This window comes from Acomys russatus, chromosome 19 (genome assembly GCF_903995435.1).
Source record: "Acomys russatus chromosome 19, mAcoRus1.1, whole genome shotgun sequence".
NCBI classification, from domain to species: Eukaryota; Metazoa; Chordata; class Mammalia; order Rodentia; family Muridae; genus Acomys; species Acomys russatus.
In genome coordinates, this window is record NC_067155.1 from 53,710,095 (window position 1) to 53,827,956 (window position 117,862).

The window sequence follows — 117,862 nt, forward strand, 5'->3', positions numbered from 1 at the left end:
TGCACACCGTTCACACCCGGGACCACCATTCACAGAGAACGAGCTCTGACTGCCTAATTCTCATTAGAGAGTTCTAAGAATAAGCACCATGCCTGAAGTCCAATGAACTGGAACTATTAACATCATGATGATAGTGATGATGATGATGATGATGGTAGTGATGGTGGTGATGGTGATGACGGTGATGATGGTGGTGGCGGTGATGATGATGGTGGTGATGGGATGATGGTGGTGATGATGGTGGTGATGATAATGGTGGTGATGGTGATGATGATGGTGATGGTGGTGATGATGGTGGTGATGGTGATGATGGTGATGATGATAGTGGTGATGGGATGATGGTGGTGATGATGGTGGTGATGGTGATGGTGGTGGTGGTGATGATGGTGATGGTGGTGATGATGATGATGGTGGTGGTGGTGATGGTGATGCTGCTGATGATGGTGGTGGTGATGGTGATGATGATGGTCGTGGTGATGTGGTGATGATGATGGTGGTGGTGGTGGGCATGATGGTCATGGTGATGGTGATAAGCTATAAGGATAGTGGCCACTTCATATCCAGGTTCAGAACTGGCCCCAACCCTCTCTCTGCTTTTGGATCAGGATGTAGCGCTCAGCTACTTCTCCAGCACCACACCTGCCTGCTGCCATGCTCTCTCTCTGTGTCATGGTGATAACGGTCTAAGCCTCTGGAACTGTGAGCCAGCCTCGGGTTAAATGCCTCCTTTCATAAGAGTTGACTTGGTCATGGCGTCTCTTCACAGCAACAGAGCAGCGACTAAGACAATGCCCTTTCCAGCTTCAATCTGAACTCAATAGACCTTTGTGTCATCAGACTATTGTACTGGCTGCCTAGTGGCTAGTCCCACTTCTCTGTGACGAATAAGAGTAAGGACATTGGAGAGATGCCTCGGTGTTTGCTGTACTGCCTCCAGCTTTGAGTCATTGTGCATAGCATTGCTCTAGAAAAGTTCTCTTTTGCAAGGATTTGTTTGAGTGACTGATTTTAATTCTTTGGGGGTAAACATCTGAGGGCAGAGGCACATTTGTAATCCCAGTACTTGGAGGAGACAAAGGCAGGTAGATCTCTGTGAGTTCAAGGACAGCCTGGTCTGAAAAGCAAGTCTAGGGCAGCCAAGGCTACACAAAGAAACCCTGTCTCAAAAAAAAAAAAAAAAAGTAAGAGCAGAATTGCGCCACCATACTGTCGCCAGCACACACCAGGTTTGCCCAGCAGATAGCACTTTGGGCATTTAGGCATTCAAAACACACATTAGTTTAAATCCCTCTCTCTCTCTCTCTCTCTCTCTCTCTCTCTCTCTCTCTCTCTCTCTCTCTCTCCCTCCCTCCTCACCACTCTCTCTTTCTCTCTCTCTCTCTCTCTTTTTTTTTTTTTTTTTTTGGTTTTTCGAGGCAGGGTTTCTCTGTGTAGTCTTGGCTGTCCTGGACTCACTTTGTAGACCAGGCTGGCCTCGAACTCACAGAGATCCACCTGCTTCTGCCTCCCAAGTGCTGGGATTAAAGGCATGTGCCACCACCGCCCAGCTCTCTTTTGTTTTTTGAGATAGGGTTTCTCTGTGATAGCCTTAGCTGTCCTGGACTTGCTTTTGTAGATCAGGCTGGCCTCGAACTCACAGTGATCCGCCTGCCTTTGCCTCCTGAGTGCTGGGATTAAAGGTGTGTGCTACCAGGCCTGGCCTAAATCATATCTTTTTACTTTATTTTATTTTATTTCTGATAGGGTCTCCCTATGTAGACCTGGCTGTCCTGAAACTTCCTATGTAGAACAGGCTGGGTTTTCTTAATTTAAAAAATTAGCCAGGCATGGTGGCACATGCCTTTAATCCCAGCACTTGAGAGGCAGAGGCAGGCGGATCGCTGTGAGTTCAAGGCCAGCCAGGTCTACAAAGTGAGTCCAGGACTGCCAAGGCTAGCACAGAGAGACTCTGTCTTGAAAAACAAAACAAAACAACAACAACAAAAATAGTTAAAAATTACATGTATTCAGGCCAGGTGTGGTGGCACACACCTTTAATCCCAGCACTCGGGAGGCAGAGGCAGCCTGGTCTACAAAGTGAGTCCAGGACAGCCAAGGCTAACACAGAGAAACCCTGTCTCAAAAAATAAAATAAAATAAAATAAAAAATAAATTACACTTATCCGAGTGAGAGCTTATAGTGTGTGCATGTGTGCCATAGTGTGTGTGTGGAGGTCAGAGGATAATTTGTGGGTGCCATTTCTCTGTTCCCTCTATATGGGACCCAGGGATTGAACTCGGGTCTTCAGGGTTGCCGGCATGCGCCATTACTCGGTGAGCTATCTCAGTCAGCTCTTATATTTTCAATACAAGTCTTGCTTCGTTTTGTGTTTTGGTGGTAGAATGTTTACTCTGGGATTGAACTCAGGAGATTTCAAATCCAGCACGTGTGTTTATTGAGTGTTGGACCCCAGATAAGAGTCTTAAGCTCTCTGAGATTTTGTTTCCTAGCCTATTGTACAAAAAGCTTAGGGCCTCGGGTCTGTGGGCAGCTGCTCTGGTACAAGTAAAATGACAAGGCCTCCAGGCAGTCTGGGGCTGTCCTAGCTTCTTTGTTCTAACAAAAGCAACTCAAAAGAGGACGGGCTTATTCTAGGTCAGAATTTGAAGGTGAGCCACCGACGATAGAACTTGCAGAGAGATGATCACATCACATCACGTCCGCCCTCAGAAAGCAGAGAGAGAAGCCTGGATGTGCTCAGTCCCCTTTCTCTTTCTGTGGTCCAGGAGCCCAGGCCTGGGAATGGGTACCACCCACAGCGGGAGGGTATTCCCACATCAGTGAGCCCAATCAGGATAACCCACCCCACCCTCGTGCACAAATACATCTCTTCTAGATTCTAGATTCTGTCAGCTTCGCAATCAGCACTAACCATCACAGGTGGCAAAGGAGAGAGAGAGAGAGAGAGAGAGAGAGAGAGAGAGAGAGAGAGAGAGAGAGAGAGAGAGAGAGAGAGAGAGAGAGAGAGAGAGAGAGAGAGAGAGAGAGAGAGAGAGAGAGGACCGTTGTTTCCCTCTTTATGCAAATCAGTTAGTCCCCTGCTCAACATTCCATCCCCTCTCTGAGTCCCTTCCTCTTGACGTGCCATTTGTACGGGGGGGGTCCGGGGGGGGGGGTCCATGAATATGACCAGCAGAGGGCAGCAACGCACCAACATTCACTACAGAGTCTGCGCTGTGGGTTTTTTTGGTTTTTGTTTTGTTTTGTTTGTTTTTTTCCCTGACCCTGAGCAGGAAAAGTGGTGCAATACGTCACTTTTTCCAGATAAGGTTATTTTATCCTCCGTGCACATTGGAACAAGCTCTTCCCACTGGGTACAGATGAATGGTTCAGTGTCCAAATCCTAAGAAATGTTAACAAGGTTCTGCCTGAACAATAGACGAAAAAGGTCGTAAGCATCCTAAATTTACAGCCGTTGAGAGGTCTGAGTGCTGTGTGTCCCCGCTGCAGAGCACTGGTGACCTTTTACCTGTTTTAAGCTTCGCGAAGCTCTTTCTGAGCCTCGATATAGAGCGGCTTCTCATCTTAACCCCCAGCTTACAGGTGAGGAAACTAAAACTCATTTGTTTTGGCACCTGGCTTAATCTTAGCGGCTACCAGTCGAGACTCAGGAATAGTAGCCAAATGACGCACTCTGGAGGCTCTGCAGTCCGTAGTTTTAACGTTTAATTTACTTTTATGGGGGGTCATTACCTGCGTAAGTTTATGTGACTGTGTCTGGGTGTACCATGTCTGGGCAAGTGTCCAGGAAGTCCAGAAAGCATAAGATGCCCTGGAATTGAGGTTGTAGATGGTTGTGAACTGCCTGATGCGGATGCTGGGAATTGAACTCAAGTCCTCTGCAGGGGCAGCAAGTGCTTTTAGGCACTCACTCCGCAGCAGGTTTGTCTTCAGTTATGTGTATACGTGGGACGGCCTGTGTGTGTGTGTGTGTGTGTGTGTCTGTGTTTGTATCCGGGCGTGCAGTGTGCGTGCCTTCAGAGGGCAGAGAAGGTGTGGGGTTCCCTGGAGCTGGGGTTGGAGAACTGGCCTCGGGTCCTCTGTAAGGGTCATGAGCGTTCTTATCTGCTGAGGGGTCCCCTCCGCCCCTCGTGCAGTGTTTTGATGCGATCACGCAGGACGATTTCTAGCCCAGGTATCAGTCCTGACTTCAGATAGTTTGGCAAGCGGCTTCTCTGGCTTAGCTGGCTCAGCACCTGCTCCAGGTGTTAGCGATTCCTTCTAGAACCGGAATCACTTTTGATCAACAACAGTCCTCAAAGGACTAGCCGAGGAAGCCTGGCACCAGGTGCTGCTGCCCACTCACCGATGCTGATGGCTGTTCGGCCAGGTTGCATGCGCAAAGTCATCAACAGACGCCTGGGTTGGATAAGATGATGTAATAGAAAAGCACGACTCAAATTAGCATCAACATAAGGAAAGCGTAACTTGGATTTAACAAGCAAAGTGCAAGGTGGTGCGGGCAGCCGTTCGCCAACTTCCAAGGGTCTCTAATTTCTTATTATAGTCCTCGTGTCCCTGCCTCCGCCCGAGCGCCCCTCTCTGCTGAGTACCGTATCCCTAACACCATGCCCAAGGGCCGCAAGACCCTGAGAACCGTGAGTTTCAGTCACCATTTGTCTCCATTTAAAAGCAACCACCCTCCACCCAATGGCTCTCTCATTTCATTGGCCAGAAGTGGGTCACGTGGCTCTTACTAAAGCAATCCCAAGCCGGGGCAATGAGTGCCATAAAGCTTTCCTTAGACCAAGTTATGGCCAATCAGAGACTTGGCTGTGTGGAAGGGCATTTAGCTAGCAGTGCCTTGTGTTGATCCCTGGTGCCGGTATTCTAGCTCACTGGGAGGAGAGAACCAAGTTCGAGTCCTGGTCTCGCGTTGCTGGGCCCCGGGGCCATTTATACGAGGCTTACTTTCTTTCCTTTTCTTTTTTTCTTTTTTTCTTTTTTTCTTTTTTTTAAAAGATTTATTTATTTATTATGTATACAATGCACATCAGATCACATTATAGATGGTTGTGAGCCACCATGTGGTTGTTGGGAATTGAACTCGTGACCTCTGGAAGAGCAGTCAGTGCTCTTAACCGCTGAGCCGTCTCTCCAGCCCTACTTTATTTTCTTTATGTTGAGGCCACTTCTGTCTCTTTCTCATGGTGGAAAATATGACAAGGAAGAAAAACTGCGCAGTCATGATTGCCCATGGACCCCACCACTCAGAGATGGTAGCCGCTACTGAGAGTTTTCCTCCCAACTCCGGAATTGTTTTCTAGAGACTGAGGAGCTAGCACCGTGTCTCCCAGAGTTCCGTTCAGCCCAATGCTGTGCTGTGTGGTTCAGAATTCTCTAGGTAGCAGCGACTCTCATACAGTTTCAATGAGACCCAGGGAAGTTGAATCCAGCAGCCCCAACAAGGACACAAAAGTCCTTTTTATTAGAGGAAAAGGGTTTAAGGGCGGCCTTGCTCTACAAGAGGGCACGCACCAGGAACACTGTAAGTGTGGTAAACATCTTTTTTTTTTTTTTCATGGGAGGAGGGGTCATCCAGCACTCAATCCATCACCCAAATGTCCTTGAGAGGAGTCACTGTTTATCCTCTGTCCTTTCCTCTGGTGGATGACTCACTGTTCCCTGATTCCCAGTGATTGGTTCCCAGAAAGGTGGGCAAATGACTAGATCACGCCAATCAGGATCAAGGACCAATTCCTTCAGTTAGGACCATCTGCAAGGACAGCTCCAGTTGGATTTTGAAGCTAACGGGATTTGACAGCTGGCAGTTTATCTTGCCATTTACGAATATAGAGGATGCTTAAAAATAGAGCCAAGGGAATGGAGGTGTGGCTCAGCTAGTGGAGTGCTTGCCCGGCGTGCACAAGCCCCTGCGTTTGTCCCCTAGAACAGAATAACCCCTGTGCGGTGGTGCGTGGCTACAATCCCTGTGCCTGGGAAGTACAGACAGGGGTATCAGAGGCTCAAGGTTACACTCAGCTACGCAGTAAATTCAGTTGCCATTTATTCTGTGTATGTTGGTATTTTGGGGGGTTTTCTTTCTTTGTTTTGTTTTTCCCCCGAGATAGGGTTTCTCTACTACACAGAGCTGTGGCTGTCCTAGACCCTGTGTAGACCACGCTGGCCTCGAACTCACAGAGATCCACCTGCCTCTGCCTCCCAAGGGCTGGGATTAAAGGCGTGCGTCACCACATATGTTGGTATTTTTTGAGATAGAGTCTTGCTATATAGCTCATATGGCACTGAGCTCATGAGCCTCTTGCCTCAGCCTGCTCAGTACTGGAATTACAGGCATGTGCCCCATGACTACTGGGTTGCCTGTCTTGCGCATACAAGTTTCAGTTAACTTCCGTCATGCAGGTTGGCAAGGTGGCTCAGTGGGTTTAAAGCGCTTATTGTACAAGCCCACTGACCTGAGTTCCATCCCCAAAACCCATGGTGGAAGGGCAGGGCTGACTCCCAAAAGCTAGGCCCTGGCCCCACACTCGTGTTGTGGCATGCCTGCCTCCTGCACTCAAACAAATGAAACACACAATAATTACAAGGGAACGGAGCATTTCAGTCTTGTGCAACAAAAGCTCGAATCCATTTTGTTGCTAAAAATAAAGGTGGAAAGTATAGGAACTAAGCGTCAGAGGGGCATGGCTGTGCCACCACCACACAGCCGTGTCAACTCATCTCTCCAGACTCCCTGCTGGGAAGTAGAGGAGATAACCAGTACCTTTTGGGGGGAGGGGTGGGAGGCGGGATTGACTCTGTGTAGCTGACAGTGCCTCGTGAATGTGATGAGAAATGAAAATGTAAAGGATTCTTATGAAATGTCAGGGATAATTTTAGAGATTCCAGAAGGGCTTAGAAGGGTGGCAAATTGAGAAGTAAACACACAGGAGCTAAGTGGCCATGGGAAGGAGTGAGGCGATGGGAGGATAAGAAAGCTCCTGGTAGCCGGGCGTGGTGGCGCACGCCTTTAATCCCAGCACTCGGGAGGCAGAGGCAGATGATCGCTGTGAGTTCGAGGCCAGCCTGGTCTACAAAGCGAGTCCAGGACAGCCAAGACTACACAGAGAAACCCTGTCTCGAAAAAACCAAAAAAGAAAAAAAAAAAAAAAAGAAAGTTCCTGGGACTGGGCATGGTGGTGGTGCATGCCTTTAGTCCCCAGCACAGAGGCAGAGGTGGGTGGATTTCAGAGTTCAAGGCTGGCTTGGTCTACATAGAAAGTTCCAGACTAGCTACATAATAGAGAGACCCTGTCTTAAAAAACAAAACCAAGCAAGCAAACAAAAAGAAAGATTCTGGGCCTTCTGGTCTACCCTTTCCTTTCCTTTTTGATAGATATGAGCAACAAAGACTATTACCCTAAGAAAATGGCAAGGTAGACACTCTACTCAGTTGATAGAGTATTTGTCCAGGAAAAGGAGACCCTGGCTTCAGTCCCCAGCACCACACAATCCACCATCGGAAGTTCAAGGTCATCCTCAGCTGCATATGGAGTTCAATTCCAAGTGGGGTACATGAAACCCTGTCTCTAAAAAAGTGTCCATGGCGTGAGCATGAGGACCTGTGTTTCTATCTCCGGGCCCCACACGAAAGCCTTCCTGTGACCTCAGTGCTGGGAGAGAGGAGCAGCGGTGGCAGTGATTCCTGACACTCACTGGCTGGCCAGTCCAGTTAAATCAGCGAGGTTCAGGGAGAGGCCCTATCTCAAAACATGAAGTTGGGAGTGACAGAGGAAGCCACCCAGCATTGACCTGTTGCCTCTTCTTGGACATGTGCACACACTGACAGGAACATGTATGTACAACACACACACACACACACACACACACACACACACTTACACACAGCAACACAAACATGACTGATTGATGCCATCAGCTGGCACTGGTTTTTAGCATCAGAGACAACAGGGAGTGGTGGAGACGGTGGCACATGGGACAGTGCCTACACGCTGGAGGTAGCCAGCGTCTCCTCAGACTGAGCCTGTGTGTGCATCATAGCCTGGCCAGGTTTCCGCATGCTCAGACATCTAAATGTTTAATGTGAAATACCTCAATTTTAAAATGTTGGCTCAAGCCAGGCAGTGGGGGCTCATGCTTATAATCCTAGCTCTCAGGAGGGAAAGGCAGGTGGATCTCTGTGAGTTCAAGGCCAGCCAGCCTGGTCTACAAAGTGAATCTAGGACAGCCAAGGCTACACAGAGAAACCCCATTTAAAAACAGAAACAAAAACAAACAACAACAACAAAAGACCCTGCCATCCTTTTCTGAAAGGTCTTCGCAGAAGCCAGTAGGTTGGGCTGGGCTGGGGAAAAAAAAGCAAGATTCGAAGAGAGCCTACAGCCACAGTTGCTAACAGAGACAGGGTCTCTCTGTGTAGCCTTGGCTGTCCTGGACTCGCTTTGTAGACCAGGCTGACTTCTAACGCACAGAGATCCACCTGCCCCTGCCTCCTGAGTGCTGAGATTAAAGGCGTGCGCCACCACACCTGGCGGCGCCCTCCTGCCTTTTTTACCTACTGCATTTGCCGATATCTTGGTGCTGGGAATCAAACCCGGGGCTGCCCTAGTGTACTCTACTTACCCACACCCCTACTTCCTTTCGCTTTTTCATCTTTCCTTTCAGTGAATGTAACCACTGGGCCGTGCTTTATGACAGCTAGCTCGTGTTTCCTCCTGGGATTCTGTTTCTGGGAGCATCATTGCTGCCAAGTTCATGCTAAAGTCACCCTTCCTCTCGGTGCAGCCCTTCTGCGGCCAGATCTTTGATTCCTTCTACCTGTGCCTTAGGCACACCCCTAGCAGGATGTCAAATGTCTGAGGCACCACCCACCCTCCCCTTGCACTGCCCACTACCCCTTCTTTCTTGGTTTCAGGTGTTTGAATACTCCTGGTTGCCTAAGCAGAAACTGCCGTTTGGGGAGGCCATGGACCATCTTAGTAGAGTTTGGCTTGAGGAAGTGCATTGCTGGAGGTGGGGCCTTGAGGCTTGATAGACAGTCCCCACTTCCTGTCATCTCTCTTCTTGATTGTAGGTGCGATGTGACCAGCTACCTCACGGTCTTGTCACCAAAACAAACTCTTCTTCCCTTAGGTTACTTCTTGTCAGGTATTTTGGTCACAGTGACAAGAAAAGAAAAGGATATAACCTTCATCCCTTCAAAGCTCCCTTCCAAGTTCTCTCCAAGGAACCCTAAGGAAGGTGTTTTGCTTCTTAGAAGATCCATATGGCCAGAGCTCTTCTCTTTCAGCAGTGAGTTCTAGCGGGTTTCAGGCACGCAAACTCAGCACCGTCCATTAGCAAAGAGACAGGCTTCCATTCTGCAGTGGTGAGGACCACAGGTTTAGGATCCCACAAGCCAGGGTGTGAAAGCTACTCAGTCACGTGACCCCTTCACTCTCCCTCCCCAGCCACTCAATCCCTGATTCTCAGCCGGGAGAGACCTTGCCCAAGACATCTGCCATCAGAAGATCAGGACTTCTTATCATGACGGGTCAGAAAAGAGGCAGCTGCTACCGGCATCTAGCCAAGGTCCGAGGTACTGCTAAAACCCAACAGTAAAGAAAGAGCCCTCCGCAACAGACTACCCAGCCCCGATGTCTACCATGGCGAGGTTGAAAATGTCCTGTGGTAAAGGGAGATATTCATGCGAGCCACTCCAAGAGCGGTCATCAGACCCAAGGGGTCCTGAATCCACAGACGGCTCCCAACGTTTCTGCATCATCAGCGATGAACAGGGGCAGAGTTAAGCAAGTGATTTTTCATTGTTGAAATACTTGTCAAATCTTCGCAGCACCCCCTACCCTCCTTCAATGCCTGAGACATAAGTGAGTCTCAGTATTTGCTGAATGGCTGAATGACCGATCCAAGGCGGTTTTTTGTTTTGTTTTGTTTTCTCACTACCCACTAATTTAAGTGCTTTGGGAGAATTACTGGAGACTCTTCTGAGACAGGGCCTGAACTTCCTTCTCTTTCTGCCACAGGGATTACGGTTCAGAAATGACTTCAAAAGACAGAGACCCAGAAACAAAGTCGTCATCATGGAGAGTTTTGGATGAAAATCTTGCTCCGTTTAGGGGAAAAAAAAAAAAAGGAACAGGGCCAGGCTTTGTGCAGCTTCTCTGTAAAACAAGAACTGTTTTCTGAGCCCAGAACCTGCTCTGTCCCATGTTTAATTTCTTCCATCTGTCTGGTATCTGACCTCTATTGCCCTCTGAGCCGGTGCCACATATTGTCTGCCTATGTTCCCATATAAGGTGATCTCGCTCTCTCTCCCTCCTTCCCTCTTGTTCTCTCTCTCTCTCTCTCTCTCTTTCTCTCTCTCTCTCTCTCTCTTTCTCAGGGTTGGACAGCAACACCGCTTGCTTCCTCCACCCTGCTCGCCCTCCCTCTGCTTTCCCTGGCAGCCTCTGCTGCGTGCTGCGTGGATGGACAGCTGAGAGCGGGAAGGGGCAGGGGGCTGCCAAGGAATGCGGCAGGTTTATTTTTACTCAAGCTGCATTCTTTGCCTGGCCCTCAGGCCTCAGCCACTTGCGGATGTCACATGCTGATAAGCCGGGGGTGGGGGGTGGGGGTGAGGGGTGGGGGGGGGGGTGACTGAGATCTGTGGTTCAAATCTACAACACCCCAGGTGTGAGCCCTCGTCATTGGGATGGAGGGAGCATGCGGGGACACCGAGGTCATGGGATTCGCCTGTTCCCATTGCTCTGAGTCCGCTTCCCAGAAGGGCAAGTTTGGTCTTTCTGAGTAGCAATGTCAGGCACTGTAACCATGGAAACCCATCTGTGGGCAAAACTCAACACCTGTTAGGATGTGGGGTGAATCCAGGTATCCTAGAGAGCTGAATAGCCCCGTGACCCTTTGTGACCTCACTGTCAAAATAGCAACAGTACATCTATTTGATGCTATTCTGTTGTCCTGGAGCAAACACACCCTACCAGGCAGGATTTTTGGTCTGTCTTGTCCCCTGTTGTGGCAGTGGCTGTCGTCCTAGTGCCTGGCACACAGTGAGTGGTCAAACATGTGTAGCGTAACTGAATGAAATAATGATTTTCAGTTTGCACCCAAGAAATGACAGCTGATTTGGCCATAGCCTGCTTCATGCCCACAGGTGTATGGTGGACACCAGTTAAGTGCCAGGGCATTTTGGGTGCTGGAAAGTGTAACAGTAAACAAAGCAGAAGGAGGCTCAGATGTTAGACAGCTCGCTTGTTCAGTATGTGTCCTTTGGGATGGACTCTTTCCCTCAGCACAATGTCCTCCAGGTTCATCCATAGTGTAGCATATACCAGTACTCTGTGTGTGTGTGTGTGTGTGTGTGTGTGTGTGTGTGTGTGTGTGTGTGTGTGTGTGTGTAGGCACATATGTATGCCCATGCTAATGGAAGCCAGAGGTCAATGTCTGGTATCTTTCTCAATCACTTTCTAACTTTTTTGTTTGTTTGTTTGTTTGTTTTTCAAGACAGGGTTTCACTGTATAGCCTAGCAGCCCTGGAACTCATTCTATAGACCAGGCTGGCCTCGAACTTACAGAGATCCTCCTACCTCTGCCTGTCCAGTGCTGGGATTAAAAGTAGATACCACTATTGCCTGGCTTCCTTATCTTTTAATATGGTCTCTTACTGGACCTGGTGCTCACTATTTTGGGCTAGACTGACTAGCCAGTGAGCCCCAAGCATCCTCCTGACTGTCCCCTGGTCCTCCCTCACCATACCTGGCGTTTTATTTTATTTCTCTCTATTTTTTTTTTTTTTTTTTTTTGGTTTTTCGAGACAAGGTTTCTCTGTGATAGGTTTGGCTGTCCTAGACTCACTTTGTAGACCAGGCTGGCCTCGAACTCACAGTGATCCATCTGCCTCTGCCTCCCAAGTGCTGAGATTAAAGGCGTGTACCACCATGCCCGGCCCTTTCTCTCTATTTTTTAAAAAGAATTATTTCTTTTTATTTTATGTATATGAGTGCTCTATCTGTATATACACCTGCAGGCCAGAAGAGGGCATCAGATCACATTATAGATGGTTGTGCGCCACCATGTGGTTGCTGGGAGTTGAACTCAGGATCTTTGGAAGAGCAGTCAGTGTTCTTAACCTCTGAGCCATCTCTCCAGCTCCTTTTTTGTTTGTTTTTTTCAAGACAGGATTTCTCTGTGTAGCCTTCATTGGCCTCGCTTTGTAGGCCAAGTTGGCCTTGAACTCACAGAGATCTGCCTGCCTCTGCCTCCCGAGTGCTGGGATGACAGGCGTGCGCCACCGCACCCGGTGCACATGGGTTCCGAGGAACTGAATAAGGTCCTCATGCCTGTACGGCATGCAGCTTACTGACTGAGCCATCCCGCCAGCTCCTAAGTTCTTTGTTTCTTTTTAGAGGCAGACTCCCATTTTACTGTACACACACACCGACCATGGCTTCCTTGCCCATTCACGGGCTTACCCATCATTTGGGTTCTGTCATTCCATCTGTGGCCTTATCAAAGACCTTGACATGACATCATCAATTCCGGAGACACGAGAACGATGAAGTGCATCTGTGTCCCTCTGTTCCTGGCCTCTTCTCACCCTCCCCCACCCTCCCATCAACTTTTTCTCCCATGGTTCTGAGTTTTCTGATGGTTCCAAATGCAGCTCTATCGCTGGCTACCCTTAAATACTCCCCCTGAATTCTATAAATACAACAAACATTCAGCTCAGGAAAAGGAGAAGATGGGGGGGGGGGGAAGCACTGAGAAGCATCCAAAATGAAAATACGCTTTTGCTTTTTCCATCACTGGCCAAGGGTTTTTGATTCGTCTTCCTCAGCTTTGGCCCTAAGGGTATGTGCTTGATTTTTTTTTTTTTTTTCCTAACCATTAGCCCCACGTGAGTAGGAGGCAAGGCCATTTGGGCTGGATGTAGCAACACACACTTCCTGTAATCCAGTGCTCAAAACAAGAAGATCAAGAGTTTACTGAGCATGGTGCACACGCCTTTAATGCGAGTACTCCGGAGGCAGAGCAGGTGGATTTCTGTGAGTTGGAGGCCAGCCTGGTCAACAGAGTGAGTTCCAGAATAGCCAAGGCTATACAGAGAAACCCTGCCTAACAACAACAACCAATGAGAGAGAGAGACAGAGAGAGAGAGAGAGAGAGAGAGAGAGAGAAAGAGAGAGAGAGAGAGTTCAAGGCCAGGCCAGCCTGGGTTTTGAAGTTCTAGGTCAGGAGAAGGAGAGGGGAGGGGAGGCAAGTTCAACACCCCGAACCTACAAAAAGTTGGATTTGGTGGCTCCTATCTGTAATCCTAGGACTCCTAGGATGGAGGGTGGAGACAGGAGAGTTGCCTCAGAGTCTACAGGTTGGGTAGCCTGGAGCATGAAAAAAGAAGCCTTCTCTCTCGGAGTTCTCTTTGAAGCATTTTCTAAAAGCTCCTCTTTGTTTCTGGGCTCTGGTATTTATCTCCTCGCAGAGTCCTCAGAGTTCAACTCTCTCAACTGGCAAAGACTAAACCCCTCTCTGAGCCCATATGAGACACTTAAAAGCTGTGGACAAACTAAAAGCAGTGCCATATCCCACACTTGGAATTAAAACAAAAACATAGCATAACTGGGTTTTTAAAAATATCTATTTATTTATGCATCTTTTGATACAGTATTCTGCCTGCATGTGTGCCTGCAGACCAGAAAAGGGCACCAGATCTCATTATAGATGGTTGTGAGCCACCATACGCTTTCTGGAACTTGAACTCAGGACCTTTGGAAGAACGGCCAGTGCTCTTAACCTCTGAGTCATCTCTCCAGCCCCCATAACTGTTTTTGTTGTTGTTTGTTTGTTTTTTGGTTTTTCGAGACAGGGTTTCCCTACGTAGTCTTAGCTGTCCTGGACTCTCTTTGTAGACCAGGCTGGCCTTGAACTCACAGAGATCCGCCTGCCTCTGCCTCCTGAGTGTGGGATCAAAGGCGTGCGCCACCACCGCCTGGCTTTTTTGGTTTTGTTTTGTTTTAATGAAACCAAAACGTCCACTACACATAGAGAATCAGTTTTCCTGTCTAGAGAACAGGAACCTCTCCCCCAGGAGCATAGCCTGATGGGAGAATATCTTGTGTCTGTATGGAAACTTCACCTGTCAATAATAAATCTGGGGCTGGGGAGATAGATGGCTCAGCCATTAAAGGCTAGGCTCACAACCAAAATAATAAATCTGATGGCAGGAAATAGGAGGTGGGATATATGGAGGGCAGAAAAGATTCTGAAATAGAACCAGGCACATGAGGATTCTCCCAGCATGATGTCAGGAGGACAGACGCATGGTACTTGAGCAGAGGTAACCAGCCATGTGGCAGAACTTAGAATGGAATAAACGAGATTTACGTTATGAGCTAGTCAGAGAAGAGCCTAGCTATATGGTCTATGTATTTGTAAATGATACTTTGAGTATCACAAGTCATTTACTAGGAGGGAAAGACACAATATAATGGCACCCAATGTGGTGCCATTCTGTAGTAGGCCATGTATTTTTCCTCTTGGGCCCAAGCTCCCGAAATAATGACTCATGAAATTCAAAGTATATATATACAAATACCTTGGCCATATAGCTAGGCACTTCTCTGACTAGCTCATAACTTAAAATAACCTATTTATGGGGTTGGGGATTTAGCTCAGTGGTAGAGCGCTTGCCTAGCAAGCTCAAGGCCCTGGGTTCAGTTCTCAGCTCTGGTGGAAAAAAAAAAGAAAAGAAAGAGAGAAAGAGAGAGAGAGAGAGAGAGAGAGAGAGAGAGAGAGAGAGAGAGAGAGAAAGAAAGACCATTAAAAAAATAACCTATTTATTCTAATGTGCCTTCTGCCATATGGCTGGTTACCTGTACTCAGGTGCAATGCATCATCTGCCCTTCTCACACGTTGCTGGGAGAATCTTCTTGTTCCTGACTCTATGCCAGAATCCTTCCTCCTGATGGATGTCCCACCTCTTATTCCCTCCCTCAGCTATAGGCCTTTCATTTTTTATTGACAGGTGTGGCATCCACACAATACACATTCTCTCAACAGAGATCAGGCAGGAGATGAGAGGCTAAGAGGACATGGGGTCAGGACAGAATGCATATGGACACCCCTGGATTAGCAGCTCTTTGGCTTTGTAGGGTTCTGGTCATTTCTTGAGCTTCCTGCTTCCGGCTGGGGGAATCTATAATGCCTTTGTTGCTGGTCCTCTGTTGGGCCACATAACCCCCCCAACCCAAACCTTTATGTACAATCCTTTATGGCACCCTCCTCAGTTGCTCAGGGTGGGCCATCTCTGCTTTAATGGGATTGCCACCTGACAGAGGTCATCGCTGATCTCAGTCTGTGACTCAGATCTGCATGAATGACTTTATTTTGTAATCTGCTGAAGTCTGTCCTTCAACCCCCTAATCTGCTACGTTGGAAGGAGATGCAATCTCAAGATAGAGTGTCCTCTCCCGTCGGCACACATGCTGAGGGGTGCCAGCTCCCGGGGGATTTTCTGCAGCTGATGAAGATTCGAGGAGCCTTATGATATCGAAGAGCATATCGATGATCCTCACTCATTGATGAAGCCGGCAGCCTCGCCAGTCACACAATGGCGCTGCTGCCTCCATGTGAAGCCCAGGACAAGGAAAGTGCCATCCAGCCGGGAATCCGTAGGACTTATGGTGTAGCCTGTATCGGGCATCTCCATCTTCTTTAGGCTCTATCTCCATCCTGGGGTACCTCTTAGCACCTCTTGTCTCTGTTGATCCACTTGAAGAAAGTCCCCTCTTCTTCCCCAAAGACTTCACACAGCTTCTATAGCGAGTGCAGATTTCCTATGGGAGGCCCAGGCTGCTAACAGCTAACTGCTTCCAGAGGAGGGAAATGAGGGACCACACCACACACATCAATGTCGGAGTCAGTTCTGACACGTTTGTGACATGTTTCTCAAAGCTGCCGATAAACAGCAAGCTGACAGTGACGGTGACGGTTTGGGGCCCTGGGAGAATGTCTGGTGGGGACTATATTTCAATCCGAATGGATAACCAAGGGGCCTCTATAAATTGTGATAGAACTTGGCTACTTTATTCAGCCCATTAATCTGGTCGGTGATTTTCAGGCTTTGCAAAGTGTAGTCCATTTGCAAACACAAAATCCATTACCAGGGAAGCCTGACGAAGTGTGGTACCAGGCATGCATTTAATTAGGTCTCTGGAATGTTACCCATTTAGCCGAGTGGGTTTCACAGAATATTTATCTTCCTGCCTTTTAAGCAAGCAGCTCCTGCTACCAAATGTGCCCACAAGATCCAGCTGCCAGATCAGAGAGAGCCTGGGGTAGCTTCAAACCTCAGGTTTTCATTTAAATTTAATGACTTTCATCTCCACATAACCTAGATGGCAAAGGTGTTGAATCACAATTAGCGGATAACAAAATGACCCACTTCCAAGTGTGTTCCGGCGACTGGGCCATTTCCCCCTGTTTTCAAAGGCTAAGGTAACGTGGGCAGCATGCAGAGCCACCCCAGATGGGATGGCATCTCGGAAACTGGCATGCAATGAATGCTCGTTCAGGATCTAGAAATAGCTCCTGGTCAGGATGATATGTCTAAATTTAAAACCCTAAACAGAGAGTTGGCTTGGACTCCTTGGATTATGCACAGGAAAGTTTTTGTTGGGAAGTTCTGGACTGAAAGGGGGCTGGGGACGTTGTGTTTGTGGCATCCTTCAGATGTCTATGAAGATCTAGGGACTCTGTGGCTGTCCCAAGACCTCTCCTGCTCACAGTGGGAGCCTGCAGACCATTTGTTGGGAGGAAACAGAGGAGAAACTTCCTAATGATACAGACATGCCAAACAATGAATACACGTGCATTTATTTTACATTTATTTCTGTACATGTGTCTGTTTGTGTGTTTATGTGTGTGTGTATGTGTCTGTGTGTGTGTGTGTGTGTGTGTGTGCGCACACACTGTGTGTACGCATACAGTGTGTGTGCACTCAGGTGTCCATGTGTGGAGCTCAGAGGACGAGTTTCAGGAGTCTGACCTCTTCTTCTACTCTGTGGGTTCTGGAGATCAAACTCAGGTCATGAGGCTTGGGACCAAGTGCCTTTACTATTTGCTCCCCTCCTCTGCTGTCTTTGAGATAATGTTCCACCTAGCACAGGCTGGTCTAAAACTTACTATGTATTAACGATGACCCAGAGTTGGGCGTGGTGGCGCCCTGCACTCGGGAGGCAGAGGCAGGCGGATTGCTGTGGGTTTGAGGCCAGCCTGGTCTACCGAGTGAGTCCAGGATAGCCAAGGACACACAGAGAGACCCTGTCTCCAAAGACCAAAAACCAAAAACCAAAACCAAAACAAAACAAAACAAGAAAACAACCCCCCCCCAAAAAAACCAAACGGATGACCCAGAGCCCCAGAACCCCTGGTACTCTTGCCTTTAACTCCCAAGTGCTGAGGTAGCAGGCATGTATGTCCATGCTCAGTTTTATATGGTGCTGGAGACAAAACCCAGGACTTTGCGCATTCTAGGCAAGCGCTCCACCAGCACAGCCACGTTCCCAGCTTTCGAGGCGTAGCAGTCTCTCCTGACACAGTTGCCCTACACTGCTCTGCTTGGCACAGCACCTCTTCCCCTGCTAACAAGCTCAGCCCTTCCTTTTGGAGAACCACCCTCACCCACTCTATTACTGTCGCCACGAGAGAAGAACCAGTCGACTCAGGAATGGTTTGAACTGGGTGTGGTGTACATGACTATGTAAGATGGGGGCAGGGCAGAGTTTGAGGCCAGCCTGCGCCACACAATGAGTTCCAGACAGGTCTGAGCTATGTTAAAGACCCTGTTTCAAAAAAAAAAAAAGCATACATTAAGATGTAATATGAATAAATTAATAAAATATATTTAAAAAAACAAAAAATAAGCATACAGAATGTTGTGTGGCATGGTAGTACACACACCTTTAGTCTCAGCTACTCAGGGTGCTGAGACAGGAGGATTGACGATTCAAGGCTAGCTCAGGCAACTTAGCAAGACTGTCTCAAAATAAAATATGACCAAAAGAATTTTTTTTGGCATGTACTCTTGCTCGCCAGAAGAGGGCACCATATCTCATTCTAGATGGTTGTGAGCCACCATGTGGTTGCTGGGAATTGAGCCTTTGCAACAGCAGCCAATGCTCTTGATTCTCCAGTCCCCGATTTTTTTCTTTTTATTTATTTAAGAAGGGGGTTGGAGAGATGGCTCAGCCATTAAAAGCTTTTGCTGCTCTTCCAGAGAACCCAAGTTTGATTTCTATCACCCATATGGTGGCTCCTAGCCATCTGTAAGTCCATTTGCAGGGGCCCTGCTAGCCTCCATGGGCTCTGCATGCATGTGTGATATACATACACACATGCAGGCAAAAATACATCCGTACACCTAAAAGAAAAATGAAGGGGCTGGAGAGATGGCTCAGAGGTTAAGAGCACTGTCTGTTCTTCCAAAGGTCCTGAGTTCAATTCCCAGCAACCACATGGTGGCTCACAACCATCTATGATGAGCTCTGGTGCCCTCTTCTGGTGAGCAGGTGTACATGCAAGCATAACATTGTATATGTAATAAATAAATCTTAAAAAAAAAAAAGAAAGAAAAATGAAAATATGTGGGGAATAGTCTGACATAGTTTGGGCCAGTGAGAGTCTGCCCTGGGAGTTTCTGAAACACCGGCTGGCAGGAAATAAGCCCATCACTGCTAGCAGCCCATTCAGAGCGAAGTGGAGGGTGGGGGGACACATAGAGAGGTGGAAGGAGAAAGAAAGTCAAGATGACAGTGAGCTCTCAGGTTTGGTCGTGCGGTAGTGATATCTTTGAACTGCACAAGTACACAGCATCTAGCCACCTGTTCTAGTCTGCCTGCTGCTGCTGTGATAAAATACCATGACCAAAAATAACCTGGGGAGGAAAGGGTCTTCTTGATTTACAGATCAACTGTTCAAGTAAAGGCAGGAGTTCAAGGCAGGAGCTTGAAGCAGGAACCACAAAGGAACACTTCTTAGTGGCTTGCTCCTCTTGGCATGCTCAGCTACCTTTCTTACATAGCCCGGGCCCTCATGCCCAGGGAATGGTACTGCCCACAGTGGGCTCAGCCCTCCTACACACAATAAATAAATAATATATTAAAAATGGCCCAGAGGTTAAGAGCACTGACTGCTCTTCCAGAGGTCCTGAGTTCAAGTCCCAGCAACCAGATGGTGGTTCACAACCATCTATAATGTGATCTGGTGTCCTCTTCTGGCCCGCAGGTGTATGCGCAGGCAGAGCACTGTATATATAATAATAAATAAACAAATCTTTTTTTTAAAAAAAAAAACTAAAAATAAAGGTTGAAGATGTATCTCAATGGTGGAGTGCTTTTCTAGCATGGGCAAGGCTAAGAGAAGAAAGGCTTGAGCAAGTAGAGGGAGAGGAGGAGGAGGAGTGGCAGGAGAGGACGGGAGAGAGTGAAGTAGACGTGACAAGCTTCCAGAACCACGGTTACATATTAAAAATCCCAAATACCATTCAGTTCAAAGATATCATTGGGCGCTTACAAAGCAAGACTTGACCTTGCCTCTCTGGGGATGAAGGTGGGGGGTGGGGGGGGGGAGGTGAAAGGGAGGTAGAGGGGTGGAAGAAAAGGCACCCACGGGTAGCTTGCTTCAGAGAGAATAAGCAATGCCTCTCTGGTGTAAACCTGTTAACTGGGAATGCCTTCTCGGTCTTCTCACTGAATCTCGCCAAGATTTTACCTTAAGGACTCCCAGGGTGGAATCAATTCTTCCTTTGGTCTGTCGGTAAGCAGGGACACAATCTATCCCTGTGTCTGTGGAACCTGTCAGTAGGTTCCCTTTACTAGCGGGACCATCTTATCAGCCCTTTAGATTCTTTTTACTGGTCCTTAAACATGGCTCTACCTGATGGAGGCTTGATAGTATGACTCCTTCAGCCCCTACCCCTACCCCCGACCCCGTTTCCCAATAAACTAGGGCCTTATCTTATAGGCTGCATCATGACTGAGCTATTTCGTTACATTTCTCTCAGTCCTGGCCTGTTTAATTGTCTCTCTTACCCTGTCACCTGTATGAGGACACAACCTATTGCATCTTGATTGCATTCCCAGTGGCTCGAAGTATGGGGCATGTAAGAAACACCTAATTTATCATTTGCTAGTTTTAGGTTGTGTCAAGTCCGATGTTAAATTTACTGTTTCTTCAAGGATGTCTGAGCATCTAACCCAGTTTTCAGAGCAGGACTTAATTTGTCTGTTTGTCTGTCTCTCCCCCATGCCTGTCTCTTTCCCCGCCCCATGTCTGAGTCTCCTAATCTATACTTTGTAGTTATTCCCATGCACGGTCTAATCTAGAGATACTGTAGCCGAAAAGCTAAATTTGAAGACCATGCCCAGTGCTTTCTGGCCCCAAACCCCATCTAACCATGGTTCAAAGAAGTCGTCATCCCAAGTTTGATAAATTAATAAATGGATAAAACAGCATACGCAGATAGCACAGGTTAAATTCTTTGTCATGCGAATTGTAGACGGTTCGCAAAAGTTATTATCGCCCGGGGTCTAACTGGGAATAACACCTTAGGTTTTTTGCAGTGGCTCAGAATCCCAGGCACTGGGGTCCAGCTTCCCAGCCCAAGGCCCCGCCCCCGGTGAGCGCCCTAAGCCATCGGAAGTGACATCACCTCATGGCAACCGTTGCCACGGAGCGGTGTCTAGGAACCCGCTAGCGCTCCGTGGCTCCCCGGGGGTGGGGAAGTGGTTTCTTGAGGAGAATTTGAGGTAACCCCGCCAACTCGCGGTCGGGAACTCCGCGAACCCCAAGTCCCCTCGAAGTGCGCCCGCTCCCGGCCGGCGGCGGCCCCGGGGCCTGCTCCGGGGGTCGGGCGGGCGCGCGGGGCCGGGCGGGCGCGGGGTCCCGGTTTCCCCTCGGCCCCAGGACTCGCAGGAGGCCGTAGGGCCGCGCGCGCTGCCCCGACCGTGCCAGATAAAAAACGCGTCCTGGTTTTAATTCTTGCCCCGGTCCCCTGGGCGCTGCTGCGGGTGAGTGCTGGCGAATTAGCGCGGCCACTTGCGCTAGAAGAGGGAGAGTAATTGCTTTTGCTAATTTTAGCGCGCAGCGACCCCCCTCCCCCCCTCCTCCGCCCCGGGCACCAACAGCTTAACCTATTCAAGAATATCTTTGTCCTCTGAAAGCTGGTGGGCGACCTGGGGTGTGGTAACCCCAACTGATTTCTTTATTGACATATATTAGTTAGCTTAATGGGCAGCATTATACCATCTTGACACTTGCATACTCCGCCACCTCCATTTCTCGCTCTTGGCCCTCCCACTCCCACTGATTCCGTTTCCGTTTCCCAACTTGAATGCGCCCCCCTCCCCTTCCTTTATGGTGGTCCAATGAGTTTAATTATGGTTTCTTTCTGGAGCACGGGTTACTTAACCAGTAACCTAACAACCATTACCTGCCTGTAAATACCCGTGGGCCTCTAGAACCCGGCTTCTCTTCTCTCTTAGCAACATTTTACTCGTTTGTCCAGATACTTGGTTTGATTTTGTGGTTTTGAAAGAAGGAAAAGACATAGTTATAATTTCTAAATTGCTGTTAAATCAAATATATGTGGTTATGAAGTCGTGTATTAATGTTTTTACAGTTGAAGACTTGAACCTCCAAAGTTTTACAAAGTAAAGGTTTATTTGTTTGTTTGTTTGTTTGTTTTAAATTATTTTATTTTATTTTTGAGACAGAGTTTTTCTGTATAGCTCTGGCTGTCCAGGAACTCAACTCTGTAGACCTGGTTGGCCTCCAACTCAGAGATCCTGCCTCTGCCTCCTAGCACTGAGGGAAAGACTCACACCACTATCCCTGGCTCAGATACACCTTTTATGTACGTGTAAAAGAAACCCTAGATTAAGAAGCTATAATGGTTATGTAATCCTTTTTTTGGCTTTTTACAACTCATTTACTTACAATTTTATTATTATGAAATAGTAGCAGCTTTAGATTTTTTTTTTAGATTTTTTTTTTTTTAATGTCTTCTAATTGTAAGCTGCCACTCAATTAAGGAACCCATTTCATGCCAAGCTTGGTGGCTTTTGATTTTAATCCCAGGACTCAGGAGGCAGAGGCTTGGTATACACAGTGAGTTTCAGGCCAGCCAAAGCTACACAGCAAAACCTGTTTTAATGCTTATTTGAGACAGGGTTTCTCTGTGTAACAGAGCCCTGGCTGTCCTGGACTCTCTTTGTAGACAAAACTGGCCTCGAACTCACAGAGATCTGCCTGCCTCTGCCTCCCAAGTGCTGGGATTAAAGGCGTGTGCTACCACTGCAAGAAACCCGTCTAAAAAGGAGTATGTGTGGATGTAGAGCAAGATGCTCATGTCCTCACTTCATGTCTTGAGCGAATTAGTATCTATTTCAGAGTTTTAACTAAGAATGCATTGAGATAATTTCTCCTTCTTCTGTTCACTCATCTTTTCTAGTTTAGTAGGCTTCAGACTGTGATTCCAGTCTCAATTTTCCTTGGTAAAGCCATTTCAGCAGTTTAAGATAGCAGATGCTCAATTTTAATTCAAAAAATTAAAAAAAAATTTTTTTAAAGATTGATTTTATATGTATGGATGTTTTGCATGCATTGTGTATGTGTGTCACATGCATGTGATGCCCATGATGTTGGGAAGAGGGTGTTGGACCCCCTGGAGATAGAGCTGGGATGCTGTGAATCACCATGTGAATTCCGGGTCCTCTGCAAGAGTAGCAGGTGCTCTTAGGTGCTGAGTGCTCTCTCCAGTCCCAGGTACTAAGCTTTTTAAGGTTATGGTCTTTCATAACAGCCTCGTTTCCTTTAGGCTTGGGCTTCTGGGATTTTGTTTGTTTTGCTTTTTGGCTTGAGGCCTGTGAACAAGTTCATGCAGCCGAGTAGAAGAAATCACTGTCTCATGTGTATTCAAAATGGAATTGGCTATATCCCTCATGGAATGTACACTTGAGGAAAGAAAGAAAGTAAGAAAGAAAGAAAGAGCGAGGACCCAAGAAACTAGAATAACAAAAAGTAGTGTAAGGAAAGCCATGTGGATGGTGTGGGCACAGAAGGCAGGCTGTGTTCCTGACAGAGCCTGCGCCCAAGCAGGGCCTGGAGAGTAGTCATGCCCAGCAGAGAGGACAGCATTAACAATGCCTGAGCGTAGGTGGAAACAGGGAACAGTGACTGGGCTGAAGTTTCAGGGTGAAAGGAGCTAGATCATAAAGGTCTTGGGATTTAAGAGGCTTAGGCTTCGTTTCCTAAGAAATGAGACGCCTCCAAATTATTGAGGATGAGAGAAGTGGACGTCAGAATACTGGAGACTGCTTCCTCATTGAAGGTAAAAGGAAAGCCAGGTCTGACATACCTGGGCTGGCAGAGTTGAGGCCTGCCAGGCTAATCCAGTGCTAGACATGGGTGGAACGTGTCTGGGGGAGACCTAAGCTGCAGTAAAGACTAGGCCTGGGCTCAAGTGTGCAGGTCCCCTCTGCATTCCGAGACTTAAGCACAAATACAGGCTTAGGGTTCCCAGGTCCGATTTTCACAAAGAACAAGATCTACATTTTACCATGAAAATCTGATGGGTTGTTTTGTTTTGTTTCTCAATACAGGGTTTTTCTGTGTGGCCTTAGCTGTCCTGGACTCACTTTGTAGACCAGGCTGACCTTGAACTCACAGCGATCCGCCTGCCCCTGCCTCCCGAGTGCTGGGATTAAAGGCGTGTGCTACCACGTTTTTTGTTTTTTGTTTTCTAAGACACAGTTTCTCTGTGTAGGTCTCAATGTCCTGGAACTTACTATGTAGACCAGGCTGGCCTCAAACTCACAGTGATCCACCTGCCTCTGCCTCCCGAGTGCTGGGATTAAAGACGTGTGCCACCACGCCTGACAAATCTAATGTTTTAGATGTGAGTTACCAATGTAAAAGGAAAAAAGAGAAGTTTGCAGAGGTTCTAATGTAGGTGGACATTATCACTCATTTGCCTGTGTTTCGATGCATCAGGGTTGATGCATGCACAAAGGCAGCCAATATTAAATGATAACAGCATATGCAGATTTCATAATAAATCTTAATGCTCTGATTTCTTCCAACAAAGCTAGCCTTTTCATGGCACTTTGTATCCAGTGCAAAAGTGTATCTTTGCTTACTTCCTATGAACTTAATTCTGATTTTCTCCCAATACTTTAGCTACCAAAATTGAAGATTCCCCTCTTTTCCCCCCTTTTTAGTTTTAAATTATAAGACTTAATCATGAGTGACCAAATCAAATTCATTGTGGACAGCCTCAACAAGGAGCCTTTTAAGAAGAACTATAATTTAATCACATTTGATTCCCTGGGACCAATGCAGCTATTACAAGTTCTCAATGATGTCCTGGCTGAGATCGACCCAAAGGTAAGCCCTTTCTTTCTTTGTAATGACAAGGGTGGCAGGACTGCTGTTGTTTGCCTCTAACTCACTGTGGTGGGGGTTTCTCCTTGGGCCTCATCTCCCCTGCTTGGAGAGGAGTAGTAAATGGTCCTTTGGGCCCCTCTACTAACTCACAATTCAGTAGTTTTGGTTTTTTTTACATTTCACTTATTTTTGCATGCATGTGGTCATGTACTTGCTATCAAACTGGTGTGGAAGTCAGAGCACAACTTTTTTTGTTTGTTTGTTTTTATTTTGTTTTGTTTTTCGAGACAAGGTTTCTCTGTGTAGCCTTGGCTATCTGGACTGACTTTGTAGACCAGGCTGTCTTCAAACTCACAGAGATCCACCTGCCTCTGCCTCCCAAGTGCTGGGATTAAAGGCGTGCGCCACCACCGCGCAGCTCAGAGAACAACCTGTAGGTATCAGTTCTCTCTCCCATGTGGGTCCCTGTAACCAAACCCAGGTTGTCAGGCTTGGCGGCATCCCCATGTAGCCATTTTGCTGGCCCTTCAATTATCACTCATACTTTATTTAAACATTACTCATCTACTTTTAGACACAAATAGATTTAGTCCTGGAATACTGATACATTTCACAAAAGGTTTTATTATACTGCAAATTAGTTCGTGTCTTTTATACACTTTCCCATTGGAGACTTAACATGAACCCCCATCTGACTTGGGATCTGGAGCCCTGCACTGAATCTGTTTATGAAGAGACCACTGTGCCTGGTATGCTAGCAGAACAAGCTTGTCGATGAGTTTAAGTATTTCTCTTTGTTAAGTATACAACAATGACCTCTTTTTACATTTCTTTGTTTAGCAAGATGTTGATATCAGAGAAGAGATGCCAGAGCAGACAGCCAAACGAATGCTGAACCTTCTTGGTGTCCTTAAATACAAGCCTCCGGGAAATGCCACAGACATGTAAGGATCCTCTCACACATCCTGCTTTCCCACCGCCTGAACCTCCAGGTGCTACAGTCGGTCTTTTTAGGCAACACCTGGTCCTCCCTCATTTGATGGCCTTAGGACATCACAGACTTTGACAACGGTTTTAATTCTTCTAATGCTGTTTTGTCATGTAGAAGTATTAAGTGGGTCAGTTCTTCCCCCCTGGCCAAAAGAGCCAGGCAAATGCCATTTTATAATTTATGTCTTTCTGGATAGAAGCAACCCTGGGGCTGGAGGAGTGGCTCAGCGGTTAGTAGTGTTTGCTCCTCCAGAGGACCTGAGTTTGTAGACCATGCTGGCCTTGAACTCACAGAGATCTGCTTGCCTCTGCCTCCTGAGTGCTGGGATTAAAGGCCTGTTGCACCATGCCCAGCTTAAAAATAAATCTTAAGAAACCAAAACAACTTAAATGCTGCCCCGCCAATAAAGTATTAAGGCTAACTCTGCCATTATTGATCTCAACACAACTTCTTGGGTACTTTATTGTGGGTCTGGTTTTCTGACTATTGGATGTGTGTTCTAAACATAGTTGTATAAAGCAATAAGGACCGTTAAATCACACTTTAAATAAAGGCCATCTTTTTCAGCTGTGCTCATGAACATCCGTGCCTGTGTTTCCATTTTAGGAGTACCTTTCGCCAGGGCTTGGTGATTGGCAGTAAGCCTGTAATTTACCCAGTGCTCCACTGGCTTCTTCAGAGGAGTAATGAGCTAAAGAAAAGGGCATATTTAGCTCGCTTTTTAATAAAACTGGAGGTGCCGAGTGAGTTTCTTCAAGATGAAACTGTGGCTGACACCAATAAACAGGTACACAGTAGTGATCCAAGCTGATCACACTTAATGTTAATCTCTCTTTAATTGTTATTTTAAGAGTTCCAAGTGGCATCAGGAGGGAAAAGAGTGTCAGCCGATGGTCAGCTTGACTCACAAATACTGTTTAGTGTTAGGACCATATGAGTAGGAGATGGAGATGGCCAGGCACTTGGTGTGTTGCGTGGTTCTGGGTAGATGGACTCCGGGCTTGAGACTGCGGAGCATGCGCTTGTTTGCTAGGCAGTCACGTCTGAGAGAAACTGGCTGGCATCATGATTACACCAGGACAAAGGATAGACATTCACGCTGCCTGCGGCCAGTCGGAACACGTGAGCCCTGCAGCTGAGCCAGGCCGCGTCTCTTGCAGGGCAGAGGGAGTAGTGGGGGTTTGAAGTTGCAGTGCGTTCTTCTCAGCAGCACTGGATTCTGACCTCAGGTCTGTAGGGCCTTGACTGCTGAGGATCCAGGCGGCTCTGGGCTCTGGGTCCTCTTGTCTCAAAAGTACTTGGCTGACCAAAGACTGAAGAAACAGAGAAAGCAGGGTGGGTTTCAAAGAATTTGCGTTTTTCATAGTTTCATTTCGTAGTAGTTAGGTTGATTTGAGTCAGTTTGTCATGAAGTTTGTCAATCTGTCTTTTCCAATAGACTGTGAGGCCCATGGAGCCAGGTTAGGTTTATACTGTCTTATCTTTGTTTTCCTCCCAGATTTGGTACAGTGGCTTCTGTATGTTGATTGCTTTGGATTGAGTCAAAACAATGAACTGGATGCTTTTATTTTCATCTGTGTATTGTTATAACTGTCACTAAAATGTAGTTAATGTTGGTCTCTTATAGCTACAGCTATAGCCGCGCACAGTGGCTCACATCTGTAATCCCAGCACTCGGGAGGCAGAGGCAGGCAGATCTCTGTGAGTTTGAGGCCAGCCTGGTCTACAAAGTGAGTCCAGGGTAGCCAAGGCTACGCAGAGAAACCCTGTCTCGAAAAAACAAACAACAACAGCAAAAACAAAGCTGCAGCTATATAATAAGTCCGGAGGTCAGTGCCTTTATAGGCAGTTATATGAGAAAGGAGACAAGGATATGTAGTGTGGGCTGTGTCTACTCCCTCCCCATCCCCTTCACGAGTGGGTTTGTATATACTATATATACCATTAGCAGCGAATTTTGAAAGATTGCATTTTAAGTATGTGTTTGATATATATTTGGTAATGTAAATAATTATTTAAAATTTATTTTTGGGTTTTGGGTTTTTTGTTGTTGTTATTTTGTTTTGTTTTGCTTTTCAAGACAGGGTTTCTCTGTGTAGTCTTAGCTGTCTTGGACTCACTTTGTAGATCAGGCTGGCCTCGAACTCACAGGATCCGCCTGCCTCTGCCTCCCAAGTGCTGGGATTAAAGGCGTGCGCCACCACCGCCTGGCCTGTAAATAATTTTTAGAGGAAGTAATAACATCTTTTAATATGCTCTGTTAATTAAGAGGATAAAAAATAATAAAGTTGCTGTTCTGGAAGCCTGTCTGAGAAGTATATGTCTTTTAAAATGATACATTTAGGCATTAGTCACTTAGCAAAAACAGTAATAAAAACTGTATGTTGTCTTTCTGAAGGAAAAACTTTGTAGCTTTATAACATATGATCAGTCACAAATACTAATTTTCTCATATTGTCATTTAACAAAACACCGTGGTTTGTGTGGTGCTAGAGGTTGACCAGGTCTTACACGCGTTAGTCATGTATTGTACCACTGAGCTACACTTTCAGACCTTAGGGTGCCATTCATTTAAAAATTAGGATAACAGCCAGGCATGGTGGTGCACGCCTTTGATCCCAGCACTTGGGAGGCAGAGGCAGGGGAATCTCTGAGTGTGAAGCCAGCCTGGTCTACAAAGAGAGCCCAGGACAGCCAAGGCTATTATACAGAGAAACTCTGTCTCAAAAAACAAAACCAAACAAAAATTAGGATAACAGTTCTACAGGGTATTTTTTATTAATTTGGCTACACATTATATTTACAGGACTATGTCCTGTAGTGTATGCCCTGGGGTTGCGAAGGTCCATATAACAAGTACAGTTCTTGCCCTCCTGCCTCTTGCTTTGTCCTGGAGGGAGCCAGACCAGGAGCTACTCTGTTGTAACATGATATCTATTTTGAGAGGCAGGGCCAGAGCAGGCTTCCCTGAGACTAGTGGTATCTATGCCACTATTCATTGGGATGAATCTGCTACCCAGGTTAGGAGGGAGCACGTCGCTGAGTGTCTTCAGAGCATAGGATGGGTAACCTGAAGGTGGGAACGTGGACTGTTCCAAGTTCAATACAGCTAGAGCTGAGACTGTGGGAAAGAAAGTACCCAGAGAGATACTTAGTGAGGGGACCATGCAGATAGTGCAGATATTGTTGTTTTGTTTGCTTGTTTTCAGTTTTTTGAGACATGGTTTCTCTGTGATGGCCTTGGCTATTCTGAACTAATTTTGTAGGCCAGACTGGCCTCAAGCTCACAGATCCGCCTGCCTCTGCCTTCTCCAGGACTGGGATTACAGGTGTGCACCACCAGGCCAGCATACCCCCTCTCTCTTTCCTCTCTCTCTCTCTCTCTCTCTCTCTCTCTCTCTCTCTCTCTCTGTTTCTCTCTTTCTTTCTTTTTTTAGGTTTCTTGAGACAGGGTTTCTCTGTGTATCCCTGGCTGTCCTTTGTAGACCAGGCTGCCCTTGAACTCACAGAGATCTGAGGATAGTGGTTTTTTATATACTGTGTACTTTGAAAAAAAAAAAAAAAAAGTGAGAGGGGCTGGATGTGGTGGTGCATGCTTTTAATGCCAGCCCTCTGGAGGCAGAAGCAGACAGACTCTGTGGGTTCGAGGCCATCCTGGTCTATAGTGAATTCCAGGATAGTCAGGGCTATGTAGCGAGACCCTGTCCCCCCCCAAAAAAACACAAAAATTTAAAAAAGCCAAGCAGTTTGTGGTGTATACCTTTAATCCCAGCACTTGGGAGGCAGAGGCAGGTAGAAATCTGTGAGTTCAAGGCCAGCTTGGTCTACAAATAGAGTCTAGGACAGCCAGGATTGTTACACAGAGAAACCCTATCTCAAAAAACTTTAATAATAATAATAATAATAATAATAATAATAATAATAATCTTTAATAATAATCTTTAATAATAATCATAACAACAACAATAATGACAATAATAATGTGAGGAGGACTTGTTTTGTTTTTGAGACATGTAGCCCATGCTAACCTCACACCCATGATTCTTCTGCCTCAGCCTTCTAAGGCCTAGAATTACATTGATGTGCCACAGTGTTTTTCGTGTTGTTCTTCTGAGGATGGAAGTGATTGCTGCAGTCTAGTGGGCAGCTCGGCAAGGAGAGCACTACTGGGTGCAGGCGTATCTGGTAACCTGTTATCTTCCTTCTGCAGTATGAAGAGCTGATGGAAGCCTTTAAAACTCTGCATAAAGAATGTGAACAGCTTAAAACATCTGGATTTTCTACAGCAGAAATAAGAAGGGTAAAGAAATATCTATCTGGACTTCAATAGTACTGAGTTTATTCTTTTTTTATTTTAGTTAATTCAGCATGAGTTTTAGCTATATGAAACTAGGCTTGTGATTGTGTTTGTAGGACCTTTAGTAAGGTGTGTACATGTGTTTGTGTGTAGACATATGTATCCATGTGTGTGCATATAGAAGCCAGAGGACATCTGAAATCTTCCTCTTCTCTCCACATGATTTTTTAAAAGATTTATTTATTATTTATACAGTATTCTACCCACACGTGTGCCTGCCCATCACAAGAAGGCACTAGATCTCATTATCCACATTATTTTTTGAGGCAGAATCTCATTGATCCTGTAGTTTAGGCTAATCTGACTGGCCAGCAAGCTCTCAATATCTGTTTCCACCCCCCAGTACCTGAGTTAGAGGCACAGTCAGCCATGCCCAGCCTTTTCTTTGTATTTCTTTACTGAAGAAAACAACGAGGGCTATGAGTTCATGGTTTATGTTGACAACTAGCAGGGGTGTAGAAACACTTCATTTCTAAAAGGTATTTTAAGTTAAAAAAAAGAAAGAAAGAAATACTTTATTTTGAATTTTATTTGATATGAATTCCTTATATGATATAGAAAATGGAAGAAGAAAAAGTAGTATTGTGTGTATGTGAGAACATAGGATACATGGCTACCCCACCTTCCTTTTATAGTGAAGGCTAGAGGACTGATTACTTTGGGTGCCGGCCTCCTTAGAGGCGGGGTTTCTCTTTGGCCTGAAGCTCACTAATCAGATCAGGCAGTCTGGCCAGCAAGGCTGAGAGCTCCTCCTGGTTTCACCCCTAGTGCTGGGATTACAAGTGTGTGCTACCACGCCTGCTCCTGCTCCTTACGTAGATGCTGGGGAAGGGGACTGAACTCAGGTCCTGGCTCCGGTTAGCTTGGCAAGCTTTACTGAGCCAGTCTCACTGCTTTTGTATGTGTAAGTGCAGGTGCCTGCAGAGTCCAGAGAAGGATGTTGGGTCCCTAGAGCTGGAGTTACAGGCGCTTACGAGCAGCCTGACGTCGGTGCTGGTAACCCATCTTGGGCATACATGCTTTTAACTACTGAGCCATCTCTTCAGCCCCTTGCTGCTTTTGTTTTTGGGTTTTTTTGAGACAAGGTTTCTTTGTGTAGCCTTGGCTGTCTTGGCCCTTGATGCTTTTAAATTATTATACTGTAAATGTATTTTCACTGTTACTGCAGTGACCATATTTATTTTCTGTCATGCATATACATTAATCATGTCTACACTTTGGCTTCATTTATTTTATTTGCTATTATGAATAAATGCCATGATTATCAACACAACCTTTGCATGGCTGGGGTGTTTTTTTAATAATAGTTTTTAGATATAGAATTGCTTATTAAGGTGCATAGATTATTTTAGGGCTTTTAATATATTCTCCAGAAAATATTTTTACATTCTGCCCAAGCGTTTAAGTACTTTCCTTAAAGATTTGCTATTCTGACTTGCATGAGTTTTGTATTTTTAGAATTCCTGAGTTATGAGCGCTATCTTTATATTCTCATTAAATCGGGGACATCAAAGTTTCTTCCTCAGGGAAGCCGTCCCCGACTCCCTAAATAGATCTCTCCCTAGTTCTCTCCTCTTACGGCATTCATTGCCCTCCTAATTGCCGCAATGCCTGTCTTTCTAAATGCATGAAGCCCTAAGAAGGCAAACACTGCCTGTGCCTCTTGACACTGTCTTCTCAATGCCTGACACAGTCCTTGGCACGCGGCAGGCCCTCACCATTCGAGATGGAAGGGCTGCCTGTCTGCTGTCCTCTGCTGTGGCCTGTGAATGAATTAGAGTGATGGAAGAATCCAGAGTCTGATTTTCATTTCATTCATCATCACTAAATAGTCTCCAGCCTATTCTCTGTAGCAGATTTAGAAAACATAGTTAAAGAAGAAATAGCAAAGACTCCACTCACAGTCACATGCTCTCAACGTACCAGCTGTTGACATTTTTCCTTGGAACTGAACTGTATATAAATAACTATTGCAATTTGCTTCTTTCAAGCAATGTCATTTCATGACTTTTTCTCGTGTCATTAAACAGTCTTCTGCACCATTTTAATGGCTTCCATTTTGTTACATTGTAGTTAGTCATCATCAGACATATAGATTACCTTCATTGCCATCAGTAAGAACCCTTATAGAAGCCAGGCATGGTGGCGGAGGCAGAGGCAGGCAGATCACTGGGAGTTCGAGGCTAGCTTGGTGTATAAAATGAATCCAAGACAGCCAAGATAACACAGAAACTCTGTCTCAAAAAACAAAACAAAACAAAAAGGAAAAGTCTGACTTTAAGTGGCTATTCCTATATCTATCTATCTGTCTATCTATCTATCTATCTATCTATCTATCTATCTATCTATCATGTGTGTGTGTGTGTGTGTGTGTGTGTGTGTGTGTGTGTGTGTCTCACACACATGTGCCACAGTGTACATGTGGAGGTCAGAGAACAGCTTATGGGAGTAAATTCCCTTTTTCCACCCTGTAGGTCCCAGGAATTGATCTCAGGTTGTCAGGCTTGGTCCCAAGTGCACTCATCCAACGAGCCAACTTTTTTGCCTCTGTGAATATTTTATTAAAACAGCCCATGTGCAGAGTCCTTAGCCTGAAGGGATGCATGTTTATTTTGTGGCTTCTTACATTATTCTTTAACACAGCACTGTCAACAGTGAGAAGACTGCCCATTTTCTGAATACCCACCAGTAATGGCTACCATTGTATAGGTTACCTATAGTATTTCTGCATGAGCTTTTGGTTATTTGTTTGTTTAGGAAGGAAATATGTTTGCTTCTCTGTTTTCATTACAAACTACCATAGAGCTGATTTAAAAGAAGATAGTTTATTTTAATTTTTTTCTTTTCAGGGAAAAATAGTTAAAAATAATAAAACTATACATAATTTTACTTTTCTTTTTTCTTTTGGAGACACGATTTCTTTGTGTAACAGTTCTGGCTGTCCTGGAATTTCTTTGTAGACCAGGCTGGACTTGAACTAACAGAGATTCACCTGCCTCTGCCTCTTGAGCACTGGAATTAAAGGTGTGTGCCACCACACCAAGCTTCAGTTTTATATCTTACTACCATATGGACAGGACATGGTGGCGCATACCTTTAATCCTGGCCCTTGGGAGGCAGAGGCAAGAGGATCTCTTGAGTTTGAGGCCAGCCTGGTCTAAAGAGTGAGTTCCAAGACAGTCAGGGTTATCTAGGGAGACCCTGTCTCAAAAACCAAACCAAATAAAAGAAACAAACAAAAAAAGCCCTACCATAAACTCAAAATTAGTTTTGATGGGAATTTACAGGATATGTGATTTGGTATTTAAAAGAGCAGATGGGGTGTCAGCAGCTGTTCATGTATTTAGACCTGCACACATTTTATTATGGAAGATTTTTGAAGAATCATGTAGCCATATTTGGAATCAGAACACAAGTGTGCTGGCTGGCAGCTTGACCTCGTGCTCTATAAACTTCTTTAGTTGCTTTTCTAGATGCCACACTGCAACAAAACAAAACAAACAACCCAAACCCTGCATAAAGAAGCCTGGGGTTGGGTAGGGGAGATTAAAATTCCCTTAAATCAAAAGAAGATCCTTGTTACCTGCTGCTCTGGTTAAGATGGGCTGGTAGATGCAGGGCTTGTGCAAACCTCACCTCAGTCCTGTAGACTCAGGGTGTTTTTAATGGCCTCTTTACCACTTCTTAGGATATCAGCGCGATGGAGGAGGAAAAAGACCAGCTCATGAAGAGAGTTGAACGTTTGAAGAAGAGGGTAAGTCAAGAATTACCCTGTGAACTTCAGCCCCAGTTTCGAGGACTGGCAGTGACTTAGGAATGCAAATAAAGATTAAGGCAGGCTTGGGCAGCCAGTGAGGAGGGCTGCAGTCACAGCTGGCGGAAAGGGAATCTCCCAGGCAGCGGCCAAAGCCTTCAAGGACCTGGCCTGAAAGCTTGGCTGTCATCTCTGTAGAGTAGTGTTTACCAAGAGGAAGTGATAAGTGGATGCTGGGGTCACGTGACCTGCTAATGCCTTTCTCAACCGTGACAGTAACATGTACTACTTATCCTCTTACTGTAGGTGGAGACTGTTCAGAATCATCAGAGAATGCTTAAAATAGCAAGACAGCTTCGAGTTGAGAAAGAGAGAGAAGAATTTCTTGCACAACAGAAACAGGAACAAAAGAATCAGGTATCCACAGGAAGTTTATACTCAGGAATAGCTCCTCTGGCTAATTCAACTAAAAAAAAAAGAATTTTAGAATTTCACATTTTTTTGGTAACATGATGGACCTACTGTTTTCTTTTAGGACTGGTGTGTGTGTGTGTGTGTGTGTGTGTGTGGCCTTGCTCCTGCTACAGAAGTGCTGTATGATTGAGCTGGATCCCCAGGCAAGCCTACCGTCTTTCCTTTCTTGCCATTTCTTTTTTTTCCTTTTTTGCATTATTTGACAATTGGACATAAAGCACATTCTAGACAAACACTCTCCAACTGAGCTATTATCCCCAGCTTTCTTTTACTTTTTATTTTGAGACATGGTCTACTAATTTGCCAATGAAATAAAATGAGAAGGATGCTGTGATCAGTGAAGCCAATAGAGCACTCCTCCTGCCTCAGAGGTAGGCGCCCTTAAGGACTCCGCCCCACCAGCAGCTTCTTATTGCTGCACAGTAGAGTGGTCCATAGGAGCAACGCCAGCCAACCGCAGTCCTTACACATGGAGCCCAAAATAAATAAGGTGTTGCTGTTGACAGTGTCACAAAATACTCTTAACTAAGAATAGTCAGGGCCTCAGAATCACCCACACCACCATGCTTTCAAACTCACCATAAAGAATAAATTATTTGGCTTGAAAGTATTACTTAATTTATTAAAAGTTCCTAAATTGCCCATTTAAGCTGGCAGTTGAGATGCGTAGCTCCATGGGAGCTTGACTTGGCAGCATAGCAGTTGCAGGGCAGCAGTGGGTTCTGTTCCCTGAGTCTCAGGTCGTTATTTAACATCAGTTTCTGATGCTGAGGCGCTACTGACAGTGTTAATATTTCCCAGGGTCAAGAAACTGTGTTATTGCTGGGCGGTGGTGGCGCACGCCTTTAATCCCAGCACTGGGGAGGCAGAGGCAGGCGGATCTCTGTGAGTTCGAGGCCAGCCTGGTCTACAAAGTGAGTCCAGGACAGCCAAGGCTACACAGAGGAACTCTGTCTCCGGAAAAAAAAAAAAAGAAAATATAATGAGAAGACTAGTTATATTTTTGGTTTAATGTAGTTATTTTCTTAGTATTTACCTGTTTCTTCTATAGCATAGGAATCTGAGTATTTCTTATCACTTGCCTATGTGAGCTTTGTTTCACTAGACTGAGCAAATAATGAATTGTTGTTTTAAGCTGTTCCATGCAGTGCAGAGATTGCAAAGAGTGCAAAACCAGCTGAAAAGCATGCGGCACGCGGCCTCAGATGCAAAGCCTGAAGGTGAGTGAAGTTGTTCCATGATGCAGATGACGAGAGCATTCACACCAGGGCAGCCCTGAAAATAATTCACACCAGGGCAGCCCTGAAAATAATTCACACCAGGGCAGCCCTGAAAATAATTCACACCAGGGCAGCCCTGAAAATAATTCACACCAGGGGAGCCCTGAAAATAATTCACACCAGGGCAGCCCTTAAAATAATTCACACCAGGGGAGCCCTGAAAATAATTGGTGGGAATTAACTGCCTCAGCGTTTTGGAACATCTTTTCATTTCCTATCTGGTCAAAGGGATTCCTGCTAGAAACCATCCGTGGGTTTTCAAAAACGTTTTTCTACCTCTTATTTTCAGTCAAAGGGTGAAAGTAATGTTAACTGTGAAAGTAGGCTCTTCTCTGTGTGCTTAGGATAGATGTTTCCCTGTGTATGGAAAAAACATGAAGCCTTGTCAAGGCTAAAAAGAAAAAGAATCAAATCCTAGACCTTAAAGCCGAATGTTTTCTATGCTTTGGTTTGTAGAATAATAGGGTTAATAATGTGGGTGTTTGTGGCTGAGTTCTGTGTAGCTTTGTACAGGAGGTGGACTGTTTCCATAACCCACTTACACCTATCCAGGCATTTGAAAGTTCCCTTGCTCATCAGAAAGGAGGTCACACAAGCTAAAAGAGCAATAGAAAGCCCTCACCTGGGTTGGAGAAACATTACAATGTAACAGATGGCCGAGGGAGGGACAGTAACCCATAACTAGTGTATGATGCATAGGATGACAATAACAAAAGTGACAGACAGTCAAAAGTGCTGGCAAAGATGTACAGACATTAGGACGCTCATATTTGTTTGTGGAAATATAAAGAATATAACTGCTTTGGGGCCGGGCATGGTGGCACATGCCTTTAATCCCATCACTTGGGAGGCAGAGGCTGGTGGATCACTGTGAGTTCGAGGCCAGCCTGGTCTACAAAGTGAGTCCAGAACAGCCAAGGCTACACAGAGAGACCCTGTCTTGAAAAACAAAACAAAAGAACATAACTGCTTTGAAAAACCAGTTTAGGGCCGGGTGGTGGTGGCACATGCCTTTAATCCCAGCACTCGGCGGGGAGAAGCAGGAGGATTACTGTGAGTTCAAAGTGAGTCCAGGACAGCCAAAGCTACACAGAGAAACCCTGTCTCAAAAAACAAAATACTAAACAAATAAAGAAAAAAGAACAAAAAACCAGTATGAGTATAGAGGTCAGATGACAATAAATAACAAAAAAAGAAAGAATGAAAAGAAAAATATTTAAGAATCTTACATGTAAAAAACATGTAAGCTTTGATCCCATGTACCTGTGCTTAGAGGAAGTGTATCAATACCTGAAGATGAGAAGACTGGTCCCCACATAGCCAAAGAAGACAGAATGTGGAGTTAGTGAAACACTGCCTGGAACCAGTGCCTGAGAGGACTGTTGTGCATCAAACTTTCCCTTCTCTTTTTTTCTCCAGCCCTGAAAAGGGGCAGGCTAGGGGCGGGATGGGGTGGGGGTGGGGTAGGGTGGTGTCATTGAAAGAATAAGTGGAAAACTTGTGGATTAGCATTAATAAAATTTTACATGTTCTATTTGTACAACAGAACTAAAAATAATTTGAAGGCTTTGGGCCAGATTTGTTATCCAACCTTTATACGTACATTACTTAAACTAGAAACTCATCATTTTTAAAAGTTAAGCCCAAATTTGTAAATGTGTAACAGGAAGATCAGAAATAAACTATGTAAATCTCTCCAGGCTGGGAATTTTTAACAAAGCCATCATTCACTGAAAATCTGTGTATAGTTGTACATCTGCCAGAGTAAGAAAACTATTAAATCCCAAAAATGTTTACAATAAAGTAATACTTGGAAAATTAAAAGCAGCCAACTCTAAAACACTTAATGCAAGTGGGCCCTTCTACTTTTCTTTCCAGATTTGAATTTGTTGACCTCAGGCACTGTTTTCATTGGTTTGAAGCTGCAGGCACATTATCATCTGTTACTGTTTACGAAATATTAGAAGTAGAGATACCATAAAAGAAAAAGAAGCCAGGCAGACCTTTAATCCCAGGGCTCAGGAGGCAGAGTCAGGCAGATCTCTGGTCTTCAGAATAAGTTCCAGGATAGTTAGGGATATACAGAGGAACCCTGTTTTGAAAAACCACACACACACACACACACACACACAAAGACAAGAAAGGAAAGCAGAGGGGGAAAGAGAGTAAAATGCCTGTTATGTAGGAAAATACCTGGGGTAGACTTATTTGTGTTTTCATTTGGCTCACTGGCTTCTTAAATACTTAGAAGGCAAAGTAGGACACTGACACATCTGCTTCTGTAACTTATTTGTTGGCATAATGTTCTTGCGGACTGTGTACAGTTTAACCTTGTTCATTCAAATGTTTATTTCTCTACCATAGTACCTTGATCAATCAGGACATTGCATTATGATGTTTATTCTAAATATCTCCAGTTTCAAGTTTGTGTAAACATGTCACCATTTGTTCTCTGTGTTGTCAGTAAAACCAACTAGCCAATGCTGAGCAATAACAGAGACTAGGGTGGGAGAGAGAGGATGAGAGGATGGAGCCACGAGAAGACCAGAAAACATCAGGAGAAGTGAACTGGGCCTACGAGATGATTTAAAAGCAAACATAAAGTGGGAAATCAGAATGGGAAGAAACTATACTAGTGTGGAAGTTTAGGATTGAGTAATTATTGTGTGCTATAGGGTAATTAAAGAGATCCAGGTCTCTCTGTGTGGTTATTTGGGTATAAATAATTCAATATTAAATATTATTTGTTATATTTTGTGATTTAAGGAACTAGGTTATAAATTTCGATAGATCCTAATACCTTTTTGCTATAAGTATCTAACTATTTTTCTATGTAAATTGTGATTTATGCTCATATTAATTAAACTGGAAAGATTTCAGTAACCTTTTTTTAAAGATTTTTAAAAAAGATTTATTTACTATGTATATAATATTCTCCTGCATGTAACAACTACAGGCCAGAATGGGGCACTAGCTCTCATTATAGATGGTTGTGAGCCACCATGTGGTTGCTGGGAATTAAACTCAGGACCTTTAGAAGAACAGCCAGTGCTCTTACCCTCTGAGCCATCCGTCCAGCCCGATTTCAGTAATGTTTTATGGTATGGCACTGTGTAGATGCTGCACAGAGAGCTTTAGCACATACCCTGCTGCCCATGCCTTTCTCATATACCAGGCTGCAGAATATCACACTACAAGCCTTTTTGAACTAAACTTTCATTTACTTTGTTTTTTAAAGGTTTAATGAAGAGACTAGAGGAGGAGATAAAATTTAATTCATATATGGTCACTGAAAAATTTCCAAAAGAATTAGAAAGCAAGAAAAAGGAATTACATTTTTTACAAAAAGTGGTTTCTGAGCCAGCTATGGGCCACTCTGATCTTCTTGAACTTGAGTCTAAAGTAAGTGATGGTCATTTCTAGTTCCCAACTGTATAGCTGTATCTGTCCTGGGACAACAACCTGCATTGTTTCTGTGGGGTTCTACTTATGACTCGAGAGCTAGCCTGGGCTAAAGGCTGACATCTCTGATGAATATTCTAGAATGTTGTATTCTTACTTCAGAATAATCATAATATACTATCAGCTTTTGTTTTTAAGTGTAATAGGACAGCTTTGTATTTAAAGCTTTTCATTTGTGCTTTGAGTAGACTTTGTTTCAGTGCTCACTGAATCTGGTAATGTTTTACAACATCTTGTACCCTATAAATAAAACACGAATCATTTGTATATTTTTAAAGTTTTCATGGAAATTGATTAAAAGGCTTTACTTGTTGATTCCTTAATTTATTTAATAGACTCTACAATTAAATGTCTCCTAACTATACTGCTCTTTTTCTCTTTTTCTTTCTTCTTTTTTCTTTTGGTTTTTCGAGACAGGGTATCTCTTTTAGCTCTGGCTGTCCTGGACTCACTCTGTAGACCAGGCTGGCCTCGAACTCACAGTGATCCGCCTGCCTCTGCCTCCCGAGTGCTGGGATTAAAGGCGTGCGCCACCACGCCCAGCTTCATTTTCTTTTTAAAAGTTTTCAAGACAGGGTCTCTCTGTGTAGCCCTGGCTGTTCTAGACTCGCTTTGTAGACCAGGCTGGCCTCGAACTCACAGAGATCTGCCTGCCTCTGCTTTGTAAGTGCTGGGATCAAAGGCCTGTGTCACCTTATCTAGCTCGAATTGCTTTTTTAACTCACTTAGACATTAAATTTAAGATCACAGGCTAAGCCGGGCATGGTGGCACACTCCTCTTAACCCAGCACTCAGGAGGCAGAGGCAGGCAGATTGCTGTTAGTTTGATGCCAGCCTCGTCTACAAAGTGAGTCCAGAACAGCCAAAGCTACACAGAGAAACCCTGTCTCAAACAGCAACAACCGCAGGCTAAGGGGCTCAGTCTTTTGAAGGATGGGTATAATGAAAGCCATGTTTTATTTTGTTTTTCTTTGTTGAGAGACTGGCGTTCCTCAGTTTTCTTATTTTAGAAAGGGCTAAAGACCAGTGTAAATGACGTCTATCAAAGGCCACAGCCCATCCGTGCGTAGAGTAGGAGTGTTAGATGCTCCATGTCAGCTCTCAGCTGGGCTAATGAGCTCTGTGTCCTGCCTCTGGGCAGTGTCTGGGTCAGACTGTAGCTTAGAGACTTGTAAGCATGGCTGAGATATGTGGGTAACCTGAGCTTTGTAGAAAGCACCTTTCACATACTAATGTAAGAATACTTCCTGTAAATGCTTCAGGGTCCTGTGGGCATTCTGATTCAATCTGTAGAAGTAATCAAACTGTACAAATATTTATTATTAAATTTGTTTCTAAAAGTACTCATGACAGTCCACTCATAGTCTAGTTGGACCTTTGCTCCCATTGGCTTCAGTAGTGGTAAGAGCTATTAACTTAGGCTGAGGGTGGCCTGGTGTCATTTCTGAGTTCACTTAGTTTACATAACCATGAGGAAGGGTGTATGTTTGTCTGATTTTTTTGATTGGTTGTTTGGTTTTTTGAGAAAGTTCCAATGTGTAGCAAAGGCCGACCTTGAAATATCTATCCTCCTGCCTCAACGTCCCTAGTACTAGAGTTAACAGTGTACACTACCACTCCTGGCTGTCATAGGGTGAGTTTTAACATGATTCACTTTTATACTCTTTTAGGTCAATGAAATAAACACGGAGATCAATCAGTTGATTGAAAAGAAAATGATGAGAAACGAGCCAATTGAAGGCAAGCTCTCACTATATAGGCAACAGGTATGGCCTTTCTCCTGGCCCGCATATTTAAATCTGTAACTTCTGGGGAAGACATAAAGAACTAAGGCTTTCCTGTCACTGCTAATCTGCACGTTATAACCAAGAAGTAGCTAGGAAGGCAGCAGTTCAAGTTTGAAATGCGGTGTGCCAGTTTCTATAGGTGTGGAATTCTGTCTTCTAAATGGCAAGTTCACCTTAGGTGGTGTAAGTCAAAATATATGTACAGCCTCAGAATAACATTTTGATTTGTTAGCTTTAGTTTTGCCCTTCATTTTTTAAAAAAAGATTTATTTATTTATTTATTTATTATGTATACAATACTCTTCCTGCACTCCAGAAGAGAGCACCAGATCTCATTACAAATTGTTGGGAGCTACCATATGGTTGCTGGGAATTGAACTCAGGACCTTTGGAAGAGCAGCCAGTGCTCTTAACCTCTGAGCCACCTCTCCTTGCCCTTCATTTTTAAAGATATATACTTATATGATATACAGGTTCCAATTTCAAATTCTTCTGTTTCTTGTCTGTTGGAGTTAACGAACAGCTCCAACACCATGTTGGATGTAGGGAGGTCCTGGGCACTTGGATCTTCTGAGGGATACTCACGTTTCTCTGTTAGCCAAGTCTCAGCTCCCACACAGAGCGGGGCTTCACTCCCTTGTCTTTTAACATGGAATACTTGCATATGGTGAAGCATTCCTTCATTTCTTCCTTATTATTTTATTTATTTATTTATTTAGACAGGGTTTCTCTGTGTGACAGTCCTGGCTATCCTGGACTTGCTTTGTAGACCAGGCTGACCTTGAACTTAGAATGATCCATCTACCTTTGCCTTCCAAGTGCTGGGATTAAGGATGTGCGCCATTGCACCCCACTCTTATTTATTTTTTTAATAAAAAAAAATAGGCTTTTTAAAGGGCTTGTACTAGAGATTACCCCTCTCCTGTCATATTTGTCTTACTCAATAGTATTTGTACTATGTTGTGACAAGTTGGCTGATTTCTCTCAGGAACATGTACATTGTGATTCATCTAAGAAAACTCCCCAAGGCTGGGGGTAGTGGTGTGTGCCTTTAATCCTAGAACTCAGGAGGATCTCTGTGAGTTCAAGACCAGCCGGCTCTACATAGCAAGCTCCAGAACAGCCAGGACCACATACAGGGTCCTTGTCTCAAAAGTAGATAGATAGATAGGTAGATAGATAGATAGATAGATAGATAGATAGACAGACAGACAGACAGACAGACAAACAGACCCCATTTCACAAATAAACAAATGAATGAACAAAAGAAAGGAAGAAAGGAAGGAAAAATTTTCCAAATTCTAGCCCATATAAATGTTCATTCATCTGTTATAAGTACCTGTTTGGATTATATAAACACATGTACAATTCTGTAACTCTCATGTTTGACTTTTAACCTACAACTTATTCAGTAAAATGCTGGAGAAATGTCTCTCTCACAGAGGACCCAGTTCTGTTCCTAGCACTCAGGTCAGGCAGTTCACAACTGCCTGTGACTTCAGCTCCAGAGAATTCAATGCCTTCTGGTCTCTGTGGACCTCCACATGAACATTGCATGAGCACACGTGTGAGAATACACACACACACACACACACACACACACACATATAAATCTTGGGCTGGAGAGATAACTCAGTGGTTAAGAGCACTTGCTACTCTCACAAGGAATCCCAGTTTGGTTCCCAGCACCACTGAAAACCTCTTGTAATTCCAGTTCCATGCCTTCTTCTAAACTCCCTGAACACACACACACACACACACACACACACACACACACACACACACACAGCACCATGAAAACACTGAGGAATATACACATAACAAAGATTTATAAAAATAAAATAATTCAGCCGGGCAGTGGTGGCGCACGCCTTTAATCCCAGCACTTGGGAGGCAGAGGTAGGTGGATCGCAGTGAGTTTGAGGCCAGCCTGGTCTACAAAGTGAGTCCAGGACAGCTAAGGCTACACAGAGAGACCCTATCTTGAAAAACCAAAAAAAAAACAAAAAACAAAAAACTTTTTTGTTTGTTTTGGTTTTTGAGACAGGGTTCTTCTGTGTAGCCCTGGCTGTCCTAGCACTTACTGTGTAGACCAAGCTGGCCTCAAATTCAGAGATCCATGTGCCTCTGTCTCTGAGTGCTGGGGTTACAGGGCTGTACCACCACACCTAGCAAATAAATCTTTTTTAAATGTACCAAATGTAGTAGATATTTTGACCTTTCATTTTTAAAATATTGGTATTGACTTTAGTGAGCTGAACTGCACTGTGTTTCTGGAAATAAGCTATTCATATTTTCTTTCAGTGAGCGGCAGCCTACCATGCAGACAAACAGTAGACCAGGTCTTAGTCTGTGTACTTCCCCAGGAGGTGTTTGTGGGGTTTTTTTGTTGTTGTTGTTGTTTTGGTTTGGGTTTTTTTGTTTTTTCCGAGACAGGGTTTCCCTGGATATCCCTGTGTAGCCCTGGCTGTCCTGGACTCCCTTTGTAGACCAGACTGGCCTCAAACTCACATCAATCCACCTGCCTCTGCCTCCTGAGTGTTGGGATTAAAGGCTCCCTAGGAGGTATTTTTATTGCGTTTCAGTGTTACTTTAGAAGGCTTGAATATTTTTACTAGTGCGTTTTTGGAGTTTTTTAGTTTTTCCCCCAGGGCTTTTGTCTTCCAAAATGTTTTGAGTTTGAAAATACACATTTTGCTCATGGTAAATACTGATGAGGGTGAACAGCAGAGCAGGCAGCATTGGTCAAGAGCAGCAAAGCTGATACTGAAAGTTTATACTGGTGAAAAGTTTTTTTAAAAAAGTAGTTTTACAAGATTACAAAAAAAACTGAATGTATTTCTTTATTCTCATATTAAATATTCAATTAGGCATCCATCATCTCTCGTAAAAAAGAAGCCAAAGCTGAAGAGCTTCAGGAGGCCAAGGAGAAGTTAGCCAGCCTAGAGAAAGAAGTGTCAGTAAAGACAAACCAGACCCGGGAATTCGATGGTGCTGAGGTTCTGAAGGGGGATGAGGTAAGCCGAAGGTGTCCTGGATCGAGGGTATGGCAGTGGGGTTTTGTTTGCAGTCATGACATGCTTGCTCTTCTAAGGTTATGGTTGATAAATTAATCTCATTTCGTAAAATGCAGTCTTAAACGTTGTGTTCTTTTGAGGTAATATTGGAATATCTTGATATAAGATACGAAAGACTGGTGTTTGGCCAGACAGTATTCTAGAGCTCCACTTTCCTTTCTATTTAAGTTGTGTGTGCATGTGTGCTCTTGAGTCCAGGGGTCTGCAGGGCCAGAGGTGTTGGGCCCTGGAAAAGCAGTGAGTGCTCTTCCCATTGAGCGGCTCTCTAGTCCAGTGCGCTCACACTCTAGTTCAGTGAGTTCATATTGACTTTCCTTAAGTTCTTTTTTTTTTTCTTTTTTAAAAAAATTTTTTATTCATTTATTCTTGTTACATCTCAATGGTTATCCCATCCCTTGTATCCTCCCATTCTTCCCTCCCTCCCATTTTCCCCTTATTCCCCTCCCCTATGACTGTTCCTGAGGGGGAGACTTTCCTTAAGTTCTAAAACTAGTAGAATCAAAGAGATTACAAAAATTCATCTTTGTTGATGAATATATTTCCATGAACACTAAGAAAAATAATTATCACTAAATTACTGTCAGTAGTATGTGCTTGATTAGCATCCATGAAAATGACTTCATCCTGCATGTTTCCAGGCTTTAAGTATTGCATTTCTATGTTCTGTAAGTTTTGAGCAATGCTTTAATAGTTATATTTATTGCATCAGACTTGGATTACTCATGGCTGAACTCAAGCAACAAAAATACCATTCTTCATCCTTTTCCATAAAGTTAGCTCAAGAGCAACTAAAGGTAAAGCCAGACATCTTGACTAAAGCCCAGAGTCTTGTCTCCACCCAGTGCTTTCTTACTTAGCAATTCAAGTGATAGGCCACATCTGGATGCCACACCTGGCCTGTCTTCACTCTTACAGCTTATTGCATTTTTGCCTTAGCTTCTAGACTTCAGCCAAGGCTACTTTGAAGAGCTACTCACATCTGAAAGCTCTTGAGTGCATAGTGTGGGAAGTTGGCAGTGTTTCTTCACTGGGCCAAAACACAAATGAATTGTTCCCAGGCCGCAGGCTTTTCTCTCCGGTGTTTCCAGTGTGGCTTTTAGTCTGAAGGGGAAGTAGTGACTTTAGGAAGGCAACATTTGATTGAAAAAGCCCTTTTGGGGGCACATGCCTGTCGTTGTTGTCACAGTGCTGGGCACCTGGGCAGCAGCACTGATGGGACTCTGAGGCTACCGTAGGTTACAGTGTCTCAAAAAACCAAACCCCAAGTTTCTTTGCCTTATAGCGTCTACTTCCAGATATCTATGAGACACGGCATATTTTAAGGGATTCTTAGAAGTCGAACTGTGATTTGTGGCATCTTTGATGTCCTAGTGTTTTTATCTACGTGAAGGCCCAGTGACAGGCAAACCTAAGTGCTGTGACCACAGCAGCAGGAGGCATGCTTCCGGTTAGGTGTTAGAGTTCTCTCTATGCAAATGTGAGGGAAAAGAACCCAGTGACAAGCTGCAAGCCTTTATTTCCGAGACATCTGATGGCAGACCAAAAGTAGTTTTTAAGTAGAAAAAGAGCTTTGGAAATGCTATGGTCAACTTTAATTTTTGAGTAACATCTGATCAAAACTAGAACAAATCAAGTGAGTTATTTGGCAATTACCTAAAGAACAGAAGGTATTGGGGAACATTATGCATAATTTTATAGGGAACAAATCTTGGTAGACCAATTTTATTTTCAACTTTGATAAAATGATAGGCCATATGGGCAAAAAGGAGGAAGCTTATTCTACTTAAAATTATGTAAGATAGCTGGCCTTCACTGAAGTTTCTCACTTGGAATCACATGGGAGTCACCAAAAACCCTCATAGTTAAAATTTTAACTGTCAAAGCACTTAGCAGGTGTTAAGAAATAATGGGACATAGCCAGGCATGGTGGTGTATGCCATTAGTCCCAGCACTCAGGAGGCAGAGGCAGGCAGATCTCAGTGAGTTCGAGGCCAGCCAGGTCTACAAAAAGAGTTCCAGGACAGCCAAGGCTACACAGAGAAACCCTGTCTTGAAAACAAGAACAAACAAAGAAATAGTAGCACAAAGCTGGGTGATAGTGACTCATGCTGCTAAACACAGCACTCTGGAGTGCCTAAGGACTGCTTAAAGTTTGAGGCCAGCCTGGGCTACATAGTGAGTACTAGACCATCTGGGACTACATAGACACACAAACACACACACACACACACACACACACACACACACACACTGAGAGAGACAGACAGACAGACAGACAGACAGAGACAGAGAGTTGTGTAGTGTTTGTAAAAAGTGCTGTGAATAGCTGGGCGTGGTGATACCCTTAATCCCAGCACTCGGGAGGCAGAGGCAGGCGATCGCTGTGAGTTTGAGGCCAGCCTGGTCTACAAAGCGAGTCCAGGACAGCCAAGGCTAACATAGACCCTGTCTCGGGCGGGGGGGGGGGGGGGGGAAGTGCTGTGACTGAACCACATGCAGAGTGAGGAAGCAGGGTTGACATTTTTGAAAGCTTCTTGTGCCAAGCTCTGTGCTGGATGTTTTACACATAACATGTCTTCTTCTTATAAGAATATTGTTCTCAGCCAGGTGTAGTGGCGCAAACCTTTGGTCCCAGCACTCGGGAGGCAGAGGCAGAGGCAGATGGATCTCTGTGAGTTCTAGGCCAGCCTGGTCTACAAAGAAAGTGCCAGGGCAGGCAGAGGAATTGCACAGAGAAGCCCTGTCTTGAAAAACGAAACAAAAAATAACATAATTGTCATTTTTATTTTACTGTTTAATGGCACTCAGGGAAATGATGGCATCGCACAGCTAAGACTTGTACAAAGCAGAGTATGTGTTTCTGCTGGCCTTGGAAAGATTCACTGACTTTTCTGAAGATTTTCCTTTCCATCTGCAAAATGGGGATGGTTGTCTCTAGGAAAAACACACTAAATAATTGATATCAAAGCTTCTTACAACTTGGGCTCTGTCAGCACACGCATGTGGAGTGGTCACTCTGTGGGGTTGCTAATGCATGCGGGAGGGACATACAGAGAGGTTCTGGGATTTAGGTCTTTGAGTGCAGCTCATCTCCTGGGCAATCTTGGGCAAATGTCTGCAGGTGCCACACCCAGCTGTGGAAGGTGACTACACAGAACATGCAGAGCGACGAGAGAAGTGCCTACACTGTGTAATTAATACCTTAGGACCTGGGGTTCTAACACCAGTGCTGCAGGAGGAGCTCCAGTGCGTTAGTGCTAAGACTTGGATGTTTTTGTTAGACTCAAGTGGAGAATGTGAAAATCAGAATTGTAGTTTACAGCTTAAAATTTGAAACCAGTGTTTCTCAGGTTGGAACTATTAGAGATAAGTATAAAACATTTTCTACTTCTTCTTTTTTATTTTTATTTTTCCGAGACAGGGTTTCTCTGTGTAGTTCTGGCTATCCTAGATTCACTTTGTAGACCAGACTGGCCTCAAACTCACAGTAATCTGCCTGTCTCTGCCTCCCAAGTTCTGGGATTAAAGGCGTGTGCCACCACACCCGACACAACATTTTCTACTTCTACAGAACCTAGATTCAAGATGGAGTAAGGTAGTGTCGGTAAGAGTTATTTTAGCAGCTGTTTTCTGAGCAGTTACCATGTGCTCGGTCTTTGGTAATGTCCAGCAATGAGGATGCATCTGTGATGGTAATTTTGTTCATGTAATAAGAGACATGCAGAAGACCAGTGAAGCACTGTGAGCATGTCTGTGATGGCCCCATGCCCAGTTAAAACTGCCTATGTGACCTTGGGAGGCAGAGGCAGGCAGATCTCTGTGAGTTCGGGGCCACCCTGGTCTGCAAAGCAAGCCCAGGACAGCCAGAGCTACAATAGAAAAACCAACCAAACAAACAAAACCTTTCTATGTGTAGGGATGTTTTGTCTGTATGTATGTCTGTGTGCCATGTGCACTCCTGGTGTCTGTGAAGACCAGAGGAAGGAGTTGGAGCCCCTGGGGTTACAGAGACTCATTAGTCATTGGGGTGCTGGGAATTGCACACCTCTGGAACTGCACAGCTGATTAATCTCTTCAGCACCTCGAATAGATCTTTGTGGTTTGAAAATTGGACTATTTCCTGTCCCCAGTTTAGCTCTTCCAGAGAGAAACAACCGATAATACATCATTAAGTCATTTTATGTCTCTCCAGAGACAGAAACAGAAATACTGCTGTCCTGTGGGTTTGAGAAATCTGAGTAGCATTATGCCATGTTTATTGTGCATTTTGCTTTTAAAAATATATCTTGCAGATGTTACCATGTCAGTACAGAAGAGAAGCCAGAGAATCTCCAGAACACCTGTGTAGACTCTAAAAATAACAATAGCATGTATTTTTGACACATTCTAATGTGCTTTTATTTGTTCTAACAATGGAAACAGTTTTAACTATTAGTTCTTATTTGAATTTTAAAAAAATCCTTTATGGTGTTCCTTTGTTGTTTTCCTCAACTGTTTTATAATTTAGATTATATTTGCATTTTTCTGTTACTTTAAAGGGTTTTGAGTGGCTCAGGGTTTTGCAGTATGTGTACAGCCTTTCATCAAGCTGAAAACTGTTAGTGCTTTTCACACTACAGCAGAGCAGCACCCAGGGTCTGGAGAAGTACCTCCCCAGACAGCTGGGGCAGTTCTCCTCCCCCATCTGACTTCAGCTGTCTCGCTTCTGGCTTTTATCTGAATGACATATCGAGGCTCCAAGTAAGAGTTTGCTTGAGAATAAAATTTCACTGTTAAAAAAGATTAAAAAGTTGGTGAATTAAATAAGTGGGACTCACTCTCCTAGGAACATAAAGACATTTTCCAGGGTGACTTTTCTAAATTTTATCATTTATAAGAGAAACCAGCATGGTGACACACGCCTTTAATCCCAGCATTTGAGAGGCAGAGGCAGGTGGATCTCTGTGAGTTCAAGGCCAGCCTGGTCTACATAGTGAGTCCAAGACAGCCAGGGCTACACAGAGAGACCTGTCTCGAAAAACGAAACAAAAGGGGAGGGAGGGAGAGAGAAAGAGAAAGAGAAAACACATTTTAATTTATAAGTTAGTTTGATGTTAGATTCTAGTTAAAATCTTCATATGGAGGCTAGAGACATGGCTCAGTAGTTTAGTTCAATTCCGAGCAACCACGTGGAGTCTGTAACTCCAGGGGATCCAACACCCTTGTCTGGCCTGTATGGACACCAACCGCGTGCATGTGATGCATAGACACAGTCAGGCAGACGCTCCACACATAAAATAAAAAAATAAAATTTAAATATAAAAGGCAGGGCTTGTTTTTTGTCTTTTTGTTTTTGTTTCTTTGTTTTGTTTTTTGTTTTGGGATTGTTGGTTTTTCAAGACAGGGTTTCTCTGTGTAGCCCTGGCTGTCCTAGAACTTGCTCTGTAGGCCAGGCTGGTCTCGAACTCAGAGATCCACCTGCCTCTGCCTCTGCCTCTGCCTCTGCCTCTGCCTCTGCCTCTGCCTCTGCCTCTGCCTCTCCAGTGCTGGGATTAAAGGCGTACACTACCACCACCCAGCTAAGACACAATTAAAACCTCATGTGGTTTTAGGACTAGGACTTATCTTAGGACTCATCTTAGGACTAGGGTTAAAGTGCAAATCACTGCCATTATTTCAAGTTAAGACAACTTCAGACATTGGAGGAAGATCTTAAGTGACCTTACCGTTTTTTGTGTTTTGAATTGTTATCTTACTGTGAGTGGAGCTCCAGCAGCAGCACGGCATGCCACAGAAATGAGAAGGCAGGACTGTGACCAGTGTTGTCAGTGACAATTGCTGCAGCACTCTCGAGGCCACTTGTTCAGTCTCTGCTTTCCTAAGAAACCAGTAAAGGCAGCAGCCACTTGGAGTGAAAGCTCGCTAGCTCCCTTGGTCTACATGCTCTCACTCTCCAGCCTGGCTGGCCTGGAACTCAATATGTAGACCAGGATGGTCTCCAACTCACAGAGATCTACCTGCCTGCAAAGGTTTTGCCTTTTTTGTTCTTAAATCAGGATATTAATATCAACAAATATCTTGGAACTATTTTTCAAGCTTCAAGTGATAAGAAAAATTAATCATTCTTCACCCCAACCCTGGCTGTTTACATCTTCACATAGTTTTATATTCATGATCACAAACTTAAATTTGCTGTTTAATCTGGTAGCCTGTAGCCAATTCTTTTGTTATCATTTTGCCATTTCCTATTCAACAACCTAAGCTTATAGACCATGTTCCCAGGTTTTTTTGTTTGTTCGTTTTTTGAGTTTTTGTTTGTTTGTTTGTTTGTTTGGAGACAGGGTTTCTCTGTGTAGCTTTGGCTGTCCTGGAACCCTTTGTAGACCAGGCTGGCCTCGAACTCACGAGATCCACTGGCCTCTGTCTCCCAAGTGCTGGGATTACAGGCATGTACCACCACACGTGGCTATTCCCAGGGTTTTTATTCAAATTGTATATCTTTTGAGTCTGAAATTTTTATAGCACCAAATGAACCTCTGGTTACAGGTCCCTTGGTCCATCGGTTGAGAGGTCACTGCTGGGTGCAGCCCATTGCACTTTCTCCCCTCACCATCACAAGAAGCTCAACAGCTTGGAAAATGTGCTTAGTCAAATACTATTATAAGCAGCTTTAAAAACAGCCAAGCATTTCACTGTGCAGCCACCACCAGAAATCCTAGAGCTAAATAGGGAAGATTATGAAATCGTCTTTAACAACTTCAAAGAGAAGCTCCGTGGAGATAAGGGAATCCTGGCAAGATTCACTGCAGCTGTCAGTTCCCAAAAAATTAGGAGCCAGATTCTGACACTTGTAGTTGAATCATCCACCCTTCCAAGTGAGCCCAGGCAAACCTGAGATATTTTTAGAACCTTTCAAATCACAATGTGCTCTTTATCATAGCAGGGCCTGCGGGTCCTAAAATTTCCCAAGAGAGAGAACAAAACAGGTCCAAATAAATTTGGCTCAGCTTACTATGATAGAAGTAGCATGTGATGCCTGCAATGTTAGATTCAAGGCTTTGCATCTTTTTTCCTGGAGCATTACATTAAAACCACTGAGGCAGCAACTGACACATTCATTAGAATAGGGACAGCCCTGCGCTGACCCATCTGATTCTTAGTAAAAGCACCGAGACTCGGGGGTGTGCTCAGTTCTTACAGATAGATATTCCTGGGCCAGAATTTGCTTAAAGCTGCTTGCTACCACCATAACATGGCTCATTACAAACTGTAAGGAGGGTGCAGATAACCAGCTACTGCCACATGTACATGGTTATGTCGTTCATGCTTGTCTGCTGAGACTTTCCTATTTAAAGTTAAAAACGTAATACTAGCAGGTTGGGAAAGGTTGGGACAGTATATGTATATGTGTTTATGTCACACTAGTTATGCCGGCTGTTGTGAACAGATGACCATTTTAGCAAAAAACAAAGGTTGCTTTGAAATATTTTCTTTTTGCTTAGAACAGGTAGCAGCTGTGTGAGCAAGCGTCAGAGCCTATGAATGATCTCCAGAGACCCAGCCTGAAATATAGCTTGGACTTAGACTAGACCAGATACAGACCAATGGGGGATGCTGCCTCTGACCCAGCCATGCTGTTTGTAGATGTGGTATCTTATCTCCTAACTCCTTAGCTCCCTCAAGCCTATTTTTTCCTATAGGCTTCCATATTTAAGTGTCATTTGACAAGACAATTAACAAAGAAATGATTTAACCAAGACATGGAAAATAGAATGAATGCTGGATTAATAGGATTTGAGAACAAAAAGTACTCCTTCTGGTCCAATTGTTGTAAGAATCAACTTGAGAGTTTGGTGGAATTACTAATTGCTCTTTTAAAGTGTGCAAGGCTTGTTACAGTCCTGAACAGCAGAAAGTACTTGTGTAGTTGCCTTGTAAAGGCCTTCCAGCTAATTACTTGGAACATAATTTTCATGCTAGATATTGAAGCAGAAAACTTGGAGCAGGGCAAATTCTTGTTTTCGTGTAAGTGTTCAAATGAGGTTGAGAATCCAGTAACTCTTTGGTAGTTTCCAATAAGCTTGGAAGGTGTCAAGGGTAAGCTATCCCAGACTCTGACCATTACTGTAGAAGATTAGGCACACGGTAAGTAGATAAAAGGAAAAAGAACCCTTGTCAAATTCCATTGCGATCACAATGGAGCTGAGTCTGTAGTACTGTTCCTAAAGCAGAGCTAGTGCTGTGAATCATTACTTCATCATCCACCCAGTACATGCAGATAGATTAGAGTGTTCCCTTAGCATTGAGATTGAGGGCTGATCTCTCAGAAATGACCACGTTGGACTCCATATGTGGATCAGTCCACCTGATTGGTGATAGCTGCTGACATGCGCTTTTATCCAATGCCAAGCTTCGTTTTCTTTCTTTCTTTTTTTTTTTTTCTCAAGCTTCGTTTTCTACTGTAATGATGGCACATCTGTGTGAGTGACCTATTACAGTGCATAAGGAGACGCTTTTATCTTTTTTTTTTTTTTTTTTGAGAAGGGTTTCTCTGTGTAGCCTTGGCTGTCCTAGACTTGCTTTGTAGGCCAGGCTGGCCTTGAACTCACAGTGATCTATCTGCCCACCTCTACCTCCCAAGTCTGGGATTAAAGGCGTGCGCCACCACACCCAGCTAGTTTTTATTTTAATCTTGCACAAATTTGTTGTTTATACCTATGCCATTTTTCTCCCTTTAAAATGATTACTTATTTTTTTTTTCAGATTCCTGTTGACTGGTGAAATGGCTCATCAGTTAAGAGTTCTTTCAGAGGACCAGAGTTCAGGTCCCAGAATCCACATCAGGCAGCTCACAGCCAACCATAACACTTCAGCCTCAGGGAATCTGATGCTCTCTTTTGGCCTCTGGATTCATTCATTCATATTCTCCCTCCCTCCCTCTCTCTCTCTCTCTCTCTCTCTCCCTCCCTCCCTCCCTCCCTCCCTCCCTCCCTCTCTCTCTCTCCCTCCCCCTCCTCCCTCCCTCCCTCCCTCTCCATCCTCTTCCCCCCCACACACTCTCACAGACACATCTAATAATAATAATAAATGTTTTTTAAAAGCCTGGAGCTGGAGAGATGGCTCTCTAGCTAAGCACACTTGATGAGTTCCCAGCTCCTCACAGTGGTTCAAACTATTCATAACTCTAGTTCTTGGGGATCTGCTGCCTCTTTCTGACCTCCTCAGGCACATCTTTTTTTTTTTAAATAGTTATTTATTATATATACAGTGCTCTGCCTGCACACCAGAAGAGGGCATTAGATCACATTATAGATGGTTGTGAGCCACCATGTGGTTGCTGGGAATTGAACTCAGGACCTTTGGAAGAGCAGTCAGTGCTCTTAACCACTTAACCACTGAGCCATCTCTCCATCTCTCCAGCCCTAAATTTATTTTTCAAATTGTTCCTTTTGAAGTAACTCTTTTAATTTTAGATGTATATTTTTATTTATTTACATGCACATATACTTGTGTGGCACAGAGCATTTGTGGAGGTGAGGGGATAGCGTGAGGGAGTCGATTCTTTTTTTGTTTGTTTGTTTGTTTTTGTTTTTTTGGGACAGGGTTTCTCTGTGTAGCCTTGACTGTCCTGGACTTGCTTTTGTAGACCAGGCTGGCCTCGAACTCACAGTGGTCCACCTGCCTCTGCCTCCCGAGTGCTGAGATTAAAGGAGTGCGCCACCACCGCCCAACTTGAGGGACTCAGTTCTTTTTTTTTTTTTTTTTTTTTTTGAGGGAGTCAGTTCTTACATTCACTCTGTTTCCTTTACCCATCGAAGTGTCTCACTAGCATAACATTGATTTCTCTTAGTAAAGACTGATGTATCTATTTAATGTGATCAAGTGTAAGTATGCACAGGCCCCAGCACACACGTGGACACAAGAGGACAACTTACAGGAGTTGGTTCTCTGCTCCTGCCGCTCTTGCATTAGGGTCTCTGTTGTTTCTGAGCTGCACACTTCCAGCATAGCTTAGGTACCTGCTGCTAATCCTCCTGTCTGCCTCCCATCACTTTACAGGAGGGCTAGGATTACAGATGTGCACGGATACATCTGGCTTTCCACATGGGCTCTGGAACTGAACCTGGGCCATCAGGCTTCATAGCAAGGACTTCTGCCTGCTAAACTGTCTTCCCAGGTGCTTAAAATTATTCTTGTGAATATATACTTTGAAGGCCAGGCGGTGGTGGTGCATGCCTTTAATCCCAGCACTTGGGAGGCAGAGGCAGGCGTATCGCTGTGAGTTCAAGGCCAACCTTGTCTACAAAGCGAGTCCAGGACAGTCAAGGCTAACACAGAAAGACCCTGTCTCGGAAAAAAAATCTACTTTGAAATTATTTTTATTTAAAATTATTTTAAATATCTTATTTTCTTAATTTTAAAAGATTTATTTTCCATGTGTATAAGTGTTTTGTGTACATGTATGTATGTATATACATACATGTATGAACATGCATGCACATATATATGCCTAGTTCCCTCAGAAGTCAGAACAGGCCTGGTGTGGTGGTACACGCCTTTAAGGCAGGCGGATCTCTGTGAGTTCAAGGCCAGCCTGGTCTACAAAGAGTGTCCAGGACAACCAGAGCTGTTACACAGAGAAACCTTGTCTCAATTAAAAAAAAAAAAATCAGAACAGGGCCTCAGATCCATAGAACTAGAGTTATAGATGGTTGTAAACCACCACGTGACTGTTGGGAACCCATGTCCTCTGCTAGAATGACAAGTGCTCTTTTTTTTTATTTTCAAGATAGGGCTTTGAACTCACAGAGATCCACCTGCCTCTGCCTCCAGAATTCTGGGATTAAAGACATGTGCCACCACGTGTGGCTTCAACTAATTTTTTTTTTTTAAAGATTTATTTATTTATTTATTGCATATGAGTGCTTTATCTACAGAAAAGGGCATCAGATCACATTACAGATGGTTTTGAGCCACCATGTGGTTGCTGGGAATTGAACTCAGGACCTCTGGAAGAACAGGCGGTGCTCTTAACCACTGAGCCATCTCTCCAGCCCCGCTTCAACTAATTTTTAAAGATGCATTTATTAGCCAGGCATAGTGGTGCATACCTTTAGTCCCAGCACTTAGGAGGCACAGACAGATGGATCTCTTGTGTTTGAGGCTAGCCTGGTCTACAGAGTGAGTTCCAGGACAGCAGAGATAAGTAGAAAAACCAAGTCTCAAAACAAAAACAAACAAAAAAGCATTTATTTACAATAATCCACTTAAAAATATCAGTTCCTGGGCTGGAGAGATGGCCTAGCTGTTAAAGGCTAGGCTCACAACCAAAAATATAAAAATATCAGTCCCTTCATTTAGGACCAAGATGTTTTTGTTTTTGTTTTCAAGACAGGGTTTCTCTGTGTAGGATTTGCTCTGTCCTGGATTTGCTTTGTAGACCAGGCTAGCCTCGAACTCACAGTGATCCACCTGCCTCTGCCTCCCAAGTGCTGGTATTAAGTCATGCGCCACCATGCCTGGCTCAAGGTGTTCTTTTTAAAACAATAGAATTACATTGTTGCTATTTTAACCTGTGTTTGATGACATAGAGATAAATATAAAAGGCATACAACTTTCATTGCCACCTCTCTTCTCTCTAGGTTCATTTTCTTACCTCTTTGTCAGTCTGAGACTTGTACAATTCAGTTATATTTTGAAATGCGTCTGCACTTACTTTAATGACAATGCCTTTGAAGCAAAATTTTTTCTAAGTGCTCACAGACACAGGGCAGTGGTGGTAGCAGCATCCTCAGCCCACCTCTACCAACTTTTTAGCCCAGAAGTGAGAGACGGTCATGGCCCAGCAAGGGGGAGGGGAGAGTAGTTCAAAAGACATCAGTAGTTCTGGGGGCGAAGGCAGACCCAGATACGCAGGCTCTACACAGGGCCTGGAGCGCTGTCCGTCTTGGGCCAGGGTGCCTGCCAAGGCAGGAATGGGGTCTCATAGTTCTCTACTCAGCCGTTGTCATAGAGGAAGAAGGCATCCTCCTTCATGGCGAAGGTGGGGATGAGCTTTTCTGCCTCAGAGGGCCCCAGGTAACAGGGTCAAAGTGGCCCACACCTACAATTGCTCCTCAGTGTCCTGCCACCATAGGTGATGCTACTGGGTGTGATGCAGGCTTACTGCATCAGTTCAGGGCTGGGCTTGCCACACTGGTATTTAGGGATACCTTGCTTCTTTCCTTTTTTGTCCACCTCAGAGAAGAGCTCATCCCTGTCTGCCATATATTCGTTGTGCTAGGCCTAAGTGTAGGCCTGAATGTGGCCATATTCTCACCTCCCTCAGAGTTCCAAAGATAGACCAATGATATCCCCTCTCTGGCTCGGCAGTAGTGAGCCTGGTGAGGAGGAAGTGCAGCTCACCTTCCTGGTGGATGTGCTGTCCCTCATTGCTGTCTGGCTCTGCTGCTTGTGCAAAGGATGTTAGGGGTGTCATCCCCAAAGTTGAGCCACTGCTCCTCTGCTGAGGGTTAGGTCTGCTGCTAATTTGTAGTGGATTTAGGCCATGGCCCCACCCTCTGCATCTCCAGGAGGAAGTACACCTTCACAGATGGCCAGTCCACCAGACCAGGCCACACTGGCAGTCAGCAGGTGGCTGTTAAGGCTGTTACTGAATTTCAGGTAGTACAGGGCCCAGTTGGTGTAGTACACCAGCATTAGTTCCCAGTGTGCTGCTACCATCGTAGGCCACGGCCTCTGGGTAGGTACTTTTTGTGCCTAGCACCACACCTCTATCCTTTTCCTCCTGGCCAGTTCCCACAACCTGTAGAAGCAATTCTTACAGGGAGCAAACATCTTGGGATAATGTTGAGGTGTGTTTCAAAAGTAAAAGTTACAACAAAGGTGAGAAATAACATACAGGATAGTTTCTGCTTAACAGAAACCATCCAAATAAAATACTATCCTTAGTCACTGGTTCCTCCTAAATTATTTGCAGAGGTGGCTTATGGGAAGCAGAATGTACTAGGCTTTGATTCTCAGTTGTAGGGCCAATTTATTTATTTGTTTGTTTGTTTGTTTTTGAGACAGTCTTTCTGTGTAGCCTTGACTGTCCTGGACTTACTTTGTAGACCAGGATGGCCTTGAACTCTCAAGGATCTGCCTGCCTCTGCCTCCAAGTGCTGATTAAAGGCGTGTGCCACCACTTGTGGCAAATCTTTTTGTTTTGTTTGTTTTGCCTGCCTCTCCCTCCTGAGTACTGGGATTACCACACCCATCTGGCAATTTGTTTGTTTGTTTTTGGTTCTTGGAGACAGGGTTTCTCTGTGTAACAACCCTGGCTGTCCTGGACTGACTTTGTAGACCAGGCTGGCCTCAAACTACCAGAGATCCACCTTCCTCTGCCTCCCCAAGTGTGCCACCACTCCCAGCTTTTTCTTTTCTTCTTCCTTTTTTTTTTTTTTTTTAACACAAATCCTAATATTTTATTCTTATAATGTATTTCTACAAATGAGCTTATTTATTTACTTCTTGTTGCATTAGCTGGTTCCTTCAGATCAGAAGTCAGTGAGCTCATGGTTCTGTGTGTATGCAGGGTTACAATGACACATGATTCTGTAACTTCCTATGTCTGTCTTTGTATATATAACACAGACTACTCATTCCTACCAATATGCTGCAACACTCTGTTGTTTTCCCTTTGCTGGTTTTAAAAGATCTTTTATATCATTGTAACATCTGGCTCTTTTTCTCCCTGTTGGATTTACTTATTTACACAATCACTTAACTTTTTGAAAAATTTATATGTGTGCCAGAGACCAGAAGAGGGTGTTGTGCCCTGGAGCTGGAGTTTAAGGTGCTTATGGTAGGAACTAAACTTGGATCCCCAAAAGAACAGCGAATGCTCTTAACCACTGACACGCCTCTCTAGCCCCTGCTTATTTGGTTGCTTACTTTTCTGTTTTGTTTTGGTTTTTTTAAGACAGGGTTTCTTATAGCTTAGTTTGGCCTTGGCTTTCCATGTAATCAAAAAAGACCTTGAACTTTTTATCCTGCCTCCATTTTCCAAGTGCTGTGATTGCAGGAGTATACCACATCTGTCTTAGTTGCTGTTCTATTTCTGAAGAGCCACCATGACCATGGCAACTCTTATAAAGGGAAGCACTTAACTGGGGGCTGTCTTACAGTTCCAGAGATTAGTCCATTGTCATCATGGTGGGGCATGGTGCTGGAGAAGGAGTTAAGAGTGTCATCCTGATCTGTAGGAGGGAGGGAGGGAGGGAGGAAGACAGAGAGAGAGAGAAGAGAAGAGAGAGAAGAGAAGAGAAGAGAAGAGAGAGAACACAGACAAACAGAGACTGAGACCAAGATTGAGACCAAGACTGGGCCTGGCATGGATTTTTAAAATATCAAAGCTCATCCCCAGTGACAACACGTTTTCTAACAAGGCCACACCTGCTAATCCTTATAATCCCTTCAAATGGTACCACTCCCTAGTGACTAAGCATTCAAATGGGAGCCGTTCTTATTCAGACTGCTTTTCTATCCAGTTTTTATGTAGTTCTGGGCATCAACCTGGTGTTCCATGTGGAGGCAGCACCCTACCCAGAGCTGCATTCCTAGTGTGTCTTTTTATATTTTGCTTTGCTGTGTTTTGTTTAGAGATAATGTTCATCTAGCTCAGGCTAGCTTCACATTCAGTCTTTCTTCCTTAGCCTACTGAATACCAGGATTACAGATATGTGCCGCCATGCTTGTGTTGTGTCCCCTCACCCACCGCCTAATTTAGCTAACCTACGGGGTGCTCCAGCTTCCTCCTCCATGTGCCCTCCACATAGCAGTCCTGTGCCCCACAGCCCACATTATCACCCTAGTATTAGTTCCTGTGGTCTCACCCTTCACCATTCCTGCGAGTAGTGTGTGTCCATGTCATTCCAGCCCCTCAGTTCTACCCATCATTCCCCATCTGTGGAATTCAGCCTGCTGAACTCACTTCCATAAATATTCCCAGCACCCTCAGTTGTAACCTGTGCACAACCAGTCCACTGGTTTCCCTACATCTTCACTCTTTGCACTCTCTGGTCTTGCCACTTTGCCACTGTGTCATTGCCATTGGCCATCCTCCAGGTCACTCCTCTGAACCGGGAGATGGGGAGAGAGGGAGTTCTTACGCTGACCTTCTCCTGAGTACACAGTAGAGCTGATAGGGGCTCGTATGTGAGCACCCCATTGCTGTGGGAGCTAGCAGAGCATATGCTTGCTTTTTCTTGTGTTTTAGAATCTGTGGCATACTATACTGCTTTTGCATTTCTAGTATGGTAAATAGCAATAGTTAGATCTACATAAAAGTTTTGAGATCTTTGGTAATTTTAAGAGGATCAGTGGGCATGGTGGTGCACTTCTGTAATCTGAGCTCTTGGAAGAAGGAAATAGGATGATAAGTTCAAGACTAGCCTGGGCCTAGTAAAAAAGATTACATAAAGGGTTCTTGAGACCAGAAAGTTTGAGAACCATTGTTACAGATGCACACGCAACAGACCACAGGCCAGTGACAAAGTGTAGCACAGGCAAACGTGTTGCTCCTCAAGATTCCTGCAGGTGCTCAAGAAGTGATGAAAAGCCGAGCCTCCTAATAGCCAAGTGTGGGTTAGAGAGAACGCTGGGTTCACTTTTCAGATCGATTGTAAAAGTATTATAAATAGCCTTCTGAAGAACAATTTGGCAGAATATCAGAAACACAAGTTCCTTTTGACCATTCCTGGCAAAATATCCTACAGAAATTATGAAGTGTATATTTAAGGCTAGCATGGCAACACCAAGCTGTAATCCCGGCACTCAGGAGGCAGGAAGATCTAGAATCAAAGGCCAGCCTGTGTTACATAGCCAGATCCTTATCTAAAAACAAACAAACAAACAATCCCCCCCAAAAAAACAGTGTTTCAAAGATTAGTGTGTATGTATTGTTTGTCACTTTGAGGCCCAGAAATAACCTACAGTCCAAGTGGTAATGAGAAGGGCTGTCCTGTGGAATGAAAACATGGATGCTGTGTTCCTTTCTCCTTAACTAGCCAGGAGCAGTAGAATGCACTTAGCCACTTCGATGGCCACCTGCTGCTTCTTTGTGTGCAACTGTGACTCATGTGACCCTGGCTCTCCCCTTCCCCTAGGTAGAATGTACAGTGAGTGCCAAATAATAACCAAGCTCTCACAGAGAGCATGGTGAGTAATATGTGGAATTGTTCTTCCACCAAAAGCATTTCTAGCGTTTAGCCTTTAAAAATAGTTGTGGAGCACAGCGAGATAAAGGAGGGAAATTGGCCTAGATGTTACACAGGATAGCAGATGAGCAGGGCAGATTTATTTTGGGCGCTTTGCCCAGGACACTTTTAATAGAACGTATAGTTACTCTAGGGATTCTGAGTCTGTGCTTGTATCAGGTTTACACATTTATGCTTTAAAGGGAAAATTAGCGAGTTATTAGAGTCTGGGTACTTTGCTGTGGCTCAGATTTTCGAGCAGCTTTTGTAACCCAGCCATTGAAAAGTTGCTGTGCGGGGGCTTGATCCCTGAGTAGCAAGACTAACTTAGCTACAGAGGAATATGTGGAGAGCCAGGCGTGGCACTGCATCTGTAATCCTAGCCTGGGGAAGTGGAGGCAAGAGGCTCAGTTCGAGGCCAGCCTTGGCTGCCTTGTGAATTTGAGGCCAGCTTGGCTGCAAGGGACACTGAGACAATCAGTCTCTCTTTCTTCCTCCCCACCCAGTATGTAAGTAAACCCAGTGTAGTGTTGCATGCCTTAACAACTACACTAAGGAGGCCAAGGCCAAGTGTCATGTTCAGGTTCAGTCTAACACAGACTACATAGGGAGATCCTGTCTCAAAAATCCACAAAGAAAAAGAAGTATTTTTGAACTTCCTTTCTCTAAAGCTCATTTTCTAAAGCTGTGGATGGCAAGTTCATGGTATGATGTAACAGAGTTTTGGAATCATAAAAGATTGGCAGCAGTAAAAGGTTTTTGAATATTCAGTAACCAAAAATTAATTCAAAGTCAAATATGTACAAACATGTAATGAGTCTGCAGTATTTCTGGCAGTGCTAACTCATGTTGTGTCACAGGCAGGACCTTTCTGCAGCCTTGTTTGGAACACACACGACGCATGCACGCACACCCGCGCATGCATAAGCAGAGCACATGCCATTACACCATGGCTCACATTTAACACTATTGGTCTATTAAGAATTGTGATGTTTCTGCGCTCCATACAAAAATTTATGCTGTTATAGAAACGCAATGGTCTGATTATAGAAAACAAAGACTTCGTATTGTCCCACCATAATTCCTCAATGTGTAAGTATCAAGTTAGTTTATCTTTGGATTGTATTGTATGATAGTGTTTGATCTTACAAATGGCTATGTGAATTGCTGTCTTGAATTCATGAAAAATATTGTTAAATTAACTTTAGCCTAGGACAAAATTTTCAACAATTCAGAAATGGCCATAAACATACTGCTGCCATTTTGACCTGTGTGTTTATGTGAAACAACATTTTCAACACTAACAATAATAAAATCAAAATATTGTATGGCTGGAGAGATGGCAAAGCGATTAAGAACACTAGCTCTTCTTACAAAGGACCCAGGTTCAGATCCAGTTCCTTCTTCTGGCCTTCAGCAGCAGCAGGCACACACATGGTGCACAGACGTATACGCAGACAACATACACATAAAATAAAACAATTTTGTTTGTTTGTTTTCGTTGTTTGTTTCAAGACAGGGTTTCTCTGTGTAGCCGGGCATGGTGGCGCACACCTTTAATCCCAGCATTCAGGAGGCAGAGGCAGGTGGATCGCTGTGAGTTTGAGGCCAGCCTGGTCTACAAAGCAAGTCCAGGACAGCCAAGGCTACACAGAGAGACCCTGTTTTGAAAAACAAAAATTTTTTAAAAAATCAAATATTTAAGTAGGTCATAGTGACACACCACATACCTTTAATCTCAGCACTTCGGAGGCAAAGGCAGGTACATCTCTAATTCAAGATCAGCCTGGTCTACAGGCAAGTTCCAGACCAACCAAGGCTGCACAGAGAAACTCTGACTTGAAAAAAAAATTTTTTAATTAAAAAAAATGAAACATTAAAAAAAAAAAAACCAAAGTATTGATCAGCTCTGAAAACTATTGAAGATGCTTTGCATCCTGTAGTGTCAAATATTCAATTGAGATATAATTCTTTTGTTGTTGTTGGTTTTTGGTTTTGTTGTTTCTGTTCTTCGTTTTTTTTTTTTTTTTTTCAGAACAGGGTTTTTCTGTATAGCTCTGGCTGTCCTTGAATTTACTCTGTAGACCATGGTGGCCTTGAACTCACAGAGATCCACCTGCCTCTGCCTCCCGAGAGCTGGGATTAAAGAGGGTGCACCACCACTGCCAGCCAAGATCTAATTCCTTATGTAAAAATAAGCATATCTGTCTCATCAACAACAAAGGACCAGCCAGGAAGGCAAATCCTCAGTGGTATAGTGTCATTGAATCTTATCTTTCTCTCATTTCTAAGATTTCAGTCAGTATTATGTTCATTACTTTATTAAATGTGTTATTAATTAAGCCCTGCACCTTTAAAAAATAGCTTCAAGAAGCATTGTACAGCTGGGTGTCATGGTGCACGCTCTTAATCCTAGCGCTAGAGAGACAGAGGCAGGAGGGTCTCTGTAATTCAGTCAGCCTGGTCTACATCACAAGCTCAGGACAGAAAAGGCTACATAGTGGGACCCTGTCTCTGAAAATCAAGAAACAAAACAAAACAAAAAGAAGCACTATGTATTTTCTCTAGTCGCTAATGAGCTGTCTGGGGTTGGGTAGCACAGGGGAGCTTGCTGTTGTGTGGAAATGGTGTGCCCGTGGCAGCCAGGGTCCCTAGGATAGCATCTTTTAGTATATATTTAATAAAATGCTATTTATGGTAGAAAAATTAGACAGGAAGAGAAGATGAAATGGTGTATCAAAGGAGTGAGGGTTAGCAGTGTCCTTTTCAGTAGTCGCCCACTTGCTTCTAGCCTTGGCTTCTCACACTGAGCAGTGCTTTGTGGAGCCAGTGTCTCAGGACCCAGGCACAGGCTGTTCCTACGTCCTGGAATGTTCCTCTCCCCTCCCTCTCACATGCTTATTCCAAGAAGCTTTCCATGAGCCCCCTCCTCTAACCCCGGTCCCCTATCTTCACCCCAGCAAAAGTTAAGCTACTATGTGCGCTCAGCTCTCTATAATACCCACCAGCTCTGTAAATCTAGATGGTTTTTCTAAGCGTGAGCAGTGGAGAGCCTTGTTTGGAGTAGTGTCCTCTCCATAGTGCCTAGCATATTATATGTAGTAAGTAATGTTTTTCACATGTATTCTTGAGATATTTTATTTCACTTGGCTTTCTAGACTCTAGATGGTATTTCTTAGTGATGGCTCTTTAATTAGTGTAGCGTAGTCATAGCATGGATATCACATGGAGGTAAGTGGCTGAATTCAATGACCATGAGGTCCTGTTAACATTCCATATCCTTAAATATTAGGACGAGTTCCTGTCCCATGCCTGAAATGCTTCCCAGGGAAGCAGCCACTGTCCAGTCCTCAGGTTGCCGACTGGTTTTCTGTGGTGAGCCCAGTGGGTGGAGTGCATGGCTAGCAGAACAGTCTGCTAGAGTAGGGCTTCATGACAAGACCAAGGCCAGAGCTTTCACGGCCTCTTCCTTCTTCTTTAGATCCTTGCACTGTTTTGGGGTTTGCACTGTGTTTGTTTGTTTGTTTGTTGCTTTTTTCTTATTTGTAAAGTCTAAAGTGAAGAGCTTTTATATAATATAGAAATATTGAGGTGAGGTCAAAAATTAAGTAGTTAGTCTTAACACTGGAGAGATACCTCAGTGATTAAGAGAACTTGTTGCTCTTACAGAGAAAGCAGGTTCATAGCTGGGTGAGGTGGCATACGCCTGGCCAGTGTAGTCTACATAGCAAGTTCTAGGACTGCATAGAGAGACCTTATCTGAAAAAACAAAGAAGAACCAGGTTCAATTCCCAGCCCCAATGTGGTAGCTCACAGCAACGGTCATTGACTCCAGTTCCTAGGAGTCCGACACCTCTCCTGACTCTGTCTCCTGCATGCATATGGTGCATACACACTAAGTGCATGGATATTAAGAATTAGTCTTAGCTGGGCGGTGGTGGTGCACGTCTTTAATCCTAGCACTTGGGAAGCAGAGGCAGGCGAATCGCTGTGAGTTCGAGGCCAGCCTGGTCTACAAAGTGAGTCCAGGATAGTCAAGGCTACACAGAGAAACCCTGTCTGGAAAAAAAAAAAAAAAGTCTTTACTAGTTTTCTAAGAAAACTGGGCTTCTGGTGTGTGGACTGCTAAGTATAGAAGAAAAGCTTTCAAATATGATTTTATTTATAATGCTTGGGTACTTTTTTGCAGTTCAAGCGATATGTCTGTAAACTTCGAAGCAAGAGTACAATTTTCAAAAAGAAGCATCAGATAATAGCTGAATTTAAGGCCGAGTTTGGCCTTCTGCAGAGGACAGAGGAGCTTCTGAAGCAACGTCAGCAAACCATTCAACATCAGCTGGTAATGCAGCTTTGTTGTGACTGCTAAAGTACAAATGTCAGGACGCTCATGGCTTACAGCTTTATGGTGAGGTCATTGTTTTTACTGGAAAATCATCCAATTATTAATTTTCTTTGATTAATTACAGAGATGTCATGTAAGCTGATTCATTTATTATTTTTTTTTAATGCAGCAGTAAGCACTGCCTTTTAAAAATATGTGTGCCTACTTTGGGGTTATTAATAGAAGTTGGACATCCAAGTAGATTTTTCTTTTAGTTAGCTAGTTAATAGGAGTAAAATTATCATTCCAAGCAAGTGACTGTAGAACATTTATTTATCATGGCCTACACTTGCGCTTCCAAGGAGCTTTGGAAAGAAGTGTCCAGGGAGGGCGCTGTGTGGAAGGTCGCCTGCAGGCTTGCTCCTTCCCTCTGTCCTGTGGTTGGCAAGTAAGCGCTGACTGACCGCTGCTGTTGAGCTGCTCTGCACGCCCGGTCCCTGCAGCTCTCTTGATGTGACAGTGTCCCTCCTCTTCCCCAGGGGGAAGCTGTTTCATCAGGGTGCTGCTGTGAGAGCAGTCCTGGGAGAGGTCAAGGGCACTTCTCACGTCACTGACAGTGTGAGCTTTTCAGTTTCCTGAAGATGAATACTGTCTCTAGAGAAGCGAAGACTAAAACTTACTGTGAACCAACCAGGGATCCTAACAATACTAGTTTTCAATTTGACAGTAGTAACTATTATTCAGATTATTTTCTAATTTCCACTTGATTCCCATGGCCTTGACTTAAAATCAAACGTTTGGAGGATTTTTCAGGTTCCTCTTGTGCTGTGGAATTCTAATTCCCTGTGACCCCCTTGGTATCAGTCTGTCTCTCTCTTCCCTTCTACTTGGACTCCAGTTACATCTGCATTAGTCTTAGTCACCGTTCCCCATGTTTCTTTTTGTTGTTATTTCATGAATTTATATGTTTATTGTGAGTCCATATGCATGTGCATATGTGGTAGCGTGTGTGGATGTCAGAGCACAACTTCTAGGAATCACTCCTTGCACCACGTGGGTCCCAGGGCCCAGACTCATCCCACCAGGCCGGGCAGCAAGTGTCCTTACCCCTGAGCCATCTCATTGGCCCCATTTTTTTTTTCTTTTTTAATTGGTTATGTATTTCACTTTTTCTTTTTTCACTGTTTCTTACAATGATTCACTTTAGATTGTTTTATTGTTTTGTGCTTTGCTATCTTCTCTTTTTTTAAGATTTACTTCTTTTTATGTGTATAAGTCTTTAACCTGCACATATGTATGTGTGACACATGTGTGTCTGGTGTCCATGGAGGTCAGGAAAAGTACTCAGATCCCCTGAGACTAGAGTTAGAGGTGTTTGTGAGCCAACCTGGGTCTAAGAGCAACAGACGCTCTTAACTGCTGACCTACCTTTCCAGGCCTTCTAGTTCCCTAATCGTGTGTGTGTGTGTGTGTACCTATGTTTACGTATGTGTACCTATGTTTATATGTGTGTGCCTAGTTTGCTGTTTAACCTATTTATTGAGTTCTTAATCTCAGTTATTTTATTTTTTCTATCTTAGAATTTCCAGTTTATTCTGTTGTATAGATCCTACTTTTTGGATTCTAAGTTCCTGTCTATTAAATTTAAACAGACTTCCATTTCTCTTGTCTGTTATTTTCTTGATTGTTAGTGGTTTAGTCCTGTTTATTTATTTATAATTTTTATTTGATGTCAGACATCATATGTGATTATAATTTTGTGGCTCTATTTAAATTTTCCTTCCAAAGGAGGATTTAACTTTTTTTTTCTTGCAGATCACTTTAATCCAATAGAGGGGTACTGTTAGAGCCGACCTTTTTTAGTTTTCATTTCCTGGTAAGGATACAGTCCTTGTAGTAGTAGCAGGGACTTCAGTTCTTAGGTTTCACTGTTACTGTTGGGCCTGGTCTGGAGCTAGGTTACGCCTGTCCTTTAAAGACGCAGCCCTCTGTGGCGTTAGCCAGAAGCCAGGGCGTTTACCAGGTTCCTGTATGGTGACAAGTCTTGAGTTGCTACTTCTGTCTCCCTAGTGCTGTGAAAATGATGAAATCTGTCTATATCTCTTAAGCAATCAAATCCCAGTTTCCACTCTGTTTCTGAGTATCTTCCTCTGCTGTGCACAGCTTAGGATTTTGATTATGCATACAGAGGAAATTGCATATAGAACTGTGTGCTAGTTCTCTGTGATTCCTTCTTTATGATGTCTGGTCCTGTTGGCAGCCCAGAATCCAACCTTTGGGGAATATTCTTCAATTTTTTTTTTTTTTTTTTTAAATTCTTTGACATAGGGACTTACTGTGTAGGCTAGGCTGGCTTGAAACTCACTATGTAGTCCGAGCTGGCTTTGAACTCCTGATCTTCCTGCCTTAGTCTTCTGAGTGCTGGAATTATAGTCATGTGCCACAATGTCTAGCTTTCCAGTAGGTTTTTTAACTTGCCATTCCAAAGAAAATTCTTGTTATATCATGAGTCCAACTTTGAGTCCTTGTCTGTCTGTCTTTCTTTTTCAAGGCAAGGGTTTTCTGTGTACTTGGCTGTCCTGGTACTCACTCCATAGACCAGGCTGGCCTGGAACTCATAGAGATCTGCCTGCCTCCGAGTGCTGGGACTAAAGGTGTGTGCCACAGCTGCCCAGCTTGAGTCCCTTTCTTCCTCAACCTTTTAGCAGCATGTAACATAGCTGACCATTCCTTCTGTCCTACAGCATTGTCTACAGGCACTAGGGAGATGGCTCAGTCAGTAAAGTGCTCGCTGTGTAGGCGTGAGAAGCCGAGTTGGATCCTTAGCACCCATGTGAAAGTCAAGTGCACGGTGTAAGCCTGTAGACGTGGCACCAGGAGGCAGGGACAAGGCGATGGCTGGGGCCGCTAGCAAGTCACTCTAGCCAAATCAAACAGTTCCAGCTTCAGTGAGAAACTGAAACACAAAATGCTGGACAGGAATTGAGAACGACACATGGGGTCGATCTCTGGGCTCCACACGTAGGCAACCTTACACACATGCATACACACACATATTTTTCCACTTATCATCCAGGATGTTATACGCTTATGTTTTTCTTCCAAACTAACATTGCTACTCCATTTCTGGGGTCCCACTTCAATACTTCCATCATAGCTTTGCTCAGATGTCACATATTTCTGTAACAACCTTATGACTAAGTAACCAAATCTGGTCTCACCTTGAATGTATTCTACTTACTTGCTTTATTGTGTGCCTTTTATGTGTTGTTTTATTGTGTTCTTGGAAGGAAGAGCCCACCTCCTTTCTGCTCACTGCTCTATACAGTGAGCTAGAACAGGGCTTACAAAGCCAGTGTAGGAGAGGGACTGGATGAGTGAGTGAGAACAGCCTTCGCCAAATACGTATTGGGTACATTGTGTGTTTTAGGTTCTACACTTAAATGAGTAGCATTACTTGAGAATCTGAAATTGTATTTCCTATGCAGCTAGGTTTATAGTGTATAAAGACGTGTTCCTGGATGACATAAATAATTGAAGTGGGTGAGATTGTCTGGTAGAATTCTAAACAAACTTAGGTTATTTACAACTTTTCAACAGAAATGGAAGCACTTCTTATGGGGAGGTGCCAGCACTCACAGCCTCTTTTCATTTCTTACAGCGAACTATTGAAGAGAAGAAGGGTATATCTGGGTACAGCTACACCCAAGAAGAGCTAGAGAGAGTGTCAGCCCTCAAGAGTGAGGTTGATGAGATGAAAGGCCGAACCCTGGACGACATGTCTGAAATGGTGATGACGCTTTCTGTCTTGCTTACTTTATTGACTTATATGGATAGAAGGACGTTCTTCTGTGTTTAATTCCCAGTCAAACATTTAAATGTTACTCTCTATACATTATTTGCCTGATGTTCTTTTGCCACATGTTTGCATGGCTCCAGGGTCTGACCTAAGTAAGGCAGCGAGAGAGTGAAGAAAGGACAGACACACAGGCACAGGCTCAGAAAAGCTGGGGTTGGTGGCCTTGCCTCCGAGAAGCTGCAGCCCCTCCCCCCAGGATGCTTAGCTGGCTATTATGCACAGTGGAGCAAGGTCTAACTCATCTCTGTATGAGCAGTCTCTGTGGGGAGCAGCCTTCAGGCCACAAACATGTACGGGGAGAACACATGGTAGACGTTTTCTGCACACACTGCCAACTTTCACACTCAAGCCAGAGGAAGGATAGGACTGGGAAGACTTTGTCACTCCCTTGGGACTCAGGCCTTGATCCTTGATGTGGCTGGCCCATGTCAACAGACAGCACACATTCACTCAAGACAATTTTTTCCATTGTAATATGATTGTTCAACATAAACCAGTATATATTTTGTATCTTAATATAACATTAAAGAAATATTTGTGGGTCAGGCATGGTGGCCCACGCCTGTAATCCCAGCACTTGGGTGGCAGAGGTAGGCAGATCTCTGTGAGTTCAAGGCTACACAGAGAAACCCTGTCTTGGAAAGAGAGAGAGGCGGGGGGCGGGGAGGAATATTTGTGGTAAAAATACGTGCTAGAATTATTGCATCTTAGTGTATGTCCTTGATATTACAGATTCAGGGCTGCTACCACCCAAATGCATGGGGATATTTTCATCAGGCATCATAATATTAAAATATTTTCTTATTTGTTGATAAATAGTTGCTTCCCCAAACTCAAAGACTACCCTGAGTACATCCTAGAACTTTCTGGATTTTACCCAAGTCCATTTATCAGAAATGATTAGTATTTAGTATAGAGGAGACCTCTAGGACCCCTATTCTGTCAGGCCATTCACATTAAGTATATTGAGAATCATCCACACATATTTGTGCATATTTTACATGATCACCTGAGTTGTATATGTCTTATAGACAATAACATTATAATGATATAAAGGTAGCTTGTAGTTGCTTTGTGCATTCAGTGTTACATTACATATGTTTCTTCACAATGATTTGCAATCATAATAATTGACATTAGGAAGCAATAAGTGGTATTTTGCCTTGCTAAGAAATTAACATCTACTAACCAGGCTTAGTGGCACATACCTTTAATCCCAGTACTTGGGAGGCAGATCTCTGTGAGTTCAAGGCCAGTCTGGTCTACATAGTGAGTTCCAGGACAGCCAGAGCTATGTAGTGAGACCCTGTCTCCCCACAAAACAGACAAACAAAAAAAGACCAACACCACCACCACCAACAACAAAAGAAATTAACATTCACTAAAGCCCTTTTTTATTGTTTGGCACTGAAGTAATTTATGGGTTTGTTTTTTTTAAGTCTTTATTTAACTACAATAATATTTTTATGTATTTATCTTTTTGTTTGGTTGGTTTTTAGATATATGTTTTTTTTTTTTTCTTTAAATGATAGGTAAAGAAACTGAATTCCCTGGTATCAGAAAAGAAGTCAGCTCTGGCTCCAGTTATAAAGGAGCTACGACAGCTGCGTCAGAGATGTCAAGTAAGTTTGCCTTTGATCTTCTTAGCTCTGTTGTACTCGAATGTACTAGGTGGACTCTGAGTATTTTACTTGAGAGATAATGAAAGGAAATTATTGTTACTATATTGCAGTGACATAAGCCAGTGCTGAGACGGCTCCCAAAGGTTTTGTTGATTTTGTTTGTTTGTTTTGGTTTTCAAGACAGGGTTTCTCTGTGTAGTTTGGATGTCCTTGACTTGCTTTGTAGACCTGGCTGGCCTCGAACTCACAAACATCCACTTGCTTCTGCCTCTCTGATTACAGGCGTGTGCCAGTGGGGCTTTCTCGGTTTTGTTGAACTTATGCTGCTTATTTTGCTATAAATTATCAAGGGGTAGGGAGAAGGAAGTCGAACTAAAATACCAAATGCTGCCAGATGAAATTTTAAAAAAATCATTTGCACTTGAGAGCTGTAAATATTAAATCCACTCTTCTGTGGCCAGGTAAAGGCCAAGTGTCACAGCACTAGCAGGTCAGCCTTAGGTGGATGAGCTTACTGTTCTGGCAGGCATGGGGGGGGGCAAATTACACTAGGACAAGCACAAGTGCTGTTACTTGGAAGCTAATTCTAACCCTGCTTAAAGATGAGCTGTCAGAAGGTAAGTGCCCTCCTCAGCGGGACCCAGCGGCCTCTACCATTTGGCATTAGTGGCTGCTGTTTCATCATTCTCTGGGGTAATTGTCAGTTTGAGTGTGAGCCATCTCCAGTGTGCCTGAGGATGGAACTAGAAAACTAGTTCCACGTGAGCACCATCTGTTAGAGTTAGCCTCGGAGTGGAAAATCACAGACTTTGAAATCAGTCAGACATAATTTCCTTTTTATAGAAATGCCATGCAGTGTGAGATAGGTTTAGAAGCTGATCCAGATAGACAAATGGGGGACAAAGGCAAGGATGTGCTACCCTCTTCTGCCTGCCATGGGCCCTGTGCATATGAGAAGGATGCTCACAGAGACATACATATACATACACATACAAGGGAGCCTTTTCTTAGTCTATCAAGGTAAGAGATTCCCTTTGTTCTGTGGGTTGCTGTTGGATCTCCTGACCCAGCTGTGAGTGAGTGAGTGGTGTTACTAAGGCACTGCCTCCATGTTTCTATCCTGAGCCCAAAGGAATCTTAATTATAGAAAACAAGTTCAAGGCCAACTAAGTCTACCTGAGACCTTGTCTTTTTTTTTTTTTTTTTTAAAGACTTATTACATTTTGCCTGCATGTACACCAGGAGGTGATACCAGAGCTCATTAGAGATGGTTGTTAGCCACCATGTGGTTGCTAGGAATTGGCCTCAGGACCACTAGAAGAGCAAGCAGTGCTCTTAACCTCTGAGCCATCTCTCCAGCCCCGAGACCTTGTCTTAAAAGTATTATTTTATCTGCTCCTTCATCAGAGAGAGAGAGAGAGAAAGAGAGAGAGAATGAGAATATAACAGATCTTTAAATATTTTCTAGAAATTTTGTGGGAATTAATGAATATATTTTATTTATTTATTTGCCTGTTTGTTTGTTTGTTTATTGTCAGAGTCCTGACTGGCCTGAAACTCACTATATAGACTAGGCTGGCTTTAAATTCGCAGAGATGCACCTACCCCCTCCTCCCAAGTACTGAGATTAAAGACATGTGACAAAGATGTGCTTTTTTCCCCTTTTCGTTGTGTATTTGTGCACATGAACACCATGTGGCAGGTGTGGGGTAACTGTGGGCTAAAAGTCCTTGAGTCCTCTGGATTTGGAGTCACAGATGCTTGTGAGCTGCCCACTGTAGGTGCTGAGATCTGAACTCAAGCCCTCTAGAAGAGCAGTGAACACTCCTAACCTCTGCGCCACCTCTCCAGGCCCTAAGTAATTATTTAATGGCTGCCTTAAATTTGTTCTACAGGGCTGGAGAGATGGCTTGGTGGTTAAGAGCACTGACTGTTCTTCCAAAGGACCCAGGTTCAATTCCCAGCACCCACATGGCAGCTCACAACTGTCTGTAACTCCAAGATTTGACGCCCTCACACCAAAGCACATAAATTTAAATAAAATAAAATATTTTTAAAAATTTGTTCTACATATATTTACTTTCTAAAACTATTTTTAGGGGCTAGGGACATAGCTCAGTATAGTATAAGTAGCATGTAGAAAGCCTCCTAACACACACACACACACACACACACACACACACACACACACGCTATCTCTCACACACACACACACACACACACACACACACACACACTATCTCACACACACACACACGCTATCTCTCACACACACACACACACACACTATCTCAAACACACACACACACACACACTATCTCAAACACACACACACACACGCACACACACACACACACTCTCACACACACTATCTCAAACACACACACACACACACACACTATCTCAAACACACACACACACACACACACACTATCTCAAACACAAAATTTTATTGAAAGCAGACTGAAATCAACCATGATTAATGTGGTCAGAAGTTTAGACAAATCTTACGTTAAATATTGCTGTGTGATATAATCTGAAAGGTTTATTTATTTTTATTTTATTTTATTTTATTTTTTGGTTTTTGGAGGCTGGGTTTCTCTGTGTAGCCTTGGCTGTCCTAGACTGGCTTTGTAGACCAGGCTGGCCTCGAACTCATAGGGATCCACCTGCCTCTGCCTCCCCAGTGCTGGGATTAAAGGCGTGCGCCACCACGCCTGGCCAGAAAGGTTTATTTTAATAGATAAGTTTAGCTTGTTTCTGTTTATTGACATGCAGACATTTTTAGTCTTAGTGGTATCATTTTATGTTATATTTTTATTTTAAAGCCTGTACAGAATCTCCCTTTTGTTCGCACGTTATGTGTGTGTACAAGTGAGTGTGTGTTCCAGCTTGTGGTGTGGTTCTTGTCACTGTCTGTCTAGCTTTACCATCAGTCGCCCATTCATTAGATAGTGTCTACTCACCCCACCTTGGGAAGTGAGGAACTGGGTTTGGTTTAGTTTTGTGGTCCTTTTAGCTCCTTCCTGCCCACCTGCTCTGACAGTGGAGTTTGTTATTTTTCTTAGGGTGCTTTGAGTATGCTTATACTGTGGTGTACTTTTGTACCTGGAAAAGCTATCCTCTCATATTCTCTCACTCACTGCTAGCAATTCAAAAAGAAAAGAGAAAGCCAGCACTTTATTCTTCCTTCTGCCTCCTTTCCCCTTCTCCTTCAGGCGTTAGCTCCTTCCTCCTTATCAGGGCATGAGTGTTAGCTTTGTTCCATGACTCCAGGTCCTATTTTGTTTTTAGCTCTTATGTCTGTAATTACAGATCTGGCGCTCACTCCCAGCCCTATCTGAACCTCATCTTTCTTCTCAATGAAACTTGTCCTCTAATAGAGGCCTCAGACACACCTCCAAAGAACAGTAGCCCCTCCCCCACAAGTCATTTGCATATTTCCACAACAGCTTAGTAAACCATGCTTTCTTTCCATAAAGTGTGGTTTGTTCTGCAAACTGCAGGGGTTAAATGTGGTTGTAGAGTAGATGCAAGGCCTGCCTAATTTTTAGTAACTTGATCATAAAAAGAATGTGTACTTCCCAGTTCTTGAGTACCAGATTCGCTGAATGATCGGGCTTCCTAGAAGTGTTGAGAACTTCCTGGTGACTAGAAGTCGTGTTTAATAGACAAAGTCTCTTGGGAACCTTTCTAGATGGAAAGAGTTCTGGAGGTGGGTGTTGGACACAGATGCATAACCACACTGTGGTGTACTTAATGTCATGGATTACACACTTAAAGTTGGAAAGATGAGGCAGAACTATGCCACATGCTGCATCCTTGTAATCCTAACATTCATGAGACAGAGGCAATAGGATCATTGCAAGTCCAGGCCAGCTTGTTCTCTAATAGTAAGTTTCAGGCTAGCCAAGGGTACATAATGAGATCCTGTCTCCAGGGGGAAATGGGAATGATGGAGCCAAGTGTGGGGGCACCGTGTATAAATCCCAGTATTGAGGAGGCTGGGGCTAGAGGATTCTGGGATAGAGGCCTGCCTGCATGTGCTACATAGCAAGACCCTGTCTGGGAAAACCAAATAGTAAAGATGATAAACCTCATGGTAGATGTAGGGTTTTTTTTTGGTTTGGTTTGGTTTTTCGAGACAGGGTTTCTCTGTGTACCAGCTCTAGCTGTTCTGGAACTCTCTCTGTAGACCAGGCTGGCCTCCAACTCATGGAGATCCTCCTGCCTCTGCCTCCCAAGTGCTGGGATTAAAGGTGTGTGCTACACCGCCTGGCTCTGTAGGCGTGTTAAAACTTCCCTTGCAGAATAAAAAACAAAACAAAAACAAAAAAAAAAAACCTTTCCTCGAAATTATGTTTCATTATTTTTCCTACCATTATTCTTGGTAATGCTGAAGGATTGTTTTGCCTGTTAGTAAAGCAAGTGAATCTGGTTTCTTCTTCTTTCTTTCTTTCTTTTTTTTTTTTTTTTTTTTTCGGTTTTTCGAGACAGGGTTTCTCTGTGTAGCCTTGGCCATCCTGGACTCACTTTGTAGACCAGGCTGGCCTGGAACTCACAGTGATCTGCCTGCCTCTGCCTCCCGAGTGCTGGGATTAAAGGCGTGTGCCACCACGCCCGGCCCTCTTTCTTTTTTTTTTAATGATTTATTTATTTATTAAGTATATGATGTTCTGCCTGCGTGTGTGCCTGCCTGCCAGAGGCGGGCACCAGATCTCATTATAGATGGTTGAGAGCCACCATGTGGTTGCTGGGAATTGAACTCAGGACCTTCGGAAGAGCAGACAGTACCCTTAACCTCTGAGCCGTCTCTCCAGCCCTGAATCAGATTTCTTATTGCATCCTTTTATTTCTTCTCACTCAGTTTTCTGCGCCCTTGTTTTGTCCTATGTGTGTCTCATACAAAGCAGATAGCTGGGCTTTGTGTGCCTGTGGTTCATGCATTTACTCAGATTATGGGTGGATCTGGATCTCTTCTTTGGTGTACCCAATGTACCGTAAATCAGCCTGAGTTACGCACACCCATGGCTGACAAGCTATATCATGATTGCTTTGCATTTCGGATTCACAGGTTCAAAAAATGATTTAAAAAATGCTGTCCTCAGCCAGTCATGGTAACACACGCCCTTAATCTCAGCATTCGAGAGGCAGAGGTAGACAGATCTCTGAGTTTGAGACCAGTCTGGTCTACAGAGTAAGTTTAAGTTCCAGACCAGCTAGAACTGCATGCACCTGTTGTTTTGTTTTGTTTTTAAAGAAGGCTTTGTCATCACCATAGCACATTTATCTTATTGAGAAGCTAAGGACACACGGCTGGTACCCTTTCTCCCACTTAAGGGGCATATGATTATTGCATTCATTTATTTATTTTGTGGTGTGTGAGTGTGTGTGCATGTATGTGTGTATGTGTATGTGAGAGTGAGTGTGTATGAGTGTGTGAGAGTAGAGAGTATGTGTGGTGTGTGTGTGGTGTGTGTGTGTGTGTGTGTGTGTGTACATGCGTGGATGTCAGAGGATGACTTGTGGGAGTCAGTTTTTTCACACTGTTAGAGTCCCAGGGGTTGAACTTGGATATCAGACTTGTCGACAAGTGCTGTTACTCTTGCAGGATATTTGATCCCGTTGTGTACCCTGAGCTTGTGAACTGTAAAAACCTGTTCCTTGTTTAGTGTGGTTGAGCCCTAGCACACACCTTTAATCCTAGAGCTTTCTGTACACAGGATTTAATAAAGTTAACCCTAAGTCAAGAGGCGGAGCAAGAACCCAGCTGACAAACAGTAGAAGGGTCTGTGAGTTGAGGGGCATTTAAGACAGCGTGTGGAAGGAGAAGCAGCTCTTCAGTTCTTGGGCTTTTAGCTTTTAGCTCTTTCCCTCTTCGGCTCTTCAGCTCCTTGGCCTTTGGCTTTTTGGGCTTTTTGAGCTAGCAAACCTTGGGGTTTTGTTTGTTTGTTTGTCTGGTTTTTGTTTTTTCCCCTCCTGGGCTGTCACTGATCTAGTGAGCCTTTCGGGCCTTTTCCATCAGGCTGTGAGCTGAGTAGGAAGGTCAGCTGGGTGCTTTCTCTGCCTTTGTGAGCTAACAGGTTCTCACCCCAGCATCTGGCTCATGAGTCTTTATTGGTAAAATAGAACGTTTAGGATTTTCATTTAAAACAAGTTACCCGAGGAGCCATTTCACCTGCCTCCCCTTTGGCTCATTTGAATACATAAAGTCATAGCTCCTCTCTGCAATCTTTTCTTGTTTGTTTGTTTGGTTGTTGGTTGGTTGGTTTTTTTCGAGACGGGGTTTCTCTCTGTAGCCTTGACTGTCCTGGACTCGCTTTGTAGCCCAGGCTGGCCTTGAACTCACAGTGATACACCTGCCTCTGCCTCTGAAGTGCTGGGATTAAAGGCGTGCACCACCACACCCAGCTCTCTCTGCAGTCTTAACTGTTCTAGTTACTCAACGCCATATGTAGTCCCATACGACAGAGATGGCTCATACAGCATTACTCATCCACAGCAATGCTCCTGTTTCTAAGGTGCTACTACGTGAAACCAAGGACATTTGCATGCTCTTCCAACCTTTGCTCCCTTGCCCTTAGCCCTTTGGAAGTTTCTAGATTGAGAACAATTTGAGTCTACTATGGAGTCCTCAGTTCCAAATCCTCAGCTGCGTGTGGTTCCTCCTGCCCTGTGGATGTTACTGTCCCTCTGCTGTCCATAATCATTTCTCCGAGATAGCCACTGTCAGCCTCTTGTTTCTAAGCCGGATGATTCCACTTCTTGGCAATCCAGTTCAGCCCCAGATTTTAAGAGACATTTGTTCTTCCTTAGCAAGCACATGCATATACTCAGCAGATTTTCAGATTATCTCCTTCAAAATATCTAAATAAATGTTGAAACTTCCAAAGGAGCCTGAATTTACCGTGACTCTGTCCTTTATAGCAGTTTAATCATGGCAAGGTCCTTGGCCGCTCTGGGTGTTTTCTAAGCATCATATGGAGGTGACAGTGCCTCCTTCAATGTTGTAAGATTTAATTACTGTCCAGGCCGGGCAGTGGTGGCGCATGCCTTTGATCCCAGCACTCGGGAGGCAGAGGCAAGTGGATCACTGTGAATTCGAGGCCAGCCTGCTCTACAAAGCGAGCCCAGGACAGCCAAGGCCACACAGAGAGACCCTGTCTCAAAAAAACAAAATAATAATTATTATTACTACTACGACGACATCTGCTACTGTGCAGGGCCAGTTCATGTGCCTAGTAGGATTTATGCCCCCATGTACATCTTCATCCTCCTCTCTCCTTATTCCCAGCCCCACGCCAGTAATGGACCCCTCGTAGGTCCCTCAGTGTTTTTCTCCTTCTTTGCTTCCAATCTGTCACTCAGTGTTCATATTTGTTTGCTTTTCTTAAGCAGCTCTGTTCCCTTGCTCACCTTCCCCTAACCATTCTTACTAATCCCGAATTCTCAGTTTAGGTACTGGTTTCTCCAGGAAGTTGTCCCTGCTGATCCCCAAGCCTGGATTAGTTCCGAGAGTCCTGTCTGCTCCTGTCCAGGTTGCATTCACTTATGGACTCTGAGCTTTACTTAGGGGAATGCTGTTTTGTTCACTGTGGTGTCCCAGCACCTAAGCAGGAGCTGGCCCACAGAGCAGCACATGGCAGCTGTTGTTCTTATCAGCACCTCCATCTGTCGTAACTCTCACATGTCCAGTTGTTGTATAAATAACTCATAAGTATGCCAAGAAGCTTAGAGTTAAGTTACAAGACTGACAAGGACATGCATTGTTTCGGAGCCACATTCTATGCCTTTGTTTTTCACTTAATCATTTGCCCTTTTCAAACTAGGAACTAACCCAGGAGTGTGATGAAAAGAAAGCCCAGTATGATAGCTGTGCAGCAGGCCTTGAAAGCAACCGGTCCAAATTAGAGCAGGTAAGAGGAGGGTTTTTATTCTAAGTTTAACAAAAGCTACCCATGTGTGCACATTTTCGCTCCCTCAGGGTCACAAGATTCTTACATCTTCATCGTTGTCTCCTAGCCTGCCTCAGAAGTACTAGAAACCTTTCTTCCATCTGTTCCGCTAGCGCCGATGCCTCAGGTCCATTTTCTCTTGCCCAGACTCTTGTAAACATCTATCCGCTCTTGTCTTCCTGCAGTTAATCTCCTAGAGCAGACACAGTGTCCAGTCCAGGCCGCCCCATCGGCTTCCCACTGCACGTGAAGTAACACCTAACTCCAGGTTCTGTTGTAGTCAGCTCCACCTGCTCTGTCAAGGTCATATCTGTGTCTTGTCTTCCTCCCCGTCTAGCACAGTGGCCTTGTGTCTGAACTCCAAGCAGGACAAGCTCCATCCTGTTCTCTCTGCCTAGAACACTCGGTGTCTTCTCTCCTTTTTTCTTTTTCTTTTTTTTCTTTTTTTTTTTTTTTTCATCACATAGTTCTCAGCCTAAAAGCCAACTCCTACTCAAAGATGTCTCTGATCACTTTACCCAGCATTCCCGGTCTCTTCAGCAGCCTGCCACCCCTTAGTGCACCATCTACCCAATGCTCAGTTTTCCACATAACACCTATGCCCATTGGAAATATTCTTCACTCCTATTTCCTTGTTTAGGAGAGGAAGATCTGGCTGTCTTCCTTGCTGCTGCATCCCTAGCTCTTACAAGAGTGCTAGACACACATAGCACTTCATGAGCGAGTTCCTGCAGCTGCAGTGCAGAAAGTGCTTGAGGAGGCTCAGACCAGGGGGCCATACGCTGTTATCATAAATGAGCTTATTGCGCAGGTGGTTTTGGCGGTTTCTCTCCTGTTGTGCATTTACAGCCAACTTCTCTCTTATTCTTTCAATAATTCATTGCTAATTTAACATTATACATGCAGGAAGTGCGAGGGCTGCGTGAAGAATGTCTTCAAGAGGAGAGCAGATACCATTACACAAACTGCATGATTAAGGTAAGACAAAGAGTGGAGTCACACGCTTCCTTGAGAAGGTTTTTTTTTTTTTTTCTTCTTCTTTTCAAGACAGGGTTTCTGTGTAGCCAGCCTGGAACTCACAGAGATCCGCCTGCCTCTACCTCCCCAGTGCTGGGATAAAAGGCATGTCCCACCACACCCAGCTTTGAAAAAGTTTTAAAATTGTCATTTCTTTTGAGATAGGGTTTCTCTAGAGTCCTAGTTGTCCTGAAGCTCGTTATATAGGCCAGGCTGACCTCAAACTCAAAAAGATCTGCCTGCCTCTACTTCCTGAGGCATGGGATCAAAGGTGTGCACCACCACACCTGACTGAAAACTATTTCATTGATTGGTTGATTGTGTGTGTGTGTGCCCACACACACCATGTGCCCTGTTGAAGTCAGAGAACAACTTGCAGGTCTCAGTGCTGTCTTCTGTCACGTGGGTCCTAGGGATTGAACTCAGGTTGTCAGACTGTGTGGCAAGTGCCTTTACCTGCTGAACCATTTCCCTCCCCTACCCCCAAAATTAAAGACTTCCTGAAACTTGTGTTTGCATTTAGAACCTAGAAGTTCAGCTTCGTCGAGCGACTGATGAGATGAAGGCATATGTCTCTTCTGATCAACAGGAAAAAAGGAAAGCAATCAGGCAAGTGGCTCCTGCTTCTGTACTGATTGATTCAATGTTGTCACCTATGGGAGGTTTATAAGTGCAATAGGAGCGTTCAGCTACCAGACGCTAAGCTGCTGTTGAAGACTTGAGTGTTAGGATAGCCTAGCCCTCCTGGTGGAGTAGCAGTATATGTAGTTGGACTTCTTCCTTGCTTCTTTTCTGTGTAGCAAACATATATATATTTATATAAAATATAACATTTGTCACGTTAGCCACTTCTAAGCATGTGATTAGTGGCACTGATTGCATTGACAGTGCTGAGCCATCACCACTATCTCGTTCCAAACCCTTTCACATTCTGTTAGGTATTAACCCCACTCTGGCCCCCAGGAATATGTGTGCTTTTATATTTCCTGTCTGTAAGCATTAGTATTTTAATGTCATCTTTTTAAGCACACATGGCTGGGACTCTGGTCATCTGCCTGCTAAGTGTGCAGTGTGATGACTGCCTTTTAGCTAGAAACCATGTGACTTTAGTATACCGGCTTTTAAAGTGAGAATTATGTATAAATACTGCTTAGTCTTACATGGTGACTTTTTGTAATCTCAACTGTGGCATACTGTAATAAATCAACTCTTGCCTTAAAATACATTTATAGCTAAACTGCAAGTTGTAATAAAATGCAGTCATGGAAGATCAGCTCTCTTTGCCCATCGGCACAGTTCAGATGTTTTCTTTTTACTCTCCAGTAAAGACACAAAAGGGATTTGGGATTGTAGTAGAGATTTTGAGTGGCCATGCATTAGTGTTACCAGACTGGAGATCTCCTTCCTATAAAGGGTAACTTTAGCACATGCTCTTGCTTATTAAACTATAAAAGTCCTTATTCAGAATCTTTCTAACAATGTATAAACTCTGGGGTTTTTTTGTTGGTTTGTTTGGTTGGTTAGTTGGTTTTCGTTTTTTTCAAGACAGGGTTTCTCTGTATAGCCCTGGCTATCCTGGAACTCACTCTGTAGACCAGGCTGGCCTCGAACTCACAGAGATCTATTTGCCTCTGTCTCCCAAGTACTGGGACTAAAGGTTTGCACCAGCACCACGCAGCTCAAACTTTGGTTCTTTTTATTTTTTTTAATATTCATTTATTTATTTAACTTATTCATTTTTTTTTCAAGACAGGGTTTCTCTGTGTAGCCTTGGCTGTCCTGGACTCACTTTGTAGACCAGGCTGGCCTCTAACTCACAGTGATCCACCTGCCTCTGCCTCCTGAGTGCTGGGATTAAAAGTGTGCACCACCACGCCCAGCTTTATTTATTTATTATATATATATGAATTCTCTGTCTTCATACATACCAGAAAAGAAAATCAGATCTCATTACAGATGGTTGTGAGCCACCATGTGGTTGCTGGGAATTGAACTCTGGCTTCTGGAATCGCAGTTAGGGCTCTTAACTGCTGAGCCATCTCTCCAGCCCCCAAACTTTGTTCTTATAGTCTATATTGTCAGTGGTAAGAAATAAGAATAGTTGATTTGTTCTTGAAAAGTAGACACTTGAGACCACCTTAAACATGAGGAAGAGGAGTGGGGAAGATGCCTGAAGCCAGCCTCAGGCCTCTACATAACCCACATGGGTGAGTGCACCTGTACACACGCATATGAAACAATCGTTATAAATGTTCATATTCCCCAAGTTTTCTTGTAAGAAAGTATTGTGCCATGACTACAGCAGTACGTTTAAATACTGTAAGAAAGGACTAGGAACATGACTGAGAGGGTACAGGTGCTTGCCACCGTGCCGAACAGCCTGAATAAGATCCCCGAGAGGTACATTGTAGGCAGTGAGGACATACTCCTGCAAGTTGTCCTTGGAGGCAAGTGTGCATATGCACATGCACACATATACATAAATAGTTTAAAACTGTACTTAAAGCCCATTCTGAAGAATAATGTGAAAACATGGTGTTAGTTGCATTATAATCTTACAAATACATGTTTAAAGTATTATTACAGAAATAAAAATTTATTATCATTTAATATTCTGGTTCTTTTTAATTAGCCCAAAGGTTTAAAAAATAGATTCCAGATAAGCTTGGTGGCTCATACCTATCATCCCAGCACTCAGGAGGCAGAGGCAGTGGGTCTCTGTGAGTTAGAGACCAGACTGGTCTACAAAGCGAGTCCAGGACAGCCAGGACTACACAGAGAAACCCTATCTCAAAAAAACCAAAAAAGAAAAGAAAAGAAAAAAAGAAGGAGAAGGAGAAGGAGAAAGAGATAGCCCTGGGGTGGGAGTAGTAGCTCACACTTTCAACCCCAGAACTGGAGAGGCAGAGGCAGCAGATCTCTGAGTTCAAGGCCAGCCTGGTCTACGAGGTACACAGTGAGACCATGTCTAGAAAACAAAAACCACAACAAAGAAAAAGCAAGGCTTTTTTGTTTTGTTAACCTTTACCCTTGACCGACTTATATATGCCAGGTTGGGGCTAGCATATTACTACTATACAGAGCCTGTTGGTTTCCTGCGAAATTGTTTTTTGAGAAAGGGTCTCTCTGTGTAGCCTTGGCTGTCCTGGACGCACTTTATAGACCAGACTGGCCTTGAACTCACAGCAATCGGCCTGCCTCTGCCTTCCCAGTGCTAGGATTAAAGGCATGCACCACCACGCCCGGCAAGAAATTTTTATGTAAATGAAAATGCTAAAACAATCTGGACAAGTGTCACACCTAAGATACTAGTGAGTTCCTTAAAGCCATCTGAGCTCTGATATGCTTTTTTTTTTTTTTAAGACAGTGTCTCACTGTATCAACCCCGGCTGTTCCAGAACTTGCTGTGTAAACCAGGCTGGCTTTGAGCTCAGAGATCCACTTGTCTCTGCTTCCTGAGCTCTGGGATTAAAAATATGTGTCAGGGGGCTGGAGAGATAGCTCAGAGGTCAGGAGCATTGCTTGCTCTTCCAGAGGTCCTGAGTTCAATTCCCAGCAACCACATGGTGGCTCCCAACCACCGATAATGTGATATGATGGCCTCTTCTGGCATGCAGGTGTACACATATACATAGTAATAAATAAATAAATGTTTTTTAAAAATGTGTCAGCACACCCAGCTCCATACATTCTTCTTGGGTTACTCTGCCATTTAGCTCCTCCTAGCAGTTCTTTGGAAAGTAGATGGGCCTTGTGTTGCATGTGCTCTAAGGGCAAAGTGAAGGCTCGTGGCACGGCTGGCCTCCACCTTATTCCAGCGTGCAGGTGCTGCCCATGCTTTTCTGCAAGACCTTGGGCGCTTCCTGTGCCATCCCCTGTCCTCTTCCTCTGCTGGTGCTGCTAGGCCTTCTCCTTTGCAGTTTATGATAATCTTAGATTTTCCCATCTTATCTTGCTTAATTCTTCTAATAGTACAATCTAAGTTTACACAGAAAAACAAATGCAATATTTGCATTTAAATATAAGACCTAGCCAGGCATGGAGGCACATGCCTTTAAACCCAGCATTCGGGATGATGAGGCAGGTGGATCTCGGTAAGTTTGAGGCCAGAGCTGTTACACTGAAAAACTCTTTCTCATAAAACCCAAAATAAATAAGTAAACAAACACATATAAAATCTAATGTCTCAGCCAGACGTGGTGGTGCAGGCCTTTAATACCAGCACAAGGGAGGCAGAGACAGGCCTGGTTTACAAAGTGTCTAGGATAGCCAAGGCTACACAGAGAAACCCTGTCTGGAAAAAAACAAAAACAAACAAACAAATAAAAATCTAAAGTCTCCTCCCATATTCCTTGCTTAGTTAGTGTTTCTATTGCTGTGGTAAAGCACCATTGATCAAAATCAACTGGGAAGGAAAAGGTTTATTTCACTTAAAAGTGTTGGACAGTCTGTAGGAATTCAAGTAGGGAGGAATCTGGAGGCAGGAGCTGATGCAGAAGCCATGAGGAGTGCTGCTCACTGGTTGCTCCTCATGGCTTGCTCAGCCTGAGTGTGTGGAGCACCCAGGACACCAGCCCTGGAGTGGCACCTCCCACAGTGAGCAAGGCCCTCTTACATCCATTACTGATTAAGAAAATACATTCCAGTCTTGCCTTCAGCCCGATCTTATGGAGGCATTTTCTCAGCTGAGAATCATTTTTTCTAAATGATTCTAGTTGTTGTCAAGTTGGCATAAACTAGTCTGGACAAATCTGTTCCTTAATCCTTACCCTTCAGTCTTTGACCTTAACGTACCACCTGCTTTAAGTCTCACTTTTTTCTTACACAGCATTAAAATAGAAGTTACTTTGATTTTTAAATACATTTAATTTTTTATGTATTTTCCGGCATATAAGAAAAATTTGTGCCAAAGTCGGGGGTCATCTTATACGCAAGGTACTTACCTGCAGCTTGCTTCCCCTTGCTTCATATGTCCTGCGCATGTTGGGGAGGGGGTGCTGCAGCTGATTCCCTCTCTGTGCGAGGAGCATGAAGCAAGGAGGAGCAAGCTGCACACGTCTTCCTGTACCTCAAGGAGGAGAATGTAAGTGTGCATTAGCTCTCTCCATGAGGGCTGTGTGTCTTCAGACTGAGCGTAGAGCTCGCCTTAAAGGGGCAGTGTAGGCCTGCACTGGCTGCCTGTGCCCTGCCTGCAAACAGACACATGCCAGAGTCTGCTGCACAGGGTGTGCACTGGAAGAAGGGTAGTCCTATATGGCGAGTATACTCCTAATATAGCTTAACTGGGTAGTTGGAGGCCATCTTATATGGCCTGTCATCTTACATGCTGGAAAATACTGTACTTTAATTGAGTTTTTAGCTTATTAACAAATATTTGTAAAACCAAGAAATAATCATTAAGAAGTCGCATACACAGAAATTGAGTGCTTTCAAGATGAGCATGGTGAACTTGAAAGGCTGAGATTAGAGGGCTGCGGATTCAGGATGGTCTAAGATACATTAGTTTGAGACCAGCCTGGGAAAAACGGTGCTACCTAGTTAAAGGTGTGTATATACGGTTCCTGCACTTGGGAGACAGAGGCCCTCAGCCAGCCTGATCTATCTAGATGAATTCAAGACCAGCTGGATACCTAGTAACATTGTTTAAAAAAAGAAAAAGAAAGGAAGGAAAGAAGGAAGGAAGGAAAGAAAATTAAGAGTGTGGTAGCACACCCCTGTAAACACCAGCACTTGAGAGTTGAAGGCAAAGGCAAGAGGATCAGGAATTCAAGGCCAGCCTTGGTTACACACTAAGTTTGAAACTGTATGGTGCTACCTGAGGGTTTGTTTTTTTGTTTGTTTTAAGGAAAGGGTGATGGTGAGTAGAAGATGGCTGGCGAGATGGCTTAAAGCAGTGGTTCTCAACCTTCCTAATGCTGCCACCTTTTAAGTTAATTCCTCATAGAGTGGTGAGCCCCCAACCATAAAATTATTTTCGTTGCTACTTCATGACTAATTTTGCTACTATTATGAGTTGTAATGTAAATATCTGTGTTTTCCCAGGAGTCTTAGGTGACCCCTGTGAAAGGGCCATTCAGCCCCACAGGGGTCACAACCCACACATTGAGAATCTCTGGCTTAGAGATTAAGAGCAGCGCTGCAGTACTGCTCTTCCAGAGCTCTGGGTCTAATTCCCAGAACCCACATGATGGCTCACAGCCATCTGTAACTTCAGCTCCAGGGGATTCACCACCTACTTATGGCCTCCTTAAACTAGTTTGGCACACACATGATGTACAAACATACATACAGATAAAACACCCAAAAACATATATATGTATTTTTTTTTAAAAGATACTGCCCATACTGACATGGCTTTAACAGTCTACTATTAATGCTTCAGTGTACATTGTACCATATTCAATCATGCAAATGTTAATACATCTGCATGTGTGTGCTTTAGCAAATACATCAGAAATATGTGTATACATAAATGTGTATATAAAAATAATACAGGCCAGGCATGGTGGCACACATCTTTAATCCCAGCACTCGGTAGGCAGAGGCAGGCGGATCTCTGTGAGTTCGAGAACAGCCTGGTCTACAAAGTGAGTCCAGGACAGCCAAGGTTACACAAGAGAAACCCTGTCTCCAAAAAACAAAAAACAAAACAAACTACTAAATTATCTTAATATTTATTTAGAATTTTCCCACTTCAGTATGTATAGATTGATCTCACTGTTTCACAACTCTGTATTATTCCTTTCAATGGATTACTATAATCTACCTAAACATTTGCCCGTCTACATGTATGTAGCAAGCATACCAGCTTTCAGTATAGCATGCATTGGTAAAATTAGTAGTATTTGCTCTTATGTTTCTTCAGTCGTGGGAGTTCTTCTTTAGGTGACTTCCTGGAAGCAGAGTTGCAGAATCAGACACTGCTGAGTGTTTATTTAATGCTCATCTCACTGTAGTCTCTAGAAGGCAATGTATAATTTAAGCAAGTGGGTTGCCATTGTTTTAAGGGTAGATTAACCAGAAGTCATATTTAACATTTTCATTTTCTTAACTTAATTTCCTGTATATACTTTGTCCTTTCCCGCCTTTAAATGACTGCTTACTGAAGAAACAACTAAAGCATGGGGAACAACATTGCCGATGAGTTTCATTCTGATTCTGCCCTGAACTGTAAAGGGACACAGATATGCTAATTTCTAATTTAGTGTGATTAAATCAGTTCAAGTTGAAATTAAATCATTGTGTTGACTCCCTAGGGAACAGTATACCAAAAATATTACTGAACAAGAAAACCTGGGTAAGGTAAGAACTCTTTTTTTAATGTTTCTAATTCAGACTTTTTTTGGGGGGGGGAGGCTTGGCTCTGACATTGTCATTCTCTTTTGAAGACAACAGTTTTGAGGGGGTTAATTCCTTTCTTAAGAATTTAAAGGAGCAGGGCAGTGGTGGTGCACACCTTCAATCTCAACACTTGGGAGGCAGAGGCAGGCAGATCACTGTGAGTTCAAGGCCAGTCTGGTCTACAAAGTGAGTCTAGGACAGCCAGAGCTACACAGAGAAACCCTGCCTGGAAAAACAAACAAAACAAAACAAAAAAAAGGAACCAGTGAGATGGTGCTGAATGCTCAGTGTGTGCACCAAGCCTGATGACCTGAGTTCAGTCTGCAGGACCCATATGCACACATGCTAGAAAGAGAAAACTAAGTCAGTCCTGTTTGAGGTCCTCTGACCTCCAAACACATACCAAGTTCACACACACATACACACATACAGAGAGAGAGAGAGAGACAGAGACAGAGACAGAGAGGAAGAGAGACAGAGAGACAGAGGAAACTTGTAAGTTCTGTACCTGATTCCTTTACAGCAGTGGGTCTCAGCCTTCCTAACGCTGTGACCCTTTAATACAGTTCCTCATGTTGTGGTGACCCCAACTGAAAAATTATTTTTGTTCCTACTTCATAACTTTAGTTTTGCTACTGTTCTAAATGGTAATGTAAATATCTGTGTTCTTTGATAGTCTTAGGCGACCCCTGTGAAAGGGTCACTTGACCCCCAAAGGGGTCAAGACCTACAGGTTCAGAACCACTGTTTTATAGGTGACACAGCTGCATCCAAACGAAAGAAAAATGGAATTTTCATGTTTAAATTAGTTTTTATAAGCCTTCTTTTGTAAAATACACTAACAATAGATTGTTTAGATTTTTAGAAGTTAATATGACTATCAGTAGATTTTCTTCTAAACATTCCACATTATGTTAATATGAGACTATTCCCCTTTTTCTCTTGTTCAGAAATATCTTGTGGGGCTGGAGAACTGGCTCAGTGGTTAGGAGCTCTTCCAGAGGACCAGGTTCAATTCCTAGCACCCACATGGTGCCTCTCAGTTGTCTATATAACTCCAGCTCCAAGGAAGCCCATGTCCCCTGCTGGCATCTTCAGGAACCAGGCATGCATGTGGTGCAGACATCCGTGTAGGCAACACACCCAAAACACATACAGATAAACATATACATATGTTATTCTATATAGTTATATACAGAGAAACCCTGTCTCAAAAAACAAAAATAATTATATACACATACAAATAAGTTTATAAATTAATATTATAATTTATAATCTTATAAATTTATATTATAAAAGTATAGATCATATATAATATATATAATGTTATAAATATCTGTGTAAATATTATATTTTATAATGTTTTGATATTATAATTACATAAACATATGTTTATAATATATTTAAATATATAGTATATGCTCAGAACTCTTAACTATTTTAAGTATGTTTTAATGGTCTTTTCAAATACTTTTATTAACTTGTGAGCATAAGACGTTGGTGATGAGAGACATTACAGCATGAACTTACACGTGCTAAGCGTGTGCCTCCTGTATTACATAAGAAATGGTCAGCTACATTACAGTTATATCTGAACACTCTCCTGTGTTCCTGCTCTATTTGCCTCAGTACCTATCACTGGGGTGGGCAGTATTTAATCAGTGCTTTCAATCTCGCCTTCACCCTAGTTTGTTCTCTTATTTGGGCAAGCACCAGCCAGCAGCACTCTCATTTGTCCTGAGCATCAGTGGATGAGCTGTGGCCTAAAGAGGGAAGATGAGCGTGCTCCTGTGTGGTAGCGCTGTGTGCTTGCTGGTCTGTCTCCTTCCTGGTGCTTTTCTCATCGCAGCTTCTATTGGTGTTCCTGCCCCACTGCTCCCCTGTGTGTTCACTGCCCCCTCTGCCTGTCCTTCTTGCTCCATCTTCCTTCTTACTACCCTTTTTTACCGGCTTTCCTCAGTTTACAGAATTTGTTGTAAACCAGTCTTAGCATGTGGAACCATCTAGACTGCTAGTAACAAAAATAATTCTGAGGACTGGAGAGATGGTTCAGTGATTAAAAGCACTAGCTGCTCTTCCAGAGGACCAGGTTCAGTTCCCAGCAACCACATGTAGTCTCACATCCACCTGTAACTCTAGTTCCAGATGATTTGGCACCCTCTTCTGACCTCCATGGGGCCCAGGCATGCATGTGGTACAACAAACATACACTCAGGCAAACACATCCACACATAGAAAGTAAAAAGAAGTAAGCCCTTTCTTTTCTTTTCTTTTCTTTTCTTTTTTTTTAAGTTTTTTGAGACAGTTTCTCTTTTGTTTGTTTGGTTTGGTCTGGTTTTGGGGTTTTGGTTTTTGGTTTTTCAAGACAGCGATTCTCTGTGTAGGTTTGGCTGTCCTGGACTCGCTTTGTAGACCAGGCTGGCCTTGAAGCGACAAGGTTTCTCTGCATAGCCCTGGCTGTTCTGGAACTTGCTTTGTAGTATGGCTGGCAATAAATCTTGTTTGTTTTTGTTTGTTTGTTTGTTTGTTTGCTTGAGACAGTGTTTCTCTGTGTAGCCCTGGCTGTCCTGAACTCATTTTGTAGACCAGGCTGGCCTCGAACTCACAGTGATCTGCCTGCCTCTGCCTCCCGAGTGCTGGGATTAAAGGCGTGCGCCACCACGCCCGGCTTAAATCTTATTTTTTTTTTTAATATTTTATTTAATTTTAATTTGTGTGTGTTGGTGTGAGACTGTAAGATCTTGTAGTTACAGACAGTTGTGAGCTGCCATGTGGTTGCTGGGAATTGAACCCCTGTCCTTTGGAAGAGCAGGTGGTGCTCTTAACCACTGAGCCATCTCTCCAGCCCCTTAAATCTTATTTTTTAAAAAATGTTTCTCATAAAGATTTTGGCCTATTAACTAGTAAATGCTTTTTTTTTTTTTTTTTTTAATTACTGATGGTCTCTGAAGAAGATCTGCATATGATTTGATAATTTGAACTTACATAGAATATACATGATTTCAGGGAAGACTATAATATTTAGTGATAATAGCGTACAACACAATGCAGTTTGTCAAGTGTCCGTCTGTTAGCACATGGAGAGAGAAGAGTGTACAGTGTGTTCTCTTATCGTTCTCTACTGTTAGCTACAGTTGGCCATGAAGAAAACTAAGGCCAGTGGTGGCGCACACCTTTAATCCTGGCCCTTGGGAGGCAGAGGCAGGTTGATCGCTGTGAGTTCGAGGCCAGTCTGGTCTACAGAGTGAGTCCAGGACAGCCAAGGCTACACAGGAAAAAAGAAAAGAAAAAAAATTTTGAAAAAAGAAAGAAAGGAACCTAAGGTCCAGGGAGCCTAAGTACCTCACTTATACCTAGTGACAAAGCCACTGAACCTCAGGTCCTCGGCTTTCCTGGTCTTCTCCCTCTCCTTCCCTTCCTGATTTTCTCAGGACTGTTTTGTTTCTTTCTTTCTTTTTTTTATTTATTTTTTGTTTGTTTATTTATATGTTTGTTTTCTTGGGGGTTTTTTTGTTTGTTTGTTTGTTTTTGTTTTTCGAGACAGGGTCTCTCTGTGTAGCCCTGGCTGTCCTGGACTCACTTTGTAGACGAGGCTGGACTCAGACTCACAGTGATCGCCTGCCTCTGCCTCCTAAGTGCTGGGATTAAAGGCGTGCGCCACCACGCCCAGCAACTTGTTTGTTTCTTACACTTAATCTTAGCCAAAAAGTTGAGAAGCAATATGTTTGGTTGGTTGGTTGATGTGTATGAATGTTTTCTACATGTATGTACCCATGCCATGTGCACGCATCAGAGCCCCTGTTCTGGAGTTACAGGTGATCGTGAGCACTGTGTGGGTGCTGGGAGTCAGCATGAGTCCTTTGCAAGAACAGCCAGGGTGTTTAGCTCTGAGCTGTCACCCAGCCCTGTTCTGATAGTTGTAATTTCAAGTCATTCTACATGTACCATCAATTGAGTTAACTTTTAAAGTATTCTTGGTGTGTTTTAGAGGAGAGGACAGTTGCTTCATTATCACTCACGAAGCGTATAAAACATGCCATACTCCCTTGCCTCGTGATGACAGAAGTAAATCCATTTAACCAATAATTTATTATTCTTGGGTTTTTGTTTTTAATCATAGAAACTCCGGGAAAAACAAAAGGCTGTACGAGAAAGCCATGGCCCAAACATGAAGCAAGCCAAGATGTGGCGTGATCTTGAGCAGCTGATGGAATGTAAAAAACAATGCTTTCTAAAACAGCAGAATCAAAGCTCCATTGGTCAGGTAATTCAGGAGGGCGGAGAGGACCGGCTGGTGCTCTGAGCCCTGTGTCCTCGGGCTTAAGTCGCCGCTGGCCGAGCACATCGCCAGCGCCTGCCTTCTCGGAAGCGACTTACTCATCCTTTGCTTTCAGACTAGCCATCCCTTCTAAAGTTGTCCTGGAAAATGAAGTGAGGGCAGATCAGGCTTTGAAGGGCTTCTTAACATGAAGAAGAGGCTTTCTTTGTTTGTTTAGCTTAGACGTCGAGTGGTGTCTCCTGAGTTTTATGAGAAAGGACTAAGCTTGCTATCTGTAATATAAACACGTGTCCATTAAGAACCATGTAGTTTTTAAAGCTGTAATAACTGATGGATTAATGTTTTTCTTGGTCTTTTTTTTTTCTTCTGACTTTAGAGGACCCTTTTAGGAACTAGTATCTTGTTTTGAAGAAACATTTGTCTGAAGTCAGCAGTCCCTACAGTTTCACTTCAGTTCCTTTCTCTTCTATAAATGCAAACCAGTTTAATATTTTGTAAAGCATTTATGCTGTTCATATGATTTAAAATCAAATAAAGCTTGATACATGCCATTGCTTAAATAACATAGTTGTGTCAAAATTTTTCTTTTAAAAGTATTTTATAATATTCATGTCTCATTTCAAAGGATTGTTACTTATTTTCACCAAATATTGAATGTGGGTTTAATAACACAACCATTTGATTGTCCTGAGGACTGTTATTAAGAATATAAAAATTGTCATAAAATATAGATGCTACATAGGCTTGAAAGGTAACACAAGATTCCTAGTGAAATGTGGGGATCCACAGTGCTTCCAGCCTCTGCTTCATTTGGACTAGCTAGGTCAGGATTTCTCTGGTCTTCCTCACAGAAAGACATCAAACTCACATGTTCTTTTGCTTCTTCTTTTTGGCTTCAATCTGTTTTTCAAAATATCTTGTCTTTAGATCTGAAAACTCAGGTTTTAAATTGTTAGTATGTCCTCTTTAGGCTATTTCTTTTCTTTTCTTTTTTTTACTGCCTTTAAAAAAAGTAATGAGGCCAGGTGTATGTAGTGGCGCAGGTCTTTAATTCCATCACTCAGAGGCAGAGCCAGGAGGACCTCGGTGAATTCAAGGCCAGCCTGGTCTACAAAGGGAGTCTGGGACAGCAAAGACCCTGTTATGCAGAGAAACCCTGTTTTGAAAAACCAAAAAATAAAAAAATAATAAAGTAAAAATAAATACCTAACGAAAATTTGTGTCATGTAAAATATGCAGATATGGATCTTTGTCCCAAGTTTGATATACTCTTAATATTTGTTTGAAAGCATCTATATTAGTAATCAGAATCTCGGTGTCGGCCTGCACTCTATGCATGGGTACACACTCACGCTCTCACTCTCAAAGAAAAGAGAAGGGAGGAAAGGGAGAGCATCGCAGGGTCTGCTGGAGTCTGGTCCGTAGTTTCTCTATCCTCTTATGTGCTCAGGTGTCAGCTGCCAGCATTGCCCTTCTGTGCTTTCATAGACCAGAAGCTAAGAGAAGAAAGGCTGCATTAGTATGTGGAAAGAAACCCTTCTCAATTCAGTAATGCTTTTTGGACACCAACGTAGATTACGCTCAAGTCAGATGAGCTGTCAGCTTGATGTATTTTCAGTAGTATATAAAGCTCTGTTAACCAGAGTGTGAATTCTGTAACAAACACTTGTAAGACTAGGTGACTTTTCCCCCAGAGATAATCTTACAAGATTACTATACCTAGAGGCTAGCCTACTTTTAGCCCTCCCCTCTCATCCTCGTGAGTTCTGGCCTGTGAGGGACAGCCCAGGCCTGCTGCAGGCTCTGATTGATCCTCACCTGCCATCATTGCTCTGTGCACAGCAAGTGTACAGATTACACACAAAGGCAGCTCCAGAACTGCTTTATTAATTCACGCAGAACATCGTTATCACCTCAAGAACAGCAGGCTGAAAAAACCCTAAAAGAACAAGTTATTTATAGCTTTTATGTAACATTGGACACTTAGTAACTCGGCTCACTTGGTTTCCTGCAGACTTCCCTTCCACTCGCCCATGACTTGATTGGAGCCTAAGAAGCTTTGACTCACCTGACAGGTTCTGACAGCTTGTACTTAGGAAAGAAGAGCTTGCTCCACTTTTTCCTTCAAGGTTAATATGCTAACTAGCTAATTGATGAGAGCACTTAATCGTTTTAGAAAATAGTGTGTCTTTCATGTGATGGCCCAAATAAAGGAGAAAAATGTCGCCCGTGAATCTGCCGCTGAGGTCAGATTTCCTTCTCTGGACTGGTGCTGCCAGCTGTTGTGAGGACTTTGACAGTCAGTAGCAACTCCCTCTCACTCACTATTGGTTCAGGAAACAATCCTGTGGTGCACCCTTTAAGAAGAATCTAGAAGTAGGATGTACTTCCTGTTACAATCAGCTGCACTCAGGGTCACATTTTCCAGAGCTAGGGAGCAGGCTAGATGACCTCAGAACTCTTGAATGTGAAGGGAAAGCAACCCAGAAACTGTTAACGCTCTAGCTTTTCCTTGAGGCTGGGGTGTCCTGCCATGCTGGGTTTTGGTTTTTTTGGGGGGGGGGTTGTTTTGTTTTGTTTTGTTTTTGTTTTTGAGACAGGGTTTCTCTGTGTAGCCTTGGCTGTCCTAGACTCCCTTTGTAGACCAGGCTGGCCTGGAACTCAAGGCGATCCACCTGCCTCTGCCTTCCACAGTGCTAGGATTATAGGAGTGTGCCACCACGTCCAGCTCTGCCATGCTATTTTCATTCAGCTGGCGGCAATTCTAAAACAATCCATAGCATCACATTTGCCTTTATTTGATGTTTGTCATTCTGCTAAATTCTTAGCATGCATGACATTTAAACATTTTTGGGGGAAATTTTAAGTCTGTGCACTTTCCAAGTGTGTTTCTTAAGTTTTCAATGCTAAGATGATACCAAGCACTTTAAAAAATAATTTGAATAAAATAAGAGGCTGTATATGCACTCCAACTAAAAATGTGTAAATTGTCAGGATTCTTTGGATTTGAATTTGAAAAAATAATGCATCATGAGTAATGCAGACAAAGCTGTCTTTACAAAGGCCAAGTTTATAGTGAAAACTAATTGTGGAGGTGTATGTCTCAGAGAACCATCATCTTACATAGGTCCTGATGAGTATGAATAAAAGGTTTGTTTCTACAGAGAGTTACAGACACTTACATCATACCTCTTGCTTGGCAGGAAGGAGTTTGCCTTCAGCAGCAGGTGATGGGCACCCTGCTGATTAGCCTGCCCTGAGCTTGCTGGCCCACAGTTTGGCCATGTTGTGGCGAGGTAAGTCTGTGCGTATGTAACACATTGTCTTTCAGACAGTCTACAGAAGCCAGAAAAGAAACAGATCTGTAACTCTGTCATAGACGTGATTACCTCTGCACTTACCCTGGCCAAGTCTTTCCTCTCCCCTAAATGAGGGCAGTCTAATTAGAGCTGTTTGCTGTGGCGGCCAGGCTCCGGCGTGTGGGGAGTGTTTTGTCTGGGGAGGGGAGAGAAGGATCATTAAAGGTGGTCTGTGTGTTTGGATGTTTCACCCTCTGTCTCAAGACAGTCTTGAAGCTGGTGAGTTTTGTTGTTGTTGTTTTTTTTTTTTTTTTTTTTTTTTTTTTTTTTGAGACAGGGTTTTTTTGTGTAGCCTTGGCTGTCCTGGACTTCCTTTGTAGACCAGACTGACCTCAAACTCACAGCGATCCACCTGTGATCCTCCCAAGTGCTGGGATTAAAGGCACGTGCCACCACGCCTGGCCCAAGACAGTCTTAAAAAACAAAACAAACAAACAAACAAACAAAAAACAAAAAAAACCAGGCACACTGTGAAAGAATATGGCTTATTCTTACCCACTCCTTGCAAAAGAAAAAAAACCAAAAAACACAGAGTCCAAATAAGTAGTTTTTGAGAGGCCTGGACAAACACGTGCTTTCTGCTCCCATGCTCCCTCTTTTGGAAAACTGGAAGTACTTTGTTGGTCCCTGGTAATTTCACAATTTCCTTTCTAGAACCAGAGAGCCTTGCGTCACTAAGCTGGTTTGCTGTTGTGGAAATTCACTATTCAGAACACAAAGAGAAATGAAAGATTTCTGTTTCCCTCTGAGGTCTTAAATTTCTGCTCCAGTTCAGGATGTAACAGTTGGTCCCTGTGAGGAGCTGCTCAATGCCACACTTGGTGGATAGCATGGAAATCAGCAGAGGACAGGCGCTGGGGATGACTCACGCTGCCCTTTGTTAGCGGGACCTCTGAGGGAGCCCAGCCAGCTGGTGCACCGGCTGCTGCAGCTGCTGCCCTTGCAGCACGTTGCCGGCCAGCTCTGAAGACTTGCTGTACCTCCCTCCTCACAAGGGAGCCTGTTCCTTCTGGAAAGAGCCCAGCCATAGCACTGTGGTGTCACAGAATGGACTTAGTTAAAACCTTCATTAAACAAAACAACAAAGTAACAGATTTTTATCCCTTGAAGCTTTGTAATCATAATGCTAAAAAAGAAGGTACTTGAACCATTACTGAGTGCCAAGTATGTGCCAGGCACAGTCCCAGAAGCTCCTATGGGAAGCAAGGTGATTGTCACAGTGAGGCAGGGACAGTTATCCCTGTTTACAGACAAGGAAGCTGAAGCACAGAGAGACTTCCACAGTACGACCCAGGTAATGACTGCGGCAGAGCCGGCGTTCAAAACCTGTCCAAAACCTGTGCTCTTGGCTGCTGCTGTGGTGGGGCCCAGTGTATATACCAGGCGTTTATTTGTAACAAGTTGGTGACTGAACTTTTGTGTGTGTTCAAGTCTGTTTAGTAATGCTTATAAAGTTAGAGTACCATCTTTAAAAATTGGATCTGATGCTTAGTGGTTAGAGCACTGGCTGCTCCTACAGACCCAGGTTTAATTCCCAGCACCCACACAGAGGCTCCCACCTGTCTGTAACTCCAGTTCCAGGGCATCTGATACCACCTTTGGCCTCCTCAGGCATTACTCACATGTTTTACAAACATACATTCAGGCAAAACACCCATATGTATAAAGTGGTTTAAAATAAAAACTAGGTTTGTCTACTGTATCTGAAAACAGATTTTACCTAACACTTGCAGTGAGCTGTGTCAGTCAGACAAAGGCTTACTCGTGGACACCACAGCTAATGACTCTGAGGCACTGAAGCTCCACAGGGCACTGCTGCCATCTGTCTCTGGTAATGTCAGGGCAGTTGTTTATTTATGAAAATACTCTAGTGAAACTAAAACTTAAATAAAAAAAAACCATAATAACCAAGACTACAAAAATATGCTTAATTGTACTTAATCCAAAATTATTTTGGCTATTTTATAAGCATCTCTTGCCATTTTTTTCTATGAACTCCTCAAGACATAGCCTCTTTCTAGACCCAAAAATTGTGTAAGATACTTTAGTAACTGCAAAATGAAATCTAATTCATTTATTTACATGCTAGTTCTTATCTTCTATAGGTGTGACTCTCTACTAGGCTATGAAATGTAAATTCTACAGGGCCTGGGTTTCACTCTAAAAACCTTATAGCCAGGCAGGCAAGGTGGCTTAGCAGGGGAAGGTGCTTGACACCAAGCCTGGCAATCTGAGGTGACCCTTGGGACCCTTAAGGAAATGAAAGTCATTTTCTGACCACATACTTATACACAATAGGTAGGATTTTCAGAACTCACAGATTCATTTACTATGTAGAAAAGTAATGTTCTATATTTGAAAATGGTTTGAGGGATGATTTAAAAAGAGGTAAGGCACGCCTAGGTTTGCAAGGATGACCTAAGATGTTATGAAAGTTTTTAAGGGGAAAAAATGGAAGATATGAAAACATTTAAGTGGCCAGGCAGTGGTGGTGCACACCTTTAATCCCAGCACTACCAAGGCAGAGGCAGGTGGATCTCTGAGTTTGAGGCCAGCCTGATCTACAGAGTGACTTCCCAGAGAAACCCTGTCTTGAAAAAACAAAAAACAAAACAAAACTTAAGGTGTTGGAGAGACACTCAGCAGTTAAAAGCACCAGCTGTTCTTGCAGAGGACCTGGCTTGGGCCCCCAGCATGCATGTGGAGGCTAACAACTGCCTCTAACTCCACTTTCATGGGAACTAATATCCTTTTTTTTTTTTTTTTTTGGTCTCTTGGAGCACTGCACTCACACTGTCCACATACAAATATGCAGAAACACACACAAACATGCAAGAATACACATAATAAGTAAGTTTAAAAATTACTTAAGAGTATGGCATGTTCAGGAAATGACAAGAAATCTCGGTGAGTAACCAGGTTCCATCAGAATAGGAAAGAATACGCGTGTGCTGAGCTCTGTGCTTGTTGCCACCCCAGTCCCACCTGACCCCCAGATCTGCTGTTTGATGCTTCAGTTACGTTTGGTCAACTGTACTCCAAAAAGAGATGTGGCCCAATGGTCAAAGGCACTGACTGCTCTTCCAGAGGACCCAGGTTCAATCCCCAGTACCCACAATGCAACTCAAAACTGTAACTTCTGTTCTGGATCTGACACCCTCACATTGGCACACATGTGGGCAAAACACCAGTGTACACAATTTTTTTAAATGTCATAATAATTCATAAGGTTTTGTGTTTTGTTTTTTTCGAGACAGGGTCTCTCTGTGTTAGCCTTGTCTGTCCTAGACTCACTTTGTAGACCAGGCTGGCCTCGAACTCACAGTGATCTGTCAGTTTCTGCCTCCTGAGTGCTGGGATTAAGAGCGTGCACCACCACACCTGGCAATAATTCATAATCTTTAAATAACTTTTGTCATAGTATATAATTTTAATCATAATTTGTTGTTACTACTATTAAGTTAAAATCGTATGTATGAATGTATAGAAAAAAACCTAGTATATAATGAAAAGTGTGGTTTGGCACTATTTTTAACTTTGAGGACCCACTGGGGGAGCGGCTCAACTAGACTATATGAAAATAGAAAGTATGGGGCTGGAGAGATGGCTCAGAGGATAAGAGCACTGGCTGCACTTCCAAAGGTCCTGAGTTCAATTCCCAGCAACCACATGGTGGCTCAAAACCATCTATAATGAGACCTGGTATGCTCTGTACGTGCAGAAAGAACACTATATACATAATAAATAAATAAATCTTTAAAAAATAAAATAGAAAGTATGGCTGCTGGCATTAAGCAGAATTTATTTTATTTTATTTATTTATTTATTTTTTTTTTTTTTTGAGACATGGTCTCTGTGTTACCCTTGGTTTTCCTGGAGTCACTTTGTAGACCAGGCTGGCCTTGAACTCACAGGGATCTGCCTGCCTCTGCCTCCCAAGTATTGGAATTAAAGGCGTGTGCCACCACACCTGATTGGCACTAAGCAGATTTAAAACACACTAGCAACAGTAAAAATCCAGATCTAATAACCAGGGGTTAAATATGCTGGAGCTGTGGAAGGTCAGCCAAAACAGGGATCTAGAATATTCCTTGCTAAATCCCTCCCATTCTGGAGAGTTCTTTCTCACTTTTCCTAAATAAATCTGTGTTCATTCTGCTTAAAAAAAAAAAAAAAAAATCAGGGACCTGGATCTGGCACAGTGACCCATGCCTACTGTCCTGGTTCTTGGGAGCTAAAACAATTAAGACGAGAGGGTCCCTAGCTCAGGAGTTCAATACCAGCCTGGCAATAATGCGATAAAGGAGAGTGGAGAGGTTGAGGGAGAAGCAAAGAGAAAAGGAAAAACCAAAACCAGGGAGGGATCTAAAGAAAAGAAGATGAAGGGAAAGTCAAGGAGGCTTCATCAAAGAGGTGGGAATTGGCTTGTGCCTGGAAGATGAGTAAGCTAAGGGCAGTGAGGACAGCTGGAGGTGACCAGGGAGGACAGCTGGAGGTGACACCCCCTGGCTGCTCACTGCCTGCCACTCCCACGGCCAGCACCAAGATGAGCAGTGGAACCCACAGCCCAAGAGGCCTGGAGTGCTTGTTTAGCCAATAAGCAGAACTACCTCAGATTTTTCAATACCTCAAGATATCAATGTTTATTACAAAGAGCAGAACTCCACTGGATTTCTCGACACTCATGACTTAGTTTATTTCCTTTTTTTTTTTTTTTTTTTTGACAATGTTGCTCTGTGTAGCCCTGGACTCGCTTTTTATACCAGGCTGGCCTTGAACTCACAAAGATACGTCTGCCTCTGGCTCCTGAGTGCTGGGATTAAAGGCGTGCACCACCACATTTGGCTACTTTATTTCCTTTATAGTGTGCGTAGAGCACTGCAATCCTTTTGGGGCTTAAGATCTCATAGAGGACTGATGGCGAATTCAAAAAGAAGAAAGCCCTTTTGGCTGAGCCATCTAGGCCAGCCCAGTGAAGAGCGGTGCCCATGTTTCCACCTCTTCTAGAAGCGTGTATAGAATCTGGCTTGAAGAGGAACAGGGGCTCCATGGGACACATGGAACCTCCAGAAGAGAACGCCTTGAGGTACACAGCCAGAGTCTCCTGGGAATGAGGGAGGGGCTGCTGTGTGATGAGCAGCCCTTAGCCTCTAGTGGGCATGGTTCTCCATACTGTCCCGGCTTCCTTATGGACTGTTGATGAAACACATGTCCACTTGTGGACCTAACCGAGGTGGGGAGCAGCATTGGGAGAGGCAGGTGTTTTCATGCCACTACAAAGACCAGGCTTTTAAGGAGGTACCTGTCTACACACACACACACACACACACACACACACACACACACACACACACACGCGCACACACACACGATGTTTTTTTGGGGGGGGGGTGGTTTTGGTTTGGTTTGGTTTTTTGTGAAAAAAGATTTAACAATTCTAAGGAATTTAGCTGAGGAACAGAATATCTTAAAGGGATATTTTTGTTGGGAAAGATTTTTATAAGTTTATATGATTTCCTGTGTTTAAAAAGAACAACAACAAAACACCAAGCTGGTGTTTCACAGAGCTTGATTTCTTTCCCTTGAGAGTCAGGAGAGGTTTGGTTGGAACAGTTGCAGCACTCAGGGAGCGCCTCGGCCATCAAGACCACTTGCCAGGGACTTGGCTGTGTCAAACAAATGTTCAGCTTTCATTCTGACACTTCTTGAAGAATTTGATTGAAACTATATATGTCCAGATAACACTCAGCAAAGTGCCCTTCTTACGTTTGTTTCAAGATATATTTGGAAACGAGAGAGATGACCTTGGCTCGGCTGCTTTTCCAATTTAGGACTTCTCCCTGGGTCTGCTGGACCACACTCCCCAACACTGCAGAGTCACCGAGTGGAAAGACGTTTTCGTTACTCTGTGCCATAAGTCCTCGGGTGGAGGACAGTTCCCCTAGCAATATGTTCTGCCTTTAAAGAAGGGCTATATTTAGCCCCAAACTCTATACTAGCTTTCTAACCATCTACTTCAAAACACAGTCGAGAAGCGCATGTGCTTTTTGTCAAAGCGCCTTTTCGGAATCTAAATTGAGCTGGTCTTGGTTTTGAAAAATATTTTAGCTTCTAAGAAATAAAAAAACAGGCAACCTTTGTGTTTGCTTTCTGGCCTTCAAAATTTGGTTTGAAGCCAGAGTTCATTGCAGCTTGAAGCAAGGTCTAAAAGAAGAGTTTGGAGGCACCAATGTCCCCTTCTAAGGTTATTGCCACCTGTCCAAGATGGCAGTAGATTTTCTACTAGTCCAGCCTCCTGCCTGAATGCCAAAACTGGCTTCCAGCTGTAACTGCAGGCAGCCCATGAAGGTGGATGGTTTACATTTTACACTGCCATTACAGTGACATCCTTTCAGATGCTACTTTGCATTTCTTTTTTTTTTTTTTTTTTGCATTTCTTGAAGGCAATCTCATTTTTAACTTGTCACGGCCTTTAAAATTTTTGTTTAGATTTACTTATTTAATTGTACATGCTTCAGTGTTTTTCCTGCATGGATGTCTGTATACCACATGCATGCCTGGTGCCCACAGGGGCCAGATGAGATTGTTGGATCCCCTGGTACAGGGGCTAGTAAGCCACCATGTGGGTGCTGGGAACTGAACCCAGGTAAGTGCTCTTAACCACTGAGCCATCTCCAGCCCCTAATCCTGGTTTTAATGCATGGTATGGATGGCCTTCTTGGTCAAGTGTATTTTCTTTTATGCAAATAAGAATTGTAGTCTCATTATTGATTTTTTTTCCTACTTAACACATCACCAGGGATAGAATCATCTTCCATTTTCATATGGTTTCCTAACGTGTTACAGGCAACCAGAGCATTTACAGAGATGGTTATGTTGTGAGCAACCGTATCCAGCTCACACAGTCCATTAATTTCCACTAATACGCTGTGCACACCCACACCACACAAGGAAATAAAGATGCCACATTCTAATAGTTTAAGGATAGCCTGTCCTCGAGAATTCCTTGTTATGTGCTTTGGAATCGAGCTTTACGTCAACTGTTAGCCACAAGGTAAATGATCTTGACTGGATATAAAGCCAACACAAAATTCATGCCTAAGATACCTTTCCAGGTGACCCTTCCCACCTGAGGATGGACACATCTACACTGTTTCATTATTACAGATTGTTATACCAGCCTTACTTTGTAATGTCCTAACACAAAAACTGAAAACTTTTTTTGTTTTGTTTTTGTTTTCCTAAACAGGGTCGCTTTGTGTAGCCTTGCCTGTCCTGAACTCACTTTGTAGACCAGGCTGGCCTCAAACTCAGAGATCCGCCTGCCTCCGCCTGAAAACAGCTCTTGTTTAAGCCTTTGTCCCTTTATAAAAGCAGGCTTGGCGTGGCGGCTGCGCTGTGTACATTTCCATTATTGTACTGGTGTTGAAGCAGGGCAGTTGCTAAAGTCACTCCACTGACCCAATTAAGCAAACAAGAACTTGTGGTCCCTGAGCGGATTGATTGGCACAGGATAAGCCATAAAGTTTGCTTTTCCTGGTTCGAGAGACTCCTCCTATTGCATAACTTTTCAACTGTGATTTTAGTGATATGGAAAAGAAAAAATTTTAAATGTTCTACAAAATGTCCCCACGATTTGGAGCGCTTAAAGGAAATTTTTCATAAGAAGTATGCCCCTAGAGGAAGAGTAAAATGTTATGTTTAAGTCAGAACAATGTGAATTTACCAAGGGTTTTCCGAAAACAGTTTTCCAAAAAATACATACCTAGGGGCCTCAGGCCTGCTAGGGAGGTGCTCTATAGTCTGAGCCACCTCAGTCCTTCTCACCTTTCTCTGGAACTGTGCACAGGACTGTGGATATGACTCAGGGAGCATGGGGAGTGCACACGGTCCTGGGTTCCATCCCCAGCAATGGAATAAGCAAAAACAGGAGCCTTTAAGCCTAGCATAGCAGAGCATTCCTGGGTGGTTTATGAAGGTGTTTTCTCCAGCTCTCCTGTTTGCAGAGTCTCTTGGATTACCCATGCTCAGCAAGTATGTGCTGCTTAAGGACAAGCACCTCTCTGTCATCTCCCGTCTTATGATGAGGGGGTTCCAGAAATGGGGGAGTGAACTCGTTCAGTGTGTGTCTTCCAGAGACGGAACCCATCCAGTTGTCTTTAGACTGAGAGAGAATCTGGTTTACCTAAATAGTCAAAGCCCTGCCTACTCAATGGTTTCTAAAACTTTCTTTTATATGTATTTATTTTACTTTATGTGTATGGATGCTTTGCTTGTATATATGTGCATCTTGCGTGTGTCTGGTGCCTTTAGGTGTCAGAAGAGGGTGTGGGATGGCTGTGTGCCACAGTCCTCTGGAAGAGCAGCAAATGCTCTTAACCCCTGGGCTATTTTCTAGAGCCCCAAAGGTTTCTTTTCTTTCTTTCTTTCTTTCTTTTTTTCCTCATCCTGCCTGTGTATCTTATCTCAATCTTTTGATACAAAGTCCATATTTGTTTGTTAAGGAATTTGGCCTAGCATGTTCATTTAAAAGTCTTATTTTTTTCTGACCCCCTCCGTCTTTTTTGTTTAATTCTATAAGTGGGTACAGGTGTGGTCGTGTGTGCGCATGGGTGGTGCACACGTGTGTTAAATGCACACGCTCCTGTGTACATGCGCACGTGAGTTAAAGCCAGTGGTCAGCCTCAGATGCACCTCAGGTGTCATCTACCTTATCTTTCTTTCTTTCTTTTTAAATTTATTTATTATTATGTAAACAGTGCTCTGCCTGCATATACACAGGCAGGCCAGAAGAGGGCGTCAGATCACATTACAGATGGTTGTGAGTCACAATGTGGTTGCTGGGAATTGAACTCAACCTCAAAGAGGAACAGACAGTGCTCTCAAACTATGTCTCTCCAACCCATCTTTCTTTCTTTCTTTCTTTCTTTTATTTATTTTTTTATTTTCAAGACAGGTCTCTCTGTGTAGCCTTGGCTGTCCGCTGTCCTGAACTCGCTTTGTAGACCAGGCTGGCCTCAAACTCACAGCGATTCACCTGCCTCTGCCTCCTGAGTGCTGGGATTAAAGGCGTGCACCACCATGCCCAGCGCTCTTTATTTTTTTAAGATGAGGTTTTGTTTGTTCATTCGTTTTTTCCAGACAGGGTTTCTCTTTGTAGCCTTGGCTGTCCTGGACTCATTTTGTAGACCAGGCTGGCCTTGATCTTATAGAGATCCAACCTGCCTCTGCCTCCCTGAGTGCTGCGATTACAGGCGTGCGCCACCAACCTTGGTCTGCACTCCCATTTTTAGGCTAGTCTGGCTGGTCAGCAAGCCCCAAGGATCTGTCTCTCCTCCCCTGGTGCTAACATTGCACATGTGGACCACCATGCCTTGCTGTTTACATGACTGCTGCAGGCCAGACTCAGGTCCCCACGCTTGTGGGGTGAGCATTTTACTGGTAGTTTGGTCTCCCAGCCACGGCATCGTTTTATTGTTGTTTTTTACTCTTGTATTTTTCCCTCCCCGTTCATACGTATCAGATGATTCTTATCACTCAAACTTTTCCAATCTTCTCCCATGTATACAGCTTCTAAGTGACTTTGGAGCATCTCTCAGAAATTTTTATATTTTTAAAAACACGGAAGCCACATCTGGTGGTGTATACCTGTAAGCCCAGCACTGGGAAGACTGAGACAGAGAGATTATCAGTTTTGAGGCCAGTGTGGGCTATGTGGCAAGACATAAACCAACCCCCAAAAGGAATGCTGTCCGCGAGGATGCCTGTGCGGCTCTGAGTCTGCTGAAGACCACAGCGCGGATGCCCGTTAATCGCCACTTTTAAGGATGAGTCAGTCCTGTGAGGCAAATAAACACATACGATAATGGTAATAAATTAATACTCAGAAATATATGCTCTGTGTACCAACATTCAAATAGCAAAGAATATTTGATTCTTTAAAACTTGGGCTATATCCAGGTGTGGTGGCATATGGCTTTAATCCCAGCATGGGAAGGCAGAGGCAGGTAGATCACTATGAGTTCGAGGCCACCCTGGTCTACAAAAGTGAGTCCAGGACAGCCAAGGCTACACAGAGAAACTTTGCCTTGAAAAAACAAAACAAAGAGGCAGGTGGATCTCTGTGAGTTTGAGATCATCCTGGTCTACAGAGAAAGTTCCAGGACAGCCAAGGTTACACAGAGAAACCCTGTCTCGAAAAACCAAAAACCAAGCCAAAATAAAACAAAATGGAAAAAAAATTGGGCTATAGGCTGGGTACACTGGTGTATGCCTTTTATTTGAACACTCAAAAGGCAGACAGATCTCTGTGAATTTGAGGCCAGCCTGGTTTATAGAGCAAGTTTCAAGAGAGTCAGGACTACATAGATCCTGTAGCAAAGACAAAAAAAGGAAAAAACCCGGGCCCAGCAACATGGCTGAATGTGTAAAAAGTGTTGGCCGTGCAAACCTGGCAACCTTAGTTGGATCATCAGAACCAGTGACAAGGTAGGAAGGAGTAAATTGACTCTACAGAGTTGTCCTCCAGTTGCCATACCATGTCACAGCACTCATGTCCCCTCCCCAATAATAAATTAAAAGTTAAAATTAATAAAATTCTGCTGGGCAGTGGTGGCTCACGCCTTTAACCCTAGCACTTGGGAGGCAGAGGCGGGCGGATCGCTGTGAGTTCGAGGCCAGCCTGGTTTACAACATGAGTCCAGAACAGCCAGGGCTACATAGAAAAACCCTGTCTTGAAAAACCAATAAATAAATAAATATAAAATAAAATAAAATTCTATCAGAACTTGAGCATGGTGGCACATGCCTAGAATGGAAAGGTGAGACATGTGCCCCATAGGATTAAGAGCCTCCTGTTTGGATCGGTAGGGTAGGGGAGATGGATCCGGATAGAGCTGGGGGAGAGGGAATGTGCTCAAAACAGCTACGTAATTCTCAGATGATAAAAAATATTTTAAAATGAGCAACCTGTCTCAAAAATAAAAAATAATAAGTAAGTAGGGCCACGTTGCCACTTAGAGAGCTGGTGCCAATTTGCATTTCCGTCAACTGAGCACAAAAGTACCTCATTTGCTGCCAGCTTGCCTAGGCAAGGTGCGCAAATGATACAGTATCTCAGCATCATAGATTTAAAGAATGTGTAATTATCCAAGTGTGGTGGTTCATGCCTTTAAACCCAGCTCTCAAGAGCTGGAGGCTTGATCTACATAGTCACAGGCCAGCCAGGGCTACAGTGAGACCCTGTCTCAAACAGACAAGCCAACTATAATCCCCTCAGAGATTGTCACTATCTGCGGCATTGCTCCCAGTATCCTTTCTTTCTTTCTTTCTTTCTTTTTTTTTTTTTTAAAGATTTTTAAAATTATGTATACAGCGCTCTGCCTGCATGTACAGAAGAGGGCATCAGATCACATTATAGATGGTGGTGAACCTCCATGTGGTTGCTGGGGATTGAACTCAGGACCTCTGGAAGAGCAGTCAGTGCTCTTAACCACTGAGCCATCTCTCCAGCCTCCCAGTATCCTTTCTATGAATGTATTTTTAATAAATAATGAGGTTGGTAGAGGTACTGCTTTTCTAAATAATTTATTTTTTTATAATAAAACTACAAGTCTGAGGGTACAGCTGTCAGTGGTAACTTAGCAGGTGTGAGGCCCTAACTTTGATCCCAAGCACCCAAGGGAGAAAGAACACAATAGACCTACTTGGTGAGCGCTTTTAATCGAGGTCCTATGTAAACACTCAGTGGGCTCAGCTCCTCTGCCAAGCTTCGGAGATCAGCTTCTGGAAAAAGCATGGACACTCTTGCCTGACACTGTCCTTTCACTACCAGCTCTCAAACCGGAGGTGTCTCCTAGGAGCCAGTAGGGTCCCTAGGAGGAGATGGAGCTGTGGAACCCATGAGCATGTGCACGGACGACAGAGGACTGTGTACCTTATCACAAACCTCCTAAGTGTGTGTCCATATGTGACCATCATATACAGTCATTTTACACACACACACACACACACACACCAGCAGATGAGTGAGCCAGGAATGGGCCATCACTACAGTGTAGATGCAGTCTAGGGAACAGTCACCAAGTGGCCCCGGGGTCAGCCATCCCAAGCCCTGTCTTGTGTGGTGACTGCTTTCTTATCTGGCCCTTCTCCTGAACTGTAAGCCCATTAAAAAGCAGAATTGAGTTCCTGGGTCTGCACAGGCAGATGGGCCACTTTGGTCAAAAAATATCGGTAAAATGACAGCACACAGCCTTCTTGAGCAAATCACTTCATGGTTTTTTTTCCCTTCCTATGGCCAAAAAGTCACTGAAAAGATGAAATCGCGTAACCTATGATGCCGGTGGATGAGGCTGGGAGCCCCATGCGAGCGAACTGTCTAATTATTCTTGCCTAGCTGACTGCAGTTCCTACCCCGGCCCCAGTCAGTGAGCACTCACTGTGTACCACTCCCTAACAAGCAGGTTCGTGGCTAACCTGATGGGGGAAAAATGTAAGGTAGCTTTATAATTAAAAATAATCATCTCTGGTCTTTTATTTTCAGATAGGTAGGGTACTCTCCTGTGGCCATGAACTCACTGTGACCTCGAGCTGTTCCTCTTGTCTCTACCTCCCAAGTGCTGAGACTGCAGGCCTGTACCACTGCGCCTGGTGCTGGGATGCCAGGGGGTGGGGCATAGGGAGCTTCATGCGTGCCTGGTAAGCCCTCTGTCACTATCACCAGCCCAGTCGACCCCGAATCTTTATAGGGAGTTTCCGTCGTCCTACATGGAAACCCATTTCCACCCTCTTCCATGGAGAGAGGCGGCCAATAGTCTTGCCATAAAATTTACCAGAAGACACCTGAAGAGGCTGGGATTGTCCTTGTGGTACAAACTTACAGAGCAGTGGGTCTCAGCCTTCCTAATGCTGCGACCCTTTAATACAGTTTCTCATGCTGTGGTGACCCCAACCCTAAGAATTATTTCATTTCTACTTCCTTGTGCTACTGTCAGGAATCATAATGTAAACTTCTGTGCCTTCTGATGGTCCTAGACGACCCCTGTGAAAGGGCTGGTTCAACACCCCCAAGGGTCGCGACCCACGAACGGCTATTGTAGTGTCCTGTGAACTTTGGTATCTCCATGGATATATAAATCTGGGGCTGGAGAGATGGCTTAACAGTAAAGGACCCAAGGGCTCTGCAGGGAAACCCGATTTGGTTTCCAGAACTTAGGCCAGATGGCTCAACTCTAACCTCTAACTCCAGCTCTGAGAGATCCTATGCTATCTTCTGGCCTCTGCACGCGTGTCCACATCCAGACATGTGCACACACACATTAACTAAAAAAAAAAAAAAAAAAGATATTTTAAAGTACATGTAAATCTAACGCTAGAGCTGAGGAGAAAGTTTGTAGAAAATGAATGTTACTGTGCCTTTAAGACACTTGGAGGCGGTTACCATTCAAAGGCTCAGGTGATAACTCGGGAAGCTGCCTGGTGTATACCTGAGATGGTGGGTGGCTGTTGCAGGAGTTCACCACCTGCTCCCCACCCCCACCCCTCCCTACCCTCGAGTGACTATCTGTCCTTTTACATCTATATGTCTCCAATCAAGTACTTTGGGAAATGGTTACATTTTGGAGTCAATGTGACAGTTTGTTGGTTTTTTTTTAATCTCTGTAAGATTTTGTGTGTTGCTCAAGATGGGCCCTGTGACCTTTTGGTTTGTTGAAAGAGGAAAGTATATATAAGAATAGTTCTCAGAGCTCAAAGAAGAGGTCTTACCTAGTAGTGAGGCCCCCAGATTAAAATGTTCTTAAGGAGAATTTTTTTGCGGCAGTATCATGTATATCTGAGCATAGTGGTGCCAGAACCTCAGTGACTGAAGCAGGAGCATCGCCTCAGCTTCTAGTCCTGCCTGGGCTATGGAAGGCCAGTCAGACTACACAGGAAGACCTTGTCAAAAATTACCTGGATGTGGGGGCTGGAGACGTGGCTCTTGCAGAGGATCTGAGTTTGGCTCCCAGCAGCCACATCAGGTGGCTCACTGTTGCCTGTGACTCCAATTCCAGGACATCCCGTGGCATTGGCCTCTGGATGCGCCTGCACACATGTGGTGCATTCATGACCCCTTGCAGGCAAAGGCACACAAAAACAAGTTTTGTTTTGTTTTGTTTTGGTTTTGGTTTTTCAAGACAGGATCTCTCTGTGTAGCCTTGACTATCCTGGACCCCCTTTGTAGACCAGGCTGGCCTCAAATTCACAGCAATCTGCCTGCCTCTGCCTCCCAAGTGCTGAGATTAAAGGCATGCGCCACCACCGCCCAGCCAAAAAAACAAATTAAAAAAAAAAAAAATCTTGATGTAAGTGGAAACATTTCTCATTCCTTTTTTGTGCAATACCATGAAAATAACAGATTGGCCAATGAACTTTTCCTTTTTTTTCCATTTGTAGCCCCCAGAATTGCATAATCAGGCAGGAATCAGGAAGTAAAAACAATCACAAAATTAAACCCAGTGGCCTGTTTCCATAACTCCATCACAAGTAAAAATTATTTAAAATGATAAACGCATCAGCAGGTTCATCACATTTAAGAATTCTTTCCACAGCAGTCATAATGTCAAGAAGTTGTTACTCAGGCTTTTAACCAAGCGCTGTTCTTTAAATCTTTTTTAAATGTAGCAGAAACAAAACAACCCAGGCTGGCCTCATGCTGGGCCTCCTAAGTGCTGAGATGACGCCCTGAGCTCTGGACTCGGCATCTCCCCTGTCCAGTCTACCTCAGCAGTGTTTGCCGTGGGCACATTGCCACACATGAACTCTGCATCCTGTGAGAGCAAAACCTTGAAATTTCCCACTCTCCTTACCTGCTGGCACCTACCCTGCTGGTTTCGGTGTCGGTCTTTCAGATGTCGACTGCAGACACCTTGCAGGTGTCCTTATGTGTCTTGTCCTTGCGGCCTTTCTTCTCACAGCGCCCTCCAGGTCCATCGTTCCTCCATGGGGCCGCTTGCTGCATTTTCACCAGCTCTTTCTGTGTCTATTCTATCCAATTTTTTTTTCTTTCTTTTTTTTTTTTTTACAAATCAAACCCCAGCGCTCTGAAAGTAAATGTTCTGAAGATCGTATCTACTGTAGTGTCCCCGAGTGTAATTAAATTAGGGAAAAACAAATCTAAAGGCACATTCGGTTCTCTAAAATGCCCAGAAATCAAGAGAGATTTATAGTGACTAAACAGTGTAGAACTTCCTCATCTCAAAAACAGCTATCAGGCCTGAAAGGCCTTTGACTATCAGGCACTCCAGTAAGTGCTTCCCGCACAGCGCTCGGCCTAGTCAACTGTTTCGGAAGCTCCCTGTATGCTGGCTCTATTTTCCTCAGTTGAGGTAGCTGTGTTCCTGTTGGCAGAGGGCACTCCTCTTCCTGTCTCAGAAGCAGCCTCTTGTCCCATCCTTCGGGAGGGAAAAGCTTGCCATAAGTGTATGATCCAGTGGGGATTGGTTTTTTTTTTGTTTTTTTTTGTTTTTTTTTTTAGCCAAGGCTTCTCATCCCAGCATGGTGGTGAACACCTTTAATCCCAGCACTCAGGAGACAGAGGCAGGTGGATCTCTGTGAGTTCGAGGCCAGCCTGGTCTACAAAGTGAGTCCAGGACAGCCAAGGCTACACAGAGAAACCCTGTGTCTGTGTGTTGTAATTAATAATAATAATAATAATAATAATAATAATAATAATAATAATAATAATAATAATAATAATAGTAAATAAAAGACAGGGTTTCTCTGTATACCTTTGGCTGTCCTGGAACTCACTCTGGAGACCAGGCTGGCCTTGAACTCAGATTCCCCTTCCCCCTGGCTCTCAAGTACTTGGATTAAAGGCATAGGCCAATGGAGTGCCCTCCCCCACCCTGGCATGAGTATTATGGCAGTTTTGTGGGGGCCAGAGGACAATTTCAGTTCTCTCCCTGTACCATGTAGTCTCCAGAGGTCATGAGTCCAACTGGAAGTGTCCTTACCTACTGAGCCATTTAGTTGGCTCCCAAGCTGTTCAATGTTGTGCAACCATCGCTACGTTCAAAACATTTCACCACCGCCAGAGGAAACTCCAAGTCCAGGAGCAGTCACTCCTTTAAGCAACCACTAACTTACTTTTGTCTCTGTAGACTGGCCTATTCTGAACACTTAGATAGTAGAGCCATACGATGCATGTGTGTGAGCACAGGCCACAGTGCACTGTGTAAGTACAGGCGGGCACACTCCACAGTGCATGTGTGTAAGTATAGGTGTGTACATGCCACAGTGCATTGTGTAAGTACAGGCATGCACATGCCATAGTGCATTGTGTAAGTACAGGTGGGCACACTCCACAGTGCATGTGTGTAAGTACAGGCATGCACATGCCATAGTGCATTGTGTAAGTACAGGTGGGCACACACCACAGTGCATGTGTGTAGGTACAGGCATGCACATGCCACAGTGCATGTGTGGAGGTCAGAGCACAGCTGTGAAGAGTCTCTCTCCTTTCTGCCTTTCTGTGGGTTCTGTGGGTTCCAGTATTCCAACTCAGGTCTCTAAACGCCCTAACCACTTCTTGTTTTATTATTTTATTATATTCTTTGATACAGAGCCTCACTGGCTGCCCTCAAACTCACAAAGACCCTCCTGCCTCTGCCTCCTGATTGCTGGGGTTAAAGTTGTGCCCCACAAGCCCGGCCCCTTGGCCACTTTGAAGTACAGTTTCAGTGACACACATGGCTTTGTTGCACAGTCCAGACCTCTTTTCCTCTTGCAGAAACTGGGTAGGCTTTGAAAAGCAAGCCTCCACCTTTCCCTCACACCACTCTGGCTGTCATTCCTTCTGTCTGCGTAAGTGTGCTCGGTCTACGCACCTCGTCTAAGTGGGAGCTCACAGCATTTGCTGCTTTCTGGCTGACTTATTTCCTTAGCAGGTTGTTTTCCAGAGCTTTCCCATTTGTGGCACTCATACTCTAGGACGTGGCAGAATTTCTTTCCTGCCTCCTTCCATGGGCCGAACATTCCTTTGTGTGGTTTTACTCCCCTTTGTCTCCTCACCAGTTGACAGGCATTTGAGTTCTTTTCTTGGGGGGGAGGGAGGGTTTCAAGACAGGGTTTCTCTGTGTAGCCTTGGCTGTCCTAGACTTGCTTTGTAGATCAGGCTGGCCTTGAACTCACAGTGATCCTTCTGCCTCTGCCTCCCAAATGTGGGATTAAAGGCATACACCACCATGCCTCGCTTTAAGTTCTTTCTTAGTTTTAGATTTATTTTATCTTATGTATATGAGTGTTTTGTATACATAATAAATGTGCACCACATGTGTGCCTGGTGCTGCGGGAGGTCACAAGAGGCTGTTGGATCCTGTGGACCTGGACTTAATGACAGTTGTGAGCCATCACGTGGGTACTAGGAACCAAACCCTGGTCTTCTGCAAGAACAGCAAGCTCTCTTAACCACTGAGCCATCTGTCCCGCCCCCTCTTCCCCAAATTTAAAAGGAAAGCTTTGTGGATCTGAAAACTGGATCATGAAGCTGGAAATATTTGTTTCTGGCCCCCCAGATTTTCTGTTACCAAGGGATGTTTATCAGAAACCCTTCGGAGAGCCCAGAAAGTCACCGAAGATTTAGGATCGATTTCACTCTGAGTATGTGAGCAGGGTCTGTGAGAGCTGCAACGCTGATGCTGCCTTTCTGTCCTACTTCACAGCGTAGCGTGTGGATGCTGTCAAAGTGCTGGGGGCTGGCGGGGGAGCTTTGTTGACAGAGTTCTGTAGTCTGATGAGGGGCCATTAAGTAAGGTGTAGTTTTCTTGGGTGGCCACAGAGGTGGGTGTGGGGGCACTTGTGACAATCTTCTGGGGAGACATGAGCTGACATCTGCTCACCCCATAGGAGTCCAAGGACAGAGTAACAATACCGCCAAAGCCAACCAGGGAGTCTGTTGAGGTTACTTACAGGACCATGGATGACTCAAAGGCAGCTGCATCACCAAAAGCTTGCCCCAACCTGCAACGCTGGAGTTGTGTGTACAGTATACAGTCAGTTTGATAGATGGGAGAGTCTCCTCACCTTGCTGCTTATATAACCTTGGAACCTTGGGGAGGGAGGAGCCTTGAGAATCTGCTTAATTTTGAGTACTTCCTGATATTTGTGAGTTGTTTGCATCCATTTCAGAGGATCCCTTTTATAGGGTGAGGTGTTTTTTGTTTTTTATTTATTTATTTTTGAGACAGGGTTTCTCTGTGTAGCCTTGACTGTCCTGGACTCGCTTTTTAGACCAGGCTGGCTTCAAACTCAGAGAGCTCTGCCTGCCTGTGCTTCCTGAGTACTGGGATTAAAGGTGTGCACCACCATGCCCAGTTTATGATGGACTTGTTAATTTTTTTTCAAGACAGGGTTTGTCTATGTTATCTTGGCTGTCCTGAACTGGCTTTGCAGACCAGGCTGGCCTCGAACTCACAATGATCTGCTTGCCTCTGCCTCTTGAGTGCGGGGATTAAAGGCGTGCGCCACCACACCTGGCCTAGCATGGACTTTTTAACTTAGAGGAAATTGCTACTCAAGAAGCATGCGTCTTAAGCCAGGCGTGGTGGTGCATGCCTGTAGTCCCAGCACGTGGGAGGCAGAGGCAGGTGGCTCTCTGTGAGTTCAAGGCCAGCCTGGTCTATAGACTGAGTCCAGGACAACCAGGGCTACACAGAGAAACCCTGTCTTAAAAAGAAGAAGAAGCATCTTGCCACAATATCCACTCAAGGATGTGAGAAAAGTAGCCCAAGAACTGGGGGCACATGGCCCCCTTGCTTACAAGTTATCGCGTCACCATGTTATTTCCAGACCCTTAGCAAGCGCCTTCTCAGAAGTCAGTCTTCTAGAGAGACTCTGGGGCCGCTTCCCACCTGCCCTTTGCCCCAGGCCCCATCTCTCCTCCCGTATCCACTCCTTTCTATGTGGACATGTGCACAGCCTTCAAAGGGGTAGCTTTTTAGTTCAGGAGCGCTGACGCTTTATGATGGGTCACTAACCCTGAGCCTACACCCACTAGCAGCTCAGGTGGTAAAGAGCATGAATCAGCCCTTCCTGGAGCTGGCAGACCTGCCTTTTGCATCTTGGCATCGTCTTCTTCCATCCAGGTTTTGTCCTTGTCAGCTCCCGGTTTCCACTTCTGTCCAATGGGACGCAGGGACCACAGGACAGCTTTGCCCACTCTGAGCCCTTAGGACATGCGTCTAACAGAGCTTTCCGCACACATGTGTGCACAACATCCCCCTTGGGTGACTGGTACACATGTAAATTCTTATGACCCACGGTGTCATCTGAGACCAAATCATTCCATTCTCTCGCTTTTACAGGAAACAAAGAGGCACCCTTTTGTGCAAGTCGGAAATGAGCGTGTCCCCATAGAGCCTGTCTGTGTGAAAGGTCAGAGGATTGGTGGCCACTAGCTGAGCTGCTCAGCCTCCGCCTCGGTGGCGGTGGCGTGCTGGGCTGCGGGTGCTGGTTGCTCTGGTTGCAGAGGCTCTACAGCTATTCAGTCTTAGCCAGCTCAGTCTTTGGCAGTGGCTGTGTGAGTCTATTAGCATTGCTCCTGGAGTTAGATTCCAGGAGGGTGGAGGAGGAAAAGCCAGGGGATGCCTGGGAGGGAAGCTAGGAAGGAGCTGTGTTGACACCGGTAGGGAGCTCTTAGTGGGTTTATGTGAATGCATAGAGTACACATGACCTGACATTTGTTTAGTGTCATGCCTCCTCCCCTGACAACCTTACACACACACACACACACACACACACACACACACACACACACACAGAGCAATGGAGAGCCCTTATTAGCGTGGAAAATTCTTTTTCCTGGGGCATCAGTTGCTTGTCTTGTAATGACAGGTTTAATGACTTATCTCTGCATTTCATGCATTTCACTGGGATCACCTACCCAGAGGCCACACCCCACTGACCTGCACAACCAAAGGCCAGGAGACCAAAGCCTGAGAACACCCAGGCCACGTGGAGCCGGGAGAGCTGCCTTCTTTCTGCTTTGGGTTCAGTGTAACTTGCTGTGTGGCTCTGGCCATGTTACTCACCCTCTCCATAACTCAGGGCTCCAAACTACACAACAGGACTGATGGTTCCCGTCTCCTAACAATGCAGGGAGAACAAAGTAAATTATGGTCTTCAAGTGCTTGTGCAGCCAGGAAACAGGGGGCTCCAGAAAGCCAGCGTTTCCCCCTCGCTTGGGCTGAGGCGGTGCGGGTTTTATGGGTTCTCTTATGTAATGCCTTAGGAGGCATTTACTCAGAGAACAGACTGAGGTGAGGCGAACCTGCTTCCATGGTTCCTTCCAGAGAGACCCAGGAGAGCCTGCACCGATTGCTGCCTGGCAGCCTGCAGGGGAGGTGGAACTGACTAGGTGACTTGTTTTGCTAACTTCTGGTTTCCCTTTCCAGGCAGATCTGTTTCTGGGTCACTAGTTGGATGGGTCACAAGTTATGAGAGAAAATACAACAACCTGGCTACTGAAGGCTGGCAGTTAGACAATCTATTGACCAGCCGGCAGGTGAGAAGAGAGCAGCGAGGGGGGTGGGGTGGGGTGAGAGGAAGAGAGAGAGCATTGCCTCTTTATTACTCTGTGACCGGTTAAAGGAGACCACGTTTGTCTGGATCCAGCCCCTGTGGGTCTTGCCCTCTGTAAGGCACAGGGGTAAGAGGGAGATTTTGGCTCCCTAGTCTGTCTTCCTGTGGTCCCAAAGTATCACCTGCTGAAAAATGAACTGCACGTTTCTTGTCTTCTTCAGAATACCCCAGGTTCTGCTTTCTTTCTTTCTTTCTTTTTTAGACAGGTTTTTTTCTGTGTAGCCTTGGCTGTCCTAGACTCACTTTGCCAACCAGGCTGGCCTTGAACCCACAGAGATCTGCCTGCCTCTGCCTCCTAAGGGCTGGGATTAAAGGCGTGCGCCACTATGTCTGGTTGTCTCATGATATTGCTGTATAAATTACGTCATACTTGATGGCTTAAAACAGGAATGTATTGTCTTACATTTCTTCTTTTTTTTTTTTTTTTGGTTTTTCGAGACAGGGTCTCTCTGTGTAGCCTTGGCTGTCCTGAATTCACTTTGTAGACCAGGCTGGCCTCGAACTCACAGAGATCCGCCTGCCTCTGCCTCCTGAGTGCCGGGATTAAAGGCGTGCGCCACCACGCCCGGCTTTGTTTTACATTTCTAAGGCTGGGAATCCACAGTGGTCTTGTCAGCCAGAGTCACTGTGTCTACTTGGCTGTGTTCCCTCTAGGGGCTCTGAAGGGCATCCATTTGCTTTTCCAGCCTCAAGAGCCTAGTGTGTTCTTGGCTCGAGGCTTCTTCCTCCATCCCCAAAATACACGAATTTATCCCTAACTTGGAGCCTCCTGCTTGGCTGTAGCATGAGTCATGAAGAGGTCTGGCCCCAGCCTGCCCTGTCCCCTGTTCTTGCTCCTGCCTTCGTCTCTTCCCTGTACTTTATGTTTTCAAACTTTCTATTTTGTTTTGTTTTGGTCTCTATGGGTCTCACTGTGTAACTCCAGGCCAGCCTCAAAGTAGTGGTACTCCTAAGGCGCCTTCCCAAGATCACCACTGTGCGTCCCTGTGTTCGGCTTCCTTCTTAGGCCTTCAAGGGACTTCTTGGGGGATGGGGGGTGGGATGGGAGCTTGTTTCAGGGCAAGAGCCAAGGATATAGTCTGAGGAACTTTGCCTAGAAGGAGGAGCGTCTGAGAATGGGGCTGTGGCCACTGGGGAAGCCAGAGTCCATGCACAGAAGGAAGAGGGGCCCACTGTGCCTGGACTGTAAGAGACACAAGCAATAAGGGCCCCAGTGACTCACGTGCTGACGTGACCTAAGTGTGTACTTGACCGCCTTCTCTTTCGCCTTGACTACAGGGTGACTTCACCAAAGCACCACCAACCATGCTCCCCAGTTCTTCAAGCTTTTATTTTTAGTTTGGGGCATTTTCTATTGTTTGAAGGTTGCCTTGCAACCGGTTTGCCTGGAGGCTTTAGACAATATAGAGTTTTTTTGCTGAGCAGCAACAGTAGCCAAGAGAGACTGAATATAAACGTATAAGTCTGTTTTTCTCAGAGTTTGTACATCAGGGATGGCTTTAAACAGAGGAGCGCCCTCCCCCCTTTCCCCTCTCTGCCCCCCCACCCCCACCCCACCCCCGCTTGCCTCTCCTGGGGGAGGGTAGAAGGGGTGGCTGGTAGAGAACAGTGTGCCTTCTTATCGGCTGTGGTAGTACTGGGACAAGCACTGGAGTAGGAAAACAAAACATCTGCTATTAATACACCCGAGTCCTCCAGCACACGGGCTGGGCTTGATTATTTGTGAAAGGGAAAGATGCCCCTTTCTGACCTTCTAGTGCTCTCTTGCCAGCCGGGACAGAACTGGCAGAGGCGGCGCCCTCTGCGATGTGAAGAGGATGAGAACCAGGGCTTTGGACAGGAAAGAGAAGCCTTCAGACGTGGTGTCCCAAGAGAAATGGTTTGCCTGGCTCAGGATGCCTGAAGCTCCGGCAGAATTGGGGGGGGGGGGGAGAGAATGAGTGTGTGTTCAGACAGGGAAAGAGCCAGAGTGTCCCACCTCCCCATCCGACAGGCAGCGCCATCACCATGTTTGTGTCCAACGCCAGGAAGCAGAGGCCCAGGCAGCCTTGCCAGGATCCTCAACACAGCCACTTAGTTGGCAGTGAACAAGGCTAAAACTAAAAGAGGACAGAGCTGGGAAGGGACAAGAGAGCTGTGCAGAACAGATGCAGGACCCTCTTAGCCCTCTCTCTTCCCAGTGACAGCATGCCCAGGTTGGCAAGGGTTGCCTGGGTGTCTAGTTAATGATAAGCCTTCAGCTGGCAAAGAACCAGAGGGAAGGGGTCTGGTGTGGGGGCAGGGGCACACACAACACCTAGTCCAGTGCCTGCTGTGTCACCCCAGAGGCTCCACAGTGCCCTAAGCGCCTGAAGGTCCCTGCTCCGGCACCCACCAAAGTCAGGCTACTGCCTCAGGCCCAGAGAACACTTGACCAGCCAGGAGCCCCAGGCAGACACTGGGAGAAGAGGGCAGTGCTAGCAAGGCCAGCCCTCTCCAAGAACAAACAGGACAAAGGTCGCTGTACTCATAGCCGCCTCTCCCATCCTGCCTGGCTCCTGTGCCCCATGCCGCAGGTTGTCCTGGCATTGCCACACCAAGCAGAAGAAACCTGCTGTCTCCAGGCCTGTGTGTCACCCCAGATTTCATTCCCCCAGTGGGACACAGTGCCATCCTAGTGGAAGTGACATTGTCTGATCACCTTAAAACAGGAAAGTCATCATGTCTGAACCTGCTGGGGAGACACGTGTTGGTGACACGTTTCAGTGTGACCCAGCGAGTATAGATGAAAGGAAAGAGTTTTTAACAGTAAACGAGCTCCCTGGCCTGCCCACAGAAGTAGCTCTCTGTGGTTGGGCTCTCTTAGAACCTGAGCCGACAGACACAGTCTTACACTGCCTTCCAGGCAGGCTTGGATTGGTCTCACCAGCAGTTCCCAAGTATCTACTGGGTTTCTCTTTGAGAATTCAAATGAGTTGGAGGTCACTGAGTTTGCCAGGAGTGGACAGGCCTGGCACTCCTTAGCCAGAGATGGAGCAAGAGAAAGAAGGTTTAGACATTGTGAGTTGCTGAGGCCCTGGCCCACAGCCTTCTTACTGGGTGGGTATGAGGAGAATTGCTGCTTTGCCTCATTTGTCTGAGGATGGCCGTCAGCCCCAGAAACATGGGCGTCTAGCCACTAACACTCGCCAAATACAGCGCAGAGCACCCCACGTGACTTCTCTGTTTTGTTGGTTTGTGTTTTTGAGACAAAGTCTCCTGTAGCCCAGGCTGGCCTCAAACTCACTATGTAGCCCAGGCTGGCCTCAAACTCACTCTGTAGCCCAGGCTGACTTTGAACTCCTGGTTCCCTGTCTCCGTTTCCCAAGTGGTGGGATTACAGACGTGCCCCGTCATGCCTTGTTTAAGCTACACAATACTATGAGCTAGGTACAGCATTAACCCCCTCCTGAGTGAGGACCGAGGCACAGAGAATTTGAACAGCTGTCTGTGCGCATGCGTGAATTGTGACTGGGCCTGGGAAAGGGGCCTACTCGGGAAGAACTGGAAAACAAGTCTTGCTGTAGGCTGCGCTTATGCGCAGGCTTCTTAGAAGCTCCTGATTTATGCTCCTCAAAGCTGTCTGAGGAAGTTGTTTAGCTTCTACGGTGATAGATGAGGGCTGGGTCTTTTG

General features: G+C 44.4%; 1 protein-coding gene across 1 annotated transcript; it reads left to right on the forward strand.

Moving 5' to 3' along the window:
• Window positions 1–20,903: 20,903 nt before the first annotated feature.
• On the forward strand, window positions 20,904–90,814 carry Ift81 (intraflagellar transport 81). Its single transcript, XM_051161547.1, has 19 exons — window positions 20,904–21,060; window positions 24,271–24,436; window positions 25,277–25,380; window positions 26,034–26,214; window positions 29,638–29,727; window positions 33,473–33,538; window positions 33,845–33,955; window positions 35,148–35,232; window positions 38,531–38,694; window positions 40,425–40,520; window positions 43,412–43,558; window positions 64,025–64,174; window positions 67,818–67,946; window positions 69,548–69,637; window positions 77,467–77,553; window positions 78,499–78,570; window positions 79,133–79,218; window positions 85,866–85,911; window positions 90,071–90,814. The coding sequence occupies exons 2-19, from the start codon at window positions 24,293–24,295 to the stop codon at window positions 90,251–90,253; spliced, it is 2,031 nt and encodes a 676-aa protein (XP_051017504.1). The 5' UTR covers window positions 20,904–21,060; window positions 24,271–24,292; the 3' UTR covers window positions 90,254–90,814.
• Window positions 90,815–117,862: the final 27,048 nt, after the last annotated feature.

Excerpts from the sequence above, each read along its gene's own strand:
- Ift81 (XM_051161547.1), top strand. The coding sequence starts at position 24,293 with ATGAGTGACCAAATCAAATTCATTGTGGACAGCCTCAACAAGGAGCCT. Across the intron at positions 25,381-26,033 it reads CCGGGAAATGCCACAGACAT|GAGTACCTTTCGCCAGGGCT; the intron begins GTAAGGATCCTC and ends TTTCCATTTTAG. Across the intron at positions 35,233-38,530 it reads CTCAGATGCAAAGCCTGAAG|GTTTAATGAAGAGACTAGAG; the intron begins GTGAGTGAAGTT and ends TGTTTTTTAAAG.